The following is a 119,785-nucleotide window of genomic DNA, read 5'->3' on the forward strand; positions in this document are numbered from 1 at the left end:
TGTCTAATTGCCTTCATTCGTTGTCAATTTTGGGTGGATTGTTCATTAGAGCTTTATGTTGGTTGTATATATATTGTCACATCATGTGACTATTAATGGACGACTGATTCTCATACGCAACATTAAAATTATTCACCAATTTCCCAATGATTAGTGCTGCCATAAAGGAAATCGGTTTATTACGATCTTAAGCTCTCTGTGACCTTCTGCAATAAGTATCTTGTATAATTAAAGTATAATATTAGGTTATCAGATGATTCAAAATGTCAGATGCATGATCATAAAATGAAAATCTGTATATTTCTTGTGAGTATAATTGAGGATAGAAGGTTGATTTAAAATGATTGCTATGATATTCAAAATATGTCTACCGTAAAATGTTTTCAACTTGAAAGTGTAAATATTATAATATGAACATTCAATCTTCTAAATAACTAATAGATGTTAAGATTCATTTTTTTGACCAAATTGGTGCTCAATATTTGCTTTTTGTTACAGTGCTTAAGATTATCAAGTAAAAAGCTTCTAAACAATTTTGATGCTCAAAAAGGCTTCTTTCTATTTTTTTTTTAGGTAAATATTTGAATCATACATTCGATGCTTTGTAGAGTTCGAGTAGTTCAAATTGGATGGTATGAAAGAAGTTAATTATCTATTCAGAAGCTTAAAAGATTTGATTACCATGCTGATGTGATTTGGGATGGATTGATGCTGATATGTAAAATTATTTTACACCGATAATTCTTAATATTAATGTAAAGAAAAAAATATAAAGTGACGTAAATAATTATTTTTTACAAGCAAATAGTAATTGAAAAAGAAAATTCCTTAACATTACAGCGAAACTTGAATGCGACACACTCATTTTGTAGATGTTTTCATTCATGAACTGCATAAATCACGTGCTTAAAATTAAATCCCCTAGAAATGACCAAAAGAAAAATCTTATCACTTATCATTCACTATAAAACTACAAGTTTCTTCATATCTTTAATAATGAATCCATACTAAAATGTTCTTATTGTGACGTTGAAGTTTCTTCACAATTTAAATGTGTAAAAAGATAGGTGGCATTTCATATGGGAAGGTATAAAACCTTCCTACCATGGGTCACACAAGATAAATGGTTAGATTGTGCATTTCTATTAAAGCTTATCATGTTCTCCCACATCTGATCTCAATAGCTTCACTTTCCAAACTTTTCTCATCTTGCTCCCAGCTTTGTGGCCGTCTCCCTCCAGGCTCCATCTCCCACAACCAGCAACCACCTTCAAAGAAACACCACCAATAATTGAAACCTCTTTAAGTGTGTGAACCAAAGCATGACTTACCTTCATTTCTCTTCCACTGCAATTCAAAATCACACCTCTCACAAAAACATCCAACTTTCTTCTTCACCAAATCTACTCACAAGTAATAAAATTGCAGATTTACCCATCATATCAATCGAAAGTGCTAAGCACCGGAAGTGCTAAAAGAGCTAGCTGTTACAACCAAACAAAAGGTTCCTGCCAACCTTATAAAACAAGCAGTGGCAAGGAACAAGTAGAAAATAAGCACAGATATACATGGAAGGGCGGAAACAAGCCAAACTCCATAAAAGTAAATTTACAAAATCCCTCCCATAGAACCGCACCAACAATAACGCTCCAGCTACAACAGCACAAAAAGGCAGATTCAAAAAGACAGCCGTGTTCATCTTCTGTTTAGACATTCTCGTGGATTCCACGTCCACTCATAGAAGAGGAAAGAAGCTATCTTCAACCTACTCAACATCCAAACCCAAGAAAGCGCTTTAATTTCATTCACTATTTTAGTTTGTTTACTCTAATTTTCAAACCATAGTTAAATCATATGAAAAATTAATTAAAAAACTATAATGTTGGAGAAGATACTCGGAGATTCATGAATGAGAGCTGTTTGAGAAGATCTGTGTCATTCAAGCTATTGCAGAGCTGGCGTGGTGGGAGGAGAATTGGTGGTGTGTTTTGATGTTGTTGGTGGTGGGGAGGAGAGAGAAGGGTGGTGGAAGGTGTAAAAGAAATAATCCAGTGTTACAAGTGTATGATAAGATGGTGTTTTCAAATTAATCTAATGGCTAAAACAAATTTTCCCATGGTGGGAAGGTTTTATACCTTCCCATGTGAACAACCACCAAAAAGATATTCATTCTTATTTATTTTATGAAATGCTGGTGATTGGAGATAACTCTTTTCACTTATTCATGGGATGGGAGGGAGTAAGCGTTGCTTCATATTTGTTAATTTGTTTTATTTATTTTTATAATAAACTGATGTTCAACTTCTCTCACTCTAAAGTTGCATAACGTCTGTACTAGTGAGTTTAACTCAATTGGTAGGAACAATGAATAATATATGCAAGGTTCAGGGTTCAAATCCTGACCACTACAAAAAAGTCGCATAATGTTTTGTTTAAGACAAAATTGAGTTTAAAGCTTATTATTTTTATAAGATTGTATGATAAAAAAAAAAGTTTGGTAACAGTCATTTTTACAGCTTATTTTCATGAACTAACCCAGTTTGGATTAGCTTATTTTAGAGCTTATGCAAATAAGCTTGTTAATATATTATTTATAAATGTGTGTTAATGTATTATTTATAAGCTTGTTAACGTAGTTTATGAAAAAATAGTTTATGAAGGTACACTTTTCATTGGTGAGAACTTATGAATTAAGATAAAAGCTTACTTATTTGCATAAGCTCTTTTTCATAAGCTCAAAATAAGCTCTATCCAAACGGGGCCTTAAACGAATTTAAATAACTTAACTCAAATAGCTTATAGTTTATAATTTTTTATCTTCATTTTACCCCTGCAATCTTAATTAAAAAAAAAAATTACTATAATTAAATGTATTTTTTGTCATTTTATATCTATTAGCTACTTCAATTGTTAATTTTTTTCAAACACTATAAATTCAATTAATTAACTTATCCGTTATCAATTATAAGCTAGAATATAAATCATCAATTATAAATTTATCATCTATAAACTATCTTATCAGTTATCCACCTTTTTATACCAAACTGACCCATAATGTACACATAAAATTATACTTTGTGTCTTTCGAAAGTGTAATAATAATAACACGGTTTTTACTATGTATAAATATAATTTATCGGTTAAAAATAAGAATCAACGGTGTCCTAACTCCTAACATCTTCATGGCCATCCTTATTGGTGCCAGCAACAGACAGATATATATGTGAGTTGTTTGAAAATTATACCACCCAAGAATCACAAAGAAGTGCTGTTCAATTCAAAGTTTGTGGCGCTCTGTAACTATACTATACTATTCAATATTTATAAAGAAAAAATAAATAAACAATTTTAACATTGTAATACAATCATACAAAATTTTAAATATTGAGCAGAATGCTAAAAGCATATATTCAATTCCATTTTAATTTGTTCTCTTCTCTTTTGTTATCTTTTGTCTAATATGAGGTTGGGACCTTAATTGTAGGTGGCATTTAACGTGCATAAATATTAAATATGTGCATGTTTAGTCAATTTTGCAAAAGTGTATGCTGTAATTTTGACAAAAATTATGTTTTAAAACTTTAACAAAATCACAAAGTGACAAACAAAGTCAATGTTATAATTTCGTTCAAGGAAATGTTTAAGACCTTTAAATAATATATTTTTATGAAAATCATTGTATTTAATGCATTGGAAATTGAAATAAATAGTGGATAATTTCTTAAATTAGAATGTTTAAAAAGTGTCTGGAGGCACTCATTAGCAAGACCATTTCATCAAACTCAAGTCCTGCATTATGTAGCAAAATCATTGGGGTCAGTGGTCTCTAAGACTCTAAGATATTTTAATACCAAAGTTCTATAACCAAACTCATCACATGCTTCACTATAATCAAAAGCGCTGGCAAAAAGAGAAAAAGGGACTTCTATAATATCAGATAATTAACAAGGAGGTCATTATGGACAAACACAAATAACCAAAAAGTATATATATCCCTAATCTCATATGTGGCAAACATATGATACAGAAAAGGAAAAAAAACAAGGTAAACAAAACCCTCCACTAACTCTACATCATAAAAGGCAAAAGCACTAAGAAGACTAAAGAAAAAGTCAGATACATAGATAGGTACATCAAAACTGTCACAGATATTTACACACTATATACTGTACATGAAGTAACCTCTCCATTAGATATTTTGTGCATGCTTCAATCATTGCTCTTACCATAAGCAAGATGCATCATCTTCAGGAATTAAAGGACTCCTACAAAGTGGACATGTAATGTTCCAATAATCCAACCACTTCTCCAAACACACTTTATGAAAAACATGGCCACATGATATGCAATAGTTTATCTCTGATTCAGGTTCAAATTGAGTGAGACACACTGAGCAATCATGTTCAGGTTCTTTGCAGCTATTACACACACTATCAAACCTAAGTGTTGGTGTTCTGCTTCTGAACTCTTCAACGAAATCATCTGAAGGACTTAGATGGATTTCATATGACTCAGGTATGTTTTGAGGAATGTAGTCTTGGGAAGGAGAGGAAGATGGTGAAGCAATGATACCAACAATGTGCAGGATAGTCCTTATAATGCCTTTGAATATGGATATTGACATGGCAGTGTTTACTAGAATGATGCATAACACTCCTTCAGATTGTGCTGGAAGACTTGATAGGCCCATTTTGATGAACAAATTTGTGATACACTTTATGATGCAATGTGTATTTTGAAGCAGAATTTATCAATGGAAACTATTTTGATCTTGTTAATAGTTTACCTGCAAACACATCAAAAGGGTATGCTTTAATAAAATTGTAACAAAATAAATAAAGTATTGTGTAGACTAATCAATCAAAAAGATTGAATTGATTGAACTACTAGTGGTCAAAATCTCTACATAGGAGAGAGTAAAATAACAATTTGCAATATACCCTAAATTTGGATAAAGAGATAGGAACTTTAAAAATCTCATTGAAAATAAAAGGGAAAATTTAATTAATAACTAATAATCAGAATTAAAAAAATTCACCCCCAATAGCCTAAACTAGAGAACCAAATCCTTAAAATCTAAAAGAATAGGGAAAAAAACAAGAACTGAGAAATTCTAACAAAGGGGTTTTACGGAGACAAATCAAACAAGTAGCATATAATTTGATGTCAAAGTTTCCAGATTAAAGATTAAGCAAACAAGAATTAAATATAAGCATTGAGGTGGATTCTTCATCAACAAAACCTACCAAAAATTCTTATGATCAAGTTTACATGAGAAAATAAACAGATAAAAGAAACTAAATTAGGATCTAACATTTCATGGAAACATGTTGGATTACAAAGGAGAAAAATAGTAAAGAACCAGAATAATGAAGAAAAAAAATGCATTTTTAAGACTTACAGATAAAGGATTTGAGGATTTGTGATGTGGGTCAACAAGAACAATTTGTGAAGAGGTTGTTTTTGTTACAAGAAGTGAGTTTTTGATATTGTGTTTTTCTCTCCCTTTTCTCTTTTGCTTTATAGAGCCATATACCCCACTTAACACTACTAGGCTAGCTAGGGTTGATTGATTGATTATCTATTATTAGTGCAACCTTAGTTTCTTAACCATGGTTACTAGTTCCTTGTTTTCTGGACAAAAGTGGTTTAACCATAGTTAGTTCTTTTTTTTATATGGATGGATCATATGGCTATCCTCTTCTTTGTCTTCTTCATTTTGTTGTGTTTTACATAAAAATCTTTATTTGAATTTCAAAATAAAAATATATTTTGTATTCTCTTAGAAATCGTGGTTGGACCTAACACAATTCCATAAAATCGGTTTGTGAGGTGAGGATCCCCACTTATAAATACACTGTCAGACCTTCTTCTTGGCTTGGTTCGTTGACATAAATGGTGGATGACCCGATAACGAAAACCTAATAGCAGGTGGTCCAATGAATCTTGAATAGACTTTGATACCATCTTAAAAATCATTGTTGAGTCTAACACAACTCCACAAATCCGATTTGTGAGGTGAGGATCCCTACTTATGAACACATCATGAGACATTCTCCAATCTGATGTATCCGATATGAGACATATTCTTCTTTATATATTTGCAATTTCAATTGTTTACATGTACTGTATTGTTATTAAAACACTTGCTAATTTTTGCTTTTCACCATTGTCCTATTAAGAAACACTTATCGGAGAGAATGAAATTTGTTTTGAAAATTTGAGGCTATATTTGTATTTGATAAGCTGTTAAATGAGGAACTAATATTTTGGGTGATTTATATATGAATTTTATACTCTAAATCGCCTATTTTGTCTTTGATTTAGAACTAATAAAGAATGAAAAGGAGTCGACACAAAAATGACATAAGCAAGGTTTTTGAGTTTGAAAAAAATGATGCAATTCTTTACGTACGTACACCTCACAACCGTTTTTGTCATAGTTTAAGGTGTCTTTTGAGGTGTTGGAAAAACTTATAAAAAATGTACATATATCTACATGAATTGAAAGGTTGCAGTCATGCAAGTTGTAACTCTCCCAGTTGAACAAGATGCAAAATTTTCAACGAAGCACATTCCTACATCACAATTATGTAGGGGTCGTGTCAAAGCACAAAAAATATTGTCCTTGGATATTTTCTATAAATTGAAGTCTCAACCCCTATTTTATCATTTTGGATCATACTTTGAAAATGAGATGATACTCAGAATTAATATGTGGACGTTGATAGCCAGCTGGGACTACATGCGAGTTTAGTTTTCAAGCATTCTTTTATAGATTCATTTGTGATTTATGTTAATTATATCATGACTTTTATTACATGAGAACATTTACCTAGTTTAACTAAATTGTACGATTAATATTGTATATGTAATAACTTTGGTGTTTAACTAAATTCATAGTTAGTTCTTTAAGTTTTTCGTTTTTTCTAAAGTGGTCATTTAAGTTTCAAAAATTTCAAAGAAGTCATTTAAGTTTCAAAAGTCTCAAACAAGTCATTTTAGTTTTTGAATCGTTTCAAACAAGTCCTTTTAAAGGATGATGGTGATGATTCAAATGATAGCAACAAAGAGCATTATTCATCATTTGTCATGCATGAAAAGATGACTAATTTTAAGTGGGTGTTAGGAGTCAGATTTGGTACCAAAGATGAGTTCAATGAAGCAATTACCAACTATGTTATCTACAATAGGACTTGTTTGAAACGATTCAAAAACTAAAAGTACTTGTTTGAGACTTTTGAAACTTAAAGGACCACTTTAGAAAAAACGAAAAACTTAAAAGACATTTAGATGTATTTGACCAAAACTAAACTAAATTCATAGTTATAGATATAGTGGATCTTATGTTTTAATGAATTCTTAGCCAAAATTTAATAAGTTAATTTTTTTTTAAGAGAATAAGTTAATTATTTGATCCCATAAAAAAAATTAATTATTTGATAACATTTTTTCCCGCAGCCAGTTAATTGATAGTGAGGGTTGTCCTGATCATAACTTAATCTCTTTGTTCAATCAGCATGAGCATGCTAGTTAATACGTTGTGTATAATTTTCTTGACGGTTTCTTCGTGTGAAAGCGACAATAGTTAGATTGGGAAAAGATTGTTAATATTTTATTTTTTTGGTCTAGAAGATTGTTAATATTTTTACTCACACTGATGAATATATTAATATGATTAGAATGAGTGCATGATATAAGGCAGGTGGTAAAAATCCACAGATTGCTGGAAAATCTAAATGGCAAAACATAAAAGTTAAAAAATTGCTTTTTAGTTTAGACTAAATGATATGCTGTCACACATATGAAATGGACATTTAATACCCTCAACTGTAGTTAATTGCATTTCGCTGCTTAATTTTCTTTTTGGAACGAATGGTAGTTAATATCAATGGAGTATTTTGATCATTTATGTGTGTTATGCAAATCATTAAGTGTAAACAGAAATTTTTCAAAAGTTAATGCACCTGCAAATATGAAGAGAAAATTGCTTTTCTGACACATGAAACTTCACTATAATACAGGTAAAATACTTAAATGTCTCTAGCGGTTGTTAACAACCGTTGAGTTAAGCGGCGGCTGTTAACTGCCGTTGTGTTCTTAATATATTCAAAAAACTGACTTTTCTTTAATACACATTTTTTATTTGAATTGTTTTATTTGATATAAATAAATAAATGCAAATAAAAACTAAAATAAAAGAACACAAGTAATAGATATAAAATCACATTTTATTAATATAATAATACATTTACAATGGGGTAAAACTAAATCTGCTTCGTCGTACCAATAACATTGAAAATAACATCTTCGTCGTAAAATATGCTTTTCATCCCTGCAATTATAGGCCGTTTGATTTTTCATCCCTGAGCTTATTAATCCTCCCATTTTGCCCCTGTAATTACTAATCATTTGAAAGTTCGTCCCTCTCCCCGGATAATCACTGCCACGTCATCAAATTAGCAAAATGGCATGGAAATTGACAAAAATACCCCTGGCTTATTTTTAAAAATTTAAAAATCTGAAAATAATTTTAAAAAATTAAAAAAATATAATTTTTTGAAATATGAAAAAAATATAAAATTATATAATTTTTTAAAATCTGAATATATAATTTCGAAAATTATTAAAAAATCTGATTTTTTTTAAAAATCAGAATATTAATTTCGAAAAAATCTGATTATATATTTTTTAAAATTATGTGAAAAATTATTTCATTTTTTTTCGAAAAAGTTATTTTCAAAATATTTTTAGAATTTTTTTATTTTTTAAAATTATTTTCAGATTTTTTAATTTATAAAAACAATTTTCAGAATTTTAAAAATAAACCAGGGGTATTTTTGTCAATTCCCATGCCATTTTGCTAATTTGATGACGTGGCAGTGATTATCCGGGAAGAGGGACGAACTTTCAAATGATTAGTAATTACAAGGGCAGAATGGGAGGATTAGTAAGCTCAGGGATGAAAAATCAAACGGCCTATAATTGCAGGATGAAAAGCATATTTTACCCTTAAAAATAACATCTTCGTCGTACATTTATTCCTTAATACGTGGAGTTGTAACGCCCGTTTTGATTTATTTAATTATTTTATTGAGTCTAGAATCTATTAAGATGAGTTTAGAATATATTTATATGATTGGTGTGATTTATGTGATTTAAGTGATTTATGTGATTTAATGAGGTGTTGTGACTTATTTTATTGTTTAATAAAATAAGATTTGAAAATAAAATAAATATTGAGTTGAAGGGTTGTTTTGAGATTTTAGAGAGTTTTGGGGGAAAAGGAGGAATAAGATAGAATAGATAGAAGAGATATAAATAGGAGAAGACCTAGTTTAGAAAAGTTAGTACGTACGTTCAGTTTTGGAGAAAAGGAAGAAAAAGCCAAGAGAAGGGAAGAAGACCTAGAGAGCTGCGATTTCAATTTCTAAGGTAAGGGTGAGACTAACATTCAATTCTATTAAGTAGTATAATTCTGATGGTTGTATTTAACAAGTGTATGATTAATTTAGAGAAGTTGGAAATTAGGGTTAAAGTGAGAAATTGAGGATTAATTGATGAAAAGTTGTTAGATTGATGTAGAAACTATTTACAGACCTTAGATAATCCATAGGATGATTTCAGGAATCAATGTTAAGCTTAAAACCATGCCTTTAGGTGAATTTTTGTGAAAACTGCAATTCTGCCAAAGCCAACATTCATCGCTCGCCTCCCAAGTGATGATCCTCGCCATAGTGAGGGATGATCTTCATCGCTCGCCTCGCGAGCAAGTTTTGCCCGCCTCGTGAGTTGCACCTTGCAGCTCGCCATAGCGAGCAGTTCACTCGCCATAGTGAGTATGACCAGTGAGGAACCTGATTTGTGATTTCACTTGTTAAGTCGAACTTTAGATGATTCTGAGTATCTGAACATGTATAATAATGATTAGGCAAGTTTTTAGATTGAGATTGAACCTGGGAAAGTTTAAAAATGGATTTTTGGATGGAAAATGTAAAATTCCCGAGAGCACCCAGTTTCTTGTTCGCCAAGGCGAATGCCTTTTTCCTGAACTCGCCATAGCGAGTAGAGGCTCTCGCCTCGCGAGTTGCCCAGTTACAGAACACCTTGTTAGGTTAAAAGTGACCTTTGTCGCACGAGTTGATGTGAGTTGATCTTGGGGGTAAGAAACTAAGTTGTTTATCTTACTGTTGTTGTTCCAGTAAGTCTGAATTATATGATTTGATGTTGTTAATAATGTGATATAAATGTATATGCATTACATGAATTATTTATGATGTTGAGATGTTGTTGATTTGCATTTGATATTGTTATATCATGAACTGTTTTATATACTGCCTATGTTGCTGTTTGTTTATTAACTAAGCTGCATGACTCGGTCTAAGATGGAAGATGATGTTCCAAATTATTGGATTTATATAAGAGGTCGATTTTTCTAAGATGTTAAGTTGTTGAGTCCATGCATACTCATTCATTGTCGGGGGCTTGATGCCCTAGAGCCTTTGCTCACCACGTTGAGGGCTTGATGCCCTGGAGCTTTAGCTCAACTAAGTTGAGGGCTTGATGCCCTGGATTGGTACCACATGCATATAAGAGGTTTAAGTTGTATAGTCAAGTCGAAGTTGTTAAGTTGTCAAGATATTAAGTTGTGATTCTATATATATGAGCTGTTAATGAAGTGTTATATGATTATATTATTATCTATGATGATATTATGATGTCTTCATGTTGTTAAATATAATTGTTGAATTATATGCTTAATATTATTGTTTTGTGAAATCTCATCCCTTCTGCTTGGAAATGTTGCTCTTCGTATGAGTAACTTGTAGGTGATCAAGAATAAGTAGCTGTTGATTGCTGTCGTGAGTGGCTATCCCTCACTGTGTCTTTAGGTGCTCTGATACGTAACAGGATGGGAACTTTTGTGGCTATTTTCTATTCCTTACGTATTTGATTATGAATTTATATGATTAAGTTGTTAATTAGATTTTTATGAGATGTTTTGATGAGGCCTTCGTGCCAAGACTATTTATGTTGTTGAATTTAATCCGCTGCGAAGTTTTGAATAATTTATGTTGAAGGATAAATTGTTATTTATCTCAATTATGATTTTTAAGAAGTGTAGCATTTCGTTTATGTGTTGAATACTCTGATAATCGTTATGAAATTTTTATGTTGGAAAAACGGGGTGTTACGCGAGTCATCTTTATTCTTAGAACTTCTGGATACTCTTCTCCAAGATATTCATACAGGACAACACCAAGATGACCCAAAATTGTTCCTATCGTCGTACATTTATTCCTTAATAGGTGGAGTCATCTTTATTCCTAGAACTTTTGAATACTCGTCTCAAGATACTCATACAAGACAACACCAAGATGACCCAAAAAATATTGTTCCTCACCTTTGCACTCTTGTTGTTTAATAACTAGACCTTGCACCCGTGCTGCTGCACGGGTCATATTGACGGCAAATAGAATATTTAAATAAATACAAAATAATGTGTTTTTGGTGCAAATACAATGTTAATAGTAAAAATACAGTAAAATAGGAGTTCATGTTAGTACATTGCGAAAAATATATGAATAAGAATTGGTTAAAAAAAGAAGAGATTATACATATTGCATGTTTTTCTAGTGCTTTTTATGAAGCACATACTTCTCATATTGGTGTGTCCCAACGTCAGATATGTATCATGTCTAATACCAACACAACATCAACGCTTAAAATAAACAATGAATTTTACCATTTTCTTAAATTATTATCAGTGTCAACGCGTCTGAACTTTATAGTGTTTTTTATTATATATATATAGGCCTAATTTACCGGCATGTGTAGCTCTTATTTTTCTTTATCTTAATTAGCTTTAAATGTCGAATATTTTTTTTTTTATTTTAACATCTAATATATATTTATTTTTTTTGAATCAGCTAATATTCACGTCGAGTAAATGCAAGATGCAAACTCACTCGCGGCGGAAAACAATAGAATATAAATGATGCCGCATATAGATAGAACACCTCCCAAAAACAAACAAAATGGACAACCAAATAATGAGGCCGGAGTATACGGACGCGCTAAGCATCAACCGCACACCCATGCCTTACAATCCAAAAATTAAGGCGTCCGTAAATGCCAGCAACACACATAGAGAAGCTGCCAAGGCCTAAAGACCCACCAATGAAATCCCACCTAACCAAAACAATACCCTAGCTGCCCCATTACTAACAAAGATAGGAACGGATACAATACTAATACCAGCCAAACAAAATTCAAGACATAGGGGTAACTGAACAGGCCGCACAGCAGGAAGAGCAATATCCATGACAGCAACACTAAAAAGCACGCTGCACATTCCAGAAGCCCACTAAACAGCCAAAATATATAAAACTAACAACCAATATATAAAAGATCCCCCTGCATATCCAAAAATTAATATACATTCCTCAACATAATTATAGCAGTGATTACACTTTTCAAGTTCAAATAATAAATGTAGAAGATGGAATGAAATCATTTAGTTGATACAGATGAAAGTTAAAACAAAAATATTTAAACAATGAAGGGGATCTAAAATTCACTTTCCAATCCTTGACATATTAAAATTACTATCATTGGTTCCAAATTACAATTGGTTATCTTCATTGCAATCATCTAAACTTAATCAAAATTATGCATGTGCAAATAGAATCGACATTATATAATTGATGACTAATTGATTCCATTAACAACAATATGTCCCCAACAGCAGCAGGCTGCACAAAAACTAAAAGAACCCCACCATGAACATCACATACTCCCCCAACATCAGCAGGTTGTGCAAACATAGACCTGGGCTGTCCACAGCAGACCCTGCAGGAGCAAACAGAAGCTGCTAACAGCACCCACCAACCTATACAGCACAGGTCATACCTCAGCACATCGTACATCAATCTATTGCGAGCTCGGTGGATCAAGGACACATCAGGTTGTTCTTCATGGGATAATCTTCTTCCATATTTTTGCCATGGCTCTGCAACAATAATTCAATTTCTGCCGGCGCATAACTTTGCAACTGATGGTGATCCAACACCAAATCTGCATGTTTGCAGGGAACAATAAGGAATAAGATATTAAAAAAAATCACCATATAAATTATAAACATGAACAAAGCTTCATAATATAAATCAGATCAGTTTCATATTGAGTGGCAGCACGGTCTGCTATCATCCTATAAGAACAACAATAATCACGTTGATTACTATCTGAACTGTCGCGTCATTTTTCGGAGATCAAGGCTATTTGATTAGCTTTTGACTCACTAATTTATTTCACGACCGAACATTTAATTTTTAAAGAAAAGGGGAAAAAAGTTCAGAACACCCCATATTGAAAAGATTTAGGGTTCGGGGGTTAGTTACATAAAGGGAAGGTATTAGCACCCTTTACGTCCGTAGTACTCTACGGGAACCTCTTGGTTTTATTTAATTTAATGTGCTATAACTTGCTTGCTTTTGAAAAGAAAGAAGTAATGTGATGAAAAAGAAAAAGAAAGTGAGACCTAATTTATCTACATTTTTTTATTGTTTGGAAGGACATGGTCCTCTGCCTACGTACCCGTGAGGGATCAAAACCTCGTAGTTCGGGGTAAAAAACGACGTTTGATTGGTTTTGTGTTTTTTATTAGTTTTTGAAAAAAGGTTTAAAAATAAAAGCCAAGTGGCAAATAAGAATTTGTTTGTGTTTTTTTTATTAAAAAAGATAACTCGAAGTATGATTAAATTGATTGATATTTGATTAAGAAAATAAAATAAAAAAAAAGGACGATCACTTGATTTAGGATCAAGGTTTATTATGGAAAAATGTTTTTTTGTGATTTTTGGTTATTTGCATGTTTTTGTGATTTTTGAATAAATATATAAACTAACGGAGCATAAAGAATAAAAGCGCGGCTACCCTAAGTTAGAAATATAAAATCTATGACTATTACAAAAAAACCTATTTACATTCTAAGGTCTGCAATAAAAATTAAAATGCTAAAAATAAATAAACAAATACGAAAAGGAATAAGGAAAAATAAAAAAAAAAAAAAAGGTCCAAACACAAGGTGGGGTGCAGTAGTAAACAGGGGTGTGCAGAAAGCAAAAAAAAAAAAAAGAATTGGGCTTTAAGGAAACGAACCGGGTCGCGGGTCATGGGTCATGGGCGACCCGGTTTGGGGATATATAAGGGTTGTAAACCCTAATTCCTTCATTTCTTCTCCCTCCTTCTCTCTCTTCCGTCCCCTTCTCTCTCTAAACTCTCTGTTCTCTCTCTTCTTCTCCGGTTGGAGATGGGGTGGCCGGGGGAATTCCGGCGCGGTGGCCGGCGAGCCATCGCGGCTGCGCCGCCGCGCCGGAGCTAAAAAAGCTCCCTTTTTTTATTTTTTTTTGCTCTTTCTCTTCTACTTCCTTCCCTCTATTCACTTCTAGCCTTCAAGTTCCCAAAACCTTTACCCAAACGCCTAGATCTAAAAAAAAAAGAAATTTATACCTTTTGTTTAAGAATGTGGATTCGGCTTTCTTGTGGCCGGTTCTGTGATGTTGTGCGTGTGTGTCGTGTTGCCGTGTTGTTGTGTGATTGTTGCTGTTGTGACGGTTTGGGGTTGCGCGCCTCTGTGTGTGCGTGTGTGGGTTGTGTTGCGCGCGGCCGTGTTTCCGTTTCTGTGCGATGCCTTTTTCTTTGTTTCTCGTGTGCTCTGCTGCGTTCTGTTGTCCTCTGTTTTTTTCGTGTTTTTCTTTGTTGTGCAGGTCTCTATTTATAGAGTGAGTTTGAGGCTAGGGTTTGTTACTGATGAGCAAAAACAGTGGCTTGTGGAGGAGAAAAAGGGAAACGCGTCTGTTTTTACTGGATTTGTTTCAGATGAGGCGTGAATCTGGATTTGGATTAGAACAGCATATGCGTGATGCTGTTATCTTGAACCCGGACACTTTTGGATTTTTTGGACTTTTTGGGACTTAAAGAGAAAAAAAAAAAAATTAATAATAAAAGGATAATGTCTACATTTTTGGTTTTAAATAAAAATAAAAGAAATTTAATCTAATTTTGGACTAAAATTAAAATTTAGAATTCTAAACTAAAAATTTAAAAGATGGAAATAAATAATTAAAGACTGAGAGAAGAGGGCCCGATTCGGAACTTTATGAGGTATTTTAAAATACCTCCCTGCCGAATTTTTCACTGAAATGTTTAAGTCCGATCAGGGTCAAGTGACACGTGTCAGTGGGATCTTGGGTCAAAATTTGGGGTATGACAGATGCCCCTATTTAAGTTTCTTCGCTCAGAGATTCGAAGGTAAAATCTTTGACTCGACGAGCCGAAGAGACTTAAATACAAAAGTGCACCAATTTTGACCTAAGATGCTTATGAATGCTCATGATTTAATTATGAATGCATGATGACAATAACGGCTCGACTGGAATGAAAAGACACTGGGATACCCAAATTCTTCGAAGAAAGGGATCCAGCTTTACTGGGGAATCTGGTTTCACTGGGGAAAATGGTTGTTTCTCATTGTCTCGATATCTCGACACAAAGTGCAATGGTTCAGACTCCAATGTCCATTTGTGGACTTGGTTTTGAAAATGAAATAATAGAAGGATACAAGCTATTTGTTGGTTGAAATTGGCCACTTGTTACAGGCTGTTCGTTGGTTGGAACTGGTCGCTGGGCATAAAGATAAAAGATCGACATGAGTTGTTCGTTCGTTGGAACTGGTTGCTCGAAAAAAAGTAGACGTAAGCTATTCGTTTGTTGGAATCGGTCGCTGGGCGTAAAGATAAAAGATTGGCATGAGTTGTTCGTTTGTTGGAACTGGTTGCTCGAAAGAAAAAGAAACTGACATAGGCTATTCGTTTGTTGGAATCGGTCGCTTGAAAAAGTTGGATTGGTGACATCTCTGGAACAGCTATGCTGGGGATGACGTTTCGGGATTTGGAATTGATTAGTGGCATAACTAGCACGGCTGTTTCCGGGTACGACATTTTGAAATTGAAATTGAAATAGACATTGATTAGTGACATAACTAGCACGACTTTTTCGCCGGGGATGACACTTTGGAATTTGAAATTGAAATTGACATTGATTAGTGACATAACTAGCACGGCTTTTTCGCCGGGGATGACACTTTTGAATTTGAAGTTGAAATGGAAGACGCTTATTTGTAGAAACTTGCGGCTCGACACAACGGTAAGCTTTGACTGATGCAATTATGTGTGAATTGATGTTATGCATATGTCGTGTACGTGTAAACATATGATTATGTGAAAATATTGGTGAATGCATGATTGTATGAATGTATGGATATATGAATGTACATGACACGTGAATCGATGAACCGAGACAAGACAGGTAAGATGGGAGTCGGACCGACATTGCATTACAAACACTCGGCAACCTTCCTTGGAGATGATATTATTGTGAGCAAATCGAACCGTTGATGGTGTAAGAACCTGGCACTAGGTAGCCATCGATGCCTCCTGGGGGGTGAGCCCATTGTCGATGAAAGAAGTCTGGAAGAAGTCGCCATTTGTAAACCGGCACAGAGTGTCCCTCCATTGGTATGCTTCAGCAGTCATCCCTTTTGTTTTATTGAAAAATCCCTAATTTTGCCTGGACCGCCCTTTCGGGTTTTCAGTCCACCGGGAATATTTTTTTGTTTTGCCCCTAATTGCCTGGACCGCCCTTTCGGGTTTTCAGTCCACCGGGACGCTCTCTGTTGCCTAAGTCGCCTTTTCAACTTAGCGAGCTTCTTTGTATTATTTTTGTATTTGTTTATTCAGAGACTTTCCTTAGTGTCGAGCCACGCTTTTAGCAGGATCTAACCTCTCTTGAGTTGATATATGCCTCTTTTACTCCCGAGTGCCAAGCTGTATCTATTTGTTTATGCTTTTTATTATATAATGTTTTAGAAATCTGTTTCAAAATATTATCATCAATAAAAGAGGAAAAAAATTCGTGAAACAAAACAAATGGGAATCAAAAGAGAGGTAAAGGCTCAAAGTTTATTGATCGAATGACGCTATGCCAATGGCATGACTTCATGGAGTTCTTTACAAAGTTTGAAAAGTAATGGTAATTTAAAAAGGGAAAGGTACGTTTGAACTTCATAACCCTATCGTTCTCTAACAACTTTGAAATCCGTTATCTTGTGGCTCGAATACTTTTGATATCAGGTATGCCCCAAGTGTATCTGTGTTCGACTGGATGCAGTTACTTTGTCTCTTTTTTTTTTTTTTTTTTTTTTTTTTTTTTTTTTTTTAATCCTTAATTTTTGCATAGACTGCCCTTTCGGGTTTTCACTCTATCAGGATAATGATCTCTGTTTATTGTCTCTAATTTTTGCCTGGACCGCCCTTTCGGGTTTTCAGTCCACCGAGACGCTCATTTTTGCCTAAGCCGCCCTTTTCGGGTTTTCGACTTACCGAGCTGTTCTTTAAAATTTTTAGACAAAGTATTTCTTGACTGCATCTGTGTTCACAGGTCGTGGAAGTTCTTCACCGTCCATGGTTTGTAGAGTCATGGCACCACCTGAGAAGGCTATTTTAACAACATACGGACCTTCATAATTAGGAGCCCACTTGCCTCGGGAGTCTGGTTGGAAAGAGAAAATCTTTTTGAGCACGAGATCACCTTCTTTAAACTCACGGGGACGAACTTTCTTGTCAAAGGCCTGCTTCATCCTTTTTTGATATAATTGTCCGTGACATAGGGCTGTCATGCGCTTTTCTTCAATTAGATTCAACTGGTCGTATCTATTCTGAACCCATTCAGCTTCCGATAAGTCAGCCTCCATTAAGACTCTCAATGATGGAATTTCGACTTCTACAGGAAGTACTGCCTCCATGCCATATACCAGGGAAAAAGGAGTTGCCCCTGTTGATGTGCGTACAGAAGTACGATATCCATGTAATGCAAAGGGAAGCATTTCATGCCAATCTTTATAAGTCACCACCATCTTCTGGACAATCCTCTTTATATTCTTGTTTGCAGCTTCGACAGCACCATTCATTTGAGGTCTATAAGGTGAAGAGTTATGGTGCTCGATCTTGAAATCATCACACAATTCTTTCATCATCTTGTTGTTTAGATTTGTTCCGTTGTCGGTGATGATCCGGTTGGGGATGCCATAACGACAAATGATATGATTCTTGATAAATTTGACCACCACTTGTTTGGTCACATTAGCATACGATGCGGCCTCAACCCACTTAGTGAAGTAGTCAATAGCCACTAAGATAAAACGGTGTCCATTTGAAGCTTTGGGCTCAATCCTTCCGATCATGTCAATGCCCCACATAGAGAAAGGCCACGGAGAAGAAAGTAAATTGAGCGTAGTTGGCGGCACATGAATCTTGTCGGCGTATATCTGACACTTGTGACACTTTCTGGTATGCTTGTAGCAATCTGATTCCATTGTCATCCAGTAGTAGCCTGCTCGCAATATCTTTTTAGCCATTGTGTGCCCATTAGGATGAATTCCGAAGGATCCTTCGTGTATTTCATGTATCAATAAATCAGCTTCATATTTGTCTACACATCTGAGCAAGACCGTGTCAAAGTTTCTTTTGTACAAGATATCCCCATTCAGGAAGAAATTACTAGATAATCTTCTGAGAGTCTTCTTATCTTTGTTGGATGCTCCAGGAGGATACTCTCGAGTTTGGAGAAACACCTTAATATCATGAAACCAAGGTTTGTCGTCGAAAACTGCTTCAGCGGCAAACACATAAGCGGGTCTATCAAGGAATTTGACACTGATTAGTGGCACGTCATTGTGATGATTCACCTTGATCATTGAAGACAAAGTAGCCAAGGCATCAGCCATCTGATTCTCATCCCGAGGGATATGATGTAATTCCACTTTGTTGAAGAAGGTCAATAAACGTCTTGCATAGTCTCGATAAGGTATTAGTCCTGCGTGAAGAGTTTCCCATTTTCCTTTGATCTGGTTGATTACAAGAGCTGAATCTCCATATATTTCGATGTTCTTGATTCTTAGATCAATGGCTTCTTCAATACCCATGATGCAGGCTTCATATTCAGCGATGTTGTTCGTGCAGTCAAACCGGAGTCTTGCTGTGAAAGGGATGTGAGCACCCTTAGGAGTAAGGAGTACTGCCCCTATGCCGTTGCCGTATACATTGACAGCCCCATCAAATATCAAACCCCACACTGAATCTGGATCAGGTCCTTCTCCGAATAGTGGCTCGTCACAATCTTTCATCTTTAGATACATAATCTCTTCATCAGGGAAGTCAAACTTAATAGGTTGATAGTCTTCAAGCGGTTGGTGAGCCAAGTGATCAGCAAGAATACTGCCTTTAATTGCCTTCTGGGAACGGTACTCGATATCATATTCAGATAGTAGCATTTGCCACCGTGCAATCCTTCCTGTCAAAGCGGGCTTCTCAAATATGTACTTGATTGGATCCATTTTAGATACCAGCCAAGTAGCGTGATTAATTATATAATGACGGAGGCGTTTGGCAGCCCAGGCTAGAGCACAACATGTCTTCTCGAGCATGGAGTATCGAGATTCACATTCAGTAAACTTCTTGCTTAAATAATAAATGGCGTGCTCTTTTCTTCTCCTTATCTCCCTGAGTCATGGCTTGGAGATCACTTCGGTCCGGAGTCATGTCTACATTGTAACTGTACTGTTCCACAAAAGCTTCACAAAGATCACGGAAAGTTTGAACCCTTGTTTTGTCTAGGTTTGTGTACCACTTTGAAGCAGGGCCGGTCAAGCTTTCTTGGAAGTAGTAAATAAGAATCTGATCATCTTGGGCATACGCAGGCATCCTTCTCACATACATTTTGAGATGTTCCTCAGGACAAGAACTTCCTTTGTATTTCTCGAAATCTGGGATCTTGAATTTGTGAGGTACCTGCACACTCGGTACCAAACAGAGATCGTACGCAGTCTTCCCAAATTTCCCTTTTTCACGGAGGGCTTTCATGTCTCGGCGTAGTTCATCATACTTTTCTCGTAGGTCGCTTACTTCCTCGTAAGCCTCTACATTCCTTGAATGAAAGATAGGTTCTTCAGTTTGCGGAATTGTATGTATCACAGGTGCTGAGTAGGTCATGGTGGCTGGAGTGACCCTAATGGCAGGTAGGGGTACTTGAGCCGTGTACTGGTGAGTGGGCATCTGAGCTTCACAAGTGATAGGACGAAATATCTCCCCAGCAGTGAAAGGTGGAAACCAAGGTGTGGAACGTTGCGGAGCGGACTGCGTTGGAGTGTCAGCACATAGTGTCCAAGAAGAAGATGCCTCGGCCTGAGTTCTGACAGGAGGAGGAGGTGGAGGTGCTTGTGATCGGGCCTGCGCTTCTGTTACGGCCTGAGCTTGAGTTTGCGCTTGTGCCAATGCTTGCGCTTGTGCTTGAATCTGTGCTTGAGCTTGAGTCTGAGTTTCTGCCATTGTTTTTATTAATTCAGCCATCTCGTCCATCCTAGTCTGCATGACTGTCATTTCTTCACGAAGTACCCGATTTTCTTGCTCAAGATAATCCATCTTCTTCTTTACTTTTGCTCGAGTGTAGTGAGTACGGGTTGACTTGTAGATGATACGTGGGGCCACCTTTTGAAACGAGTTGACCTTTTTCTCTGGAAAAGAAAGTTTGTGTGAGACTTTGACTTGAGACTATGAAATACAGGATGATGCATGATGTTTATGCAAAAATATAGACGTATTTTTTTATCGAAGGACTTATGGAAAGTATTTTTGTAAATATCATAGTTGAGAGTTCCATTTGAATAATTTACATACTACGAGATAATTCTCTTTCTAAACAACGAAGCCAAGGGATAGACTTTGCAAAAATAAAATAAGATAAATATCTAATCTTAAAGCTAAAAACAAAAAAATAAAAGAAAAACTGGGAACTCTCAAGCTCTTTGAAGTAGACTATTCATCAGAATCTGAATGTGCATCTTTGAAGAACTCCCAACGCTCCCCTGCGCTGACAAATTGTGATAGCCTTGTGCTCTGAGCTCGGATCTGAACATTCTTTTTTACTATTTGTCGTCTCAACTTGTGAACCTCATGCTCTCGTTGCTCTATCTCACCACTCATAGTTTCCATCTTGAGCATAGCTTCATCATACTTCCTTTTCCAGGTAGCACCCACACATTCCGATCGGGCCAACTTCTCTTGACATTCCTCCACAGTTGCGGGGGCCAAGGGTAAAGCCGGCGCTGGGGTTGTTGAAGATAGGTACCTCGGCAAATGATATGGTAAGACCAGATCGGAAGCTCTATTGATGACCCATTGCGTGTAAGACCCCTGTAAAGAGTCTGATCTCCTCGCCAATTGGCTTCTATTGAGTGTGCGAATGGCATGCCATGCTTGGACAAATCTCCCTCTTTTGTTTGAGGGATCTTCATGGTTGAAGTAGAATTCACCCTGTAGGTAGATGTTATCTGGCTTAGCTTCCATTGGACATCCGAACTGACGTTTGGCAAGGATAGGATTGTAGCTGATTCCTCCTTGCGTACCGAGAAGGGGTACATTTGAGTATTCTCCACAACTAACAATGATGTTCGTGAAGTTACAAGTGGCACGGTACCAGGTTATGTCGGATGGGGTAAGGGACATGATTCTTTTAGGCCAGGAGAGATTTTCTGGGTTGGCTTGAAAGGAGTGGGTCTGAGGTAAGTGAGAGGTAAACCATTTGTATAGTAAGGGTGCGCAACCAAGGATAGCTCCACGACCTACTTGGGTTCGATCGTGAATGGAATGATATATATCAGCTAACAATGTGGGGACTGGGTTCTTTGTGAGGAAAATTTGGATGGCATGGATGTCAACATAGTTGTCAATATTTGGGAACAATACTAGGCCATAGATGAGTAAAGCTAGGATAGAGTAAAAGGCCTCAACATTGTTTGTTTTGGAAAACTCGGAGGCTTGTTGGTAAAGAAATTTAGTAGGTAAGCTTGGGAGATTCCCTTTTAGGGTAAGTTTTTCTTTTATGAGGGAGGTTTTGAGATGGAGGGCATTTGCAATAGTGGCGGCTTTGGGAAAAGGTTCTAAACCAGTAAAAGGTACCTTATCAAGTACGGGTAGGCCAATTAGGTGAGAGTATTCTTCGAGGGTAGGCATAAGCTGGTAGTCGGGAAAGGTGAAACAGTGGTAAGCAGGGTCATAGAACTGGACCAAGGTCTCCAAGCACCCCTTCTCGATATTTGTCCAGAGGACACCAAGCAATTTCCCATGACGATCACAAAAATTCTCCAAGCTAGTTACTTCAAATGCAAGCTTCTTTAAGTTCTCTAGATCCAATTTCCTGAATGTAAACTTTCTAGTATTTCTTCTTTCCATGCCTATGATATTTACAAAAACAAGTATAAGCCCTTCGATATTTTTTGATGAAAAAAGATAAAATTATGAATGAATGCATGTATGCATGATTATGCGTAGGTTAAGCTCATCATGTTGGAGTTTAAGGATGATAACCCCCATTTGGTAAGGACTATGGCTTTATTTGTACCTGTGTCACGGGTTCTATCCAGTTCCCAAAGTCATCAACTACCTCCGAATGTTATCAGGTTACAAGACTACTCTTGATCCAATAATATCCGTAGGAAAGTTTCATTTGAGTGTAGTATCGCGTATCAACTAATTCAAGACTACTCTTGATTAGCCACCGCACTACGTCCTAAAAGGCTAAGATGGGTTAAGGGTAACTAAAGGTCCTCAACTTCGACGGTCACTTGAAAATATAATGCCAACACGACTATTCATGCCAACACAAATTACTTTCAAGATCCCTCCATTGAGTGGGGTTATACCACATGAACCTAAACACGAGACTTGACTCTCGGAAAGGCACTTTGGTTATACCACCGTCCTATCTTATGTTTCTCTCAAACCCGGGTGTAGGGCTTTGTCTCACCACTCATATTTAAAAAGAAATGAAGAAAGAGAGAAGATAAAAAATATATACAATTATTCCCATCTTTATTTTTTGTTTTTGTTTTAAGCAAGTTATAGCACGAAAAATTAAATAAAGCCAAGTTAGGCTCAACCCTCTTAACTATAGTCCCCAGTGAAGTCGCCATTTCTGTCGCGTCATTTTTCGGAGATCAAGGCTATTTGATTAGCTTTTGACTCACTAATTTATTTCACGACCGAACATTTAATTTTTAAAGAAAAGGGGAAAAAAGTTCAGAACACCCCATATTGAAAAGATTTAGGGTTCGGGGGTTAGTTACATAAAGGGAAGGTATTAGCACCCTTTACGTCCGTAGTACTCTACGGGAACCTCTTGGTTTTATTTAATTTAATGTGCTATAACTTGCTTGCTTTTGAAAAGAAAGAAGTAATGTGATGAAAAAGAAAAAGAAAGTGAGACCTAATTTATCTACATTTTTTTATTGTTTGGAAGGACATGGTCCTCTGCCTACGTACCCGTGAGGGATCAAAACCTCGTAGTTCGGGGTAAAAAACGACGTTTGATTGGTTTTGTGTTTTTTATTAGTTTTTGAAAAAAGGTTTAAAAATAAAAGCCAAGTGGCAAATAAGAATTTGTTTGTGTTTTTTTTATTAAAAAAGATAACTCGAAGTATGATTAAATTGATTGATATTTGATTAAGAAAATAAAATAAAAAAAAAGGACGATCACTTGATTTAGGATCAAGGTTTATTATGGAAAAATGTTTTTTTGTGATTTTTGGTTATTTGCATGTTTTTGTGATTTTTGAATAAATATATAAACTAACGGAGCATAAAGAATAAAAGCGCGGCTACCCTAAGTTAGAAATATAAAATCTATGACTATTACAAAAAAACCTATTTACATTCTAAGGTCTGCAATAAAAATTAAAATGCTAAAAATAAATAAACAAATACGAAAAGGAATAAGGAAAAATAAAAAAAAAAAGGTCCAAACACAAGGTGGGGTGCAGTAGTAAACAGGGGTGTGCAGAAAGCAAAAAAAAAAAAGAATTGGGCTTTAAGGAAACGAACCGGGTCGCGGGTCATGGGTCATGGGCGACCCGGTTTGGGGATATATAAGGGTTGTAAACCCTAATTCCTTCATTTCTTCTCCCTCCTTCTCTCTCTTCCGTCCCCTTCTCTCTCTAAACTCTCTGTTCTCTCTCTTCTTCTCCGGTTGGAGATGGGGTGGCCGGGGGAATTCCGGCGCGGTGGCCGGCGAGCCATCGCGGCTGCGCCGCCGCGCCGGAGCTAAAAAAGCTCCCTTTTTTATTTTTTTTTGCTCTTTCTCTTCTACTTCCTTCCCTCTATTCACTTCTAGCCTTCAAGTTCCCAAAACCTTTACCCAAACGCCTAGATCTAAAAAAAAGAAGAAATTTATACCTTTTGTTTAAGAATGTGGATTCGGCTTTCTTGTGGCCGGTTCTGTGATGTTGTGCGTGTGTGTCGTGTTGCCGTGTTGTTGTGTGATTGTTGCTGTTGTGACGGTTTGGGGTTGCGCGCCTCTGTGTGTGCGTGTGTGGGTTGTGTTGCGCGCGGCCGTGTTTCCGTTTCTGTGCGATGCCTTTTTCTTTGTTTCTCGTGTGCTCTGCTGCGTTCTGTTGTCCTCTGTTTTTTTCGTGTTTTTCTTTGTTGTGCAGGTCTCTATTTATAGAGTGAGTTTGAGGCTAGGGTTTGTTACTGATGAGCAAAAACAGTGGCTTGTGGAGGAGAAAAAGGGAAACGCGTCTGTTTTTACTGGATTTGTTTCAGATGAGGCGTGAATCTGGATTTGGATTAGAACAGCATATGCGTGATGCTGTTATCTTGAACCCGGACACTTTTGGATTTTTTGGACTTTTTGGGACTTAAAGAGAAAAGAAAAAAAAAAATTAATAATAAAAGGATAATGTCTACATTTTTGGTTTTAAATAAAAATAAAAGAAATTTAATCTAATTTTGGACTAAAATTAAAATTTAGAATTCTAAACTAAAAATTTAAAAGATGGAAATAAATAATTAAAGACTGAGAGAAGAGGGCCCGATTCGGAACTTTATGAGGTATTTTAAAATACCTCCCTGCCGAATTTTTCACTGAAATGTTTAAGTCCGATCAGGGTCAAGTGACACGTGTCAGTGGGATCTTGGGTCAAAATTTGGGGTATGACATGAACCATACCGCTAGTTATTTTTTTCACATACCACAACCTACATCTCACAACTGGAGCTTTCTAGTATAGGACATATTATTATTAAGACTGTTATTAAACTTTGCTCCACGTAAAAAAAAATATATTAGTTACATGTATATATAACAATGATAACCTACAAAAAATATTTGTAAGAAAAAACATCATCTCTTACCTTTCCTTTTGGTTGATTCAATAAAAGAAAAAATCCAAAAAAGCTGAATCATAAAACTATGCTTCCTGTCAAACAACACATTTACCTTTGCTTTTATGATCACAATTTCAATATATTTGTGGCCCATCATTATTCACCATAGTCCTAAAATCTACGATTGTTATAGCAAGCTTCCAACAAAATTCCTTTGCTAATGTCTTTAATATCAATGATCTTAATATTGTAATGGACACCTGCATTAAAAAGGCATAGTTAAACTCAGCTTATATATTAAGATAAGTTACCTTTAAACCTAAATTGTGGACAAATTACTAATTTTTAAGGGGATTTGAATTCATGTTAAAAAGGCATAGACAAATCCAATGGAGAGACCTTTTCTGTGGTTATTTAAATTCCATTTTAAAAGGATAAAATATTCAGAAACTTTAGGAACCACATATTGATGATTTAGGGAAGACAGTATCTACACGGCTAAAAAAACAATCTGAATAATGAATAAACAAACAAAATACCATAAAATTAATAAAATTTATGTGAAAATAAAAAAATAGTATTTCATTTACAAATAAAATGGAACTCATCTAAAGTAGCATCGTAAGAATTTCAATTAGCATCGTAAGAGATTCAAAAAATTCAAAAAAACTGAAAATGGAAATTGAAAGAGAATTACCCATCGTTTTCACCTTCACACATCCACGTTTTCCTTCATCGGAACTTCCGGAATTGAAAGCTTCGTCGCTGGTGAAGTACAATTTGCGGTGGTGGTGGATTCAGATCCCGCTTCTTCCTCCAACGCTTCTTCCTTTCTCATGCATACGCTTCTTTCTTCGCAGCTTCTCAAATCACTTGATCTCCTTTGCATCAGTTTCGTCACGTTGAATCGAGGTAAAATGAGAGATGGAGAGAGATAGAGATATGAACAGATTAGAAAGAGACATGGAGTTGAAGGAAGAATGAATGACAGAAATGGTGAAAAGAATAATACATGCCTCTCAAAATACGTAAGACATAAAAGTATGTATGCAATTATGAGCCATGGTTGAATGGAATCATGGAAATTGAGTGGAAGCCAGAAAGAACAGAGGTATTTATAGATGCACATAGCACATTCATTTGTATATGTTGCATTGGAAAATTGAAAACATTCAATGCTGGAAATGGATAAATACGAAGAGTGTGTAATTGTTGTTTAGAATACCTAGTTAAGGATCTTGAACTCAGACATACACATTTAATTCTTCATTAACTATTGGAACAAAGGATGGTTTAGCTTCTTATCAAACACAAAAGAGAATTTGAATTTCAAAAATAACATTTATTGTTGTTTTAAGATATAATTTCCTGCTCATAATCTAGGGTTAAGGGGTTTCATATCTTGTTTGCATTGTAGTTTAGGATTAGATAATAAGATACATTTAACTACCGCTTGGGTTAAAACAGAAAAGAAAAAGAAAACACAAACCATAAACCATAAACCCTAAATCTTGGGGTAAAATCAATTCAAAGAGGCTTATTTCAATGAAAGGCGAATGATGACAAACCAACATTTTGTAGAAGAAAGAGGAAGAATGAGAGAATGTGAGGAAATGAGAGTAAGGATGAGAGAATGTGAGGAGATGTGAGAATGTGAGGGTTTTTATAGGGAAAAATGTAAAAAAATAAAAATAAAAAAAAAGTTGAATGTTGAAAAAAGAGGTTAAATGAATGATGGAAAAAGAGGTTGAATGATGAAAAATAGTTTGAATGTTGAAAAAATAGGTTGAATGAATGATGAGAAAGAGGTTGAATGATGAAAAAGACGGTGCATCCCAGAATGCTCATAGAGGCAGTTAACTGCCGTTGGAGCCAACGGTTGTTAACTGTCGGCGCTTAGGCTAACGGTGGTTAACTACCGCTGAAGGTAAAAGCGTCATTTACTTATGTCAATAGGAAGTATTCATTGTCAAAAATGCAATTTTCATATGAAGAAAGGTCAGCAAGTAAAGCTTCCGATGGGCCTATTATAATGGGTCGGAGGATACTTCTAGCACTGGACTTGAATTCTACAACACATAAAAAATGTAGAAAATTGCTCTTTAGGCATCTATGAATTGTTCACAAACACCTAGAACTAACGAAAAATGTCACAAGCGATGATTAACTACCGTTCGTTCAGGATTGATATTTAATTTCTGTTCGCTCAGGATCGGCATACAGTTAATTTATGTTCCGCTCTTATACACAGAAAAAAGAGATAAGAACTCATAACTATTAGTTTCAAAACCAACCAAATACAAACCTACACTTTCTCTCTATACTCCAACAACTCCATCAAATTTATTCAAACTCAAGCCAGTAATCGAGTAAGTGTTTAGAGTCACTAAACATACACATTGTTATTGCGTTCTTCTCACACGTTCTTTCGGATAATCTGGTTGACTTGTGTCTGGATTATTTGGAAGGAAATGAACAACCGGGTGTTTCATCATAAGGTTGCAGCTCTGCAAAATTTAGCAAAAAAGGTTAAACTGTTATCTTTCCAGTGGTTAAAGGCAAATATGTTTACTTTTGTTTTTAGCTATCATGACTGGTGGCAGCACCCTCTGTCTTGTATGGGCATCAGGCTGTAATCTTGTAATCTTCTTGTTTTTCTGTTTTTTACTTTGGTGCTTGTTATTTATGCATCAGTGACTTTACTTTGTATTCTTTTTTGGTGATTCTCCTCTGCACGCCTTGTGCGAGATGAATCACCAGTGGTAATATAAGTTTCATTTTTGCTTGTTCCAAAAAAATATGTTTGGTTTTTTACTTGCTCATATGTTATGGTTTTTTTAGTGAAATTGATGACTTTTTTGGGTGGTTGTCGACCAATTACATTGTTGTTAACGAACTATATATAGTTCAAGTTCACTTCATTTAGTTAACGAACTTAATTTTTAGTTTACGTCGTTTGGTTTATAAATCAAGTTCAACGAATTAATTGTCGATTCGAGTTTTAAACTTTATTTAAGTTGTCTCAATTCATTGTAAGCCTAATTGTAGGTATTGTATCCATCTCAAAATGAATGTAAACACTCCCTCATCTTGATATTTCTCTATTTTCTATGCGATCCCGCAGTTAGGATTCAGAGAAGAAACTTGGGAGAAGATGCATCAGCTAAAAGACTATCAGGTTCCTGTAAGTCAAGCCCCTTGCAATGCCTTCATAAATTGTATCAATGATTGTAATTTGGTTTATAATGGTTTTTCTGGTCAGGAGTTTACTTGGTTAAGGGGTAATAATACTTTTAAATTCCTTTGTCCTTGGCTTGATTGATCATCAAGGTTCTTCTGAGCAGACTTACAATATATATCCATCGTAAATAATATAATTACATTTTTTCCTAACTTACTTTTTATTTGTGAGTTGGTCTTGTAACATTTAAAAATGTCACTTCAACATGCTCCCAAGCTGTGATCTCTTGATCATAGGGTTATATTTCAAATTTGATGTCCTTAGTTCGATGATGGTAAAATGAATAACCAAGAGACGAACCTCATGGTTAATTTACTTCTTCCCAATGAATATGATCATCTACAAACTCAAAAAAGAATTATCGAACGATAAACTATATACTTATTTGTCAATTATCATTAAAATTATTTACGGAATCGAATTCTAATTTTTTGTTTTTAAGATTCAAGTTGACAAAGTACGTCGATATATACAAATATAAATTTAAAGTTGTTAAAAACAAAAAAAAATAACATTTAGAAAAATGATCAAAAGCTTCCGTTAAAATTATAGTCATAGTAATATATTTCAAATATCAAATGTTGCTACCACATGATCCTCCTCTTGCATCCACCGATGAATTAAGTTCGCTTGCAACATCTCATAAAACATTAAAACTCTTGAACTGTGCCTTTTTGAGATTGTTGCTGATTTTAGATTATTACTTGTCACCTTGAGCGTATAGCATTATTTTAAGGAATGTAATTTATTTTTTATGATCAACTTTGTGTTTATTACAACATAAATGTTTTTTTTTATACAATATGATTTGTGTATTTAATTTATATATCCGAGTTTTCTTTTGGCTACACCATTGCTTAACCTCGACTGAGGGCAAAGACTTACATCCAAAATGGACAATACCTCATAACACGGTGTGGCGTATTTGAGCATAGAATGCAACAATGGCAACTTCACTGGGGAGCGGACCACAAACTCTCCCTTAACCTCGACTAAGTGCAGCTGTTCTAGTACATTTCAACGTCTCACATTGCTTAGGAATTAACGTCAATGATAGTTTATATAAAAAACCACACTTTTCAACTTAACGAGACACTTTTTACAACGGACAAAATCGTGAGGGTTCACTCAACGACTCAAAATGGACAATACATTAAAATGTGGTGCTAGCATACTTGAAAATATAAGGGAACAAAACCTAAACTGGCATATTTTAGATTAGACAGTATTTCAAGATTTAATGGTTTAAACCGAATATATTATCAAAAAAAGGTTGAGATTGAATAAATAATTTGATCTATAAACTACTGATAGAGTGTTTGGATGCACGTTTACACCTTAAATATCACGTTTCGAGACACTTTAGATGGAAAAATAGAGAAGCCATGATATTTAGCTTCTTGGCTAAAGCACGTTTAGAGCAAATGTGTTGTGGTTCCAAACGAGCATTGAGTCGGTGATCCATGTTGACCTTTGCCATTTTTTTCACTATTTGAAACACGAAGCAAGTGAAAATTAACACTTTTCTAACTTAAAGTAAAAAAGCAAAAGCAAAAAAAAAGTAAAAATTCTGAATATACTCTTCTTTGTCAAATATAAAAATATCTCACCTTGTTTTCCAACATCAAATACATATTATATTGGGTGCTAGTGGACATCAGGGCATAATGCTTGTTCCTTTGCGATAGAGGTTGTAGTGTGTGTGTATACAGAGAGAGAGAGAGAGAGCTACTTAGTGCTCCACTATCAGAAACTTATCCACAATATAGTATTAAGCAAAAGTATCAATATTTTGTCAATAATTCTATTCTGCGACACCAAGCAAAAGTAACCAATAAAATCATTAATCATATATATAATCTAGTGGTTGGTACGGAGATTCTAAGGCCTTTTTCAACATATATTCGTCAAAAGGTTATGTATAAGTACAATATTATTCTTTCAAAAAGAAAAGTACAATATTATTAAAATGAATTTTTAATTGATATCAGGTACTTTACTCTTTCTTTTATCACAAATAAGAAACTGAGGTCTAGCGCAACTGATCGATGAGCAGGGTGTGAGAGTGTTGTAAACCCTAGAGTGCAGAGTTCGATTTCTACTGATAAAAAATGAATCAATAAAATCCAAATAAATTCCAGTCACAAACAAAACTTGTATTGGTACATTTCCAATATAGAGCAGCATGCATGAGATCCTATTCTATACATAGTACTACACCATTCAATATCCTTTACAGTTTGTTTTAAGTCAGATCCATTGGACATTTTATACATCTAACTGCATACATGTAGATTGTGTGCTATACATCTCAAACAAGAGAAGCCAACTATTACAATATACAACTTTTGCAGTTTATCTCAAACTGTCAAAATAACAAACTCATCATCATGCCGTGCTTCTAGACGTGACTATAACCCAGGACATGACAAACATGGTGCATTGGTTAAGGACAAAGAGAACCTAGAAGACTTCTGAATTCTTATAGAAGAATTAAGAAGCAAAATTTGCCAAGTTTAACACAAAGATGGTAATCCAAACACGGTGCTTGAAGGGGACACTTTGGATATTCTTGGCAGTGAAGGACAGAGAATCGGATTCGGAGTTTATACTGTTGAACAGTCTTCTTAGACCCTTTTTTGTCCTTGAAGAAAGGTAGAACCCTGAGATAAAATCAAGACAGTTCGTCATTGCACGGAAAAAGAATGCATCAAATATCACCCATTTTTCAGGCATAATTGTGTCTTTCCTTTTAAGAAATGGTTAAAAATTATACACTCAGTAGCTTCTGGTTTGGCTCAAAGGGTCATAATCATAGGCCTCGCCGGCTTTAACAAACCGGCCCTTCACGCGCCTTCGGACATCAGCCCTTTCCTTGCGAGAGGCATATCTCACTCTTTTGTCAAACCTAAAAGATAATAACAATCAATGTTAAGTTAAATAAAGAGAAGCACTATTTCAAATTATGAAACAAGACTAATCCCGTAATTTCTAGCTTGGTAGCAAAGATGGTAACACAATAATCAAATTAGGTTTTTATAAAACCAGCTAGTAAAGTGAGTAATGCCACTGTTTAGAAACTCTTTTCAGACCATATATCTTTTAAGGGAAAGTTCATTAATCATTCCCACCCTAGTTAGGCGTTGTTCATTCAGAAAAGATGAAAAACACATTCATTAGGTGAATTTGTTCATTTAGTAGTTTACATTAAACATTACTATTGTAATTACTTACTTGCGTGTCTTTTTCTTTTCCTTGTATCGCATAACAGCACTACAGCGGTTAGCAGATTGTAGTTGTAGCTCATTCTCAGGACAAGTGTTTAACCAAGGAGGTTCTCCCATGAGAAGCATTGAAGAAGCTCCACAATCTTGATAGTCTCCAGCACCACCGTCTTCATTAATACCAGAAAAAGAAAGGCTCGATTGGGATTGCTTTGCAGTAATACAAAGATTTGGTTCAGTTTTAGTACTCAATATGGAATCTGCAGATGCTGCAGTGCTGCATGCTGGTTGTGCTGCATTGACATGTCCAATTGATGAACCCTGAACAAAAAAATTAGATGTAGAAAATAAGTACTCTACTTAAAATCAACCGAAGGTGTAAACAATTTGTATTAACGATAAGAACTTCCAATAGTAGACATAAGCTCTGTTTGGATAAGCAGCTTAATTAAGTGCTTATATAATCTATTTCTAATAAAGTCAAATTGTTTTTATATAAGATATAATAAACTGTTTTCATAAGCTATCTTGGAGAACTTATGGAAATAAGTTGAAAACAACTTATGGACATGTCATAAGTTGTTTCCATAAGCTCTCCCAAACAGTCTCACCAGTGCTTATGCTAATAAATAAGTTCAAATAAGCCAACACAATCAAATGATAGAAAAGGCAACATTATCACAGACAAAGAATGACAAGAGTTTAGTACCTCAGCAGCATTAGCATCTTGACAATTGGAATCTCCGGCAGACATGGCTTTTGCCCCAAATAAGCTGTTAAATCCACCATTTTCAAAAAGCTCTTCAGAATGAGTGAGGGCCATACCAAAAAGTTCATCATAGTTCTCCATATTTATATCCATTTCATCCATATCGAAATCACCATACAGATCATCATCATCATCACTTGCTTCACGGCAATTTGTAGCAGGACAGTATAACTGGAGATCAACAATGAGAGTTAGCTATCTGATTTGATGAAATTGTAAGAATTTCAATTATAAACCTCAGGTAGTGAAACTCGTTTAAGTAAACAAAATACAAGTTGACAAAATCATATATAATAATAGCCTTATTAATTAAGCTATCTACATGAAAGAAATGTTCCTGCTTCACCGATGATTAAGCTGTTTCTCTATGGCTTCTACAATGCTTATTATGAGACTCGCGATGAAAATGAAAATGACTGTATAACATTTAGATATACCTTTGGTACACATTCATTGGTAGATCCATCTGGGCGGTCGAGCATACGCGGTTCTTTGCTAGATTCGGGCATTGAAGATGTACCGGCGAAAGACTTATCCAAATCAGGTAGATCAGTAGCTTTATCTGAATCAGACACGTTCTGATTTTTTGGATCGACCCAAGCACTCCTATTCTCATTAATACTCATGAAACCTAGTTCTTGCTCACATGTAGTTTCACTCAGAGAAGGGATATCTAACACAAAAGACCATATCGAAGAAAGTTCCGCCGACGAAGGGCAACCTGAGTAGCAATTGATTGTTTGCCTCTTATGATTGGAAGATGTAGAGTTACCATGACCTAACCAATCACAATTCTGACAAAGTGAAACTTTCTCTTCAGAACACCTAACCAAAGCAGGTTGTGAACTGCATCTCTCACACAAAAGAGTCCTCGAATGTCTTCGAGCTAGGGTATTTGCTGAATGAACGTTTCGATCACATGACAAACATAAACATGCTGCATCGGATCGACAGTACACCATCGACCTCTGATCTCCACAAAAATCACATATGTAACCCATCTTTAAACTGTTTCTTTAGTCCTATAACTGTGAAACCTTCAGATAATTTGATAAAGATAGCTGAATTTCAATACTGTGGATTCGACCTGCAAAGAAACAAATGAATTGGTATTTATTAAGAGCATATAACTAGCAGTGTAAAGAGAAAAGAAAACAATAATTTGAATTATAAATACAACTTTGAACAATAGTATACATGCCATGACAAGTAATTCATAGTTTCATTCAACAAGGATCATAAAAACTTCCAAACAAGATAAAAGTATCAAGAAAAAGTTCAAAACAACAAAGTTTGTATAGTATTTGCTAAGAAGAACTTGCAAGGGGACTTTAGATTTGAAAATATAAATTATTGTACACACCAACTGAAATTTTCTTTTTTTTTTTTCACCATCATCAAAACAACAAAAAACAATTTCAACCAATAAAAAACCATCAAACAATTTCAAAGAATAAAAACTTAGCTATTAGTAGCAGATCAATATTAAAGAACCAAAAACTCATAGACTCATAAACATCACAAACACAGAATCATATGATATACCATAAAAAACATGAATAAAAGGGGAAAAATTAACAGAAACATTAAGAATAACTTATCTAATTAATTCAAACATCACATAGCAAAATAATTAACAATCTCTTAAAATTTTCATTGTCTTAGTACTCACCAAAAAAAATTTCATGCCCAGAAAAACATCAACTAAAACAAAAAACATATGAAACATGAAGAAAAAAAAAAAACATAAAAAAGTGCAAATAATGATAAGAAAATTACCTTAAGGCAAGGAAAACACAGGACAAGATCTGTAAGCAAAAGGGAGTTGATATTTTTGGTATGGAAAACCTGAAAGCAAAGAAAGAAGGTGAACTTTTTGAAGATATTTAAGATTTTTGTTGTGTTTCTCTCTCTCTCTCTTTTTCTTATGCTAAAGATATTTTAGAGTTCAGTTTTTGGAGTCAGAACCTGAGATAGATAAGCAAAGGTGTAGATAGATATTATTTGTAGGTTAGATATTATTTTGAAGGAATAATAATGGAAATGGTGTTTGATGTGTGTGTATGGTTAAAAGTGACATAATCAAAGTTGATAAAATTAAAAAGTGCAAAACAAAAAGAGTAAAAAAAAGATATAATGGAAGTGGGGTCATGTCCTTTTCCTAGTGAAAGGAAAAGGTTAGGACTTTCCTTTTGTTGGTCCCTCCCTCACAAATACATTAACTTAACTTAACAGCTGCTATTTTTAATATTATTTATTTATTGGGTCGTGCACTTTTTCAATCTGTCTTGTTGCCACTGTGATTGCACATGGTTATTCTTGCTTTTTTTTATTTTACTATATTTGTTTTTTTTTTTTAATTTTAAATATGAAATATTTGAAAAGATTAAATGAATAAATACTTAAATAGTCATTGTAAGGTTGAATTTGGTTGAAAAGTGCATCACATGCTTGTTGAGGTGGACAAATGGTAGCAATGTTTTGTGACCCTTTTTGGTTCTCTTTCTCTTTAAGATGGCCTTTTTAGACTTTGGTATTGGCAAGTCATCTATGGATTTTTTTTTTTTGGTACCTTGGTTTCGTACTCCTACAGCAATCACTTGCTCATTACTTCATTTACATAATAAATAAATAAATTACATCTCTATCACAAACACTGCCTACTTTGATTGATGTAATTACAGTAATTACTTACCTAATATCTACTTTTTACCCATGTTTGTCACTTTTTAAAAACAGTGATCTTATGTTATCTGAATAAAGAATTATTGAATAGAAAACATGGTCAATAAAGACTAGACAACTCAACTCTCATAACCCCCTTAAGTTGTATTTTCTATTCTTCATTGGTAGACAAAATTATTCATATTTTTTGTCTCTACTAATTTTGACTACTTTTATTGTATTTATTCATATATTTTTTTTCATATTTTTTATGAATGATTTTAACGATTTTTTATTTAATTATGTTCAAAAATCCGTTCATTAATACCGGTAGCCAATTGAAATGGTTTATAAATAAATAAAATAAAATAAAATAAAAACATTTTTGTAAACGTGTTCACTTTTTTAACTGAATTGTTTATAAAAATAAAGTCTCATAATAAGACAAGAGAACAAGATAAATGTCATCTAATAATTCATCGACTAAGTTATTATCGGATTCTCCTGCAATACCAAGAGTGAAAAAATGGCAATTGGATCATTTTCTTTCTTCATTATCTCATTCTCCCTCCTTCCTCAATTTGTTTCTAACTCACTTAATCTTTATTATCTCTCTTGATCTTCTTTTTATGTTTCTCTCTCTTGATCTTATGTCTAAAATTTAGAGAGAAATACATGTAATTAGTGGAAGAAGGGAGAAGGAGAGAATGAAGAAAAAGAGATGATTTAAATCCGAAAAAAATAAGTGTGCAATGAGATAGAAGATAAAAAAACAAGATAATAATTTAATAATAAAAAGAGTGAATGAATAAAAGAGAAATCGTACAAGAAAATGAATTCTCTCATTTTTTCTTATAAAAGAAAAAACGAGATTTTAGATCCACCGCAATATTGAGATTCAAATTTTAACACAATCCAAATCTTTTAAACGTATGTATAATACTATTGTTTTTTTTTTGTTTGGTCTATATGTTTTTTACGAATATAAAATGAAAATGGTGACATAAGATTTATACTTACACGTCACATATTATGGTCGGTTACATATGGACTATTAATTTATCAACTAAATTTATATAAAATAGAGCACTCGTTAGACTTAATTCATAATCCTTGTATTCTACTTGCTTTTTGTGTTTGATATATAAAGTTTTACAAACAAAAATGATGAAACAAGAGTTAAACTATACAAATATCATGGTCGGCTATAGAAACTTATTTAAAATAGAGCGCACTATAGTTTGACACAATAATTTTTTTTTTTAAGGAAGTTTGACACAATATATGCCTCGTACTATCCTTTTTTTTATTGCTATTAATTAACCTATGGTATTTGGTAAAAAAAAGTAATTTATTATTTTGGCCATTAAAAGTTAAAAGTCTTAATGATTTTATTTTATTTTTTACATTTTCTACATAATAAATTGATTTAAATGTGCCACCATAGACTTGGGGTTGGGTGTAGTAGATGATCTACATCCTTGTTTATTTATCTAAGTGCAAAATTGATTTGCGCACTACGAAGGAAGATTTTGTATGTTCGTTGAGTGTGTTAATTTCATATATTTGACATACGTAATTACGTATCCTCATTTCGAAAGGAATGTTTACCAAAGAAAAACACAATCCTTCTTTGACGCGTAGGCAGCTAAGGGAAACAAGTTTTATTTATAATTGAGGAGCATATAAGTTATCTCTATGATAATTTTAAGGAAAAAGGGGATAAATATGAAGAAAAATGGAAAGAGATAATCAACTTATACAAATAATTAATGTAAGAAAAAACTTATGAAAATTAATTTTACTTGTAACGAAATAGCTTCTTAATTTATTTATTTTTGGTGAACATTTATAAAATAGCTTTGGAAGATAGACCGGTTCACTTGAAGAGGATCTTATTTATGATCAGACTCTATAGTATTTTGCATGAATAGGCACTGTAATATCCAGTAACTAAAATTCATATTAAACAAGATCATTCAATTTTAAATAACTTAAAATTGAATGATTTTTATTAATAATGATTTTAATTATAAAATTTAACTCCTTTAAAAAAATATAATTTAACTAAAATAAACACTTGATTGTCATGTAAGCACAACTCAGTTGATAGCTCCAATGACAAGTATTATGCAGGGTCGGGTTTTAAACCTCAAACTCTCGATTTCTCCGTATTTAAAATGTGTGATCCCAAATCACTGGACTACTTGGAAGAAAAAAAAAATAGTTTATCCAATATATAAGTAATACATGATTAATCAAGTGAAGGAGAAAGTGGGTGTAATATAAGACAATAAATAAGTAAAGATTGCCTTATTTTTTTTAAAGAAATTGATAACATAGTTTTATTTGAACGATCGAGGTTTGAATCTCAAATTACTCATCTATTCACATTTAAAATGTGTGAATCTAATCACTAAACCACTTAAAAATTTAAAAAATAGATATGTATGATTTTTTATTTTTTTTTTGTAGATAGACGAGATGACAAAGTCATCATAAACTCACACATACAAAGTGGAGGTACTAGGATTTGAACCCCGATCATAATATTCAATCTAACAATTTCGACATTTTTGTCAGTTGAGCTAGGACATATACGTGTGATGTGATTTTATACGTTAGTGTTAATGTTAATTTTTTTTTTAGAAGCATAGAGTATCTTTTGTAGAAATAAAAAAAAAGTTGAGTATATGCAACCCAAAAGTATAGTTGAATAATTAAATGCTATTTTGCAAGTGGCATAGATTTGAAAATAAACATGAAAGGGAAGAGTTTTTGTAAAATATCACGGAAAAGTTGCACTTTTTGTGATGGTGGGGTTGAATTGGATATTTTCAATATTGTCGATTTAGTGAGTGGACATTGTAGTATGATATTTAAATTAGCATTAAGTTCCAAAAAAAAAATACCTTATCTACAGAAACAGTTTCATAGGATATTTTTCTTTTTATAGTCGTGCTCGTGCTCCCTCCACTTCTTCTCTTTGATTGCCACTTGTTACCTGCTCATTTTCTTGAACCACCTCTCTTTGCTTCCAAGCAGTAGACTATGTATGCACCAAGCTTGGATTTAAGAAGGACATAATTTAAAGAGGAATGATATTTTGACATCTAATTTCAAATAATTTTGGATGATAACTTTTTTCCTTCATTTTTATTGGATAATAACAATAGAGAGAGAGAAAAAAAAAAAGGAAGAGAAAGAATAAAAATACAATGTAAGTATGAAAGAGAGAATTATCATCAAAGTTGTTAAAAATGATTGTCAAAATATCATTCCTCTAGTTTAAATTGCAATAAGATTAAGAATCTTATATTCACTTTTTTTGTACAACTTCTATGCACTTTTCTATATTTAATTAGGTATACACTTTGTGATTATTATTATATACAAAGAATACGTTAGGACAATTGCTTTAACTTATTCTCACCGTTTTTTCACCTAAACTATTTTAAGGCATTGAATTAATTATTTTTTAAGGAAAGACGTTGTTGAATTAGATGAAAACCAAGTGTAAAGTCCATTTCATTCCGAATTAAATTAGAATGTTACACGGTCTCATGAACATAGCTTAGTTGATAGAACAATACATTATTATATGCAGAGGTTGGGGTTCGAACTCCAGACACCCCACTTATTCACCTTATAAGGTGAATTATAGTCACTAAACTACCTGAAAAAGAAAAAAAAAATCGAACATTACACTACGCAAAAAAAACAATCAAACGTTACATTTTACACTTCTAATTTGACCGCTCTATTCATTGCCTCCCATAATCCAAGTGTTTCACATTCATGAGTTGTGATCGTTGGATGTATTCAATTTTTAAGTGTTGAGATAAAGTTACCTTGTACATCACGGATACAACAACTGAATCTTGTGGCATCTAGGGTTCGGTAAAAACTATCATCAATGTTACACTTCAATCTTCTCAGGTCGGGATGTTGTCATGTTGAACTATCGATGCGTTGTTTGAGTTTGTACTTTTTGTTGCGTCTCTCTAGGGTCGAGTTCCATTCATGACATCGCACTTGAGGCATTCGAACTAATTTCTTGTACATTCAATTTGAGTATCATTCCATACTGAGATATTTCTATTATTCTAAAGATCAGAATTATGAATACTATTGTCACTATTTTTAAGAACAACGAAAAAGAATAGAAACATTTGTATAAAAAAAATGTGGAGAGAGATTACACTTAGTTTTGCACATAAGTGCAAAATTCTAGGGGGGTATTTGATCATAACCGTAAACAGTTAACATAAAAATTTGACGGAGGGGGTAAATAGATTAACGTTATTTAATTTCATGGGGATAATTGAAGTTTTGTTAATTTCAGGGGGTAATTGACGAAACCTACAATTTCAAGTGAGAAATTGACTATTTACTCAAATTTTATCATATTCAAATTCATCACCGCATAAAATGGTGAGATTTATGTATTTTTCATCCAATAATAAAATGAATATTTAAAATATAGTGTTAGAGTCCATTTCGAAAAGTTGAGGGTTGTAGTTGGTGTTGTTATTTGTCGAATTCTGCTCTTCACCCTGCACATTCTGCTCGCGCCCTGCAGCATAGCCAAAAATACCCTTGCGCAAGTTAACTAGTGCATGTGTTAATCACTGTGCCACTTAACTAACGCTGCGTGAGTTAACTAGCGCAGCGTTAGTTAACTCACGCTATGTGTTATCTTAAACAAGGCAGAACACCTCATTTCCTCATTCTCATCTAAAACTTCAAAAAATCTCAAAAATCTCTCTCAAATCACCCAAATCCAAAATTCCTTCAAGTTCAAATCAAACAACACTCCAATAACAAGTAAGTTTTCATGATCAAACACCATTAACCTTTTATGTTTATATGTTATATTTTTCTCATAAATTAGAATTTTTTTAGATTTAGAATTTGTTTAAATTTTGGTGTTTTTGGCAAGAAATCATACAACGTTTTCATGTAAATGACTTGTGTTGCTTAAATGTTTAGATGTTTGCATGTTTATGTTGTAGTTTTGAGTTTTAGCGAATTTTTTTAGACTAGGGTTTGTTTAAATTTTGATTTTTTTTTGCAAGATATGATACAATGTTACATGCAAATGACTTATCTTGCTTAATTGTGTTTGGATGTTTGCATGTTAATGTTGTAGTTATGAGTTTTAGGGTTTATGTATAATTTGCACTCCAAGTGTTTGATGAATTGTTTGAATGAGTTTTTCATTGATTGTTTTTAGTTTCTTATTGTGTAGATTTGAAGCAATGGCCGGGTGAATCGACGTTCATGCATAATTCAACGGCGGAGAACCGCAGAGGTTGAAGGTTCGGTGCCTTGGTGTAACGTTAAGAGGTCTAAAGGATGAACTCGCTAAATTCAACCAAGGAGTCAACCCCATAGACACAAGGATGATGGAACACGTTCGGTATAAACGTCCAACACTCGACGAGGGTAGGGTATCATTCACTTGGGTGGAATTAAAGAACGACGAAAACGTGACGAGCATGTTTTGGGAGCACAACATGTTTCAGTGGATCGATATGCGGGTGACGTTGCTGAGATCAACGGAAGATATCATCAAAAGTTTAATTCCGCCAGAAGATCGTCATTAGGTACCGAATGAATGCACCTTCAAACTACAACAATTGTGTTCCTATGGATGAGGTAATTCAAACTTGTCAAACGACAAGTCATCAGCATTCGCCCGACATTCATATTTTTCCTTTGAAAAGATTAAATTATTGTTAAGCTGATTTAGATGAAGGTATTGAAATGTCAAGAAATGAACCTCATTTTGTTGGCACTTGAATACCATCATCTAAAGCAAGCATAACAAAAATTTATTATTTTCAAAGGAAAAACATGAATGCCGGGCGAAATGCTTGAGTCCTGTTGTTTGGCCAGTTTGAATTTACCCCATTCAAAGGTAACACAATTGTTGTAGTTGGAAGGTACAAACGTTCGGTATAAACGTCCAAAAGATCGTTAGTAGGTACGGAATGAATGCACCTTCCAACTGCAACAATTGTTTTCCTTTGAATGGGGTAATTCAAACTTGTTAAACGGCATGACTCCAACATCTGATAAGCATCTTGAATAATGGTATTATTTGTTAAACGGTCAGTGGTGCGTGACTTAAGTCACGCAAAGCTTATAAGGTGCGCTAGGGGTGTTCGCGGTCCGGTTTGGATCGGTTTTGAGGTTAAAAATCAACCGATCCAAAATAAAAATCATGTGCGGTTCGGTTCGGTTTGGATGATTATGTTAAAAAAATCCGAACCGATCCGATCCAAATATATGCGGTTTAATTTGGATTGGTTTTTGGATATCCAAAGTGTAACATGTAATTTTTTTTTAATATTAATATTACTCATACACAATAAAATAATAGGTTTGATACAAAATATGACACAAATTTATTAAAAAAGTTAACATTACACAATGAAAATGATTGATTATATTTGAAATAGATGAAGTAGTAATAATATAGATTAAATTAATGCAATATATAAGATTAAATACCAATAAGCAATATATTAGTGCAATATATAATACTAATAAAATAATAAATAAGTATAAAAATTTACTTTTGCGGTTCGGTTTGGTTCGGTTCGGTTTTGAAAACGCAATCCGAAATCCGATCCGATCATAGCGGTTTTTCCAAAACAACATCCAAAAATATTCGGTTTTTTGCAGTTTTCGGTTTTTTTGGATCGGTTTGCGGTTTTATTTTGGATCGGTTTGGATTTGAACACCCCTAAGGTGCGCTACTTAAGTCACACTGCGTGACTTAACTAGCGCAAGGGCATATTTGGAATGCTTGCAGGGCGCGAGTGATATGTGCTGGGTGAAGAGCAGAATTCTTATTTGTCAGCACTACTCAATATAAAATAGGCTAAAATGCACTTTTGACCCCTTATGTTTGGCTCCGTAGTAATTTTGGCCCCCTTTTAAAAAAAATCAATTTCTAGCCCCCTTAGCCCGTTTTGCAATTCATAGGCCCCTCTGATTTTGACCCGATCAAAACCCAGGTGCCCATTAGGGGGACGACACGTGGAATTTAATGAATTAAAATTAAAAAAAAAATCAGCTAATTATTTGTATAATTAAATAAGTAAAAAAAAAATTGCAATAACTCATAAACCGAGCTATCATCTTCACCTTCAACATCATATTATTCATCCTTCAAAATCCATAAACATAACACAACAACCTCCTGAAATTCCTGAAATTGATAGTGTAGTTGTTGAAAAACAAGAAGAGGGTTTGAATGTGGTTGTGAAAAGGAGTAGAGAGATATTGAGGGAAGAAGTGAGAGACAATGTTACACAAATTGGGTCGGGAAGGTTCAGAGTTTGGTTAAGGCTTTTGAGAAGTTTTTGTTTGAACCTAAGAATGAGGGTGATGATCAATAAAAGGAGGAGGAGAAGGAATCTGGTTCTTCATCTTGTGCAACAAATTTGGTTTTGACATCTCAGAATCTTGGGTTGAAATCCCTCTCTAATTCCGTCACTAAATTTTATGACCAAGGAATTTGTGAGGAATTTTATGTTTTCCGTCACAAATTTCCCTCCCTAATTTTGCTTTTCCTAATAGTGAATTAGTTTGAAGGATGAATAATATGATGTTGAAGGTGAAGATGATGAATACAATGGCGGGGTGTATGAGTTTTTGCAAATTTTTTTATTTCTTTTTTTACTTATTTAATTATGTAAATAATTAGCTGTTTTTTATTTATTTTAATTCATTAAATTCCACGTGTCGTCCCCCGAATGGGCACTTGGGTTTTGACTGAGTCAAAATCGAAGGGGGCCTATGAATTGCAATAGATGGTAAAGTTAGGGGGCTGAAAAGTGATTTTTTTTTAATAAGGGACCAAAATTGTTACGGAGCCAAACTTAGGGAACTAAAAGTGCAATTTAGCCTAAAGTACTAACAATAATGTTCCCTTTTCAATATCTACTCTCTTATTTGGCAAAATTGATGTGGGTCCCACTCTATTATACAAATTTCTTTCTCAATCCAAATAACATTCAAATTCATCCCTAAAAAAAAAAAAACACATTCAAATTCTATAAATTTTGTGTTTTTTTTTTATGCTTTCCTTCTTCTCATGTCCAAGTTGAATGTGTAGTCATTATACAAGTGTAAAAGAAATACTTCTTTTGTTCGAACAACGCCCATAGTCATTATACATTTGCAAAGAAATGCAACGCTTGAGGCAATAATAATCATATGGTACTCTTAAGGATAGTTAGTTTTGGTTTGTTTTCTCTGTGGTGGCTTCTTTTGTTCTTTGTCTAATTTTTTTTTGTTTCCTTTACTGCATTTGCAAAACAAGAACTATTGTAATTTCCTAATAAATTTATGATTTAAGGTTGTTACATTCTTTACATACATTACCTTCTTAAGAGGTATATTGTATATTCATTCATACATTGACCACACCTGTGTTCTAACAGTGCTATTGTTGCAATATTGCATATATCCAATCTTGCTTAAAGTGTCTTCTATATTGTTGAGTTGACGAGTTTTCACTCCTAAATTTTGTTCAGCTAATAGTTTATTTTAAAGTTTAAGTGTTTCTAACTTCTCTAAATATATGATAGGTAATCAAGCTTAAATTAATTTTTTTATGTTTATTTGCTTTCTTTTTTCAGACAAGGCATGATTCCGAATATTAGAATGTGGAGTAATTTTGTTGAAAGGGCCTGAGAATGTTTATTATTGCATATGTAATTAAGATTTTTTTTTTAATGACAGAGAGCTTGAGAAAGATGTTGAAACTGTGATTAATAATATTTTAAAAATTGAGATACGCTATGGATCTGAGAAAGTTTCTTATTACTTACTGTTTTCTCAATATTAACTTGAAAGATGTTGAGAAAGATATTAACTTGATATACGTACTGTTTGTGTTTTCTTCTATGGAAATAGTGTGTGAAAGGAATTCTGTTATTGTTGCAATACGTTTGCATAAATATATAGAAGCTGAATTGCAGGGACATTACAGGTTTTGTGTTTGAGTATTTGGGCATATATACGTAAAATACAGGTTTGTGTCTGATCCACTGTTTTATGATGTCTATATTCAAGTGATATTGTGAACCATATTTGACTCGTGCGGAAGTACGGGTGGGAGATCTAGTTTATACTTATCTAATTTTCTTTTTTTGTTGAAAGACTTATCTAGAGAAGTTGTTATCAAATAATATGTATTTGAAGAATGTCAGAAACACCGACTTTTTAACACTATTTAGCACTCACTTTTTTGTTAGATGAAATTCATGTATGTCGCACCATTTTTTATGGGTTTTATTTTTAAAGTGCAGACCCACAATAATTTAAACCAATAAAAAAGTAAGTATTAGAGAGTCTTTAAAATAGAGTGTTGCTACCACTACTCATATGTATTTTGAATAAATACCATTAATTTAGATTTTTAATTAAAAAATTACATTTACAAGTAAAATCATTATTTGTTTGGCTTAATTACATGTTTAATCCCTTATGTTTATTTTAGGTTATAAGTTGATTCCTTCAGTTTTAAAAGTTTCAAGTTAATCCCTTACGTTTTAAAGGTTTCAAGTTGGTCTCAAACGTTATTCACGTTAAAATAAGTTAGACCCTTTCGCGACATGATATTGAGTTTAATAAAACAAAAAAACTAAAAAAAATATTTTAAAAATGATTTTCTAAATAAGTTAAATTTTATCTCCCATATTGTCAACCAAATCTTTTAACGGTTAAGTGACGGAGGCACTAACTTATTTCAATGTGAGTAACGTTTTGAACCAACTTGAAATTTTTAAAATATAAAGGGTCAACTTGAAACTTTTAAAATATAAGGGACCAACTTAAAACCTAAAATAAACATAGGGAACTAAACATGCAATTAAGTCTATTTGTTTTTAGGTTTTTTTATAAACAAATGTTGATAAAGTTAGTGGTTTACTGTTTTTTGAGTTAAAACCGAGGACCTCCTCCTTAATTTATTTTTTTAATGTATGCATCTTTTCCCACTAAAAGAATATAGATTCTCGGTTCTTTTAGAATTTGGATTATTTGTTAGTTTGGAGTTCAAATACCGGCAAAAAAAAATCTATAAACTATGAAGTATAGGGATACAAGAGAGAAGAGAAGAAGTTATGCTTTTGGTAAAAAGAAAAATAATTTTAACAACAGGAAAAGGTAAGGGAAAGAAAGTGACATTATTGGTTAATTTTTTTAGTGTCTTTTAAATTTTTAAATTAATATTGTTGTTGTTGGACATCTTCGAAGTTTTGTAAGATAGTAATACCTTATCTTGAAAAATATTTTTATTTAATTCTATCAATTGTATTTTATGAGGAAACCGAGGGTGTATTTCAAATTGCCAACAATTATTCTAACTCTCGTCTTCTTCTGATACTTGTTTTCTAATTCAATAAGTATCAAAAGAGACCAGCTTTCTAATTTACTCATTGACCTATATCATCTTTCTAATTGAATCCCATAAAATGTTTATGGAGAAAATATTTTGGAGCTAACGTGAGTACGTGACAAGATCACTTTCCACTTATAATCGATAGGTAATTTAATCCAAATTAATAAAATTTCATATATAATTTTTGTTTTCTTTCCTTTCTATTTTTTTATGTTTGATTTATGCCCACCATAATCTTGATTTCGTTTTTTATTTTTAACATATTTTGTCTGTTTTTTTTTTTTTTTTGAATCCAAATTTGAGTGGTTCTGCATTATGACTATCCTAGTTCTTTTTTTCTTTTTGAAAGGATGACTATCCTAGTTCTAGACTTAGTTTTTATTTTGAATGAATTTAAAACTAGGGTTAGGCTATATATGATGTACTTAGTCTCTCTCGATGTTCCTCTTGAGTGGTTCATAGAAAAGCAATTTTGAATCATGCATGTTCTTATAAATTAATGCAAATGCATTAAAATTACATTTCTTTACAAGGTTTGATAACTTGATTCAAATCATAGTGATGAGTGATTTTAATCATTGTTTCCTGTTTAGCAAATTACATGATTTCAAATATAATTTGAATAAAGTTGTTAAAAATGTTGGTTTGAATTATGTTTAAAGGTCTCAACTCTCAAGTTCGATTCTTCCCGCCCCTGGCATTAATTTAGATGAGCTAGTCTAGCTTTTTCAAAAAAGAAAACAAAGAATTATGGTGGTTTGAATCACGTAGGTTTTGATGTTTCATGATATTGATATCAATCAAAATATCGTGATTAGAATCATATACTTATGTGATTCGGATCACTTTAATGTTTTTTTTATCTTAAATGTCAATTATAAAGTTGTAACGTGGATCACTTTGAATATGTGATTCAAATCAACTTGGCAAATGATGATGATTTGAATCAACATACAAAGGTGATCTAAATCCAACATCTGTTTTCTCACATTTTTAATGCACGAGATTTGTTTCCTCGTAACTGCTCCTTTAAATACCCCATTTACTAACACAATAGAATGTAAGCTTACATTTCCTAAGAAAACTCATTTTATTGAGATGTAAATTGGAAACTCTTTTCTTATCAAAAGCGAAGAGTGAGACCGAGAGAGAGGATTTGATAGGATTCAAGTACACGAGTGTTACATGATTATGATTGAGGGTTGTTGAATCTAATTAGGGCTGAAGCACCACTAAAAAAAAATTAAGGCTGAAGCAAAAGAAATTATGTTCTTTTCTTTGGAGTCGAGATTCTATAATTTGAGCTGGAATCTATTTGTGTTCATCTATGAGAAAGATGAAACACACATTTGAAAAAATTAAGATTCAAGAAACCGGAGGTTTCAAGAATTTGGTGTTGGTGTTAAATCAAGATTGAGATACAAATATCAAATTTTGAAAGGAATCCAAAATTTGGGGTTTCTTGGTGCAATTAGAAATTGAAGGGTAGTGAACCGCTGGGATTTAGTTTCACAGTAGTTGAAGCAATTTAGTTTGTAATCATACAAACAATTCGTACTTTAATAATGAAAGACTTGTAATTTGAAGCAGCCCATCAAATTGATATTTGTTCAGCCACAAACTTTATGGCATGAAACGATTGAGATATGTCATATGCGACAAAGTTTGTGGTTGAACAAATAAAAATTTAGTGTCGTTTTTCTATGTCCCTCAACTCTTATTTGTTAATCATTGAAAAAACAGCTCAATTGTTGTGAAAATTTTCTTTAATGTTTATACTTAAAAAATTTCACGAAGATTTGTATTTTCTAAATGTGCAGAAAATCATGATCATCAAAGAGTGAAAATCTTCCTTTTGTACATAACCAACAAAGCTCCATTTTAGTACGAAACTAGTTTTGTTAAGATTTTGTTTTTTTTTTTATCTTAGTATATTTGATTCTAACTTCTAAGGTAAAAATCATAACTCCGGGGTGTACTTGTTGGTAAATTGTACACTTTATAGCTTATAGTGATTCATTGTGTAATTTTGTTTGTTGTAGGATCATGTAATCATTGTCTCAATTTGTGTGTGTTAAATCTATCAAATAGTTAATGCCCTAGTTGGATTTCCTATCGATTAGAGATTTAAATATTCTATGAGAAATGTTAACTAGTGTCTAAATTAATATAAAAATTTTGTATTGAAAAATGATGAAAAGTTGAATGTTCCATTTTAAAAAAGTCAAAAAGTTATCGTCTTTAATAAAAAATTCTATTTTTAACTTTTTTAACTAGTGTTCCGGAGGCACTGATTAACACAACCCATATTTTATTCACCTGTTTTTTCATCAAAATCTTGTGCTTTGGAGTTAAGTTGAAGTCTCTTTACATTAAAAAATTCCAATTGCATAAATATTTGCAAATAGAGTTTTAAAACTACATTGTGATTGATTAAATCTAATTTCATGAATTGGGATATTTAGATTAATAAAAAAAATAAAATCAATATTTCCTTCGTAGCCGCACCTTTGAGAAAAGAAAACAATGAAAAATAATTCGAATGTGTTCGGTTTTGACATTTTTTTGACAACTTGTGTGACCGACGACGAGCACCCTGAATGATGGTGGAAGGTTGGGGTGAGATCGCAAAGTAGATTTTGGTGGTGTCTTTGTGAGGGAGAGTCAATGAGTCAAAAGGAAGAAGAAAAGAACATGTAAAGAAAGGAAGGATGGTGAAATTTAGGAAGGTATGGGAAGAGAATAAGAAACAATACATGACTTGTTAAAATTTAGCTTTTAATCTCGATATACTTACTTACCGTCCTTTTAGTCTCTCTAAGTACTTTATCACTATCATATCTATCCCTGTGTGAAAATAGTTAATATCAGCATTAAGAGACTATTTTAACGTCAATGACTATCTTCACTAACGAAGTGTACAATTAGGAACAATTTCAGATTTTTGATACATTAAGGGACTATTGTGGCCACTAGTTACATATTTAGGGATCAAAATTCATATGAAAAACATAGGTGAATGATAGTAGATTTAAACAATAAGTGCTCACATCAAAATAAAATCATGAATTTGAATATTGAAAATCCATATTAAATTGATCAAAAGAATGAAAAATAACGTAAATAAAATGACGAAATCAATATTTGAAAATAGCTCTCCCCTCTTTGAATGTGGAAAATTGCTCTTCTCCCATCAAGATTTGCTCACCCCCATACAAACTAACAAAAATACCCCCAACATGACTTAAGTTACGAAAGTGTTATACCGAGCGTGAGTTAAGTCACTATGGATTACGACCTGAGTGAATTAAGTTGCTATGCGGTTACAACGTGAGTGAGTTAAGTCACTATGAGTTAACTCACGTTGAAAGTACCGAGTGTGACTTAACTCACACAAGCTGTATCCTAGAGTGACTTAACTCACTCATGTTGTAATCTCAGAGTAACTTAACTCACACATGTTGTATATAAGAGTGGCTTAACTCATCCAGATTGTAATTCAGAGTGACTTAACTTACGTTGAATTTACATCCTGAATGAGTTAAGTCACATAAAGGTATTTTCGTCCATTTGTATGAGGGTGAGCAAATCTTGATGGGAGAATGTGTAGGCTTGTACCTAGCCCAAACCCAAAACCTTTTTGAAAGCCCAATTGAAGTTATTTCAGAAGAGTTATATAATAACCAATAACCAACAACCAACCCTAAGCTTCTTCCTCAACTCCTTTATCCCCAAACCAGTTCCCTTCCCACTGTTTCAGGTCACAAATCAATCATCCGATCTTCAACCATGGCTTCAAGAAAGTCCGATAACCCTCACTCCGGCGACGGCGCCAGTCCCGGGTTCGCTCTCTTCTCTCTTCTCTCTTTCTAACACATTCAATTCGATTTCTCTTATCACTCTTCTCATCTTTCGCTTTGATGCAGGAAAATCTTCATCGGAGGTTTAGCCAAAGACACAACCCTAGGTATATACAACTTTTCAATATATATATATATATATATTAATTTTCAGTATTATTTATTTCATAGTTTTTGATATTTTGATCCTGCAGAGGAGTTTGTGAAGTACTTTGAAAGGTACGGAGAGATAACGGATTCCGTTATCATGAAAGATCGGCATACCGGCCGTCCTCGAGGATTCGGGTTTATCACTTATGCGGATGCTTCTGTTGTTGATCAAGTTATTCAGGAGAATCACATCATCAATGACAAGCAGGTAAAACCCTAATTACGGTTTCACTTTTTGTTCTGTAGATTCAGTTGAATTTTTGATTTGGGCTGTTTGCAAGTGGTTAATTTGTTTTCATTATTGATTTGTTTGTTCATACCAGGTTGAAATCAAGAGGACTATTCCAAAGGGTGCATCTCAAACTAATGACTTCAAAACTAAGAAGATTTTTGTTGGTGGCATTCCAGCAACTGTATCTGAAGGTTTGTCTTCAGCACTTATGATTTTTTTTGATATGATAATAATCAATGTTCGTTGTGTGCTTTGATTTGTTTATATAACAATTAGTGTTTATTGTGTGTTTATATGAGTTTGTTAGTTTGTATTGTTTGCTTTCGAGTGATAGTATGGTATTGTGAGTTAGTGAGCTTATTATTGTATGCTTGTCTTGGGTGTGTGTTTCAGATGAGCTCAAGATCTTCTTCTCGAAGCATGGGAATGTTGTGGAGCATGAGATAATACGCGACCACACCACTAAGCGTTCTCGTGGATTTGGCTTTGTCGTTTTTGATAGTGATAAGGCTGTTGATAATTTGTTAGCTGATGGGAACATGATTGATATGGATGATACTCAGGTTAGTTTGGTTCGTTTATTTATGGTGTTTAAAATTGAAACTGGTGATGCCACTGCTGAACATAGGTTAGTGGGAATTGGTTTTGGCGTACAAAGCTGTTGTGAAATAATTGATAATAATAATAATAGTAATAATAATAATAATAATTGCGGATTCCTGTTGCTTTCCATCAATGTGTTCTCTCACTTCGCCAGTGTTATTGCAAGTGTCTGACTTATGTGGCGGGCTAACTGCACATTTTATTATTTATCTGCCCAACCAAAAACCAAGGAAAAAAGGTTCTATTTATGAATGAATCTAGGTTGACTCGATTCTTTGTTGTAGGTTGAGATCAAGAAGGCTGAACCAAAGAAATCTTCAAATTCATCTTCTTTTCCTTCATTTGGTAGTGATTCTAGGGCACGTTCTTACAATGGTGGTTTTGGTGGATTTGACGATTCTTATGGAAGTTTTCCTGGCGGAGGTTATGGCCCTGCATCTTATAGGTCGCTTGGAGGTATTGGTGGTAGGTTTAGCGATTATGGTGGGTATGGAGGTGGAGATGATTTCAGTGGTGGTTTTGGAGGTTATGGAGGCAGTGGTGGTGCTGGTGGTTATGCGGGATATAGAGGAGGAGAATCCTCATTCGGTTACTCTGGCCGTTATGGATCCTACATGGGGGGCCTTGGTGGTGGATATGGTGGTGGTGGGTTAGGCCCATATGGGAGAGGTGGGGGCTATGGAAGTTACGGTGGTCCAGGCACTGGTGGAGGTTATGAATCTGGCCCTGGTACTGGTTTTGGTGGGACAGGAGGACCCTATTCTAGTAGGGGAGGTTATGGGGGCAGTAGTCGTTACCATCCTTACACAAGATAGTTTTATGACTAAGCTTTTCAGTAGAAATTGCATGCAGGTTTAAGCATTTTCTCTAGTTACAAGGCACTTACTCCAGGTGGGCACTCTCTAGAAGTCAGATGAACCACTAGCATGTCTGTTTTAATCAATTGCTTAGACAACCGAAGATAGAACTTCATCAATCTAGAGCTTTCTGAACAACATCAATCTAGAGCTTTCTGAACAACATCTAGAGCTTCCCATCAGTCATCAGCCTATAAGATTTTAGTTAGATTATGTTTTTTTGTTATAATCAGATGTTTGCAAGTTAGACTATCACCATTATGGATATCAATTTTAGTTAGTATCACAAAGTTGTGTGAATGTGTACCATTGTAGGTTATGCTTATTAGAATTTTGTTTGAAAGAGTATTGTTCTTGATCTTTCCTATAGTTATGCTTGGTGAGCCTATATTGAAGATGTTACAAAACCTTTTCAGGTTATAATACAGGTGCCATGATTTAGTTGCATGTTTAGTTAGATGAATCCTATGATAGCACTCAGTTAGTTTAAACAGGTTCCTCAAGTTACTCTTCTTCCTGAAGGGTTGGTTTGATTGTTAGCAATCATAAATTGAAATTAGAAATGATTGGACTATTGATCTGAACCTTTATCCTGACATACACATTCTTATATTTTGTTAGTGTTAGCATTGGAGAGTTGATATTATCTGCCTATAGTGGTTCTACAAGGGAGTTACAATGAGAAACCAAATAATGCCCAATGGGCAGCATATCCTAATTGTAGTTTTTACAATTGTTGGGAATCATATCTAGTGAGCTTGATTTTCTTTACTTTTTTTAGGCACTTGCTGCTAAGCATCTCCAAAATTTATTTCAGACAAACAAGGTGTTTTGTATTTCTTTATGAACTATTGATGATGCCAGTAGCTGTTATACTAACTTTGCTTTTTGATAATCTTGTGGCCTCTACAATCTTTAAAACATACCTTGATTTGGCCTAGTCTATTAGCTTTAAACTGTTGATGAAAACTTTTAGCTGGTTAATTTTTAAGGGATTGATACATAGCCATTGATACATAGCCAAGCAATTATTGGATATTGACATTGTAGTCTTGTAAGTTATAGAATTACCCCAAATCGTTTAAACAAGTTATATAGTATATGGATTCTGAGAGGATTGGCTTGTACCTGCATTCGTTTTGAATGTTAGGTAAACAGCCTTTTATTTTTTTTGGTTACAAGGTAAACAGCCTTTTAAAGATAATGTTAATATTATTATTATTTTTATTTTAAATAATGGAGAGATAATACTCCCTCCGTTTCACAATACTTGTCCATTTTGAAGAAATTACACATACCAAGGAATCAAATAAATGTTGTCATTTTTGATGAAATTCTGTGTTTTTTCTATTCATTCTATTATTTCTCTCTCTACAATAAATAGGTAAGGGTAATATTGATAAATCAATTAATGTTGCATTGAAACTTGAAAGGGACAAGTAAAATGAAACAAAATATTTTTTAATGTATTGTGAAACGGAGGGAGTATAATGTAGTTTAATGTATGTTAAATCGTCTTGACTATTGGTTGGTTTTTTCAATTTTGGATTTGTGGAACGAGCCATGCTAATGAGATGTGCAGAAATTGCTGAGAAAGAGTTCCTCATATCACAAAGGCAAGAGAATCAGATGTGGAGAACATCCCGTCCTTGTGTTTGAAGTCCAGGGATTTTCTAGTAGTAGATTTATGAGTAAGGGCTTCATGTTTCACACTTTTGTATCTGTTATTGTATTTTTCCCCAAGTCAATGTTTATGCTGCTTGTTAATTTTTTCTCAATAAAAGAAACTTTTTTGAATTTTTATGTTATGACCCATGACCTATTATATCTCATAAATTACGCCATGTTAATGGAGCAATTAAATAAAATACCGTTTGTATGGTGTTTGTTTTTCTTAATTATGATCTCATGTAGTTACACGCCTCACCCGTGTTAAAAAGGAGCAATTTAAATTTAAAAATGGTAAAATAATTTCTATCGATGTGAATAACAAAAGTGATCGTAGTCACTTACATTGTTACCATGATGAAATTCATCAATTTACATGTTACATTTGAAAGCCGTTTCGAAAGCATGTGAATAGTTTAACCTAGTCCCTCAAAATAGAGTAATATCTACATTAGTAATAGTTTAATAATATACAAAAAAGGATTAATAATATTTAATATTCATTAATTTATTGGATAAAATTTATGTAGATCCTACACGTTTGATGGGATCTACGTGAGTTTCTATTGATGAGAGAGGGATTGTATTAGAGTGTTAGAAGAGAGTGATAAAAACACTCATTCCAAAACTGAAGTGACTATGGCTTTCTCAATTTTGGACAGATATGAACGAATTGTGTATTGGGTTGAAATCAAATATCTTTCGAACTACATCTTGATCAATTAGAGAATATTATAAACTAAATATAACTACACATACGTTAATAAGTAGCAAATTTCTTAAAAAAAAAAAAGTAGCAAATATTAATTATAATTGGAACCTACACAATTTGAAATGATCGAAAAAGATGATTCTGTACTATGTAATATGATATGTATTACTAAAAGACACGAGAAGTATTTGCTGTTTATTCTTGATAAAAAAGAAAGAAAGTGTGTTTAATTCGTAGGTTAAATAATGTCCACAGAAACCTTCATTAGGGGACGGTGAGAACGATGATGATAGAATGAAGTTAAATAGGGACTTGAGGGGGTGAGAGAGAGAGAGAGAGACAAACTTGTAGATGATGGATGTGAGGTCACTTGAGCCATGTGTTACGATATTGACAATGAAATTTCACGCCCTACTCGTTTTATGTCTTGTAACTGTTTTCTGGTAACATCCGATGAAGTTTTGCCACATTGAAGGTAGACGTAAAAAAGATGTCTATAAATTCAATTGAGATAGTTTGGTGGTATTTACTCTATGCTCCTTTCAATGTTTAAGTTGGATCATCTTTAATGTTAACTTTAATAGACCGATTTAATCATTTTTTTTTAACTTTTCAAAATAGTTTTTACAATAAATATGACACAATCGTACATTAAATATAGAGTTATGGATATATTTCCAAACTAAATATAGTTATTGATTGGTCATGTTTTAGAAGTCTAACTCTTTTTGATAAACCTAAGTCTTGTAGGTATATTTTAAAACTATTAATATTACAAAATAATTAATATAATTTGTCTATATACCTTGACCAAAAAATAATAATTTGTCTATATACATACAATTCTTTAAACAATGTCTATCAATATTCAATACTCTTGATTTTAGATTTAAATTTAACGGTTTTTATTTAGGTATAATAAATAATAAAAATCTAACGGTGTAAACGTGTTATAATTTTCAACGACATTGCCACGCGTAATAATTGTAACAGACATAGTCGACAATTGCATTGAGACAACACCATCTCTCTTCGTGAAAGCTCCGAGTTCTGACACCAAAACCCAAACTTTATAGCTAGAGAGCGACACACACGTTGGAAAGAACATCGCAGCATTTCATACGTAACACAAAGGTATTCTTCCACGAGAGAGAATCCTTTTCCATTTAATCAAATGAAATTGTTAATTTACCTTTCAATTTTGATCTTGTTTTTCATTTGTTATGCATTTATTTATTTAATCACCGATTTTCTTTACTTTTTTTTTTTGTGGATCAATTTTGATTGAATTGGTCATAGTCAAAATGTTAACTTTGTATTGGTCCAATTAATTCTCTTTGCTTTTAAGCTTTATTACTAGACAGATTCAGATATATGTCAATATTCTCCTCCATTTTTCTTCAATTTCTTCATTTATAAAATAAGTTTTCATTACTCATTATTTCATATACCTATTTTCACTTTTGATTCAGGTAATCAAATTTCTGTTGTTCTGCTTAAGAACTGCACTATAGTTTATCAAACACAACATGGTTGATCCAAACAGTAGTTCCTCATGGTTGAAAAGTTTGAATATCTGTGAAACATTTGGGTTGAAAGATCATGGTGAACTTGGAACTGTGTTTGCTATAGTCATAGGCATCATTGTTCCTGTCTTGTTTTCGGTTTTTTTCTTAGGAAAGAAGAAAGGTAAAGTACGTGGTGTTCCAGTGGAAGTTAGTGGTGAATCGGGTTATGCTGTTCGTAATGCTCGATATTCTGAGTTGGTTGAAGTTCCCTGGAAAGGAGCTCCAACCATGGCTCATTTATTTGAGCAATCGTGTAAAAAGCATACACATAATAGATTTCTTGGAACAAGGAAACTAATAGGGAAGGAGTTTGTTACTTCCAGTGATGGCAGGAAATTTGAGAAAGTCCATTTAGGAGAATATGAATGGGAAACCTATGGAGAAGTCTTTGCTCGCGTGTCCAATTTTGCATCTGGTCTTCTTAAGTTAGGCCATGATATAGATAGTCATGTTGCAATTTTTTCTGATACTCGGGCTGAGTGGTTCATTGCCCTTCAGGTAAATTTGATTTACCAGCTTCATTTCGTTGAGTCATTCCATTTACTTAATATACCGGTTCCGCATTCACAAATTTTAATGAAATACTTGATATGCTATACTTCAGGGTTGCTTCCGGCAGAATATAACAGTCGTCACTATTTATGCTTCTCTAGGCGAGGATGCTCTGATTCACTCGCTGAACGAGGTAGGAAGTTCTTTTGTTTAATTTTGTAGACAGTATAACTAGATGAAACATATTCATCACTTTAGTAACTAAAAATAGTGTGTCATGTTCTCACTTGAAGCTTTGTAATATGAACAGACCCAAGTATCTACTCTGATCTGTGACGTAAAGCTGTTGAATAAGTTGGACGCAATAAGATCAAAACTAACATCTTTGCAAAATATAATTTACTTTGAAGACGATAGCAAAGAGGAACATACTTTTTCAGAAGGTTTGAGCAGCAACTGTAAAATTGCATCTTTTGATGAAGTTGAGAAACTTGGGAAAGAAAGTCCTGTCGAACCAAGCTTGCCTTCCAAGAATGCTGTTGCAGTTGTCATGTATACAAGTGGCAGTACAGGTCTGCCAAAGGTTTGTTTCTTCTTCAAGTTTTGTTAAAGGCGTTCGTCTCTGTGTCTATGCATGTATAATCTCTCGTTCATATTTGTGATTTGCTGGATGTTTGTTAAATGTTTTGTCCAATGTCATGGTTATTAATTTTCTCAACAACCTGATGCTTACTAAAGAACGTAATTTAGGGTGTCATGATTACTCACGGGAACATTGTAGCCACCACAGCAGCTGTTATGACTGTGATTCCAAATCTGGGTAGCAAGGACGTGTACTTGGCTTATTTGCCCCTCGCTCATGTTTTTGAAATGGCAGCAGAGGTGATTCTTTTTGCCTTTTAAGTCTTAATCTTCAAATTAGTTGGATGCTGTCTCTTAATTACTCTGTTTGTCCAGTCTGTTATGCTGGCTGCAGGTGTTGCAATTGGTTACGGCAGTCCTATGACTTTGACTGATACATCTAATAAAGTCAAGAAAGGAACCAAGGGAGATGTTACTGTTTTAAAACCCACCCTTTTGACAGCGGTACCAGCTATTATTGATCGTATTCGAGATGGAGTTGTAAAAAAGGTGTGTCTACTAATTGGCATCAACATTTTCATCCGCACTACATTTAGTTTTTACTTTTTATTTGATATTCACTGTTCAAATTTTACTATTGTAATGCATTGATGGTCTTGTTAGATATCTAGATAGGATTTTCCAATTTGATAGCCACTTTTCAATCACTAATTGCAGTAACTTGCATTTATTTTTCCTTTTTTACTTTCCCCTAATGTCTTAAACTAGTCATTGGAAAATTATTGTCTTCCTGACTCTTACATATTGTACTTAGGTGGAGGAAAAAGGGGGACTTGCCAAGAATCTTTTCCAGATTGCATACAAGCGCCGGCTGGCTGCTGTAAAAGGAAGCTGGCTAGGAGCTTGGGGAGTGGAGAAGTTGGTGTGGGATACCATTATCTTTAAAAAAATCCGCACTGTACTTGGAGGCAACCTCCGATTTATGCTTTGTGGTGGAGCTCCTTTATCCGGAGATTCACAACAATTCATCAATATCTGTGTGGGGTAATGATTCTCATTTTATACCATGCATTATTTGGTTGGAACTAAACTAGCTGTATTATATGTATATGTGTGTATGCATATGTAGTTGGAGAAAATGAGACCTCTTGAGTTGCTTATACTTTTTTTCTTCGATTTTTGTTCTGTAAAAAGAGAAAGAGGACAGATAGAGTTTCTGATTTATTTGTACAGATCTACCACCATTATTAATATCATGGTGATATTAGTGGTAGAATTTCAGTAATCATCCAGCGTTATTCATCTATTTCTGGTTCAATTCTATCAAAATGTACCGGCGCTCTGGGTCCTTTGAGCTATGACCTGTAATTTCACACATGAGGCCAGGTTAGAGTACCTCAAAATAGAGTCAAACAGACTATCAACAGTATTTCGGGATATATCTTCAAAAATATCCTTGAAGTTATTGGAGGGGTGGGGTGAAATTGAGTGTCATTCACCAACCATTTCAAAAGCCTATGTTGTGCTACATGAATGGTTTTATATCTAACAATTCCTCTCCTGCAAGAACTTTGTGGGTTGAAGTGTGGACAACGCAAATATCCACCTCATCTCGTATTGAAATTTAATGTATATTTAATTCTAGACTACATGGTGTTAGGGGTTTTGGTACCATGTTATGAGCCAATTCACAAGCTGAAGTTGTTCAGTGACTGGTGAGTAACATGATCAGTTTTTGTTGAAAAATTTGCCTAAATTGTGGCAACCCCCACAATCAGTTATTTAGCCACTTAGTCTGCCTTCATTGCCCTGGTACAACACCTTTAGTGTGTTGGGTTGAGGGGTGGTTTTAGTTGCACGCCGCCTACGGATATGACTCTGAAAGATTTCCAAAATAATGGAATCAAAGAAAGCACTCTAAAATGTATGTCTCTTCATGGATTTGAAATTCAAATTAGTAAGGTGTCTTCTTTCATGATTGAATGGGTATATTCATAAATTAATACGGCTTTCATTTGAGTTGATTCATGAAAGAATCGAGCTATCTGTTAAAAGTTATTTCTCTTAACCATGTGGTATGTGGTTCTCTATACATAGAACAACAAAATTCATTTGTTTCTTATCCAAAATCAAAACTCTAAATCATCCTCTCTTTTCTCTTTTCTCATAGTTCCTATTCCACTAGATAGGATAAAGGAAAATATATTCCTTAAACAACTTTCAAGACTCATGAGGGGTTCTGTATGTTACTTGTGATGCCTTTTGAACTATCCATTGCATGCTTCTCTTTCTAGTCTCTCATGAATGAGACGCTCAAACCATTTCTTTGGAAATTTACGTTAGTATTTTCTGACGACATACTGATTTTCAGAAAAAATCAACAATACTCACTTGGTCCATTTGATTCATTCTTTAACTATTACTGGTTCAAGTTATATTTTGAAGTTAAAAAAAAAAGAACTCTATTATTTCTAAACCCCACCTCTTTTTGTCCGACTAGAGTTATAATTCTTTGTATTTATGTATGTTGACAGGGCTCCTATTGGGCAAGGATATGGTTTGACCGAAACATTTGCCGGGGCTGCCTTCTCTGAGGCGGATGACTACAGTGTGGGGCGTGTTGGTCCACCTCTGCCTTGTTGCTACATTAAGGTATGCTATATATCGTATTAACTAAAAATCAGTGCATCGAACTTCCAACTTATACTTATTTATAGATGTTGCATTGAATTATTGTAATAGTCATTAATTATTATAGTTTTCATGCTGGTGAGTAGTAAAACTTATTGGACTTTAAAGATCAGTGAGAAGTTAGTAACATCTTAGAAATATTATCTCTTAAGCTGTTATAGAACTTGCAGTTGGTGCTATTTATGAGCCTCAAATAGGGGGAATTTGATTTTGTTATTAATTTGGTTCATTGGTTGTATAGCTTGTTTCTTGGGAAGAAGGAGGGTATCTATCATCGGACAAACCAATGCCACGAGGAGAGGTTGTAGTTGGCGGTTTCAGTGTGACAGCTGGTTATTTTAAGAATCAAGATAAAACTGATGAAGTGTTCAAGGTAATTTTCACACTTCAAGTTATTTGCATGTCATTTTTCCCTTTTAATTTTCTTTATTTGCATGTAAATTTGCTTTTGCTGATTAATAAGTAGCACATGTGATTTCTCAACTTGGTACAGGTTGATGAGAAAGGTGTGCGCTGGTTTTATACTGGTGACATTGGGCGATTCCATCCTGATGGGTGCCTCGAAATCATCGATAGGAAGAAGGATATTGTCAAACTTCAACATGGAGAATATATCTCTCTTGGAAAGGTGACTCAAACTATATACCTTGTCGTTCTAGAATCACGACGCAGTACTGACACGAGATTCACAGTAAAATTTTCAGGGTCTAACATTAGTCTTTCATTTTAATGTAATGGCAGGTTGAGGCAGCACTCGCATCAGGTGATTATGTGGATAGTATAATGGTCCATGCAGACCCCTTTCACAGTTACTGTGTTGCTCTAGTTGTTGCTTCACATCAGTCCCTGGAAAAGTGGGCTCAAGAAACTGGTATCGAATACAAAGATTTTCCTGATCTCTGTAACAAACCTGAAGCTGTCACTGAGGTCCTGCAGTCCATTTCCAAGGTTAGCTAATATGTGGATGGTTACTTGTTTGCTGGCTATCCAGGATTAAATCGATATATTATTCATTAATAATTTATCAATTGAAGATGAAGTAACACTTATCGCGTACTACCACACTTAATTTATCAATTTGAAGATGAAGTAACACTTGTCGCGTACTACCACACTTAAATTAAGACGCCAAAAATGTTATTTCTCTTCATTTATTAGACTGCTTGAATATTTAAGGTGACAAATAAGAACACTGAAAATAAACTATGTAACGCTTGTTTAAGACTATGTTAGTTTCAACAACACATAAAGGCACCATCATTACACAACCTCCATCCATCCAACATCTTAAGTTTTTAGTAGAATTGGCCCTTGACATGTTACTTGAGCTGCAATGACCTAATGGTCAAGAGAGTGATCATTACCGCATCCATACTTCTGAATCATGTTTATTTTTAGTTTAAGGAAGATTGGACCCATATTCTATCCTCACTCAAATTTGAAGAGCTCTTGCATTATAGGGATCTTGTGCACATGATTTGAGTTGGGTGGATGAAATAGAGGAATTCTTTAGATATAACATATTATTGAAGAGTACCAACCAAAATCTGTGATATTAAACGGTGTCTAGCAAAGTGTCAACAAGAACAAAAAAGTATGTGTTGTGGATAAGAATGCTGATGTGGATTAATGAACAGTCATAAAAGAATATATGAGATTAGATGTGAGTGTAGAAAAAAAATGACAGAAACTCATCCCGGTCATTAGCTCACATGGTCAGGAGACCAATAGAGACTGCTAAAAAAGGTGGATCAAATTCAAGATGTTCATGTTTAAAGGGATGGAAAAAAACCCCGTAAAATGAGCTTTATCTATTATGTTGTAACAAGGTATACTACATTGCAAGTTTAATAAACCTTATATGGTAGATGGCTTATTTTACTTTGTTAATTATTTTCAGGCTGCAAAAGCTGCAAAGCTGCAAAAAACTGAAGTTCCTGCAAAGATTAAGCTGTTGGCGGATCCATGGACACCTGAATCTGGATTAGTTACTGCTGCTCTCAAGTTAAAGAGAGAACAGCTGAAAGCCAAATTCAATGATGATCTTCAGAAGTTGTATGCATGAAGTATCCAACCTCATGTCAAAATGTACTATCTGTTGCAGGTGTATGTTATGTTCGAGTTTTAATTTATCTCCCTCGATATGGTTGATGTGCTTTCACTTTTAATGACATGTAAAATACACGGCATAACAAAAACATAGTCAGTACGTTGCTGTTGAGACCTGAGATTGCTTTGTAAATGATGTGCTGATAGTCATCCTACATGACCAGCATAGATAATAATATATGAGCTGTTATTTACCATGAAATACATATGTCAATGATTTTTATATCGACAATTCTTTTCTTTTTATAAATAAAGAAATCAGTATATGTAACCCTGGCCTTTAGGAATGACATGCATTCGACCTTATTAAAATTCCGTTTGTTACAGTTTTAAAAGAAAGAAGTAAAATCCGAACATTTTTAAAGTTGTTTTAGAAAATGATGGTAAATGTTTTTGGTCGTGTTTTACATATTCATACAACAACTAAAAGTTATACACCTAAAAAAATGTTATACAAAAGCTTGACATTGTTCATTCAAATTGTCATGTATCACAAATATTTTTCTAGTCATGTTTAAGACAATATTTTCATTATGAGAAATGATATTTTAACAACCATTTTTTACAACTTTTGTGACAACTTTCTCTCTCATATTCACATTACCTTTTTACTTTCTCTCTCTATTACTTTGGTTTTTGTGCCACTACCTCATTTCCTTTGCAAAATTTTGATTGTCACAAAAGTTGTCAAATGTATGGATGTTCAAATAAGACAACTCTTTCATTATTTCTATAATCTAAATAAGGAAACCCCAAGGTGCATACTTAAAAGTGGTGCACGACTAAAAGTAAAGAGCATATAAAAAGACAGAGTTCCTAAACACTATAACTTCGAGAGGCTGTTGGTTTGTTTGTACTTTGTTTGTACTGCTTGTTATGGTGAGTAGCCTTCTTAATAAAATTTTGATGATTCAAAAAGATAAAATGAGGAAGTTTGGCATCTATTGAACATGAGTAGTGTTATTTGAACAAGCATATGAGACAACTTTTGTGACAATTTCTTTTTTCTCTCTTTTCATTGGTAAAAAACAATGGAGAGAGAAAAAGGAAGAGAGAAAATAAGAGGATAATGTGAGTATGAGAGAGAAAGTTGTCAAAAAGTTGTGAGAAAGTGGTTGTACAAATATCATTTCTCATTGAACATTTAGAAACAAATTAACAAGATGTCTAGTGAAAAATGCATTGGTCATAAAATGCTTCTGAGTTGCGAGAGAAATAAGGTGTTTAGTGAAAAATGCACATATAAAATTAATTAAGTATCACCTTTATTTAAAGTATATTAACTGTGTGGGTTCACTTCAAGTTTGATGGAAAAATGACCGTAAATATATTTGAAATTTCATTAAGATACTAATTTAAGTTTTTGAATTAAGAGAAATGATATTTGTACAACCACTTTCTCGCAACTTTTTGACAACTTTCTCTCTCATACTCACATTATCCTCTTATTCTCCCTCTTCCTTTTTCTCTCTCTATTGTTTTTGATCAATGAAAAGAGAGAAAAAATAAATTGTCACAAAAGTTGTCTCATATAGTTGTTCAAATAACACTACTCTTGAACTAATACATATGTTTCACTCTCATGTTTCAAACCAACCAAATGAAATGTAGAAAGTACATGAGTATTGCCCTCAAATATTTGGTGAAAAGTCAATGCAGCTACAAGGGGTCTTATAGTCTTGGAACTCTTCAAAGCACCAAAGAGATTCATATTATGACTGAGTAAACCACAACCCCAATTCCAATACAAGAGTCGTCCATGAAATTTTGAGATCGATGTTCGAAATATGAACTCATGCCATGTTTTATGTTATAACTCACACACGCAAGTACGTGCACAGACACACATTGTTACTACACACACGCTGCACACCTTGCCCCTCCACAGAACAACTAAGACAGTGATTCATAAAATAATCGGTGGCATAATCATAGTCACAATGCCAGTAAAAAGAAAATCATCCCATATACGTTGCCAAGTTTGGGAGTTTTATTGAGCCAAATATCCATAACATTCTGACATTGTGTCTTTGGTTTACGTGAAAACACAGCCAAAAGCACCAATGTGTATGCTCTTCGAGACTTATACAAGAGCTTTGTGAAACTCCCAGAGACAATCCAATTATTTCAATCTCAACGATAAAAGCAATAGAGTTTGGTAAATATCAAACTTTGGAAACTAGATGAAAACATGCCACCTTAGCTGAACTGTGAGCTGGCTCATTAGTTGTTTCTAAATAAAACTAACCATAAAGTTTTCGGTTTGCGCCAAAATCTTTCTTTTGTTGAAAGAAAGCCTGAGTGTTATCTTTGTTGAATGTAAAAACTTATTATTTAAACTTGTTTACTTATTTTAATAGGCTGTTATGCTTTAAGTTTTTCTTAATGTACACCTTTAAAATATTGCTCAGCAAGCTTTGCATAAAAGAAAATATATCGCTGAGCAAGCAATTTATCTAGAGTAAGGTTAAGATGAAATTTTAACAAGCATTTATGAGGAAGTTATATTGAGAGAATATTACGTCTTATTTGTCTTAGAAGTCTATTTATTTCTACTATTAATTTACAAGGATTTCAGAACCATACTTAATAAAAATGTAGACTTTTTTGTACCAAAAAAAAATTTAGACTTTGAACTTCTCTCCAAGGAATTATTACATACAGCAAAAGAAGAAGACAAGTTTCTCTGCAAAGATTATGCCTAAATGGATGTCAATATTGTTATGGACAAGTGAAAATGTGGTGACATACTATAATTATGCTGTGGACTTTGTAGAATGAAACTTCATTCTCAACCAAACCAAACAGCCAATTTCGAATTCTTATTGCATTAAAAATGTGTATTCATATTCATTGGCCGTGTCAGATGGATTCACTCTGACTCAGCAGGACTTTGTGCAACGGCAGAGGTTGACAGTGAGGGCCGTAGGAGAATGTATAAAGCAGGCCCCAGCAAAGGTATCAATGATACTGGAAGAAGCCAAGAACCTTTGTCAAACCTGCATATTGGACTAGCATTACATATCTTTTGTATGGTATGATAGGCACTAGGTCTAGGATCTCTAAGTGAAAATTGAAATAAAACTCAAATGCTAATGAGCATACCACTTTCTAGCAGTCATATCATTGTAAACCCAAAATGGTGCCAATGTTGAGAGTAAAGTAAAATCAATGGACGTAATATGGATCTGCAAACATGAAAACCAGATTAGAGCACGTTGCAAATTTGGCCTAATGTAACTTACTAGGTTGTAGTAGACTAGGAATTTACTAGTCCAGTAACTATTGATTGAATTATTGAAGACCAGCGTAACAATATTAGAGAAGTATAAGCATTGCTAAAGCTTAAAATAATGAATACAAGGACGAGCCAGGCCAACAATATGAAAAGCTGAGTTTGAACTTACAAATTTGCTTTCCCTGCAGTACTGGAAAAATTCTTTCCACACATCTTCCCCAGCTAAACCAGCGTAAATTATGATGCCTATCCCCGAAGCAAGCAATATCTGATTCACAAATATGACGAGTTAAAGATATTCAGGTTTTCTTGAAAAGTAAGAATGTCACTACAACATGAAGATATTCTTAGGCATTAACATGAACAAAATCACCAAACATGGTCACTATTATTTAAATCACAATGATCTATCTGCAACAGCTTTACAATATTAGGTTGAGATGAGCAACTTACCATTGCAGTGATTTTTGATTCCAAAAAATTTAATGGCCATGTTTTGAGCTCTGCTTCTTCTACAGGAGGCGGTGGAGGTTTCCAGAGCACAAAATAAGGAAGAAGCGCATATATGCCACCGAAAAATGAAGCAGACAGGAAGGGCCATACGGGAACACTGCTTTTTGAGCTGTGGAATAGTAAAAACACCAATGCAAAAACTAAATCGTCAATTCTCTTTAAACAACAAGATTGTTTACATAGCAGGGTCGGATATTTTGTCCGATTCCCACAAAGCTCAAAGTAGGCAAGTGTTATTAATTCTGAAATGCGAGGGTATAAGTTAAAAGTCTACAGAATGTAAGAGGTTAAGAATTAAAATATTATCCTGAGTGGAAACTCTATTGAACTCACCCTAAAACAAGGGTTGAATGTTACATCTTGGATTTCTAAGTTCATAATCCGTGCTTAAATTTTGATGGTTTAACAATGTGATTGAAACGAAGGGTGGTATCATGCACGGCTTAAAGAAATATATCATAGCTAGCTAAGTTTGGATTTGCTTATGAACAACTCATCTACTAGTTATGATATGTCTATAAGCTGTTCTCAGCTAGTTATAATAAGCCTTTTAGGATAACTTATGAAAACAATTTTACAATATTACATCTTTCACCACAGAAATAACTTGCGCATTGTTAAGAATGAACAACAATTCAATCTTATTTACTAGAGTATTTATACGTATGATACATACATAACCATGTGAGTTAAAAGCTGTATTGGAGAGAAAAATGCATATGAAAATGGGAAATACCTACCTTCTTCCAGTGGGAAGTAACAGCATGCTATATACCAAAGGCCAGAAACCCATTATATACCATTCAGAAACAAGCACTTCATTCATTCTAAAACCATCATCGCCTTTCAAATTCAATAGCTTTTTCAAGAAATACATGTCCCTCGACTACAAAATAAATAAATAAACATAAGCAAGCATAGTGCATTGAAAGAAGAAAAAACAAGATAGTATAGTATATATTACCGGAGTCTGGTTTGGGGAGAGAAAAGAAACATAGTAGATAAGTGCAGCCCATAAGAGAAAGAGTAAAATTGAGGTTGTCCAATCTCTTTTAACCTCCTCCTTCTCCTCAACACTGCTATTCTGTTTGTTGGAATCATTGCAAATCACAATACTACTACTACTACTCTTTCTCCGAAATGATGTAGTAGCAGCAACAAAAGGGGTTTTCATTGCTACTAAAGGTTTAAAGGAACTTAATCTGCAACAACATCCCGAGGCCACTACTGTTATGTGGGGTTGAATTGATTTTTTGGTTTTAAGAGATGGAAAGTTGCAGGAAATGAGATTGGGTTTAGCTACAACTAGCACCATAATCACAAGGGGGTGCAAATTACAATGGGTGATGCAAATTGTATTGTATTGTATCAAGAGGTGTGTGTGAGAATGGTTTCAAGAGGTTAAGTTAAAAAAATCAAATACAGTAAAATATGATTTACTTATATTTTTTATTTATTTAGTAAGTATTTATATGAATTATAAAGTTAGGATTGAGACCACGTGGTGTTCTCACAACTTCTCAAAGTAACACTAGAACAACAAACTAGTATAAGCTTAGCTATAGTAGTATGGGTTGTGTCTGTAATTTCAGTTAGATAAGGTGTAAGGTGTTTTACTTAGTAACATGACAACCATGGTTGAAGCTTTAGGAATGTTTATGTTCACCAACACTACCACTCTTATTCCTGCTTTTAACCAAACAATACACAAAACAACACATCTTGGTCTCTCACGTAGAAACCATGCTCATTTTACACTCTCTGCAACCTCATCATTGATTGAAACTATTCCTTGGGGATGTGAGAATGATTCAATTGAAAATTCATCTTCTCTTCAGAAATGGTTGTCTCAGTCTGGTCTTCCTTCTCAGAAGATGTCCATTGATAAAGTTGATGTAGGTGAGAGAGGTCTTGTTGCTTTGAACAATATTAGGAAAGGAGAGAAGCTTCTCTTTGTTCCTCCTCAACTTGTCATCACTCCTGATTCTGTAACTCTTTCTTTCTTCTTCTCTTTATTTCGAAAATTCAATTCTAAAACAATCAAATTCATTCATAATTGTTTAGTTAGTGGAATTCAAATATATTTAGTTGGATTTCCTTATTTAAGCTTCAGCTTGTACACTTGTCAAACTGTTTGGAAGACCTTATGGAAACAACTTATGAAATCTTTATAAGCTTATTATTTTCATAAGCTCTTCAAGATAGCTTTGAAAACAGTTTCCCTTTATTTTATCTTCAGTTATGAAAATAGCTTATACATAAGTTGTTGCGGTACCTTGGTTTGTCTGGTTGGGTTGACTTGTTTGATTTTATCTATTGGCATAAACACTTTCGAGACTATGAGATAATTTATGGAAACTGCTTATGACATGTCCATAAGCATGGTGCATAGATAATTTGACTTTTTATTTTTTTTATTTTTATATCTTTTGTATATAAATAGCTTATGCATGCTTATGCTATAAGCACTTAATTAAGTTGTTTATCCAAACAGGGCCTCATAGACAATTATGTGAGGATCACCACCATTTTAGTTTATTAATTCAATCCAAGAAGCTTTGTTCAGAAATTAGCATAATAACAGCAAATTATATAAATATTATGCTGTCGGTGTCAACACTCGACAGCATTGCTTTATTCAATCCGTACTAAAATTTGATACTTTATGATAAACCTTCTAAACTTGATTTGGATTTTTTGTGTTCTGGTGTTTATGATTTTGTTTGGGGTATTTTGGTTATCAGGAGTGGAGCTGCCCGGAAGCTGGTGAAGTATTGAAAAAGAATTCAGTGCCGGATTGGCCATTGCTTGCAACTTACCTTATAAGTGAAGCTAGTCTCATGAAATCTTCAAGATGGTTCAGTTATATATCAGCTTTACCTCGTCAACCATATTCACTTCTTTACTGGTACTTGAATTCAATTGCTCTTATCATGAATTCTTTTGTGTGTTTGTATTGGGAAGAATTAGAGAAGTGAATATTCATGAGCAAGGTATTAAAGTTAGGGGTTGAAATGCTTTGATACTTTGCTAAGGAGAATGTGAGATAAATCAAATTGAGACTATTTTATAATAATGTCACTAGGGTTTTAAATAAGGGTTGAGGTAACAGTTGTGGCTGAGTCGCGCTCCTTGATATTTCGAACTATGCTGTCAAAAGTGGCCTCAGTCGTAGCTTCAACAACAGCAAAAACCGTTCTGTCACGGGCAGATCACGGTCACATACTTTTATTTAAAACCGTGAATATCTCACTAGTATAAGCCTATCCTCAAATAGTACAAAAGTGAAGACAAAATTAAAACATCTCGTGTGTTTGCTCATGATTAATTACAAGTCTTTTATACTAGAATTTCAATAAAAAATCTAAAGGTGGCTTATACTTGCTATTTTATTTTTGTTATTTGTCATTTCCCTCGCCTATATCCATACAAGAGAGGTGTTGTTCTTTTTGTGCTCTGATTTCTCAATTTCATTGCCTCTAATTTCTTCCGTCTTAATTTCAGTGTCAAGCAAAAATAATAGTCACATGCAGAGCTATAAAAAGATTTCTGTCATTTCAGGTCACAAGCAGAGCTAGATCGCTACTTGGAAGCTTCACAGATTAGGGAGAGAGCAATTGAAAGGACTAATAATGTTATTGGAACGTATGAACCGATCATTTGTACCTAATGTTTCTTCAGAGATTTTTTAGGCAGTTCATTTCTCTTTTTTAGTATAATGCCTTAATCTACTGTGCTTTCTTGATTGAATAATCCCATGTTTTTCAATAACTAGCATACTTCCCATTTGTTCTCCAGATACAATGATATGAGGGTTAGAATATTTTCCAAATACCCCGATTTCTTCCCTGAAGAGGTAATTACATCACACTGAACATGATGAGAATGTAGTTTCAGAAAGTTTGCAGTGAATCTGAATCTGTTATTTGTATGGCTTTCAGGTGTTCAACATCGAGTCCTTCAAATGGTCGTTCGGCATTCTTTTTTCGCGCATGGTGAGTCAATCTGGTAGATAAAATGAAACAAAATTATATTCTGTTATTTTTCAATCATTTCATTCAACTAGACTTAGTTTTGCTGTTTCATATTTGAGAGAAATGGCTGATTGTCAGAACATATAATTCATGATATTGGCACCGTGTAGGTTCGGTTGCCCTCTATGGATGGAAAGAATGCATTGGTTCCTTGGGCAGATATGATGAATCATAGTTGTGAGGTAGGGTCTTTCAAAATAAAATCCCTAGCAAGTTTTCCTCAACAAGTTGAACTCTAATATATTTTTTGTCATTGGATTAGGTGGAGACTTTTTTGGATTACGATAAATCGTCAAAGGGGATTGTCTTTCCGACGGATCGTCCCTATCAACCAGGTGAGCAGGTAATCATAAACTCATAGGTGGAATTTGTTAAATTAGATTAACATAGGATAAAACATTTAAGTACCTTGGTAAATGAAATGCAAATTCGCCGTGCCTTGCCAAAGTGTTTATGACTCTAAAGTTAGCAATATTACCCCAAACTCCAATTGATTTCTTGTATCGAATTACACAGGTGTTTATTTCATATGGAAAAAAATCAAACGGGGAGCTTCTGTTATCATATGGATTTGTTCCAAAGGAGGGCACAAATCCAAGTGATTCAGTTGAGTTGTCACTGTCACTAAAAAAATCCGATGAGTCCTATAAGGAGAAGTTGGAATTGTTGAAGAAATATGGATTATCAGGGTGAGTGCCTGAGTTTTCATAGTTATTATACATGATTGAACTTGTTACTAACTTGTATGTTCTATTTCTGTCAGATCTCAGTGTTTTCCTATAAGGGTTACTGGTTGGCCATTGGAGTTAATGGCTTATGCTTATTTAGCTGTTAGTCCTTCAAGCATGAGAGGAAAATTTGAAGAGGTATGCCACTTACTATCTTTGTGAATTCTTTATTTGAACGTGTCGTATAACCATATGTGTGATTCTTTGGACAGATGGCTGCCGCCGCATCAAATAAAACTACCTCGAAAAAGGACTTGAGATATCCTGAAATAGAGGAGCAAGCATTGCAATTTATACTAGATAGTTGTGAATCTAGTATCTCAAAATACAACAAGTTCTTACAGGCAAGGAAACACTTTAATCATGATTTCCAAAACAATTTGCCAATCTCTAGCTAGCGAGTTAATCCTATTTGTTTGTTTACCTTTGATCAATTCACAGGTAAGTGGATCGCTAGATTTGGATGTGACTTCCCCGAAACAACTCAACAGAAGACTCTTTCTAAAACAGCTAGCCGTGGACTTGTGTAATAGCGAGCGCAGGATATTGTTTCGTGCTCAATATGTAAGATTATAAAAGCACGTTATTTAATTTCTACTTACAAAGGTTGCTTGTCACTAAAGCTAACTCATTTTGAATATTAATTGCAGATATTGCGAAGAAGACTGAGGGATATGAGGACTGGTGAATTAAAAGGCTTGAAAATCTTTAATGGGTTCTGGAATTTTTTCCAATGAGGCCATTCATTATTTTTTACCCTTGGTTGTTTTGGAAACATCTAGCTCACACTCTGACAAAATCATAAACTTGTTCAAGTTCATCATTTCATGTAATTTGTATTTGTTTCTGATAGAAATAGGTCAAGTCTTGAGCGATAAAATAGTCTGTATGGAAATTGAAAAGAAAAATGAAAACAAGAAAAGAAAAGGCTGAGGAATTATTGCATCTAAAGGAATTTTCTGATTCATTTTGTATTTTTTTGAGTCACTATTTGACTTCTCCCACTTATATGTTCAAAAATCAAAACGGTCAAAATATACGAAAACTTGTAAAGGTCACAACGATTTAGGGCCCAATTGATACCATATTATGAAAAAAAAATGGAAATATTAATTTGTGCCCGTAAGGCACAAGTTAATGAGACAAAAGTATAAATAATTTGTTGTAATTAATGCATTTGAATTTAATTTTTTGACTTTTGATTAATTGAATGCACAAAATACAAGAGAATGTTTCTACTTTTGGGTTGCTTAACATGTGCTCTAAGGGCACAAGTTAACATAACCCTTAAAAAAATGTGATTCTAATATCTACTCCCTCCGTCTCACAATTATTGTCAATTTAACATTTTTTCTTTTTCTTAAAATAATTGTCACTTTACAATATCAATGCAGCATTTATTATTATTTTTCTATTATTATACTCTTATTTATTGAATTTCATTAAATTTAACTACTCCACTAACTACAATTAATAAGGGTTTTTTAGTAAATGCTACTAATTTTACCATTGAAATCAACACAATTAATCATTTCCTTAATAATCGTGCATAAACCTTAAACGACTAATATTGTGAGACGTAGGGAGTATAATTTAGAGATTAATTTATATAGTTATTTTCATTTTTTTAAAAAAAGTTGTTTTGTGTTTATTTAATTAAATGGTATAACCAGTTTTTTTTTTTTTTTTTTTTTTTGAAAAAAAATCAGTTATCAAATATATCTGGCCAATTTAGTTTTTTATTTTTTATTTTCTCTCTTCAATTTAGCACTATGATTTTAAAGAGTATGCATATGTATTTAAATAATTTTGATGTCCTCGTGAGCTTAATTCAGTTGGTATGAAAACTAATTTTTATTTTTTTTATGAACGTTTTCTAAAAATATATTCATAATTTAAATTGACAAACATTTTTTAATTTAAAAAACTAATTTGTTATTAGTTAGTCTGAAGAACTAAATTCGTCAATCATTACCATTGGTAATTAACATGTGAAATATTGTCCAGAAGTCCTAGCTCAACTGGTAAAATACCGAAATTGTTAGGCCGGACGCCTTGACGGGGGTTCGAACCCCCGCCCCTCCACTTGTGTGTGTGAGTTTATAATGGCTTTGCCATTTCGTCTATCTAAAAAAAAAAAACATGTGAAATATTATGTATGTGTTCTAGTTTATGCTTTTCTCATAACGATGTAACGTGAAGAGTATTACTTTCTCAATTTCATAACCTTGAACTAAAACTATAGACGAAGAATATTGTGGAGTAGTTAAATTTATGGTCCGTTAATTCAACGGAAAAAATGATTGACGAAGAATATATCTTTTCTTTTAATCAATTTTTAAGAGAAAAAATATATTTAATCATAAAATTTATGGTCCGTTAGTTCAACGGAAACAATGGGAGAGAAGGAATTTTAATAAAGGAGAGGCGAAGAAATGGGAGGGAAATGAGAAGTATTTTAATTAAATATTTGTTTAGTTCAAAAAAGAAAAAGGGGAAGGAGGGAAAAATTTAATTAAATATATTTTTGGTTCACACAAGATTTTAAAACTGATTTACCATTTTACTTTAAAATATTACAACACTACATGTTTTGTTTTCTGGAAAACACTATTTCGATATATAATTTATTGGTTGATTGTTTCTTTGAAAGATGGATGAGTTTAATAATTGGGTGATTAGACAAAAATGCAAAATGATATCTATACTTACTGATACATAACTTATTATGATAAATTTCACAACTTTTCTTCAATTAAAAAAAACTTGCAACTTCGTATAAAATATTGGCTTATTATTATATTTAGTCCATGTAAGTCTAGGTTTCTTGAGTTTTGATTTATGTATTTGCTAATCTTTACGTAAATATTAAGGTTTTTTCTAGATTACCTTTGAAGAATGGTGGGTAATTTACCCACCAATCAATGAAAATGAACAATTTGTTGGTGGGGTCAAGATAGTTCATGAATATCACTTAAAAATGTGTTTATGTGGCTAATGTGTATTGGTTGGGGTAAATTACCCACCATTCTTCCATGGGTACTCTAGGTGTCACCAAATATTAATCAATTGAGTTTTGGTTTTTGAACTCATTTAATCAATGACACATCATGATTTTGCTGAGGTGGCAAAGATCGGTTGGCAGAAACATGGATGAGCCATTGTATGGGTGAACAGACGAAAATGTTCCTGGCTCTTTTAGACTCAAGTGAAATTACCATAATGCCCTCAATTCCACAATTTCATATAGCATGACATAGAGCTAGATTTTGCAGGCATGTACTGGTGTATTTTACCAAATTTGAAAAACTAAAAGTTGTTAACAGACCCTAAATTTAAATAAAATCTTGGAAAGTCATTAGATTTGATATATATGGTTGATTATAGAGGCCACAAATTAAACTCTTTGAGATTTGTAAGTGTGTTTATAGAGAAGTAAATGTAAATCACTTTTTAAGTGTTCATTGAACTAATCTCTATCTTAGATTGGAACAAACATGATAAAAATAAAATAGAGCATAAGAAAACGATTAATATTAATCTTTGAAAGTTTGCAACAACTCGACTTTTCTATTTATTTAAGTAGTGACTAAACTTTCCCTTACATTTTGCAAACTAAGACCGATAATGCTACATCAATTAACATTTATTGTTTGAGAGACAATTTAGTGAATGATATTGGATTTAGGGCCTATAATGTCCCAATTTAGCATGAACATATAAAAGGTAGAGGAAGGATGAGGACTTTTTTTTAACAGGCAAGTCGAATAACAAACAAAAATTTCACCAGATGATATTCTGGAGGAATATGTAATATGATAAACCAAACTAAACTTATCTCACTTTTGTTGTAAAGTCAAACTATATCTTATGCTACACACATTTGCACACTATTGGATATCACCTTTTGTGCAATTTTTATGACACTCTATACTTTAATGACGATTGAGTATTAGACATACTTAACAAGTTGAAATTCTTGTAAAAAAAAACCATTGGTAATAGTAATACATCACACAGGAACAGTCCTATTAGAAGAGGCTTGTGGATCAACAACAGCAGCTTCAGTTTCTTCTTCTTCTTCATTCTCTCCACTCATTTCTTCCAATGATTTTCCATTAGCTTCTGGAACAAGAAACGTGAAAAATATGCCAAGACAATTAACCACAGCAAGCAAAATAAGAGTGTTCTTCATTCCAATACCAGCAGGGTACCCTGCATCTCTCTTTTTTGGATCCTTACTTTGTGAAGCATATAAGAATCCAAATGCACCTATAATTGCTCCAGCTTTCCCTGCTGCAGAGGATATACCATGACATGTAGACCTCAACCTAGCCGGGAAAATCTCGGCAGGTACAACAAAAGTGGTTGAATTTGGACCAAAATTTGCAAAGAAAAAAGTCATTGCGTACATAACAAGAAATCCAATTCTGTTTTCTCTCTTAGTCCAATGATCATACGGAATAGCGAGCGCAAACATGAACACAGTCATAAAGAAGAATCCCATTAGTTGAATTGCAAAACGACCAATAACGTCGATAAAAGCCACCGTGAACCAGTATCCGGGAACCGTTCCACAAAGTGCTATAAGCGTTGTCGCTCTAGCAACTTTGAAAACTTCATGAATTGCATTCATATCTTGTGCTGGTGGAAGCCAACCAATACTACTATAAATATCTTTTTGAAAAAGATTCGAACTATAATAAGCAATATCAAGAAGAAACCAAGTGGAAGTTGTTCCAAGCAGATGAAGACCGTGTCTTCTAAGAAACTCCTTACTAAACAAACCAAAACTGTTCTTGTCTTGCACGCCTATCTTGTCTACTTTTTCTTGTTCAGCTTCAATTTCAACCTGTAACACACTCGACATGTCCTGCGCTGCTTGTTTTGCATTCTTAGCAACAAGTGCAGTGTACCTATATAGATAAGTAGCTATGTTAGTGAGTGAAAGGAAATAAAAGAAATTTTAAGCAAAAAAATCAGCGTTGGAACTCTGAAAACTAAAATAACTACTAAATCAATAACATTTGCCAATAAAAAAAAGTGCGTACCTTGCTGTCTCGGGCATTTTCATACGCCAATAGTAAGTTAAACCAGCAGGAACAGCACCAAACATGAGAATGATTCTCCAAACATAATCAGCTTCTGGTACAAGTGAAGCTGCAGCGTCAACTTTATAAGGTGGAGCCTTAAAAGCATGATCAAAAGCAGTTGAAACTACAAGAGAAACAATTCCACCAGCCAAAATTCCAAACCCTTGCATAGCAAAAACCGAAGCTATAAACGCGCCACGAGTCTTTTTGTTGGCATATTCAGACATAATAGTAGCTGAAAGAGGGTAATCACCACCAATACCAAAACCTAGCCAGAATCTAAAGAAACAAAGAGTTCCAATTGTACCCTTTGCTGAGTGACCAAAAGAAAGGCCAGAAGCAAGAGAAGAGAATACCATAAGGGCAAGAGTTAGACCATAAACTTTTTTTCTTCCCATTTTGTCCCCAAGCCAACCAAAGAAAAGTTGGCCTGCTAGAGTGCCACAGAGAGCAACACCATTTACTGCTGCTGATACATTTGGAGGCAAAGTTCCAGGCTTGAGTGCACCTGGGTGTGTGTAATATATTCTTCCAAGTAACTTGGTAACATTTGGTATGCAGAAAAGGTCATATGCATCTGTGAAGAATCCCATACCAGCAATTATGATGGCTGTGAAATGGTACCATTGTGTTTTGGCTGCATCAAGGGCAGTTAGAACTCCTAGTTGTTCACGAGCCATGGATAGATTTTTAAGGTAGAGTGACCAATTGAGTCTTTGGTAATAGTGTGCTCCAAAGACCAATTAGTGGTGACTATAATTCTGGCAGAAGAAGGAATAACAAGTTAGTATTATATAGGTGTTTCAGTGCCACGCTATCAAGTGACTTTTTGTTGAAGTTTACTAAAATCACAAACTCATGAATAAACGCTATAAGTTAGTTAGTTGGAAAAGCCCTATTCGCTAGAACCATTTTGGACTTGTCAAAGCCCTCATGTGTGTGGTCCCTTCAATAATATTTGTTTGTTCGAATTCATACTTCATATATATATGCTCTACAAACACTTTTGAATAATACATATATGTGTGTAAACCTGTTTAATTTAAACAAATTTTAATATTTTTCATTTATAATTGCAGAAATGGTCCGTTTTTAGCCTATTTTAAGATTAAATCTTGGCTTTTTTTACTATTTTTCGTATGTAGATATGAAAGTAATTTCGTATGTAGGATATTTTATTATTATAATGAAAAGTCAAAAAAGACAACTACATACATACTAACACGTTTGAAAGAAAGGGAGTCTTAATTATTCAAATTGAATATGGAAGTATGTGATGAATTTTCAAAGAAAGTAGTTTTCAAAAGAACTCTCAAGGAAAATACAATGAGACACTGACCCTGACCATTGAAAGGGAAGATGCTAATTTTCTTATGGTCAATATTTCTGCCTTAACTTTACCGATATTCATCATGCTGATGCATGTCTCTCGTACGTGTGAGAAAAGCAATACTACTTTGTGTAACAATTTTTCTAAATTACAAATTGAAATCATATAAATAAACACATATTATAATGATTGAAAAGCAAAAAGTGTGGTGCAAGTAACATTGATTTACCTGTTTCAATTTATGAAGTAATACACAAAAAGTTGAGGAGAATTGGTATTATCTATGTTTTGAATGATTGAGATTAATTTGATATTTATAGTATAAACAAAAGTTTTTAGTCTCATATCCTACCATCATTGGACTCGTGATAAATTCTAATCTCATACGACAACTTAGCATATAGTATCTAATGATTCTTTTAAGGTTTGAAGTTTAAAATAATTAAAAGTCAAAAGGTAGTACCAATAATATGTTTTCCGCATTCTATGTTACATCATCTTTGTAATGTGAAACAACTAATTTAATTGAAATATAGTGTTTTTTTTGGTAGTGTAATTGAAATATAGTGTTTGATTGTAGGTAAACTTGGACTTTTGTGTTTTATTATATTCTTACCGTTGAACACTCGCGCATGTAAACGCAGGTTTTTATTTGCTCCCTTTAATTCATATTTTAAAGCGGGGTAATAAATAGAGCTCTTGACCAAAAAAAGAAAAACGGGGTAATAGAGCATGCTAATGCTGATTAGGACTCGTGTTAATGTTGCAAACGGTAAATATTTGAAGGTGTAAAATTTCAATAGAAATTTAACCGATCCTAAATTTAGAAGGTCTAAATCTTATAGAGCATATTTAACCATAAAAGTTGTTCTTCTTGGCTAATGTTATAAGTGTACTAACTAATTAGTTCCTTGTAAACCTTTGTTGTATGGAAAATACTTAATTGAACACAAATATTTGGACACTAAATTTAGACACACATACATAATTAAGAAAGGTAGAAAGAGAAAATAATGAAATAGTGTTTATTTTTTAAATAATGAAATAAAATGTATTTTTATGTGTGTGCACCTAAATAGTGTGTTCAAAATTTTGTGAACATGCAAGACTTTCTCTTATTGTATTGCCATATACTCATTCATGTAAGTCATTGTATTTATTTAGTCTTGAATTCATTTAGAGATAAGGTTAATTTTTTTTTCTTTCGTCAATCGTCACCCATACTTCTTCCACTTCATTGCAATGTGTGGTGTGTGCATGTAGTGGCCAGCAAGGGAGGAGGAATTGGAGTTGGGGAGTCACATGAAGGAGAAAGATAAGGAGGTTATTTGTGGGGGCAAAATATGGGTTGTTGGAAGGTAAAAAAAAGTGCGGTACAATATGGAATTTTAGAAAATGTTTGGTGGAGTACACTTCATATGGATTTGTACACTTTGAGAGAGAGAGAAAAAATTTACATGATTTGAACCGGACAAAATTAGATTTTAATCACTATGTTTGGAAACTAATCCTCATGACAGACTCAACAACCGGGTGATTCTAATAACTAACCTGCTCTTTTTCTATTAAGTAGTTTGTTGGTTAAAAATTCATTTTTTTAAAGTGAATAAGTGAGTTGTCCGAAGTTCAAACTTCGACCTCTGCATATATTATGCAATATTTTTACCAACCGAGCTAAGTTCACATGAACATTCAATACTAATTCTAATCACCATGTTCTAGAAGCTAAAAAACATGATTTTAAGGCATTTCCACTACAAATTATTAACATAAATGTTCATCTCAGCCACGACGATTAGTATTTTGTTGAGATAAGTGTTGACTTTCCACAACTTTTTTTTATCACTCTAATTTTTAAATTCCCTTTTTAAGCAACGAAGGAAAAAGAATTATGTAAAAAAGAAATGGTTTAAAAAATTAATCAATCATTGTATCCTATTTCCACACGAAAGTAGCTCGAGTTATCTTTTTCATTTTTAAAGTTTATATGCTCCCCTATCGGGGTGCGGTTATCATGCATAAGGAATTCTTATGCACACTGTATAAATCCTTCTGTGAGTTGAACTCCAAAATCATTTTATTGTGGAAATGGTTTATGTGTGCTGAACTCCAAAATCATTTTGCCGTGGAAATGTTTTTGTGAGTTCTACTCCAAAACCATTAGATGTACTTAATGCTAAAAACAAATCCGAACTTATTTTTTTAAGAAAAGCAAAGATTCACTCTAGATCTAAACATTTAACTTCGAAAATTCTTTGACAAAAGGACAAAGAGAGAAAGCGAACGAACTTACTACCTCTTTTGATGCTCAATCCTGATCTGCACGTCTTCGTTGTTGCTGTTGAGCTTCGATTGCGTTCGTAAACGAAAAATTGCTTGCCAGCCTTGTTTGTGTTGATTTCCTCCGATCCGGTTCAGATCGAGCTTTGTTTCTTTTGCATTGGATGAGTTCACTGCAAAATTAGTGTGGAGAAAGGAAGAGAGTTGCCTGATCGGTGAAACATATTCAAAATCTGATGAATGTGAAGTGTTTATGCAGGGTGCATAAGAAAATGACTTATGCATAATAACTTTGTCCTCCTATCGGTATAGTAAAAAACAATGTCACCACAATACAAAAATGAGGCAAGAAGTCAATTTATGAAGCATAAATAGCTTGTTTCTGGTGAAGGCTTGCAGTATTTTTATATTACGAATTTGACCGTTTTGGACAAACTCATTTATATTATTAATCTTAAATGAAATAATTTGATATTGCATGCTTTATATGATCAAAGCCAAAATATATCCAATCCGTTTGATGCACTTGTTTGATTTCTTTAATTTCTATGACGTCAATTAACACGGTTAGGTGTGCCAACGGCCTACCTTAATATTATGAATTCCCACCGGACATTTTATTTGTCTTCTCTAATCAATCTCTACAATTTTATTTTTTTTCTTTCGCACCAGTTTCCAACCCATCAACGGTGGACGATTAATTCAGCTCGTGCGTAGAGGCATGCACACTTGTCAAGCGTTGTTTCATCCTGAGAATCAAATTCGATATTTCTCGTGTACGTCCTTGGAATGAACTCCTTGCCACGAAGCCCAAACAACTTGGTTAATCTCAACAATGTTATTAATAATTAAAATTTGAGACAATAGCCCATGTCACGAGATTAATTAACTTGTCCTACGTTAACAAGAGAGTAATAAATTACAATTGAGAAAAGTCTGAAGCATCGGGATCGCGTGGAGTTTTGTTTTGTTTTTCTATTGAAAAGTACTATGTATGACTTAAATAAATATAGTATTTTGCATTATAGAATTTGTTGGGGAATAACTGGTTTAAAGAATTGGAGTAGCAAGAAACTTTGATCCTTAAAAGACATTTATCAAATGAATAGTTTTTTTTATACATTGTTTTTATTATATAGTGTATTTTAGTCGATGCGAGACTAATCGGTCACACATAAACTCCAACAACATCTTTTTCAAGTGTGAGTCACTCCATTATACCTCCGTTGCTGACTAACATAATATGTCACATAACTCCACTGTTATGACTACTTTTAATAAAATGATCCATTTTACCTGGATCTACTCTCGTTCCTCACCAAAATGAACCAAAGCCATTAGACGACATGTTAGAGAGTTCTCGGGAGCACTAGGAGCACTGATAGCATCACGATGCAATATGATTGGCTATTCAACAATATATGTCGTGTTTTGTGTTAAAGTCAAAGATTGAAGTGGTTTGCTTTATAACGCTATGTATTTGGGGAAGATTTCGGGATCAAACAATTCGCTATATACATCATTGCTGAAAGCTAGATTATCAAGATACTTTAACATTATATCTCCACTCAAAATTTAAGGTCTACTTGAGAATATAAGAGGGGAAAAGAAGATTTAGAACGAGCAAAGGAAAATGAAAGAAAGGATAACCCACCATCAACTTGAGTGGGAGAGTTTATTTTTTTTTCATGTTAAACAATTCTCTACAAAATCTGCTCTCTCTTAAATATGGTGCATGAGTTCTTTCTCTCTATTTTCTTCTCATCCCCGGTCTTTTTTCTCCCTTTCCCTTCAAACTCGCAAACAAACCCTTAATATTGAGTATAAAAGTCATATCTCTTATATATATTTCATTAAAACCATTCATAATTAATACGAGACTAATTACTCATTTAAACTCCAACATTATTTATAGGGTGTTTGGCATGTATAAAAAATAATCCTAAAACCACAACAAAGAAACAAATGGAGTATCCTTCATTTAGCTCATTCATAATTGATGTGAGACTAATCATTCATACACTCACGCTTGATGACTTGAACTTCAACAAAATCTTAATAGAAATATATACTGACACTTGTTGGACATCAATTCAAATTCTATATGGAATATTATCTTTAACTATACAAAGTGTTCTTTCAAACAAATAGACTTTTTTTTTTTACCAAAAAGTAAAGCTTTTTCGTTGTCTTCCTTATTCTTGCATTTCTTAGAAAACAATTGTTTTCAAGTCAAACACACTAGACTCATCGAGCTTTAGGTTATATGGAGTCTCTAGAAAAGAATACACCTTGTTATAGATAGTGCTAATTATTGTTTTAGAGTGTATTTGGATGGGGGAATATTTTGAGGAAAAGTAATGTTTTGAGGAAATTCAACTACTTTAAGGTGAATTCCCTCAAAACATTCCCCAATCCAAACACACTCTTAAGGAAAATGTTAACGGGTATCTTAAGGACACTCTTCAAGAGTTTAAAGCAGTAAGTTTTTATGAAAATATGTGTATTGAAAATTGAAATGTTTAACTTTTTAAATAAATGCATTAAAATAACTTCTTTATTTAGTATCCTTAAAGTGCCCTAACGACACTCGTTAGCAAGACTCATGTTTTAAATCATCTGCAACTATATGGTCTCACTGTGCAATCTTTAATTTTTCTCATTTCGTAGTGTATTTGATTCATTCATACGTCCATAGTCTATACGCTAGAAATCTACCAGGAGTTGTTTCTTGCATGTGATCACTTTGTCCACTCACCAGTACTAGATATCATATGGCCTATAAGCTTTCATATATGGTTCATTCTCAAACCACCTCGTGCCAATACTCTCGTACTATTTTTAATGTCAATAGACACTACTCATTCATGCATCCGTGATGTAAATTTTCAATATAAAGCACCCAAAACGTCACATTTCCAATCCTTGAAAGTCTTTAAAACAATGTCTTAGAAGCATATAAAGAAACCGCCTTGTATATATATGATTTGGTTGCTTATATAAGAGTATTGGGGGATAAAAAGACCCATTAGGCACATCAAATAGGTTTTTCATAAATTCTACTAGCTTATCATCAAAAGCACAGTCAAATAGAAAATCATAAGTTCCAATACAATCTCAACAAGAATGGATAGAATCAACATCCAATAATTTGCTATTGTTAGAAGTTGATAGATAATATTGTGGAAACTTTATAATTTATATATTACTACAATGGTGTGTTATTTAGATACATGATTGCAACTTGATATCTCTTGAGTGTGAAGTGGAGATGAATTCTTTCATGGCATGTAAGAGTCTATTGAAATCATCACCTTCTATTATCAAAGAGAGATAAATCAAATGTATACAAAGAAAAGGTGATTTAAGGGTATAGAACACTTGAGAAAATACAAGAAAATTAAAAATAAATTTTGGGGGTCCATTTTCGTGTGGAGGGCATACATCCAGATAGGAAAAGATAATATAAAAGTTAAAAAACGTAGAAACATTGGATTTCATGTAAAGAAAAATATTTTTTATATGATAACGGTAGTATCAACTCAATTATGTCATCAATTCTTAATGTCTTCTAATCAAATTTCCATTTTAAAACACTGAACTTTCGAGTGTTTTGCACAAGATACTATTAATGATTGAAAAAAAAGATTCTTAGTTTTTCTTCCATTTTAAAACACTGAACTTTCGAGTGTTTTGCATAAGATACATACAATTAATGGTTCAAAAAAAAAATTCTCAGTTTTCTTGTGTTATATAGCAAAGTGGAAGAAGATACACTTCTTAACAAAACTGGGATTATAACAAGAAAAAAATCTGAGAATATTATTGATGAAATAAATTTTTTCAACCATTAATCATTAGATATAATAAGAAAATAATTAATACTTTGTAGAGTTAATAACATATTTTAATATCTTTATAAAATATCAATTTGCAAAAAAAAAAAAATCTCACTAGGCATCATTTTTTTTATAAACAAATAGCAATGTGCTAGTAGTGAATGCTTATTCAACGTGATATTTCATCTTCCGGCGAGTTTAGCACTCTCCTCACAAATATCGTTAAATTGATGACTCTCATGAAGTCCGTCAAAATTATTTGTATTTATTTTTTTTGAAGAAGTTAAATTAGTCCACATAAATTGACAATAGAGAGAATTAAATATAAAACCTCAAAAAGGAGAACACTCACAGATCCTAAGTTAATACCACTAAGCTAATCCAATTGTGTTTTATTTATATTTATCACATGGCGAATAGTGGCAAATGTCTTGGATCAATAGAGCTCAAATCAAGATACATGAGTTCATTATTTTAATGTTGTTCACGGTTGTTATACTAATCTTAATTTTATGCAGCGGAAAATGTTATTTTTGAAGAAACTGTAGCGGATAATGTTGACACTATTGCTCACAAATTTATGTGCAAATATAGTTTGGAGAAATAGATATTTATACAACCACTTTATTACAATTTTTTGACAACTTTCTCTCTTATATTCACATTATATTCTTATTTTCACTCTTCCTTTTTTTCTCTCAATTGGTTTGGACCAATAAGAAGGGAGAAAATGAAAATTGTCATCAAAGTTGTCCCAAATAGTTGTACATATATATCAATATTCTATAGTTTGTGACGGAAGTTTCACTGTCATATGAGCATTGTCAATACGTTGGGAGGAGTGAAACGGGTGATTTGACCGAGTTAAAATCCTCTCTATTTATCAAAATAAATGGAGGATACAATTTGGAGAGAGATAGACACAAAAATATACTCCCTCCGTTCTAATTTATAAGCAAAAAACACTAATTCACACTTATTAAGAAAACTAACACTTAGTGATTTGAGATATAATTTTTTGTGTTATCTTTGAAATAAGTTTTCATGGAAAGATGTAAAAATAATTCTCATTGGTTAAAAATTATGGAGAAAATAAAAAGGGAAACAAATTGAATGCAATTTGCATTTAATTTTACATTGGAAAAGATGATTTGTTTGAAAAAAAAAACATAATAATGACATAAAAGTTGGTCTTTTTTGCTTATATTTTAAGACAAAGAATATGTGATTTTTTTGCTTATATTTTAAGACGGATGGAGTATAATGGATATTTTAATTAAATGATTCCACCATCATTAATTACTTTATGATTTTTTTATGTCTTTATTTCTTTAAATAAAAAATATAGAGACAATTGTAAATGAAGATGATCTTGAGTCAATTTGACCAAATAGAAAGTTGTTAATTGGTCCTTTTTCTGAAATAAAAACAAATACTTTATTTAAAAAATGGAAAATGATGCTTAATGGTAAGGTTTTTTCTAAATTACCTTTGAAGAATGGTAGGTAATTTATCCACCAACCAATGAAAATGAGCAATTTGTTGGTGGGGTCAAGATAGTTCATGTATACCACTTAAAAATATATTTATGTGGCTAATGTGTATTGGTTGGGATAAATTACCCACCATTCTTCCATGGGTACCCTAGTTGTCACCGAATGGTAATCATAAAACCATTCAGCCAATCATGAATCACCATGATTTTCCTTAATGGTTTGTTTGGTTGTGAAGAGAGAATGAGAAAAGAGAAAAATGTGAGAGAGAGTACAAGAAGAGAGAAAAAGATGAGAAATAAAGTAGATTTTTAATATTGTTTGATTGAAGAGAGATATAAAATAAATAGAAGAGAGAGAAGTGTTGATTATTTTTAAAAGTACAAAAATGCCCTCAATTTTTTTTTATTAAGAAAAACATAAAATTAAATTTTATCTTTTAGCTTAAATCAAATAATTAATTTATTTAACTCAGTAGACTAATTTTACTCCTACTTAACTTATTCATATTACTGAATTTATTTTAATTAATGTAAAAAACGTTGCTTTTTTTTTTATACCAAAAAATAACCTTTCTATTTTCTCATTATATAAAAAATAATCCTGTCTTCATCCATTATCATCATTCACCGTCCCACCCATGTACCTTTCCTTTCTCAATTCCTCAGATCTCGTCACCCTGCATATCACTCCATACAAAAAAAAAAAAAAATTGAATTTTATTTCCAAAAAAACCTTGCATTTCATATATCCAACAACAAATTGATTCTATCCACAAGCTTCACCTCAACAAAATTTCAGAAATTACTAATTTCTATTTCTACTGTCAACATTATTATGTTCTACCTTAATTGCTTGTGACTTGTGAAATCTCTGGATCTTTGTATTCAACCTGAAATCTATATATGTTGTGTTAACTCATAGTCAATTTCAAGGGCAAATGTGGAAACATGCATTGTCTAGCTCATTTCTTCTCACTTTGGAGAGAACTACAAAATGCGTGGGACCCACACAATTTTGGTCTCTCTTCACAATTTATCTGTTGTGCCAAACGAGAGAAATGGTCTCTCTCTCCCTTATTTCTCTCTCTTGCTTGTTTCTCTTGTTCCAAACAAGCCGTAAAACAACAAACAATACTTTCCACCACTAATAAATTAAACAACAACTCATCATCTCTCTCTACGAAAACAAAGGGTCTCACACAAACTCACACATTCATCACTAAGCGTTGAAATGGTGGAGAAGTGCAAAACGACACCGTCAAAACAAACCAAACCTAGTAAACGCGATGTCGTTTTATCCCTCTCAGCTTCTCAACAAACGGAAAACATGACGCCTAGCAACGAAGAAATGCAGTTGATCGTTCACGAGCAGAAGGAGAATTACGTCACCGAGTTTCGTAACTTCTTAGATGACGCTTGGTACACCGTCAGTGTTACATTCGAAGGAAATGAATCTCTGCGAGTCAAGTACGAAAAAAACACTGATGAGATTGATAATTTGTTCGAACCTGGGTTTTTCAACTCCATGGAAGACCTTCAAGAGTTTGAGACACGGTTCAGACCTCTTTCTGTTCAGGTTCAAGATCACCAGTGTCGGGAGCTGGTTCCAGGTGTTAGGGTTTGTGCTTCGCATGAGTTCGGTCCTGATGACCTTCGCTTCTATGATGCTCATGTTGTTGAGGTTCGTCGTTTTCTTCCAAACGCCGTTTTCAGTTTTTAGCTTTTCATTTTTTTATCATTTTTGCTATTATTACTGTGTTGTTAATGATGTTTGATCAGTTATTAGTAGTAATGAAGTTAAATATTGGGGCAATACTAGTGCGTTAGATTTTCATTTCAGACATTGATTGGTTGTGTGTGGTTTAAATGGATGGTTTGTTCCTTTAAAAGAAAAAAAAAAATTGAAACTTTGTTCAATTTCATGCATCTTAGTTTGCGTAAATGCTTGTATTAATTGATTTGGGGGATTTGAAGTGTTCCATCGTATTATTATTCAATTTTATGCATTTATGCGTGTTTTTGTAAGGGATAATAGTCATTTTAGTCTTAAATGTGTAACGAGTAACCACAATAGTTCTTCAATCTATCGAAATTTCGAAATAACATCTGATTGTGTATTTTGTTTTAGTCAAAACAGTCCATTGCGTTAAAGTAGTGCCTCAATATTGACATTAACTCTTTTCATATATGAACTGATATGACACTAAGTAAATATATTGAGTGATTAATATGACAATATTAACGATTTTTTTTAACATAAATGACTATTTTGACTAACAGTGCACAATCAGAGACTTTTTTGAAATTTCGATACATTGAAGGACTATTAATGTGGTTATTCCTTACATATTTAGAGACCAGAATGACTACTGCTCCATTTTTGTAATTAAATGCATATATTAATGGGTAGACAAACACTAGTATTAAGTGTGAAGAAATTTTATTTCATAGTCGATGAAAGTTGACTCACTTGGTAAAGAGTAAGCATCTATTATGGGAAGTTGACTCACTAGAAAAGTGCAATTTTCTCTAAAGTTTATGATGAAACAATTTTCGAAAATCAAAACCTAGAAGCATTCTATATTAGAGCTTTGCATTGCCATTCTCTGGGATAACTGCTGTAGCAGCAGCATCTAGGATCAGGAGTTGAAGTTTTTGCTATGAGTTGGTCTTTTTTGTACTAAATTTTACCTATGATTCTATATTTGATTGTGAAATTGATGTTTTTATAGGTGAAAGAACGCAAGCATTCTCGCAAAAAAGACGCAGAGTGCTTGTGTACCTTTAAACTGCTTTGGTCACATGGGCCAATGGTTGGAGAATTCACTGATGCAGAAATTTGCAACATTTGCCTTGTGCAGCCTGTACTAGAGTATGATCCAGCTGTGGCTTCATTCTTAGAGATTACAAGGAGGAGAATAGAATCACAATCTGGACAGGAAATGGTGGTGTACTGCAACACAGGAATAGAAGCTAAGAACCACACTGAAATCAAAACTAAGAGCAAAATGGGTTATTTTGAACGAATGCAAAAGGTGAGTAGTGTGTGTATCTTTATTTTCCCTGAGTACTTTCCATTAGTTTATATGCTGAGAAATTTATAGTAGTAGTAGCAGTATATGATTATTGGATGTATTTTCTGTCTTTGACATCATATATCCCTCTCCAGTTCCAGGCAAAACGCCGGGCCAAGCGATCTGTTTTGGGTACCCGTTCTTCTGAAGGTGCCAAGCAAACTGTTTTGGGTGCCAGTTCTCCTGAAGGGGCCAAGCGATCTGTTTTGGGTGCCAGTTCTACTGAAGGGGCTAAGCGATCTGTTTTGGGTGCCAGTTCTCCTGAAGGTTTGTTTCTGTGCAATAGTAGAGGTTTATTTCTTGCAGGCATCCCCATTTATCAGTTTTATCAGTTTTGTCAGGAGAACTTGCTCTCCACCATGCTCTACACCTATTTATCAGTTTTATCAGTTTTGTCAGGAGAACTTGCTCTCCACCATGCTCTACACCCATTTATCAGTTTTATCAGTTTTGTCAGGAGAACTTGCTCTCCACCATGCTCTACACCCATTTATCAGTTTTATCTACTTTGGCCTTCACTCAGTGTGCAATTGTTCTGTATATTTTTTATGTTAATGTTCTTGAAATGTAAATCTTCAATTCCTCAGTTTTTCAAATTTTTTGGTTCTAGTTGGCCTTGTGGAAGATAAAGAGTTGAAAGGAAAAAGAAATGTGTGCATGATATTGATGGGAAATCTTGATAAACAATTATGTCCGTCAACAGCTGTTGAGTTTTTATACAAGCATACTCAAGTATCAGCTAGTGTATTCATTTTTCCAAGTTTATCATCGGAGATATATACCAGGGGTGCCATCATGTTGCGAACTGAGAGGGATTTTCAAAAGCTTTGTGACTTTTTGACAAATCCAAAACACATCATAACATCTTCAACTGGCAGGTATTATGTGTGTGTAGATTTCTTAAAACACTGATGTCTGTGTTATATATTTGACGAATGGCTTATTTTTGTTATTTACTATCGGTTCAACCGTGAAGAGTGAATGCCTGATTCATCAACCTAAGTTATAATTTTAACAAAGCTTCCAGGTTGTTTTGGTGATAATTTAGTAATTTAACCCACAATGCTTAGAAAAAGGCTTTGGATCTGCAAGCCTAGGCAAGAGAATTCTGTATATGTCATGTTACTTATGTATTATTGTTATCATTTGCCATTGAAACCTCTTCACTGTATTTTTTCAGGCCATGGGTGATAATTGAAAAACAAGTGGGTCTCAAAAATATCAAAGCATCAATAGGAACAGTATTTCCTAAATCTGAGGTAAGCTTATACACAATTTTCTTTTCTCCTCTTTTCTGACTAAGAATAATTTAATAGCATGGTAGTAGAGCATGGCCGACCAACTGAGGCAAAAAAGAATTATTTGTATTTGTAAATTAGTACATTAATCAATTTTACGCGAGCACCTGGTCCCCTGATGAGAACAGATGCCTTTAAACATGTAATCCTTATTATAACCTTCCAGCTAACTTTGTTGTTTTAATAAGTTGTGCCACCACTGAGTTCACTTAATTAGGCACCAGGGCCTGCAGAGTTTGATTAGGCGCATGCAATGTTAGCTAAATGTAATTCTTTGCATATTTTTTTCGGTTACTGCATAATATTTTGTTTTTGTAGAATGCACCACAGGATGGAAAGAGTAGAGTGCGCAACAATTTGAAGATTGTTTACTCAGGAACTCAAGAATTCAAGACAGCCAGTGCTATGAGGGATTTGTATTCGGAATTTGCTGATCACCAAGAGCGGCTGCACAAGAAGCTTGCATTTCTGGAAGGAAGTGTTAATGAAATCTGAAACTAGGTTCTATAGGAAGTGTTTCATATACAATTTTGCGGGATTTGTTAATATAACCTTTCTGGTATAGCTTTAGAGGAAAAGATAAGTAGATCTTAATTTTCTCTTTAGCACAAGTTCAACCCTCACCTGAGATAAGAATCCATGCAGTCACTTCCAATTTTACCCAATCTTTTTTTTATTTTTTTATTTTATTTTTTATCATGCATGCTTTGAATCTGAAAGCATTACAGAGTAATGAGTTTTGCAACTCAGTAACGAGCAATTCCTATACAAAGTACATATTTGCTGATATAATAATGGTCAAGTCTTCCCGTAAATGTAGCACATTTGATAACTACTAGGGATATTATTTGCAAGGGACGAAATTCGAACCCTTAATTCTTCACTTCTACACACATGTGTGAATCTAGCTACTTCGTTTATTAGCCAAAAAATAAAAAATAACGGCCAAGTCTATCGTGCACAAGTGAGATAAGTTTTACACAATTCATAAGCATGTTTTGACCATTGGATCAAATAAGATGTGATGATTCAATGGTAAAAAACAAACTTATGCATAGTGCAAGATTAATTTACTTGTGCACAATAGACCTATAATATTAGCTCTTATTTGTTTAAGTTTTTCTTTTAATTTTGTTATTGAAGTATACAAAAAAAAAAAAAAAAAAAGGTATATGAAAAAACTTTATCAATCAAAATACACTGTTGGAACATCTTAAGGTAATTAGTGACCAATATTTGCCACATTCAACTTCAATGGTTGGATATCTCCTCCACTTCTTAGAAATCAAAGACAAATATTTTGTTCACCTCTGTTTCTCTGACCACCTGTATACATCAATTTCAACTTCATTCCTTATAAATATGCATTGCCTTATTGAATCCCTAAAACATAGAAAAAATTGTTATCTGTATTTATTTTTGTTGTAGTGCTTTTTTCGGTAACTATTGAGTTTTAGTGCATGCTGTATTTGTCTATGAAGACTATATACATAGATAAATTTTGGTTTTAGTATATGTAGAAAGGAATTGTGTACCTCTTCAGTCTTTTTAAATACATGCAGAATTACTCCGTTGTTTTACGCTTAACATGATTGCTTATCCTTCTTATACGGACATAACCTTGTTGACAAACAAAAAACTTAACATCACTGCTAATCCTTTTTTGGTTACAAAATTTTAGGGTGAGGGGATGGTGCCCCAGTCCAAGGCAGGGAAGACCTTCGGACTCAAAGAGCACTTACAAAGGTAATTACATTTTAAAATACACTATTAAAATTTGTCTTTGGTTAAATCTTTTAAAATCTTGTATGCTTAAATCTTTTAAAATACACTATTAAAAATTGTCTTTGGTTAAAATCTCACATTATCAAGAAATTTGATCAACAATCATCAAAACTTAAACGCATGCTTATTAAAGCACAATCAAAGTTCCAATTTAAATGGTCAATAAGATCTCAATAATAATAGTAATTGATACAAGATACTCTCTCTGTCCCAAAATATAAACAAAAATTTATTAATATAAATTTAATGTATATGGTTCAAAATTTGTACTAGATACGTCAATTTATGTTAACCCATTTTTGCTTACATTTTCGGAGGGAGGAATTAGTTCCAACAAGAATAGCTGAATTCGAGGTTGCAATAATTTGTTCCTTCAAAAAAACGGTTCCAATAATTTGCTATTGTTTTTTACTATTTTTATTTTTGACTTTGAAGTTGATAATATGGTGAAAACTTTATAAATCGATACTCCTTCCATCCCAAATTGTATGACGTCTTGGGCATTTCACACATATTAAGAAATGCAATTAATATTGTGTGGAAAAAAGATATTATGAGTTGTTTTACAAAATTGTCCTTAATAAATAATATGGAAAAGATAAATGAAAGAATTGAAAGAAGAGATCATAATAAATAGTTAATGTTATAATTGAAAAAATAACATTAATGTTGCATTGGTATTGTAAAACGACATATAATTTGGAACACATTTTTTCCCCTAAAGCGACATACAATTTGAGACGGAAGGAGTATTAGACAAAGGTTTTTTCTTCAACTCTTCGTATCTTTCTTAATAACTACTAGTACTATTCTATTCTTATCCATTAAGTTATGGAATTAACAAATTTGATTGTACTCTTTCTCTTTCTTTTTATTTACTACCTCCGTCTTTAAATATAAGTAAATTTGACTTTTAGGTTCATTCATTAAATGATGTATGTGGTCCATATTATAAACCACATACATCATTAAATAAATGAACCTAAAAAGTCAATTTTGCTTATATTTAAAGACAGAGGGAGAATTGTGCTTTTATTTAATTGTTGTTTTGATAATTTAATGGTATAATTTATCAATTATACTCTTTCTTAATTACGTCTACTTACTCTTTTTCAGTAGAATTAATTAACGCTATATGTTTGAAAATTTGAGTTTCTTTGAAGAGAAGTTAAATTTTACTTAAATGAAAAATAGTTAAATTTTGATTAAACTATTGACAATTGTTTTAATAATTTTACTTTAAATTGTTAAAAAAAATTATGTACCACATTTAAACTATTGACTATAGTTTTATATGAATGAAAAATATAAGAATTTGTTCTTGTTTGAAGGTATAAGTGAAGGGAAAAAAAATACAAAGATCCTCTTTCTTGAGTTGAGGGTATTATCTTTAGGGTTGATCTAACATGTGCAATATTGCACATGTTAATGCAACTAAAATTACAAATTTTTTATTAAAAAACATTAATATTTATGAAAAATTATATATTTAATATAAAATACACAAATTTAAAGACAAACTTACCATTTTAAATTTATCAACATGTGTAAATTTGCACATAATAAAAAAATTCTTAGCTTAAAACGATATAAATATGGTAAGTAGACTAATTGAAAAAGAGTACAATTAGAAAGTATTAAAAAGAGTAAGTAGACGTAATTGAGAAAAAAATATTATTATTCTCTTTTTCAATTACGTCAACTTACAATTTTTTTTTAAAGAACATATATAGCATTATTATTTTTGAAATAAGATATATTATCACTATTTGTTTAAAGAATATTATTTATTTATTTAAAAAATAAATAAAAGGATAAATAGAAAAAAAGGAAAATAAAAGATAAAAGACGAAAAAATTATGTATAACATAAAAGATGGAGTAAATTGGCAATTATTCCCTTGAAATTGTAAAATTCGTCAATTATTCCCTGACGTTAACAAAACTTCAATTACCCCCTTGAAATTGCACAACGTTAATCAATTTACCCCTCCGTTAAATTCTTCTGTTAGTCAACATCATGTTTTGCAAATACCCCCTTGAAGTTTTGCACTTGTGTGCAAAATGCCTTCCGAACTTGAAAATTTATATTTTTTCTTCTTCTTATATTTGACTCAAAAGATATTAAAGACAAACAATTAACATAGTGGTTGATATCCTTATAAAAAATGTATAATTATAATATTTTTCAGATTAGCTACATATTTAAATTGATATGCTTTGTTTTATAAATAGGTTAGATGACATTTTTTTAACCAATGATTAGATAACATTGTTTCTAATTGTTTTAGTCTACAATACTTATCTAATTATGAAAATTATATCAAATGACAATATACAATATTATCATTCAGCAATATAATTCATTACCACGTGTCATCATCTACTATTTTGAAATCACAGAGGATATGAAAGAATTAAATGAATAGTAAATAAATACACCTCTTAGATTAAGACTATCCACAATGGTGGGTGCTTCACCTATTTAGCACCACATTAAATAGACATCCTCATTGTGGAGTATAACATATCGGTGCTTACGGAGAAGGGTGGCTATGGAAGCACCCTCTCTTCAATTTTCATGGGTCACATTTAATAAACCTTAGTAAAATGAATAAATTATGTTAAAAATGTAACGGTATAGAGTTATTTGTGGGGCCTAAGTTAATAAATTTTTTATGAGGTTATGAGTTGGAGAAAATTGGTGCTGATTAAGTATTACCATATTGATGATGTGGACATAGGGGGTTCACTTAAGCACCTAATATGGGGTGCTCTGTTGTAGATGGTCTAAGCAACAGTCTCCTAAATCTTGCTTTATCTTTGGATTGGAATTGGAGATGCATTACTTTGTCAACAATAATCTAGGGATATTTTGCATATAAGTGAAAAACTTTTGGGATATTTGCAAAATGTAATGTTAGACTAATAGAATTTTTTTTTGATGGATAGGGTAAATTGATGAAACTGGTAATTGCCTATTTACCGGTAAAAGATGTTGTTTTTAAAGTAATGAATAAAATTCGGAAGTGTTTTCTTTTCATATTTAGAAACTCAGACTTTTGATCGCTCCCTTCTACACTACACCGAGGTTGAAATGGCAGAGAAACAGAAAACGATACCGTCGAAACAAAACGACACTGTTTCATTCTTCGGAACTCCGACGCCGGCGAAGAGAGAAATGCGGTTAACCGTTCCCGAACAAAATCAAAATTACGTCACCGAATTTCGAAACTACGAAGACGGTGCATGGTACACCGTTATGGTTACGTTGGAGGAAAAGGAAACACTTCGAGTAAGGTACGAAAAATTCACCGATGAAGAAGACAATATCTTCGAACCTTCGTTTTTCGAATCATTGGAAGAGCTTGTTGAATTTGAGAAACGATTCAGACCTCTTTCCGTTCAAGTTCAGGATTATGAATGTCGGAAGCTTGTTAAGGGTGTTAGGGTTTGCGCTTCGCTGCATTTCACACCTGATGATCTTCGCTTCTATGATGCTGTTGTTGATGCGGTTCGTTTGTTGTTTCGCCTTCTGTTTTTACTGCTTTTTTCAAACGCCGTTTTGCGTTTTTAGCTTTTCATTTTTAAGCATTGTTGCTATTTTTACTGTGTTGCTAATTATGTATGTTTGAGTAATTAACAATGAATTTAAATATTAGGGCAATCGTATGTTAGTTGTGTCTATTTGTTAAGTCATAAAATTGATCTTATGACTTATATCTTATAAGCTTGTATGATTAAAAAAGACCGGTTTGATAACTGTCATTTTTACACGAGTTTATAGCAGATTTTCATGAGCTTATAATGGTTTATTATAAGCTAACTCACGTAGCTTATAGCTTTTCGCTTTTTATCTCAATTTTATCCGTGCAATCTTAATTGAAAAAAATATTAATTTAATGCACATTTTCGATGTCATTTCATATTTATATGCTACTTTAGTCGCTAATTTTATCAAACACTGCATATTCAATCAACTAGCTTATCTGCTACCAACTATAAGCTGGTTTCTAAGTCATCAACTATAAGCTAGCCTATCAACTATCCGATATTTTTTACCAAACAGAGCCATAGTTGGATTTTGGGGGAAGTGTTTTTTAGTATTAAAGTTTTTCCATTTTCATATTCTTTTTCGAGATTGATTGATTTTGTGTATGGTTTAAATTGAAAGTGTGGGAGTTCGTACAATTTCATGTACGTGTATGTTTGGTAATGTGGTGGGAAAATTTGATTTTAAGTGAATTGATTATATAAAATTGATTCCGACTAAAATTGAGTTGAAGGTAAAGTGATTTATGTCTGAATACATTCATATAAAAATGAGTTGAACAATGAATTCAAGTGTAAAAATCAATTCTAGAATCAAAAGCTACGATTTCTAACTTCTAGTAAAATCAATTCTCGAGGCAAAATCAATTTTATTTTAGAGGTACCAAACATGTCATGGTTGATTCTAGGATCAATTTCGGCTTGGAGTGGAACTAAATATACATGACTGTATTAATTGATTGGGGGATTTGAAGGGTTAGTTTTCAATCTTTATTTAAGTTCATCCATGCATGGATGTTTTTGTAATTGAATGCATATATTAATGGGTAAATACTTGTATTAATTGATTGGGGGGATTTGAAGGGTTAGTATCCAATCATATTATTGAAGTTCATTCATGCACGTAGCATTTTTTTTGTAAGTAAATGCATACATTAGTGGGTAGGTACGTATAAAGATATTTTCTGCATAAAGTTTAAGACTAAACCTAGCTTTAGAAAATTTAGATGCATTCCATATTAGAGCTTTGGATTGCTGTTCTCTGCGCAATAACCTGAAGCATCTAGCAACATGAATTAAAGTTTTAGCTATGAGTTGGTCTGTTTTAAGTAAATGTACATTTGAATCTGTGTTTGTTTGTGAAATTGTGTTTCCTCTCGTTGATGCGGTTCATTTTTTCCTTCTAGTACTACTTTTTTGAAACGCTGTATCGCTGTGTTTTTAGTTTTTAATTTTAGAGCATTGTTAATATTACTATTCATTTCTAAAGGTAATAATGAAGTTAAGTATTATGACAATACTTTCGATCGTTCGATTTTGGGGGAAGTGATTTTTAGTATATAGTTTTTCACATTCATTTCTGGCACCGATTGATTGTGTGTGATTTAAATTGGAATTATGAAAGTTTATTCAATGTTAGTATATAGTTGATTAGTATATAATTGGAATTGTGATTTAGTATATAGTTGATTTTTAGTCAAAGTTAGCTACCAAAGCCTGAGGCTTAGGTTGTAGGGCACTAGTGAATGAAGGCATGAAGTTCTGAGGTGGATAGAAGTTGTAGTGGGGCGTGGAAAGAGTAGGTAGTGGAGGCATACTATGTAGTGGAGGTCCAAAGTGATTCAAAGGATTATGGGACCATGGTACAGGGCAAGAGGTAGACTGCCATGGCATGGGTGATTGGGGAATGTTACCATTAAACATAGAGTTAGTGGAATTGGACCAGGAAAAATTAGAATTGTTACTCTGTTGCTGGTGATCAAGAGGTACAGAGGGAGTGTAATCCTTCTTGAATCTATGATAACAGATAGAAGCATCGTGCCCAAACTTATGGCACACTTGACACTGGATGGAACTACGTCCATCACAACCATTGCCACCATGGCCACGATGGCCAGAGCGATCACCACGTTCATCTGAGCCATCAGAAAAGTGCCAAAAGGATTGTTGCTCTAAGTTAGAGGATAGAGCTTGAGTACTCTCTGCGTCATTTGCAGTTGAGGAAGCAGTGAGATTGGTAGTAGGAGAAGCCATTTTGCGAAAACGTTCAAGGCGAGCATCATGACCTAGCAATAAAATTCCAACTTCTGTGGGAATGGAACCAATCCTGCCACTAATTAATGAGATAGTAGACTCGTAATCTTGATGCATACCCTCAAGAGTGAGATCCAGATGCTCACATGGAGAAATAGACTCACCAATTGCATGAACTGAATCAATTGTGGTTTGAATTTTGAGAAGAAACTCTGAAACAGACCAATTGTCCAATTTCGTATTGGGAAGCTCAGAACAAAGCTGGAACAGCTTTGCATTGATGTGTGTTTGGAAATAAGTGTGAATCTCATCCAATAGTTGCCAATAATTCTTGCAACTGATTACGCGTCACAACATTTCGCGCGAAATTGTGGCTTGTAACCGAGCTAGGAGCAACTAAACTTGTTGTTCCCGTGCTTCGAATTCAGAAGAAATTTGATTCACTTTAGCATCTACCGAATTCTTGAACTTTATAGGAATCGAAGGATTTACCAAATAATGAAGTTGGTGTGCCTTAATCACAGGTTCTACCTGTCGGGCACCATAAAAGATAGTTCTCTCAATCGTGTTTTTCGGTGATTGCAGAGAATGAATTTGTGGCGAAGACGGAAATATCAACGGCAGAGCTCGCATCGCTGCGGAATGCACTGGCGAGGTTTGTGTGGGGGCCACATGATTGGCTTCTTTACTGATACCATATTAGAAATCTAGCTAGGGGTGGAAATGCTCCTTGAGCTGATTCTGTTTTCTGTAACGAAATGAATTATTGAGATTACAATAGGTGCAATGGTCTATTTATAGACCTTGCATGTTTACTGGTTATAGCCAGTAACAGGGGATTCTGACTGACACGTAGTTACAAGGGAGTTAAGGCAGTTATAGTTAGTTACAACTTAATGATTCAATGTGCTAGAGACTACACTAGCTGTTGTGAGCTCTAGGCGGACTATTCCTTTGATAAAGTTCATTCATGCATGGATGTGATTATATGCAAATGCCTATATTAATGGGTAGATACATATAAAGATATTTTATGCATAAAGTTTAAGATTAAACCTAGCTTTAGAAAATCTAGAAGCATTCCATATTAAATGTTTGTATTGCCATTCTTTGGGTTGAAGGGTTGGTACTCAATCATATATTCAAGTTCATTCCTGCATGGATGTTTTTATAAGTAAATTCATGCATTGATGGGTAGATCCATGTAAAGATATTGTATGCATTAAGTTTATGATTAAACCTAACTTTATAAAACCTAGAAGCATTCCGTATTAAGGCTTTAGATTTCTATTATCTGCAATAACTATTGTAGCAGCAGCATCTAGGATCAGGAATTGAAGTTTTAGCTGAGTTGGTCCTTTTTTAGTAAATTTTACTTCTGAATCTGTGTTTGATTGTGAAATTGTGAATGTTTTTATAGGTAGAAGAACGCAAGCATTCTCGCAAAAAAGACGCGGAGTGCTTGTGTACCTTTATCCTGTCCTGGTTACATGGGCCAAATGAAGGAAAGTTGACTGCTGCCGAAATTGGTGACATTTGCATTGTGCAGCCTATAAAAGAGCATGATCCAGCTGTGGCTTTTTTCTTGGAGATTACAAGGAGGAGACTAGAATCACAATCTGGACAGGAATTGGTGGTGAACTGCCATAAAGGAACAAAAACTAAAACCAAAATGGGATTCTTCGAAAGAATGCAAAAGGTGAGTAGTGTGTGTAAAATGTATCTTTATGTTCCCAAAGTACTTTCCGTTATTTTGCATGTTGAAAAATTTGTAGTTATAGTATAAGATTTTTGGATGTATTTCTGTGTTTGATATCTTATATTCTTCTCCAGGGAAAACGACGCGCCAAACGATCTGTTGTGGGTGCCTGTTCTCCTGAAGGTTTGTTTCTAAAATTCTATGTAATAGTGGAGGTTAATTCTAAAATTTGATTCAACTCATTGGGTTTTGCAGAAATCTTTTGTGCCTTTCTGATATTTATTTTTTATGATTCTCTTCATATGATTTTCCTCATGACTCTGTTAGGACCTTGGTAACCATGGTTGTCAAAATCACATATCAATATTTAGAATTATATTTTTTTAGTATTTATTTACTATAACTGTAGGATCATGTCAGATTCTACTGGACTCTGGTAAATGAGTAGGATTGCTTTCAAGTGTAACTTGACATTTATACTGTAAAGTTGTTGGAATAATAATAAACAATGTTACACATAGACCTCTTTCCCTGCGTTTTTTGAGATGGGTGGGCTGTGATTCAGTTTGAATGGATGGGTGATTATTGAGCATGAAATGAAAAAATGTAGTAATTTTTCTGGAGGTGCTAACGAAAGGAATTCCACTGGTTGGATTTGTTTACAAAGATTTGCTTTTTTAGTTTTTTTTAATTCTGTTTAATGTATGCTATTTGCTGAAGTCTTTGCTCTATTTCTCAAGCTGATGAGTTCCATTGCCATTTATGTTGTTTGGATCATTGTTTCTCTTTTTCTTTTGGTAGATTACTAATATGTCAATTATCTATCATAATTATATCTCTTCCTACATAAAAGGTAATAACTATCTGTATTCTTTAAGAGATATTCCATATAAATCTCTATTTTAAATTATTATACATGCTTTATAGATACAATTCCTCTAGTAGGTGGATCTTACTATCCTTGAGAGGCCAAGCTTGGTTCCTAGGTTGAACTTGCGAATATGGGAACCCAACTTATCAACTTTTCTCTAACCGTATGCGTTCATATCTAACCTTATGTTATGCATGTTCATATAAACAGATTCAGACCTACTTTGCTCTCTAGCATGCTCTACACCCGTTTATCATATTCATCAACCTTGGTTTTCATTCAGTGCGCAATTGTTCTTTATATTTTTTCTTACAATAATATTCTATAATATAAATCTTCAAAACCTTTTCCTCAGTTTTTCATTTTTATTTATTTTAGTCAGCCTTGATGAAAGCATGGAAGATAAAGAGTTGGAAGGAAAAAGAAATGTGTGTATGATTCTGATAGGGAATCTTGATAAAGAATTATGTCCATCAACAGCTGTAGAGTTCATATACAAACATACTCAAGTATCAGCTAGTGTGTTCATTTTTCCAAGTTTATCATTGGAGTTATATACCAGGGGTGCCATTATGTTGCACACGGAACAAGATTTCCAAAAGCTTTGTGACTTTTTGACAAATCCAAACTACATCATAGCATCTTCAACTGGCAGGTAGTATAGACTTATAGTTCTTAAACATTGATGTCTGTGTTATGTATTTTGATGAATAGCTTACTTGGGTTATTTACTATTGGTTCATCCGTGAAAGGTGAATGCCTGATTCGTCAACCTAAGTTATTATTTTAACAAGGCTTCCAGGTTGTTTTGCCAGTAATTTTGTTTGTAATTTAACCCACAACACTTACAAAATTATTTTGGATCTGCAAGCCTAGGCGAGATAATTCTGTATATGTTATCTATGATTGTTTTCATTTGCCATTTAAACCTCTTCACTGTCTTTTTTTCAGGCCATGGGTGGTAATTGAAAAACAAGTAGGCCTCAAAAATATCAAAGCATCAATAGGAACACTGTTTCCTAAATCTGAGGTAGGCCTTCAAACAAATTTATTTTCTCCTCTTTTCCTCCAAAGAATAATTTAACGGCTCAGTAGTAGAGCATGGCTATTGGTCAAGACTATAGGATTGTCACATCGTCAACCGTCTAAGGCACCAAAAGAAACGTTATTTGTATTTATAAAATTGTACATTTATCAATCTTATACTTGGTCCCCTGATGAAAATGCATGCCGTCAAACATGTAATCCATTGGTTCTGAAAGTCTTATTATATTCTTCCAGATAACTTTGTAGTTTTAATAAGTTGTGCCACCAAGTTCACTTAATTAGACACTAGGCACGGCAGATTTTCATTTGGTGCAACATTAATTAAATTTAGTTCTTTGCATATATGTTTGTTTACTGCTTAACATTTTGTCTTTCAGAATGCATCACATGATGGAAACAGTAGAACGAGTAGCAATTTGAAGGTTGTACATTCAGGAACTCAAGAATTCAAGACTGCCAGTGCTAAGAGGGATTTGTTTTCGGAATTTGCTGATCACCAAGTGCGGCTGCACAAGAAGCTTGCATTTCTGGAAGCAAGTATTCATGAAATCTGAAACTAGGTTCTTTAGTGAACTTGCTTAACAGTTAACATTATGTTGTCCTCTATACTCGTTTTTGGTTGTGGGCGTATATAATTTTGTGGGCATCATCATATCATCGTTTATAACTATAATCATGCAAGTTTTCCTTAAAAAATTCCCTCCAAAACTCTAATTCTATTAATTTTAATCATTAAATTAAAAAAAATAGAAATTTAAATTAAAAAATAGAAAAAATAACTTATATATCACTGTCACTTACACATAGGGCGGATACCTTACTGAAAATCTATGGATGAAATAAGCGGATATTTTTTATTTAAAATTGTGAATGTGGATTTGATGATATTCATCCCCGCTATTATACGAAGTAATTTACACAAGTCTCGGCTATTATACAAAGTAATTTACACAAATAACCATACTACAGCTTCATTTTTAGTCAAAAATCTCCTAATAATATATAGTATTATTACGTGATACTTCAATTCGTCTTTAAAACAAGGAACTTTATTTATATTTTGAGGAATGTTAACAACACACATTTTAACACACTTTCCAACATTCTTTTTGATTAGTTAAAATTCACATGGGTCCACCAAATCATGTGGGTCTCATATAAATTTAATGGGTTACATGTGAATTTTAACCAATCAAATAAAGTATGTTGGAAAGTGTGTTTTTTTTGAAGAAATGTTGGAAAGTGTGTTAAAATGTGTGTTGCTAGCATTTCTCATATTTTTGTTGAATCAAGGAACTTTATTTTTGTTAAATGTGATAAACTTTATTTATGTTTTTTTTGAATCAAGGAACTTTGTTTTTGTTAAATGTAATTTCATGAGTGTTGATCTCCTTATGTCATCAGATCGTATGTCATGTCATTTAAAATATATCAACAAAAAATAAAGTTCTTTGATTCAACTAAAACGTAGATAAAGTTCATAACATTTAACAAAAATTAAGTTTTTTGATTCAACAAAAACATAAACAATGTTCCTTGTTTATAGGAGAATTAAAACGTTACATAATAATATTACATAGTACGTAGTGTTGGTTTTTCTTTTTTATTGAAGTTGAAAGGGAAGTTTGTACCAAAAAAAAAGAAAGGAAAGTAAAATTATTTATGTAATTCACTTTAGTATGGATATCTACGAGTGTGAATACCGTCAAATCCTCAACTATTTAATCGTTGAAGCATCTGTTTATTTTATACATAAATATTAATTAAGGTATCTGTTCATGACGGATTTCGCGGATATCCGCAGCAATGGATTTTTTTGTCATCCTAAAATTTAAAGGACTAAATATTATTGCTTACCAATAAACCCTTTTCATACTAATAAGTGAGTTCTAAACATGAAAAAACTTATATTAAAATCAAATTAATTCAAATCGTTATTTCCGAACACTGCAAATGCTTTCTTGTTTTTACTTGATTAATATAAGTGCATAGTTCTGAACACTGAAGGGTTTATCTGCACTGCAAGATCCAAGTGCTGGTAATGTTTGGGATTAAATTATGCAAGAGTACAAGGAAAGCCATAACTACTGTGGTAATGTGGTAAACTATAAGTTGTTTTTCTAACTGTAGTGTCCATGGTTAAATGACAAATTTCTTTTCTCCCTCTAAACAATGACATTTTCTTTATCATCAAGGAATAAATAGTTCCCAACAGTGTCAACACCCTTCAACTTTTTCTTTTCTTCTGTAAAACTTGTATTTGTATAGCTTATATGTGTGAGCGTAAAAAATGAATGTTATCAACAATATTTTTCGTATACAATAAGGAATTGGATATTTGTTGGGAAAGAATTATAACATTTTCTCAAACTTGTCAAGCTTCTGTACCCTTTGCATAGACCTTAAGAATAGAATGAACAAAATACCTGCATATGAATAAGCTGATATCAATCATTCACAAGAATAAAGCTGATATCATAGTGAGCATGATAAAAAAAAAATTGGAGAAAAAATTATGTGATATCAAATTCACCTGCACCAACAAACGATCCATTTGCAAAAGTTTGATTGCCTTGGCTAGTCAAATTGACACCAATATTTAGAAAGGTTCCTCCTAATACCGTGTACATAGTAGCCATTTGTAACACTGTTGCTTTCCGAGCAGCTCTTTCAGACTAGAAAAATTGAGATACACGTTTCCAATAAGAAAAAATAAGTTGAAGAATCACATTAGAACTTACACGATAAGCGCTTAATGAAGTTGTTTATCCAAACAAGACATAATTTAATGTATAAAAATATATGTATGTACAACTTATATACACCGTAGCATGTGAAGATAAAAGAATTTGCCTACCTCTAGTACTCGAACTCGGAGTTTCAGATCTCCTGCCTCAACTTGCTTCACAAACTCCTCTATTCTTTGAACTCTCAATGGCATTGACATGGAATTTGTTCTTACCTACAAATGTTCCATGAGACTTGTCAATTCTAGTTCTTACTCAAAGCCATCATTAAAATAATGCTTCACGTCAGAATTTTAAATTACAAAATAAACATCATATGGAATGTAAAGTTCCAGTGAAAGTGTGGTACATCATTTGCTTGCTTTGCTATCTGCCCGACGAGTTGTGGCCCGGTGGGCTGTCTTTGCCTTATATCTAGAAGTTCCTGTAGAAGCATGCATGATATATGAGTATTACATTGCATTTTAACCGATAATGGGAACAATAACTGATCATAGACAGTCTGAACCTGTGCATAGGGTGCAGCAATCTTCACAAATGAGAAATCTGGAGTGAGTGTGTATCCTATGCCTGTCAGAAGAATAAAAAGTCAAATCAAGATTAGATAAAATATAAAGTACAATCAAATATTCTCTTAATTCCGTGTTATTGTGTAAATGAGTTAAAATGTATCTAAATGGAAAACTGAACTTGAATATTATTTCTGATAAGTATTATGTACAGAGATTTGATGCATAATATAGAGAAATAACTACATGTCTAGCGTAGGGTGATATCAAGGTAAATAATTTGGGATATCTCTCACAACTGGCCTACTTTAATAGTTGTTTCTTAATTAGATAAACCCAAAATATGATGAATCATGAATAGACTAGTGAGTCGTTTAACACTGATTTAGTGTTCCATAAGTTTGTATCCCTTAACAGCTAATCATGCCTTATACTGATTTGGTATTCCATTAAACCTATATTCCATGGGATGGATCCACCTACATCCTATTGTTCTTTTCTTTCTCGGTCATTCAACAACCAATCATGTTTCATTCTTCTCCAATACACTACTTTCCTCATGAAACCGCGTAGAAAGGTTTACAAAGAAACAAATAAGAAAATGGGGGTATTGGGTGCAAGAACTTTTCAATTTCCTTTCAGTTAAGGCAACAAGCCTTCGAGCTTAGGTTCATATTCAAGATTTGAGTTATCTCCTCTTCACATATACGATATACCAATTTTGGTATGCCGGTCTTCGATGGGTTGACCTTAGCTTACTTTAAATGAGGTACAAAGGAGAGGTGTTAATTCATGCACATTAGAAGAGAAGGAGCAAACCTTCAAGCGTAGAAAATGCTCTAATAACAAAGGTGAAGGTTGATGGAAACCGGAATGGCTGGTCTTGTGCTATTGCAAACAAATCCTGCCAAAAAATTCCATCAATAATAAAATTTCCATATATTCTGTAGATAATTTGGAAAATTTATTCATCCAAAAGAACTAAATATTCAAGTACCTCCCCAATTGCAGACAATGTCTGATCTTGATCTGGTGACTGGTTTAGAAGATTGTCCAAGAAAAATTGTACAGATCTCCTCACCTGAAGATCAAATTATGAAATGTATAAGATAGAGATATGGATCATAATTTCAAACTGTTGAATGACCATCTTGTAAATGATTAAAAGTGCTTCATATCCTTACAGCTGACAGATCCCCAGTGGGTTGGAGGGCTCCAAGATCAATAAGGCATTGAATAACCTGCATCGTTGTCAATTGAAAGTTTAAGTAAATGTGAAAGGGGTTCTGGAATTGGTAACTTCAAGTTCAAAGTAACTTTAGAGTGCTTATTCTGAAGTTTATCACTAGTAAGCCAGTTATATAGAATAATAATTGTATTAAAAGTAGGCCAAGTCAATTACAAAATTACCGTTGAAACAAGAGTATTTTAGAGAAACTGTCTGAGAGGCATGCTGAATCGCTGATATATAATTCAGTGTATTAAGTTGTTGTAATAGTGTGTGTTTCTAACTGTATTTCCTTTATTAGAATAGATAATTAGGACAGATTTTTGCTATAATTCAGTCTTATTATAAAAAAAATTAAGAGCCTTAATGTGTGTGTGAATGTGAATATCTTACGCATCTTTGCATTACAAGAAGACACAAACAGGCAGACAAAGAAAAAGTTTTCCTAATAGCGTATCAACAATCAAGATATCAGATTATAATTGTTTGCTACAATGATGTTCGAAGTTTTAAATATTGCACCTTAGTTAAAAATGATTGTGCGGCAAAGTTACTAGTAAACACCTTGAAGTTTTAAATATTGCAAGTATAGCAAAAATAAAAGAAACTAGACCTTTTTGGCATCCTTCTCATAAACAGAATAAAACAATTCGAGCAATCTCTCACGAGTGAAAGATTTAATCTCCCCCATCATGCCAAAGTCATAATAAATAATTGATTCATCAACATCGATAGCAAGATTTCCAGGATGTGGATCAGCGTGAAAGAAACCTGTTTTCAGTATCTGTAACACAAGCAAAAAAAAATAAAAAAATTGCCATGAACCAATCAGATGAATATATTCAACATCGGATATTAGATCAAGTTTCAGACAGGAACAAGGTTGAGACCTGAATCAAGTACGCCTCAATAGCACGTGATGATATTCTTAATCGATCATAACCACGAGAAGTCAGTGTATCCACTTGATTTATTTTAATACCTGCTCCCGGGAAGAAAAAAAAATCAAATAAGAGCAATTATGAATCCAGGTTCGGTGGCATATTGATAGAGACAACACTTCAAGGAAATAAAGTTATTAGCTTTAATTTAAAGAAAAGGAATATGCATTATTCAAGATGATAACCTGGTACATACTCCAAGGTCAACACCTTCATTGCTGTATAATCCCAATAAACCAGCTACAAGGGTGCAAATGAACGATATGCGGTTAATATTAAAATTAGGGCTAGAGATTGGAAATTTATAAAGGTTATATTCGACAAGTTTGCAATATATGAGACATGATTATGAAGGTCAGAGTAAATCAAGTTTCAAGGAAGCAAAATCAATACAAATATTTCAAAGGATCTAGTATTGCAGAAAGAAACATACAGGTACTCGGACCCACTTTATGTTTCGAAAATCACGACGGAACCTATCAGCATTCTTCCCTTCATTTATATAATCAATTTCTTGGTATAAAATCCTGAAAAGTAGCATATGCAGGACAGTATTAATTATAAAAGACAATGTGCAAAGTATTAAGAATGATGGCAAGAATAATTACTGACAGAAAATTAATGAGGCTAGAAAGAGTTGCTCAAACTTCAACATATAATGAGGGAAGGTGAAATTTCCTTCTAACATAATGTTTGTAATACTTACGTTGCACATTCTTCATAAATACCGATCCAATCTCTAGTTGGACCACCAAAAGTTTCACTTCTCTGAAAATACTCCGCGATCAGCTTTAAGTTTTCTGGACAGGACAAGAAACTCGTTAGGTTAAAAATTGAAATTACAACAACTACCAAGCTTTAACGTCCCTTGTTTGGAATTTGGATGGTATCATAGTACCTTACAATAACCAGACCAGATATGTCTTTCACAATCAATGTGGTAAATCAATTCGTGCAAACCATGTATATAAAACTTAGTTGTATATTTTGTGGTGTAATTTCTGTGAATAACAAAGATTTGATGTGTATTATTTTCATAATTTATTAGTTTTTCCTGCTTTCCAAGTTTCGTAATATTAGAGAATGTAAATCATGTATATATGATTAATTTTTGCTGAGGATCTGCTCTAGCAATTCAGAAATCCTTAGATCCATCTTAAACATGATACTAACGTCTAACTCTATCAAAAAATCACAAGATGTGCAAATGGTAGAAACAAAATGAGCACAACTTACGCAAGTCAATGTCAAAAAGCTTCTTCAAGCCAGGCCTTTGAACTTTGATAACTACTTTTTCTCCATTGTGCAGAATTGCACGATGTACCTGACCAAGACTTGCAGCAGCAATTGGCCGATCTTCAAACTCTTTAAACAATTCATTAATGGGAGCTCCTAATTCAGTCTCAATAAAGCCTCTTGCTTTCTGTGGGGAGAAAGCAGGTACCTTGTCCTGAAGAATGTTATATCGAGAATTAAGAATAAATTTTATATCCAACCAAGTTTAATACACTAAATAAATGAATCTCCAATGAGCTTGAAAAGATTGATAAAATATCTACATAAGCACCTGCAATTTTGCGAGTTCATCCACAAATTCACGGGGAAATAGGTCTGACCTTGTTGATGATAACTGTCCAAGTTTAATAAAAGTTGGGCCGAGCTGTAATACAGACTCCCTTAGCCATGAAGCCGTTTTCCTCCTTCTGTTTATCTAAAATGCAATGTTAAATTACTTCAGCTCAGCAAAGCACAAACACCGTCAGAAACCTAACTGATTATTAAAAGAAAACTAATGAACAAAGTGTTGAAGAAATGTTTGCCGAGAAACTTTCTACCAGCTAGTTAGAGTCCGGAAAAGAACTTCCAAAACCTACCTGCTTTTCTTCTGTGAAGCCACCCGGATACGCCCATTTTGCATTGTCAAAAAGAACGCGGACACGTAAAGAAAGAACAAAGGACCATACATCAATGGATCTCTGCCAGGAACTGTAATTTTCATTGGCCCAACTGAAGCCTTCATCTGAGGGCAAAACTTTTAGCTCTTCAAGTGCTGGAAGTTCATTGGAGATTGTAGGTTTCGCTGTCTTTGTCAATGCTGGAGTAGGATCTCTTCTTACCAAACTTGCTCCATTAGCAACTTGCTTTGAGCCATTCACTGTGTCCACTTTATTCTCCGACATTGTCTTTCTTTTTGGTATCTCAGTTGCCGGTACCATTTTAACAGCTCTACCATTATTACCGTATTTTGATGGAGGCATTTCTGTCTGTCGCATTTCCACCACGAATCTACGAAATTTATCATTCTTTGACTTATCAGATGATGACCTTTCGTTGTTTGACAATTTATGAGATGAAATCGAGCTTGTAAAACCAAGAATGTCGAGTGATCTTCGCTGATTTACCGACTCTATATTGTTACAATAACAACCATGCAAAGCCATTATTACTGCCATTTATGGGGATGATACCTATAAAAAAAATCAATATTAACACTAAGAAAAATATATCGTAAAGGTCAAGTCAGTTCTTGTTAGAATTACAACACCGGTTCAAAAGAAAACATATATGAAAACCGTAGACAAAGAACACACGAAATTTGATCATGGAGGTTGGCCAATTATGTATGGGTTTCCGAATACATAATGGCTACAATACTTTGATACTATTCAAGTTTAGAGTTACATGATATAACAAGGAGTGTTTAAATACTGCGGTCCAATTTTCAATATTACCCCTAAACTGTACCCAACAGTTCAAGTGGCCTGTCTACTTGTCAGTAAACTATGAGTAATACCCAACGATTCTAAACTCTAGCTAGAAAATCAATCAAAGTATAGCTAAAAGTTACAACGCCAAAAACGTATTAACATATTCAAATGGTAAATAAGAAATAATTAATCAATTTACTCTGCCATATCTTACTCTTAAGAAGGTTCAATACAACCAATACAATGGTAAACTAGCCATATTGTTTAGCTGAACTAAGTGTGAACATGATCTTTGAGTTGAAAGAAAGGAAGTGCAAAAGTTATGAACTCTATCTTAGATCATTGGTATCATATCTCAAACTTAACTAACAAAAGGAAAATCCTTGAAAAGCATAGAATTTGATCATATTAATTTATTCACAAACTGAATATCAATTTACAATCAATCATAATCATTTAGAAACATTGTATACATATATAGATTAAAAGAGGAGTCTCAAATAACATACCCAGTTGAGATAACTTATGGAAGAAACAACAGTATAATATATATGAAGAATTCAGAGAAGAAGAAGAAAGGTAGAAACATACCAGGAGGGAAAAAAATGACAGACACCCTCCTAGCTAGAGGAGGACCCACAAAGGTACTAGGAGGATGTTCTTGCTTCCACGTTACAAAAGGTGTAACAAGTGGTTGAACTTAGAACATGGTTATTGATTTTGTTAATGTTTGATTTTATTTTTAATGTGTTTCGGTATAAACACGACAAAAGGGAAGTGTGTTTTTAATTAAAATTTCAACAACAGGAAAAACAATGAAATGAAGTGGAACGTTCGAGTACCACAATAAAAGTTCAGAAGCTATGTTGCGTGTGTGGGTTTCTTTGGACCGCATGTGTTTAGTTCTTTGTTCGGTTTGGTTAATAAAACGTATGGTACTCCTTTGTGTCTGTCGGGAAATGAAATATCTGTTTCTCTTGAAATAAGACATGGAAGATGTCACACAACAATAACATTTTCCAATTCAGTCAATAGTCTATTTTCTTGTTCAAATTGTAACAATAGTTTGAATTAAGGACAAACCTTGTGTATTTTTTTTACAAAATGTTCGTATAGTCTTTAACTAAAATTACTATTTTCTTTTTTTTTACTAGACTAAACTTTAAGAAAATTAAATTTGATCAAGTTTAGTTAAAAGGCATACGATAAAAGCACATAAAAAATGCACTTACATTTTTTTCTAAAATTAATTTTGTATCTCGTTAGCGAGTTCTTAAGTGAATATTATGTTAAAAGAATTTTTGTTTTGGAAATATAAACGGTTCATTTTGTCAATATAAAAATAACATCATGTTCTTACACATATTTACTCTTTTAAAAATTTTAACCGATGTCTTAAAATACTCATTAACATTCTTCGTTAATTTTTTACTATTACCCATTAGCAATTTCTTTTCTAAAATTGGAGCATGTTAATGAAAAAAGATTTATTTGTTAAGTTCAATAGATAATGAAGATGTGATATTTCATGTGGACTTTATCATAATAATTTTTTTTTTTTAAATCTTATAGAATCATAATTCAATATACCCCTAAATCACTTCTATATGATTTGTAAGTCAATTTCTTCACTTGGCATTTTTTCTTTTGAATTTTGGCTAGACCAAACAAAATTCAAAAAGTAACTTCAAATCTTTTATTCGACAAATTATCATAGCCAATTTTATCCTTAGATATGTGACAACAATGATATTGAAATTATTGGGAACTTGTATACAAGGATTTTCTGAATCATGTTCACCAATGATATTAAAATTATCAAAGTTCTTGTATACATTTAACGCTAACAATTTTGTTTTGTGGTAAAACGATAGGACTTAGATCCGAAGATCTTGGGTTCGAGTCTTATTAGTATTTTTTAGAGAAAGATGAATGTTAATATGTTTGTAAGTGTTTTTTTACTCTAAGTGTATTCTGTCTTAGATTATGGCACCATCCATTATCCTTAAATATAATATTAGAACAAAAAAATTATATGCATTTTAAGCAAGAATATTTGAAAGATTTAGAATAATTTGTAGGATGCACGAGAAGGGTGGTGCAAAAAGCAATTGTCTTAAAAATATAAGAAAATGGGTTTGGCCCATACGTGTTAGAGAGAAAGAGATTCGAAAAAAGAAAAAAAAAAAAACTGTGTAGTAAAAGAACAGTGAGAACAAAGAAATTGAAAAAACAGCATTAACGAAAAGAAGAAGAAGAAGAAGAAAAAGAAAAGATCTTGGTGCTCCATTGTACCTCAAATTTAATTCATAGTATGTTTTTCTTCTCATCGTATTCTATTTCTGTTTTTTCATCGTATCGTATGTTTCTCTACTCTATTTCTTCATTACTCAATGCACCTTCAATTTCATTTTTTTGAATAGGAAGAAGGTTGAATAAAGAATTTGAAGAAAAAATGAAGATGGTAAACTCCTTCAACCTCAAGGTAACCAATTTTCAAAACCCCTTGTCATAATGAAATAGTTTATTCAAATATGCATGCCAAGTGTTTGTGAAAATGCAACTTGTTCTAGGTTTAGTTAAAATTTGAATTTTTTTTTGGAATTGTATTGTAAAAGATATTTTTTTTTTTTGTGTTTTCAGAGAGCTGCAGCTGGAATTAAACGCATTAAACTTGACGGGCTCCGGTGGCGGGTATTTGATGCCAAGGGCCAGGTGACTAAATGTGACCATGAAATTATGATTTTAGTGTAAAACAGTTTTTTTTTTTCTATCTTTGAAGTATGTGGTTTTAGTGTAAGCTTCTGCTAGACTATATCTTATGGTTTTACTTTTTGGATCTTGAGAAAAGAATAAAATGCGAGATAATAGGTTAATGAAATGGTTTCCAATCATTTGGCTGATTGGCTTGCATATCATGTAGTGTACTAGTAGAGGATTGAAAGTTAAAAAACAGTAAGGAAGTAGAAACACTTTAAAATAGTACCTGTTCCCAAATCCGACACGGATACGGTATACCAATACAGATGTGAAGATTATAATAATTAATTAAATTATAACATTTTTATTATGTCTATATTGAATGGTGTTCATTTTTTAATTAGAAATGATAATATTGCTATATTATAGAGTTAGGATAACACTTATAGTAGAAAAGATGGTAGAAACTAGACTTGAGTGGTTTGGGCATGTGGAGAGAAGTCATGTGAATGCGGTAGTAAGGAGAGTAGATCAGATGGAAGGGAGGCAAATCACTAGAGGTAGGGGAAGACCTAGAAAAACTATTAGAGAAACAATCAAGAAAGATCTAGAGATTAATGAGATGGAGAAAGATATGGTTTTTGTTAGAACACTACGACGTCGTTTGATTCATGTAGCCGACCCCACTTAGTGGAATAACACTTTGTTGATGTTATCTCTTTTAGTTAATGATTTGTGCTTTATGTTTATGTTTATTTTAGGCATCTTCACCTAATTAAAATGTGTTGTATCCACTGTGTTACATTTGTTTTTTGTAGGTGAAAAGTTATCCTCGTAGCAGGAATAGCCAATTTCACTCATAATCTAGACTGAATATAAATCTCTTGCATTATCTAGTTCTTCAGCTCGTTCATATGAAAACATATATTTTATCTAAATTATCATAAGTAATTAATTACTTCTCTTGGAAGGTTAAGCCATGAATTATTTATTGGCGGAACATTGAAACAATTTATTGCGTGAATTATTTGTAAGCATGTGCTATTTGAGATCATGTAGAAGATTCCCGAGCTTTGGACATTTTATGAAATTTTGTTTATCGTCTGGACTCTGGATTGTGATCAACTACTGAGTGATTCACTAATTTGAATTCATAAGATCCTTTTGCTGATTCATATGTTCCTCATGCAGATTCTTGGGAGGTTAGCATCTCAAATAGCTACTGTAGTTATGGGAAAGGATAAGCCAACTTATACTCCTAATCGTGACGATGGAGATATGTGCATTGTTCTTAATGCCAAGGATATTGCTGTGACTGGGAGGAAGCTTACAGACAAGGTCTACTACTGGCATACAGGGCACGTTCTTTACATTACTTCATTTAATACATTTTGTTAGAACCAAAGAAGTATTTATAATTTTAGGCTTCTTATAAATCAAATGGTTTTATTCAGATTTAAATGCCTGTCTTCTAAGAAATTTTACCTCCACTTTTATAATTGTTGTTTTGTATATGGTTTCTTGTGCAACAATCTTTTGGCATGATGCGTACTATTCTGACATAAAGTAGCGACATGTAGGTATGTGGGCCACCTTAAGCAAAGAACTCTGAAGGATCAGATGGCCAAAGACCCTACAGATGTTATTCGCAAAGCTATTCTGCGCATGATTCCTAAAAACAACTTACGTGATGTAAGTACTTTATAGACCAATGTTTTTGGAAATGCTTTTAACAAAGTATTGAATTAAATTACTGGTGGCCAGAATGATTTTTTTTTTTCATTGTTGGTTTAAATTTTGCTAGAGTAGAGTCCTATTTGAGACCAAAAATAGAAAACTCTGAACAGATCGTAAGGATGTTTGATTTATGATTTCCAGAACTGCTTCCTACCATAAGAATCAAGTCTAAGGAAAGTGACTTGAGGGTATCTTTAGTGGAGAACAAAATTGAACTTGGGGTAGGACCTAATGGTTTTCCAGAACGGTGCCCTGCAAGTAAGCATTATAACAACCCGTGGATTTCTAAAATATCTCTACAATTATAATTCCAAAATAATCGTAAGGCCCTAAAAAATACAAATTTTTAAATCATGTTCAAATCTTTACAATCTATTTCTTATAGTCTAACCCATAAAGGCCCATTACCATTTTGGGCCAAATTACAATTCAAAAGAATAAAAGAAAATAATGAGGACAGTACCAAATTTTTCTCTGTAAGAATCTCAAATTTTTCACAATTGTAGACGGTAATCCAGCTATTTGGTTTACGAGACAAGAACTATTCATCCTATGTTGCTGGAGTAAGTCTCTTGACTCGCTTTTCTATGGATTCTAAAATGGCAGTCATCTAATGACTCTGTTGAACTTCCTGCTGTCATCCATTCTAAACTGTAAATTGGGCAACAAAAAATTCTACTTTCATCATTCCACATCAATCTAATATGAGCAAGTACCTTAATTTCTTAAACTTTTCACCACCAAAACTTTCATCGGTAAACCTTGCTTGAATAATGTAACAAATTAAGAGTGAGTATATGTCCATATCAAAATTAACATTCCTAGAGGCCAAGAGAACGTTTTTAGGGAGAGTAGTTGCCCAATTTTTTAATGTTGGGGCATCCCACAAGCCTTTTGTGATGACGTAGAACGGTATTAGTTAATGACCTTCCAATTAATGTCCAGCTACAGGAATGGAATCGTGGCCTCCAACATGAGCGGAACATGTCACTTTTTTTTTGTTCGATCTACTAGTTGTGTCAAATGACAGCCAACTTCATGATTTGTTGTTTCTTCTTTTTATCATAGGATCCAATGTTTAACTTGAGTAGTATTTCACTAGCACTTTCGATTATGAAAGAGAGAAGGGCATTTGGGGAACAGTGCTATCAATGTATATAAAATAAAATTCACCAGGTCATTTTCATAAATGTGCAGAGATGAAGGTTCTATTGCTCAAGAATTGCTTTCTTCATAGCTATGATTTTCAATTATTTTTCTTTTCATCTTGTTATAGCTTATTCCTTATTCTTTTTAATTAGTTATGCAATATTGAAGAATTGATGGTCTAAGTTGCATTTTCTTGCATTATTGCTAATGTATGTAGGATAGGGACCGGAAATTAAGGATCTTTCCTGGTAGTGAGCACCCCTTTGGTGATCGGCCACTAGAACCTTATGTGATGCCTCCTAGGACAGTACGAGAGATGAGACCACGAGCAAGGCGTGCAATGATTCGAGCACAGAAAAAGGCAGAGCAGCAACAAGAGAATGCTGAGCAGCGACAGAATGCTGAGGAAATGAAGAATAGCAAAAAGAGTGAAGCATAGGAAGAGAGTGCATGAAAATGTTATCATTTGAATGCGAAGTAGGCTTTATCTGTTTGCTTTTAGCAAATCCTATAAATGTCATATTGAATTCTTCTGTTTTAAGGTCTCCTAGTAAGAGCATTGTTAAGAAGAAATTGTGTTTATTAAACAATCTTGCATCTTTTTGTGATAACGCTTGAGTTCAAGTTCGAACCAGACTACCATTTTGGCATTCTAAAGGTACATTTGGCATCAATAAAAATAGTCCAAAAATATTCTCATGAGCATGACAAAAAAAATGTCCAAAAGTGACATACATCATACAAATATTCGATTTATGTAATGTGACAATAAAATGATTTTTTTTTTTCATGATCTGCGTGTGATATCATTGTGGTATTTTGATTTTACTTCAGGTCTTAGGATTAAGGACTAGTTTGAGATCTGGTTTGGATTAGTCCCTAGCCTACGTCAATTTTTTTAAGTTTGATATTTTTTTATTCATGAAATAATATACAGCTTGAAAATTGAAATACTTATCTACCTTATGATGTCATCGTCAGGTCCTTTTTGTGTAAAAGAAGGAACTACAAACGGAAATTGATTTACAGAGCCTATGGACAGGGAATGTGAAAACACATCAAACATGTGTATGTTATAAAGTGATGTTAGCAACCTTATCTCACTGCATAGAAAACATACTTTAGGGGAGCAAAGTTGTAGAAGGAACAAAGATTCTAATCACTTGAGGAGGTTTAGAAATTAATGATGGATATTGTTGCTTCCTTGCAAGAAAAAATCTAAAAAAGAATCAAAATTCAGTGTGAAGGAGCTAGCATTGTTGAATCAAAGAAGATATTATTAGAAAAAAGACAAGGTTAAAAAGAGAGTGGGACTCCTTGAAATCTTTTAAAGAAAGAGGAGTGGGTTCTAAAGCTACCATCAAGAACATTTATAACTTATAAGAAGAATTTGAGGTAGGAAGCATGCTAGGAAATTGCTTTAGTTTTTAACAATGTTGCTTCACATGAGGATGTTTGAGACTGTTGCTAAACACGTTGTATGATGTAAGCCACCATTCGAACAGTGTAAAATATTTGAAGCATCATGTTGTAAAGATCAATCATAACTTGAACGTCTTCCTGGTATTTTCCCAGCAGAAAATACTAACAAACACTTAAAAGAAGAATGAAATAAAAGGATATCCTATTCATTAAAGGCTTAGATATGTTGGTTTATACTAGAAGGTCTAAAAATGTTTTAGAAATTACATGATCAATTCATACACAAACAATATTTAGAGACAAAAATAAAACAATAATGACCAAAATCAAAAAGTGATATATTAAAAAATCTAATCTTTTTATGATAAAAAAAGTATAATGTTAAAGGTCAACCAACCAACTACCAAAAAAATATTAAAAATCAACCAATCATACATTTTTCGTATCATTAAAAATGACTAATGTTTTTTGTCAAGAAAAAAAATGATTGATTTTAACCATAGGTATAATAAAAATTACTCATAACAGTCCATCAAAATTAATTTTTAAAATATGCAAAATATATAACTTTTTATTTACAGGAAACAAAATATATAACTTTTTTAAAATTTTATATTTTCTCTATTTCATATTATAAGTCATTAATATTTTGATAGATAAATTAAAAAATACAATTAATATCTAAAGCTAATAAAAATTATCCTTTACTCTCATAATAATTTTTTTTGCTAAGGTTTCATATTATAAGTCATTAATATTTTGATAGATGAATTAAAAAATACAATTAATATCTAAAGTTAATAAAAATTATCCTTTACTCTCATAATAATTTTTTTTGCTAAGGCAATATCTCTATATAATATAAATAAATCATATACGTGATGTGTTTCAAGGGTCATGCAACTAATTTAATGCAAAAAGAAACAAATTTGATTGGTTAACGTTGGTTGATAAAATTTGCAGCGCGTTTTCATCTGAAACTTCAAAGAAAATGTTACAACTTAATTTCCTACGTTTGAATGCATGAAAAGGTAACTTAATTTCCATTTTCTTTTTGTCTTCTAGCTCATCTTTTTCATGTTGGTTTCTTTGTTCTAATCCTAAGTGTCCCTTAAACACATTAAATGACTAATTCAAAGTTCTTGCCACTTATTGCACGGAAATTGTCCCTCTCACCCCTATAAAATTTCTTTCTCTAGCTAGTATTCTCTCCATTAGCTTAGTTTCAAAACAAGTAATAATAACATCAATAATTGCTTCCAATCAAAAAACTACAATAATTACTTTTTGTTATTCTCTTGTGTGTTGATTACATTTTCTTTTCATGATGATGAGGTCTAGAGCTATCACTAGCAAACTTTATACTTCATGCCTTTTAGCAACTTCTAAATCATTCCTCACATCTTCTGTCCCTCCACTTCTAGCTAAAACTAAAACTTCTCATGGCTCTATCATCCCTCAATTTCAAGGTAATGTTTACACATGAATTAGCTTAGTATGCTAAAAGTATGTTTGAACTGACACTGAGTTTGACAAAATCAATGTGACGCCGTGATTTTGTGAAATTTTAAAGTGTTCATTTTGTTAAGGGTGACTCACCAAGATTCTAACAGTTTCACCATTAATTCAGACATGCACTAAGATTATGTTTGGTATTGCGATGATAAAAATTGATTTTGAAGTGAAATGTAAAATGATTTATGTTGTGATCCATTTATGTAAAAGTGGATTGAACAATATATTTGATTCTTAAAATCAACTCTAGGGACAAAAATATCAAATTCTAGCTTTAAAATAGAATCAAATCTAGAGACAAAATCAATGTTACTTGAAAACATCCAAACACCACAACTCTAAGTTGAACCAAATTATTTTTCAATATGGTTATTGTTGTGCCTAAGCATTAGTCAAGTACTAATTTTTGACCCCTTTTAGGCTACAAGAACAGTTTTCTTTTCCCAAGAGCATACTGGTCTGCCTCTTCAGCTTTATTGGATGAGGAAGTGAGAGGTAGATGTGCTACTGGATTACTCAAAGCTGTTGAGGATCAACATGGAGGAGTTATTATAAACATTGAGGAACCTATGGATTCTTTTGATTTTGCTTCTATGTTAGATGCTTCATTATCACAATGGAGGATACAGGTAGATTTCAAAGTCATTATAATCCTTAAAATTAAGAAAAATTGGAATCAAATAAGTTTACAACTCTATATTGTTTGGTTATTTCTATTGGTTACTAAGGTTTTGGAATGTTGTTTTCTAGGGAAAGAAGGGAGTGTGGATCAAATTGCCTAGAGAACACTCAAATCTTGTGGCTTCTGCTGTTGAGGTAAAGATTTAGAAGTCATTTTGTGATGATTTAAATAAATTCATTGTGATGTAATGTAACATTTTGCTGCTCCTTTTATAGGCTGGATTCAAATACCATCATGCTGAACCAGATCACTTGATGCTTGTATATTGGATTCCCAACACTCCTGATACCATTCCTGCAAATGCTTCTCACCGCATTTCTATCGGTGCTTTTGTAGTCAATGCCAATATGGAGGTAATCCTTCTATATTTTTTTATTAATCAGATTGAAGGTGTGTTCGGTGTCTGACACCGAAACATGTTCGGTGTCTCGTACCAATCTTGGTGTTTCATAAGCATTCAAATTTTTTATTTGACTATTTTGGACATTTTGGCTAGACTAAAAAACTATATTTCATTGACCAGTTGTAATTTTCATGAACCTGGAGTCAATATCTACCTTGATGTGACCATACATATTTCTTAATGTGTAGTGTACTAATAAAATTTATTTTATTTTTATTTCATATAGGTCCTTGTGGTTCAGGAAAAAAACGGTAGATTCAGTGGTAAAGGAATATGGAAATTGCCTACTGGAGCTGTTAATGAGGTATATATGTTAAAAATTTATCATTGATTGTTAAACTTTTGAAAGATTAGTTTTTAACTTCATTTGAATTCAATTTGCAGGGTGAGGATGTTTGTGCTGCTGCAATCAGAGAAGTCAAAGAAGAGACAGGAGTAAGCAAAAACATTTTTTTTTGTACAGAAAAAACATATTTAAATGAAATGTAGTTTAAACATTTAATATTTGAAATTCAAACCTTTTCTAAGGCCATATTGCTTTTATTCATCTTTTCAGATAGAAACTGAGTTTGTTGAAGTTTTAGCATTCAGGTAAGATTTGAACCAAAAATATTATCATATAGTATGTTGTTGGAACATTACCATGGATTCATATATTTGGTATTTTTATCTACAATTTCAATCTTATTATTTTTTTTATGGTTATATCAGAGAAAGACATAAATGTTTCTTCCAAAAATCAGAGATACTATTTGTATGCATGTTGAAACCTCGTTCATTTAACATTCAGAGCCAAGTTTCAGAGATTGAGGCAGCTCAGGTATATGTCCATTAGGATAGTTTTACATATTTCTAGAAAATAATGTAACATATATTAACATGTCACATATTCTAAAAATTGTGTACCTTTTTATACACTAATTTGTACAAGCATAAAGAAGGCAATTGATTTAATGTGGTTTTTCTTAAATTTCAGTGGATGGCAATTGAGGATTATGTAGCTCAACCTTTTGTGCAACAAAATGAACTATTTGACTTTCTTACAAAAGTAGGTTTATCAAAGTTGGAAGGAAAGTACTCAGGCTTTTCTACCATGCTTACTAGCACTTCCTCTTGCAAGTCCCATGTGTACATCAACACAAAAGATTCTTCCCATTTGTTAACTTCCAAGATTGGTGAATCTTGAACTTGGCACACCTATTTAATTTGATTTAATTACAAAGGGTTATAGCATTGTACAGAAATTTCAAACATACTTCCACAGTTGCCTGAAATCAGGTCATTGTTCAATTCCAAAGCATAGGAAGATTGGAATAAAGTTGTCAATTTTTTTATTCGTTCATTTCATTCAAGTCTTTCATTCTTTTGTAATTTGTAGATGAATAATAATTTGTTGGTTTAGTTCTTCAATACATTACAAGTCAAGTGTCAACCATTATAGTTTTTCCAATTTCTTTATTGTAATAGTTGTCCAAGTTCTTTATTATAATAATATTGATTGATATTGATGAAGCAATAAGAATCAACTTTTCCTTTTCCCCCTTATTTTTTTATAGGGTCTCGTTAAGAAGTACCCCGATATTTCTTAAGCATTTTAAATTAAGTAATTATTCCATAAAAATGTTAAAGTTTTCAATTTTCAATTCACTTTATTACACAAACTTTATCAAAAAAATTACCATTTAAAGTTCTTTAATTAGTGCTGACACTTAACATTTCCCTTTTTTATAATATTTTTTTTAAGGAACTTCTTTATAATATATATAATCCAACAAGTTAAATAAATATTATATAAGCAGTTTTAATATAGAAGCAGAACGAGAATCGAGTTTCATATGTAAATTCCTTACACTTTCACGATACATATATAAAATTATTTCGGTTACACTTTTAATGAATAAGATTTAATCATTATAAATAAATGATAAAAAATAATATTTTTCTTCATAAAACAACTTATTTACCCATAAAATTAAAGGGTTGGTGTACCGGTACACTCAAATATGTTGGGTGTACCGTAGAATTTGCCTACATATATACATTTTATTTTTCAATTTTCGCTAATAACACCGTAATTATAGTCCCATGAGCATAGCTCAGTTGGCAGGACATGCATGGACTGAATTCGAATCTCGAACACACCCATTTATTCACTTTGAAAAATATAAGTTCTAATCACTAGACTACTAGACAAAAAAAACACCGTACATACATATATATATATATATATATATATATATATATATATATATATATATATAAACAAAAAAATATTAAAGAAATCATACATTTTTTTTAAAGATGAAGAAATCATACATATATAATTATTCACAAAAAAAAAAATCATACATATATAACTTGATATGTGGAAATTGATATTAGAATATATTCGTGAGGAGAAAGATGCTGGAAAATTGTTCGGAAATGTTACCTAAATTACCTTGTTGAATATTGACTATTATTTTCAAATGGAGTATATGATACGATCATCAGGAAATTTAATTATTTTTCAGATTTTGGATATGAGCCATTCTTAATACCGTAAAAAGTTCATATTAATATTTGGTTGAATTGGCTTTTTTATAATGGATATAGTTAAGAGAATTGCTACATTCAGCGAAAAAATTTATCCCGACATCATCACGATGGTTTAAAAATAATTCGTGAAGCGCTCGGGATGCATTCTTTCCCTTGAAATAGCATGGCTCTATAGTTAATTGGATTGTTGATTCGAGTGGTTTGACCTTCATATAGTTTAGATTTTTACTAAGGTTGGCTAGTCCCCCGACGTTCT

At 33.1% G+C, this 119,785-nt stretch overlaps 13 protein-coding genes across 18 annotated transcripts in view; 8 read left to right on the forward strand and 5 right to left on the reverse strand.

The window, feature by feature from the left end:
- The window catches only part of LOC112420405 (uncharacterized), a 14,614-nt gene extending 14,304 nt beyond the window's left edge, over positions 1-310 (forward strand). For both annotated transcript variants that reach the window (XM_024779523.2, XM_024779524.2), the window contains exon 17: positions 1-310. This exon is cut by the window's left edge and continues 199 nt beyond it. The gene's annotated coding sequence lies outside the window, so the exon portion shown is untranslated.
- A 3,596-nt stretch (positions 311-3,906) lies between these two features.
- On the reverse strand, positions 3,907-5,555 carry LOC11443039 (probable E3 ubiquitin-protein ligase XERICO). The gene is made up of 2 exons (XM_003601464.4): positions 5,402-5,555; positions 3,907-4,786 (listed from the first exon to the last, which is right to left on the reverse strand). Exon 2 carries the CDS (start codon positions 4,688-4,690, stop codon positions 4,223-4,225), a length of 468 nt encoding a protein of 155 aa, XP_003601512.2. The 5' UTR covers positions 4,691-4,786; positions 5,402-5,555; the 3' UTR covers positions 3,907-4,222.
- Positions 5,556-30,653: 25,098 nt separating this feature from the next.
- LOC11435974 (zinc finger protein CONSTANS-LIKE 9) lies at positions 30,654-34,529 on the reverse strand. 3 transcript variants are annotated; one of them, XM_024779771.2, is made up of 6 exons: positions 34,291-34,529; positions 32,949-33,598; positions 32,452-32,682; positions 31,753-32,063; positions 31,268-31,426; positions 30,654-31,181 (listed from the first exon to the last, which is right to left on the reverse strand). In XM_024779771.2, exons 2-5 carry the CDS (start codon positions 33,510-33,512, stop codon positions 31,297-31,299), a joined length of 1,236 nt encoding a protein of 411 aa, XP_024635539.1. In that variant the 5' UTR covers positions 33,513-33,598; positions 34,291-34,529; the 3' UTR covers positions 30,654-31,181; positions 31,268-31,296. The 3 variants fall into 3 exon arrangements, with proteins under 3 accessions (XP_024635539.1, XP_003601522.1, XP_024635538.1); XM_003601474.4 differs by having other exon boundaries at positions 31,295-31,426; positions 34,291-34,528; XM_024779770.2 differs by having other exon boundaries at positions 30,654-31,426; positions 34,291-34,528.
- A 14,751-nt stretch (positions 34,530-49,280) lies between these two features.
- LOC11427003 (heterogeneous nuclear ribonucleoprotein A1) lies at positions 49,281-53,103 on the forward strand. The gene is made up of 6 exons (XM_003601476.4): positions 49,281-49,440; positions 49,525-49,565; positions 49,653-49,816; positions 49,932-50,031; positions 50,234-50,403; positions 50,728-53,103. The coding sequence occupies exons 1-6, from the start codon at positions 49,388-49,390 to the stop codon at positions 51,256-51,258; spliced, it is 1,059 nt and encodes a 352-aa protein (XP_003601524.2). The 5' UTR covers positions 49,281-49,387; the 3' UTR covers positions 51,259-53,103.
- Positions 53,104-54,654: 1,551 nt separating this feature from the next.
- Positions 54,655-61,354, forward strand: LOC11436555 (long chain acyl-CoA synthetase 8). The gene is made up of 12 exons (XM_003601477.4): positions 54,655-54,814; positions 55,153-55,746; positions 55,853-55,933; positions 56,051-56,323; positions 56,491-56,622; positions 56,698-56,871; positions 57,137-57,366; positions 58,857-58,974; positions 59,255-59,386; positions 59,507-59,641; positions 59,755-59,961; positions 60,914-61,354. Exons 2-12 carry the CDS (start codon positions 55,210-55,212, stop codon positions 61,076-61,078), a joined length of 2,184 nt encoding a protein of 727 aa, XP_003601525.1. The 5' UTR covers positions 54,655-54,814; positions 55,153-55,209; the 3' UTR covers positions 61,079-61,354.
- A 2,405-nt stretch (positions 61,355-63,759) lies between these two features.
- On the reverse strand, positions 63,760-66,258 carry LOC11439461 (uncharacterized). Its single transcript, XM_003601479.4, has 6 exons — positions 65,838-66,258; positions 65,614-65,759; positions 64,814-64,982; positions 64,530-64,628; positions 64,228-64,310; positions 63,760-64,121 (listed from the first exon to the last, which is right to left on the reverse strand). Exons 1-6 carry the CDS (start codon positions 66,186-66,188, stop codon positions 63,995-63,997), a joined length of 975 nt encoding a protein of 324 aa, XP_003601527.1. The 5' UTR covers positions 66,189-66,258; the 3' UTR covers positions 63,760-63,994.
- Positions 66,259-66,376: 118 nt separating this feature from the next.
- Positions 66,377-70,609, forward strand: LOC11438503 (ribulose-1,5 bisphosphate carboxylase/oxygenase large subunit N-methyltransferase, chloroplastic). Its single transcript, XM_003601480.4, has 12 exons — positions 66,377-66,861; positions 67,618-67,781; positions 68,435-68,518; positions 68,672-68,729; positions 68,815-68,868; positions 69,018-69,089; positions 69,170-69,250; positions 69,424-69,596; positions 69,671-69,773; positions 69,848-69,979; positions 70,077-70,199; positions 70,286-70,609. The coding sequence occupies exons 1-12, from the start codon at positions 66,499-66,501 to the stop codon at positions 70,370-70,372; spliced, it is 1,494 nt and encodes a 497-aa protein (XP_003601528.1). The 5' UTR covers positions 66,377-66,498; the 3' UTR covers positions 70,373-70,609.
- Positions 70,610-73,336: 2,727 nt separating this feature from the next.
- On the reverse strand, positions 73,337-76,306 carry LOC11432721 (low affinity inorganic phosphate transporter 1). 2 transcript variants are annotated; one of them, XM_039831564.1, is made up of 3 exons: positions 76,288-76,306; positions 74,687-75,489; positions 73,337-74,551 (listed from the first exon to the last, which is right to left on the reverse strand). In XM_039831564.1, the coding sequence occupies exons 2-3, from the start codon at positions 75,406-75,408 to the stop codon at positions 73,648-73,650; spliced, it is 1,626 nt and encodes a 541-aa protein (XP_039687498.1). In that variant the 5' UTR covers positions 75,409-75,489; positions 76,288-76,306; the 3' UTR covers positions 73,337-73,647. The 2 variants fall into 2 exon arrangements, with proteins under 2 accessions (XP_039687498.1, XP_003601529.1); XM_003601481.4 differs by lacking the exon at positions 76,288-76,306 and having other exon boundaries at positions 74,687-75,590.
- Positions 76,307-84,580: 8,274 nt separating this feature from the next.
- Positions 84,581-88,859, forward strand: LOC11435663 (uncharacterized). Of its 2 annotated transcripts, none has more exons than XM_024779396.2 (6): positions 84,581-85,353; positions 86,534-86,707; positions 86,842-87,013; positions 87,357-87,624; positions 87,927-88,005; positions 88,363-88,859. In XM_024779396.2, the coding sequence occupies exons 1-6, from the start codon at positions 84,904-84,906 to the stop codon at positions 88,537-88,539; spliced, it is 1,320 nt and encodes a 439-aa protein (XP_024635164.1). In that variant the 5' UTR covers positions 84,581-84,903; the 3' UTR covers positions 88,540-88,859. The 2 variants fall into 2 exon arrangements, with proteins under 2 accessions (XP_024635164.1, XP_003601531.2); XM_003601483.4 differs by having other exon boundaries at positions 84,585-85,353; positions 86,405-86,707.
- Positions 88,860-92,852: 3,993 nt separating this feature from the next.
- Positions 92,853-99,946, forward strand: LOC11442208 (uncharacterized). The gene is made up of 6 exons (XM_024779397.2): positions 92,853-93,342; positions 97,054-97,332; positions 97,467-97,515; positions 98,582-98,858; positions 99,155-99,233; positions 99,628-99,946. The coding sequence occupies exons 1-6, from the start codon at positions 92,926-92,928 to the stop codon at positions 99,802-99,804; spliced, it is 1,278 nt and encodes a 425-aa protein (XP_024635165.1). The 5' UTR covers positions 92,853-92,925; the 3' UTR covers positions 99,805-99,946.
- Positions 99,947-101,259: 1,313 nt separating this feature from the next.
- LOC11432722 (protein ACTIVITY OF BC1 COMPLEX KINASE 7, chloroplastic) lies at positions 101,260-108,187 on the reverse strand. The gene is made up of 17 exons (XM_024780007.2): positions 107,975-108,187; positions 106,550-107,143; positions 106,243-106,386; positions 105,912-106,125; positions 105,382-105,475; positions 105,109-105,202; positions 104,861-104,915; positions 104,625-104,716; positions 104,348-104,518; positions 103,691-103,747; positions 103,504-103,587; positions 103,326-103,410; positions 102,506-102,567; positions 102,347-102,421; positions 102,108-102,212; positions 101,784-101,925; positions 101,260-101,676 (listed from the first exon to the last, which is right to left on the reverse strand). The coding sequence occupies exons 2-17, from the start codon at positions 107,126-107,128 to the stop codon at positions 101,603-101,605; spliced, it is 2,127 nt and encodes a 708-aa protein (XP_024635775.1). The 5' UTR covers positions 107,129-107,143; positions 107,975-108,187; the 3' UTR covers positions 101,260-101,602.
- A 1,352-nt stretch (positions 108,188-109,539) lies between these two features.
- LOC11429059 (50S ribosomal protein L13) lies at positions 109,540-113,668 on the forward strand. The gene is made up of 6 exons (XM_003601487.4): positions 109,540-109,695; positions 109,807-109,868; positions 110,027-110,098; positions 111,275-111,441; positions 111,664-111,775; positions 113,187-113,668. Exons 2-6 carry the CDS (start codon positions 109,839-109,841, stop codon positions 113,406-113,408), a joined length of 603 nt encoding a protein of 200 aa, XP_003601535.2. The 5' UTR covers positions 109,540-109,695; positions 109,807-109,838; the 3' UTR covers positions 113,409-113,668.
- A 1,915-nt stretch (positions 113,669-115,583) lies between these two features.
- On the forward strand, positions 115,584-118,408 carry LOC11432723 (nudix hydrolase 2). Its single transcript, XM_003601488.4, has 9 exons — positions 115,584-115,860; positions 116,327-116,535; positions 116,657-116,722; positions 116,804-116,941; positions 117,218-117,295; positions 117,376-117,426; positions 117,548-117,582; positions 117,703-117,811; positions 117,968-118,408. The coding sequence occupies exons 1-9, from the start codon at positions 115,716-115,718 to the stop codon at positions 118,175-118,177; spliced, it is 1,041 nt and encodes a 346-aa protein (XP_003601536.2). The 5' UTR covers positions 115,584-115,715; the 3' UTR covers positions 118,178-118,408.
- The last annotated feature ends 1,377 nt before the right edge of the window (positions 118,409-119,785 follow it).

Source organism: Medicago truncatula, chromosome 3 (genome assembly GCF_003473485.1).
Source record: "Medicago truncatula cultivar Jemalong A17 chromosome 3, MtrunA17r5.0-ANR, whole genome shotgun sequence".
NCBI classification, from domain to species: domain Eukaryota; kingdom Viridiplantae; phylum Streptophyta; class Magnoliopsida; order Fabales; family Fabaceae; genus Medicago; species Medicago truncatula.

Bases quoted from the DNA above. Each gene is read 5' to 3' on its own strand.
- LOC11443039 (XM_003601464.4), bottom strand. From the start codon at position 4,690: ATGGGCCTATCAAGTCTTCCAGCACAATCTGAAGGAGTGTTATGCATC.
- LOC11435974 (XM_024779771.2), bottom strand. From the start codon at position 33,512: ATGGGTTACATATGTGATTTTTGTGGAGATCAGAGGTCGATGGTGTAC. The intron at 32,683-32,948 runs GTATATCTAAAT...GTTGATCTCCAG, and splicing joins CCAATGAATGTGTACCAAAG to TTATACTGTCCTGCTACAAA. The intron at 32,064-32,451 runs GTACTAAACTCT...TTTTTTGTTCAG, and splicing joins AAGATGCTAATGCTGCTGAG to GGTTCATCAATTGGACATGT.
- LOC11427003 (XM_003601476.4), top strand. From the start codon at position 49,388: ATGGCTTCAAGAAAGTCCGATAACCCTCACTCCGGCGACGGCGCCAGT. The intron at 49,566-49,652 runs GTATATACAACT...TTGATCCTGCAG, and splicing joins AGCCAAAGACACAACCCTAG to AGGAGTTTGTGAAGTACTTT. The intron at 50,404-50,727 runs GTTAGTTTGGTT...TCTTTGTTGTAG, and splicing joins TTGATATGGATGATACTCAG to GTTGAGATCAAGAAGGCTGA.
- LOC11436555 (XM_003601477.4), top strand. From the start codon at position 55,210: ATGGTTGATCCAAACAGTAGTTCCTCATGGTTGAAAAGTTTGAATATC. The intron at 56,872-57,136 runs GTGTGTCTACTA...TATTGTACTTAG, and splicing joins GAGATGGAGTTGTAAAAAAG to GTGGAGGAAAAAGGGGGACT. The intron at 59,962-60,913 runs GTTAGCTAATAT...AATTATTTTCAG, and splicing joins TCCTGCAGTCCATTTCCAAG to GCTGCAAAAGCTGCAAAGCT.
- LOC11439461 (XM_003601479.4), bottom strand. From the start codon at position 66,188: ATGGTGCTAGTTGTAGCTAAACCCAATCTCATTTCCTGCAACTTTCCA. The intron at 64,311-64,529 runs GTAAGTTCAAAC...TCATGTTTGCAG, and splicing joins ACTGCAGGGAAAGCAAATTT to ATCCATATTACGTCCATTGA. The intron at 64,122-64,227 runs GTATGCTCATTA...TCCAATATGCAG, and splicing joins GATATGACTGCTAGAAAGTG to GTTTGACAAAGGTTCTTGGC.
- LOC11438503 (XM_003601480.4), top strand. From the start codon at position 66,499: ATGACAACCATGGTTGAAGCTTTAGGAATGTTTATGTTCACCAACACT. The intron at 67,782-68,434 runs GTACTTGAATTC...CTGTCATTTCAG, and splicing joins CCATATTCACTTCTTTACTG to GTCACAAGCAGAGCTAGATC. The intron at 69,980-70,076 runs GCAAGGAAACAC...ATCAATTCACAG, and splicing joins AATACAACAAGTTCTTACAG to GTAAGTGGATCGCTAGATTT.
- LOC11432721 (XM_039831564.1), bottom strand. From the start codon at position 75,408: ATGGCTCGTGAACAACTAGGAGTTCTAACTGCCCTTGATGCAGCCAAA. The intron at 74,552-74,686 runs GTACGCACTTTT...TTATCTATATAG, and splicing joins AAAATGCCCGAGACAGCAAG to GTACACTGCACTTGTTGCTA.
- LOC11435663 (XM_003601483.4), top strand. From the start codon at position 84,904: ATGGTGGAGAAGTGCAAAACGACACCGTCAAAACAAACCAAACCTAGT. The intron at 87,014-87,356 runs GTTTGTTTCTGT...TTTTGGTTCTAG, and splicing joins GGGTGCCAGTTCTCCTGAAG to TTGGCCTTGTGGAAGATAAA. The intron at 87,625-87,926 runs GTATTATGTGTG...GTATTTTTTCAG, and splicing joins ATAACATCTTCAACTGGCAG to GCCATGGGTGATAATTGAAA.
- LOC11442208 (XM_024779397.2), top strand. From the start codon at position 92,926: ATGGCAGAGAAACAGAAAACGATACCGTCGAAACAAAACGACACTGTT. The intron at 97,333-97,466 runs GTGAGTAGTGTG...ATTCTTCTCCAG, and splicing joins TCTTCGAAAGAATGCAAAAG to GGAAAACGACGCGCCAAACG. The intron at 99,234-99,627 runs GTAGGCCTTCAA...TTTGTCTTTCAG, and splicing joins CACTGTTTCCTAAATCTGAG to AATGCATCACATGATGGAAA.
- LOC11432722 (XM_024780007.2), bottom strand. From the start codon at position 107,128: ATGGCAGTAATAATGGCTTTGCATGGTTGTTATTGTAACAATATAGAG. The intron at 104,916-105,108 runs GTATGTTTCTTT...GCACCCTTGTAG, and splicing joins TAAAGTGGGTCCGAGTACCT to CTGGTTTATTGGGATTATAC. The intron at 102,213-102,346 runs GTACCACACTTT...GAACATTTGTAG, and splicing joins TAGCAAAGCAAGCAAATGAT to GTAAGAACAAATTCCATGTC.
- LOC11429059 (XM_003601487.4), top strand. From the start codon at position 109,839: ATGAAGATGGTAAACTCCTTCAACCTCAAG. The intron at 110,099-111,274 runs GTGACTAAATGT...TTCCTCATGCAG, and splicing joins TATTTGATGCCAAGGGCCAG to ATTCTTGGGAGGTTAGCATC. The intron at 111,442-111,663 runs GCACGTTCTTTA...AGCGACATGTAG, and splicing joins GTCTACTACTGGCATACAGG to GTATGTGGGCCACCTTAAGC.
- LOC11432723 (XM_003601488.4), top strand. From the start codon at position 115,716: ATGATGATGAGGTCTAGAGCTATCACTAGCAAACTTTATACTTCATGC. The intron at 116,536-116,656 runs GTAGATTTCAAA...GTTGTTTTCTAG, and splicing joins TATCACAATGGAGGATACAG to GGAAAGAAGGGAGTGTGGAT. The intron at 117,296-117,375 runs GTATATATGTTA...TTCAATTTGCAG, and splicing joins CTACTGGAGCTGTTAATGAG to GGTGAGGATGTTTGTGCTGC.